The sequence below is a fragment of the Vanacampus margaritifer genome, chromosome 1 (genome assembly GCF_051991255.1).
Source record: "Vanacampus margaritifer isolate UIUO_Vmar chromosome 1, RoL_Vmar_1.0, whole genome shotgun sequence".
Classification (NCBI taxonomy): domain Eukaryota; kingdom Metazoa; phylum Chordata; class Actinopteri; order Syngnathiformes; family Syngnathidae; genus Vanacampus; species Vanacampus margaritifer.
The window spans coordinates 25,054,570-25,176,465 of NC_135432.1; the positions used below are offsets into that span (position 1 = coordinate 25,054,570).

The following is a 121,896-nucleotide window of genomic DNA, read 5'->3' on the forward strand; positions in this document are numbered from 1 at the left end:
TACTGTCACGGTGCACAAAAGAGATGTGAAAGTTACAGTGCATTGATGTTGGATAGACTACATTGTTAGAATAATGTAGCTATAAGAGTGTGGTGATTGTTGACATTATTAACATTTATAATTCTTTATTTCATATATTAACCATGTTGAAATGTTTTATAGATGTGTAGAGTAGGTGAAATAGTGTTGAACTCAGTATAATTTGACCTTAACCTTGTTTTTGTCTAAAAATTCCTTCTCAGTGTTTTGCGCACACACATTCTGTTCGTGAGAACAGATTTTGCCACACACATACCCTGAGAGCACCATCACTCATGGCCACTCTAAATCCAGTTCAATTTGTTTGTGAGATATTGTTTTGGGAAAAAGTACGAAAAGTACCCTGAGAGTATATTTTGTCTAAAAAGATGAACACAGCTGCGGACTGTGTACGAAAAAAATAATATTATGTAACATACTGTGTGAGAACCAATCTGTTTTACTTATTCATGATGGGAGGAGGAATAGGTGTTCTCTTACTGATTTGGATTCTTTAAAAGCTGTATTCCGCAAAAGAGGGGGCACACACGCACCCTGGAATTCCACCTTTTACGTGATGTTCAGTGTTGTGTGACCGGAGATTCTCTGTAATAAATCATCTTTGCAAGGAGTTTTTCTCACAAGAAGTCTATCTTCAATAGTTTTGGAACACGCAAAAGAGGACAAATAATTAGCCTCTATCATGATACAAACAGGGATGTTATAATGATAATGACAAATAACAAACAAACTGCTTTTTTTTACGGTATAGAATATTTTCTACATGTGACAGAATGGTACAAAACTACGGAAGCGTGGAACTGCCAATATGAAGTAAACATTTTTGAACGTATTTGCAAGTATATGTAGGTGTCAGTAAGGTGGGGCTTTAGGATCCAGATGCGGGAAGGCAGAGCAAGGAGGCAGAGGTGCAGTCCAAAAGAGGTTTTAATATCAAATCAAAAAAAGGCTAACTTCAAAGTACAAAACAAATGGAACTAACAAAACCTGAAGCAAAACATGAAAAAACAACTAAGGCGAGACTAACAACATGACATGGATCCGGATAAGGCAAAGAGGTCAGCGTGACGTGGCAAAAGACTTACGAACGTGGCAACAGCAAAAAATGAACCGACACAGACAGGGGGGAGACAACCGACTAAATACACCAACACTAATGACATGACAAGACACACCTGGCTGAGGGCACTGATTGGATGACACATGAGGGTAATGGGGAAAGGTGGACACAATCAAGGTTGACACAGACACCACACGAGGAAGGGCAAGTGACCAGAAACGAGAGGAGTCAGACTTTTCACACTAAAACAGGAAATGACAAGACAAGGGGAAAACATGACAGGGAGTAAACCAGACTGAAAGTAAACATGACAGTAGGAATGTACTTGCATTACAGATCATTTAAATTCATTTGCAAATATGTTTAAAAGTATTTGCAATGTACTTGTAGACTGAATGGTGAAAACATGCGTGTGTATGTTAAAAAAAAAAGGTTCTTTTTTTTTTAAGCATTTGGTCTACATTATACCAATACATTTGAAAATTAATTTGAGTATTAAGTTGAATATTGAGAACTGAGTATGCATTCTTTATCTGTAATTTTTAGGATTTATTGTTGCCTGCAGTGCTTCCGTTTTTTTCCCCATAATGCCACTGGCTATGCACATGCACAAGTCCATACCCCGTCATTTAAACAAATATTATTTGTAAATATATTATTTGGAAATAAATTATGTAGGTGTAAACATAATTGCAAATACGTTTGAACGTCAAAAATGTTTACTTCACACTGGCAGTTCCTCACGTCCTTACAAAGCTAACATGTCGAGAGAAAACATCATTTGTAATGCTCTGCATTATGGCACCTGTTAGAAATTGACCAAACTCATATCTGTCCTCACATACTGAGATATTACCATTGGGCTCTGCAGGACATATCTGCAATTGCCCTGCCACCACTTTTCACAGTGTAAATAATCTCAAAGCCTCACAGATCTTAAAGCACTATTGAATAATGCATGCTCCAAATTACAACTTCTGTGATAGCTGCCGCCGTGTATCCATGCATCTCTGCTCTCTTAGATTGCTTGTGGCCCCATAATTCGCCTTCTAAAAAGCCAGATATCACAAAGATGACAGGCTGATAAGGGATTCTGCTTTGTCACCATTGCAAGGAGGGATGTACTCGTATCTTCGGTCAGACTGGAGGCGGAAATTGCAACACTTCACCATGCTCTCTAAAAGGGAGACGTTTGGAAACCTGAAGCAGAATGTCAGACCGACCACACATCGCTGCTCATTTTCATTGTCTTAAATATTTACTGTGCATCTGTAATATTTAGGAAAAAGACTTAATAAGGTTAAGTCTTAACTTAGAACCAAGATGAAACCATGTTGAGCAGCTGGCCATCACTCATATCACAATCTTGAAGTCTTAACACAACTTAGACCCGGTTGCAGCAGGTGTAAAGTTTAGTCTACTTTCAGTCACCAAATTGTCAGGTAAGCCAGAGGCGTGTAACAGATAAACCCCAAGTGCAAGCGGGGTGCGGAGGTTTATGGGTTGGTTGACTCCTCCCTTATGTGTGACAATTTTGACCAAAAATGGACCAGCTCAGCTTTCGAAATAACCGATGGCCACCACGCCAATGGTTGTAACTCCCCTCTCACCCCAAATCACCCAATTGACTCCAGCTCACCTGTGATCCCAAACAGGATAAGCAGTTGAAAACGACCATACAAGCTGCTCATCTGTTTAAAAAATAAATAAATAATATTCTAAGTGTTAAGCCTTATAAACCACATCCTGTATTTGTTATTGGAACCCAGCTAATATGATTTCCAGATCAGTTATGGATGTATTGTACATTACACCCCTGTGACCAAAGATAATTGTGCTCAACCCACAGTAAAGTTTTCCCTCTACTCTGCAAAAAGGAGAGCAAGCCACCAAATTTCTCCGAGCTAGTGCAGTGCAGTTTTATGACCCGCTGTGTTGTTTTCTGATTACACTCCATTCAGTGGCACGCAGGCCCTCCCAAAAACCTTAAACTACTCGGCTGCCTGGTGTCAAGGGAGAGACAAACGCATGGCCTTTCAATAAAAGATAATAGAAACGACAATAAGATTTACCATCTTCATCCATCTTGTTCATGACTGATCTTTGCAATAGTGGGAATAAACCAACCCAAAAGGCCCACTAGCCCACCAGGTCGACTGGAATACTGCGTATGCACCGCAGCAGGTAATTCATTACATTTAATGGGATGTTACACTGCACTTGTGCTTCAGGGCTTCTACATATTGAGTCTTTGATAAGAGTTATAAAATCTACTCCTCTGTGGCAAAATTATACGCAACAAAACCTGTGAAGAAATGCTCCTCTGCAGCTGTGGTATGATAACTCCACTAGACTCAATAAAACACAAAGATGTGCTTCCATACATTTGCAAACTGCCTTTGGCCCTTAAGTGTGCTATGCCATCATGAAATGCAGTCTGTCCTCTCCACCCACTTTTAGATGAAAGTCCCTGTTTGTACAGTTTTAGCCAAAGACGGCAGTTATATGTCTTTATAAAGGTTTCAGCAAAACGTGGTAGCTAATTTGATTACACTGTTTGTTTTGCTAAGTCGTGAATTGTAATTATGATCATAATTCTTGGACTACTGTTTCTAGAGTCCTATAACTTGACTTCCTGTTGGATGTTTGACCACCTCACTCTCTCTCTTCTTTGCTATGTGGTGAAAGTGAGCTCTCTGCCCCAAGTTGCCAAGGAAACGGCACATAACGGGTTCAGGGGAACATTCACAGGGAAATCATTGTGCCCTATCAATTCTGCCTAGCTGCAATAAGATGTTGCATTGTTTGCACGATTTAGAAGATTGCTTTGAAAGAAGTGCAAATAACCTGCAATTTACAAAGGCAAACACAACAGGTCGACCACCATTTGGTTCAGATTTTGAATTTTTTCCCCCAACTAATGGGACGAGACATGATTCCTGCCAGGTTAAAATGCCATTCAGTCAAGTATAAGATTAAGTCAACAAATTCCCATCCATCCATTTCCTGAACCGCTTATTCGTCATAAGGGTCGCGGGGGGTGCTGGAGCATATCCTAGATGTCTTCGGGCAGTAGGAAATTACCTTTTTAAAGTAAAAATCCACATGCATGGATTTGCACACACATTGATAAGTGTAATTCGGCAACTTGGTGATGAAGTATTGCCTGCATGGGTGAAAATGACTTTTTCTGTAGATCATCTTTTGATGTATGAGGAAAATAGCACTGTGTTGTAAAATATATTTTTAAAAAAACATAATTAAAATGTGAAGAAATGAACTGGTTTTATAAAGTATAAATGTGGTTGTGTTTCATAAAAATGCCACTGATTACCATCTTGCGGTAAGAGCCCATCAGTATTTACCACAATAGTGGCATTCGTTCATTGTGTGGAGATCTTTTTTTCTTATTAGTGCTACTGAACATCATGTTTACAAATGCTCATCTATTCATATTTTTCATTCTACAGAATAACCTTTGGTAAGCGAATACAGCCACCCATATACAGCACATCAAATAGCATATGAGAATAAGAGCGTTTCACACGCCATTTTCTCAGAGCTGAATTAGGCACCATCAAAGCTGCATAAGTATGATGGTAAAGGGCAGCAAAAGGCTCTCCATTAATTGCGCGTGTCAGAAGATGTCTCTCAAGCAGAAAATGTGAAGTTAAGAAGAAGGGTGAAGTGCGAATAAGCTAAGGTTGGCAAAAGTTGATGGATTCTAGAGGAGGATGAGTGGCCACTAATTGAGGATGCGGCACCCCCGTTGTGTCCCTCTGCATGTTGCGCGTAGACAAGGGCAAATTAGGTTTGGTGAAGTCATACGGGAGATATGAGGCGTGATGAAGTACAATGGAGGCAAATGAAATGAGGTGATTTGGACTGAAAGATGCAGAGGACACAGCCCACAAGCACTGGAGTGTGAAGAAGTTTGAAGAAGTAAGCCATTATGAGCCCAGACAAGTCCGGTTCTGTGTGCCTAACTTCTTTTCATGGACATGTAGCGATGTCAACATTAGCATTGCAGGTGAAGTTTGACAGGAAAGCCAATTCAAGCAAAGTGAATGTGCACAGACACAGAGAAACTATTTTCGAGGATAATGTTGCTTGCTGACAGACACATATTGTACATATACTCACCCTCAGCATTACATATAGAATAAGTGACAATACCGGTCTGCAAATATCTGCTTGTTCCGCCTTAATTACGGCCTGTCATGAGAAGTGTGTCTTACTTTTATTTTAGGTTTATGATACAGTGCTATTAATGACTCTGCGTGTCATACTATTAGCATAATGTGATCATTCCTTTCCAGTTATTCTAAGTACTAAAAAAACACACATGGAGCAGCAATTTGATCGGTTGAGCGCACATACACACATACTGTTTCTCCACCCTTTGCTGACCACGTCATACACAGCATTCGAGGAAGGTGGGAAGTAAAGTAGGACTTATCCCACTTTGATTGTCCCAGTTCGACCTCAAAGCGTTCGAGGCGGATGTAAACAACAAAGATGGCTGATTCCGAAATTGTTTCTTGCTCTTGTTCACCACAAAACATTTTGACCTCCAACAAACCTTTTTCATAATTTATCTTATTTAGATAAACAAAGAAATATCTTCAAAGTCTTTAATACATTTGACCAAATAACTTCATGAGGGATATAATGGCAAATCTTCAGTGTTACGTGAACTTATGAACTAATGTAATGAAAACCATCTTCCTTGAATGCAGCATTAGCCTGGCGATGACAGTAGTAACCACTGATCTCTTACATATTATTGGATAGCCGATAGTCCATACACGCCCGTGCAACCATTGAAACCACACGGCGGTCATCTTACCACTCCCATCATGCGAGCAGACTACTATATATACTATATGTATATGTACAGATAAGACATATAAAGCTCGTAGGCTCTTAGTATAGAGGCGGGGAGCGTTGTGGTCACTATTTTATAAAAAGTGGATGATGCTTGTGCTTGGTTTTCAGCTGTTTCTGTTTTCCCTTGCAGTTGCTGGGGAAACAGCTGGAGGGCGGATCCTGTCAAACACACCTGCTGCCCATTAGGTCAACAGGCCAAAATAAAAGCTTGGCAGCAAAAGAGAGGAGTGTCGGGTTATTACTCCGTGACGCTACTCACCAAACCTGACGTTGTGATTCTGCTACCTTTCTAGCTGCAATCTTTCCTGGTGTTGTGGATACCACTAGTGCTTTGACTAGTAGCGTTTTTTTCGTGGATCTACTTTGTATTCCACACTCCTCTCTGTTTTATCCGCCCTCTGGCGTGATCTTGTGTTTTCTTGTTTTTGATTAAAATTGAGTTATCTGCATCCCTGCCGTGGCTCTCCTACCGTTCTGCATTTGGTTCCGCCACTCCGCAACCGTGACAGAATAACCGACCAGAATGGACCCCGCAGACCCCAACAGCCTATGCCAGGCCATGGGCAGCCATGGGCGCTTACTTGGACAGCACGAGCAATACTTCCGTGAACTGAAGGAAGCCATGTCGACGCTAACCGCCCAGATCGGGTCTCTTACCTTGAAGGTGGAGCGGAGGTCGGACTCCACGACTGCGGACGGATCACGACCAGCCAGGGCGTCACCTGTCTCCTCCGCGTCCCAATCAGCTGGTAACTTTGTTCTTCGGGAACCCAATATTCCATCCTCCCCGCTACTCTGGCGACATTGGTGGGTGTGACCAATTCATTCACCATTGTAGTCTGGTTCTTGATCAACAGCCGCAAACTTTCACTAACGATGGTGCCAAGGTCGCCTTCGTAATGAGCCTACTTTCCGGCCAGGCGGCATTATGGGCGATGGCGGTCAGTAAAGCCAATCCGGAGCTCCAAGCTTCATTGCCTGCCTTCCTGTCGGAACTTAGAAACGTCTTCGACCACCCAGTAAAAGGAAAGGAAGCAGGCAGCCGCTTGCTAGACCTCAAGCAAGCCGACTTGGCAGTGGCGGAATACTCTATCTCGTTCCGGGTTTTGGCCGCCGAGAGCCGTTATGACGAAGCGACGCTGTGTGGGATTTTCCGGTGGGGACTCAGCCCACGAATCAGGGACGAGCTGGCTGCACAGGACGAGACATTTGGTCTGGAGGAACTCATCAACCTGGCTATTCGTTTGGACAACAGATTGCGGGAACGGAAGGAGGAGCGACGACTTGAGGCTCAGCCGTCTTCAACCACGTCCGCGGGGCGCTCCTTCGGCGCCTCGCCTCCCGACGCTTCGTTGAGACGCCCTCCTGCTGGAGATGACATCGAGCCTATGCAGCTGGGGGGAGGACGGCCTGATAGACGTCTGGACGTCGCACCCGATCCAGCCACAACCGTTCAACCCCAACGCAACAACCAGTGTGAGTACTCCCAGTCCACGGGATCATGTGACCCAAATAGCAATTTAGACGCTAAAAGGCTACAATTGTCAGGAGAGATGACATGGGGTGGGGTGAGCATAAAGATGACGGCTTGGGTGGACTCTGGGGCGGATGATTGTATTGTCGACCCGAAAATTGTCAACATCTTGAAATGTCCTGTGGTTAGACTTGATAAAACCAAGGAAATGTATGACCTCAACGGGCGCCTCTTGGGGGTGATTACGCATAGAACGGAGAGTCTACACATGCGATTGTCGGGAAATCACGTGGAAACTAAACCATTTTTCATTATGCCCTCCCGGTCAGCCCCAGTGGTCCTGGGTCTGACTTGGCTGGCTAGGCACAACCCTGACATAAACTGGGGCATGCCTAGGTAAGAGAGATGGAGTTTGTTTTGTCACTCACATTGCCTGCAGTCAGCGGTAAACTCCCACTGTGGCCCAGTTAAAGCAACAATAGAACCTATTAACCTTGAAAATGTGCCAGCGGAATACCACGACTTACGGGAAGTTTTTAGCAAAGACCGGGCCTTATCTCTGCCTCCGCATCTTATGATTGCGCTATAGAATTGGTTCCTGGCGCACCGCTGCCTAGTACACGCCTATACCAAATAGCCAAGCTGGAACTTCAAGCCCTTAAGGAATATGTCACAACGTCGCTGGCTGCCGGGTTTATTCACCCTTCCAAATCGCCGCTAGGGGCAGGATGTTTCTTCATTGAGAAAAAAGACAAGACTACGCCCTTGCTTCGATTTCCGTGGTCTAAATGACAAAACAATTAAAAACAAATACCCATTTGACATTAATAAAGTCCGCATTGGCACCATTACATTCTGCTACGGTGTTTACCAAATTAAACCTTAGCAGTGCCTACCATCTGGTTAGGATAAGGGAGGGCGACGAATGGAAAACAGCGTTTAAAACACCCTTTCTGCCTTTCAAACGCTCCTGCAGTATTTCAGTGTTTTATTAATGACGTCTTGCGTGACATGCTTAACCACTTTTGTTTTGTTTACCATGACGACATTTTGATTTTCTCCAGAAACCTCGCAGAACATCGGCAACACGTTCGGCTGGTTTTGGAGCGACTGCTGGAAAATCGGCTATACGTAAAGGCAGAAAAGTGTGCGTTTCACACCAGTTCGGTGCAGTTTCTCAGATATATTGTGGAGAAGGGCCCATTGAGAGCCGACCCGGCCAAGATCCAGGCCGTGGTCGAGTGGCCAACTCCTACGTCAAGAAAGCACTTGCAGAGGTTCCTGGGGTTCGCTAATTTCTACCGTCGGTTCATCCACAACTACAGTATGAAAGCGGAACCTCTGACAAGGCTTACATCTACCAAGTTTCTGTTTATTTGGACTCAGCAGGCCGAGGCCGCCTTTGTTAAATTTAAATTATTATTTTCACGTTCACCGGTTTTGACACACCCTAATAAGGTTCTTCCATTTGTTGTCGAGGTTGATGCTTCAGAGACAGGAGTGGGGGCGGTGTTGCCCCAATGGTCCCCAGTTGACCAGAGGCTGCATCCCTGCGCCTACTTCTCTCGTCGGCTCAACCAGGCGGAGCGCAACTACGATGTGGGCAACCGTGAGCTGCTGGCCATCATTTTGGCGTTACAAGAGTGGAGGCCCTGGCTGGAGGGCGCGGCGGAACCCTTCCAGATCTTCACGGACCACAAAAACTTGGCGTACCTCCGGTCCGCTCAGAGACTAAATCCTCGTCAAACACGCTGGGCCCTGTTCTTGACACGTTTTGATTATGTCATCACTTACCGACCAGGATCCCGGAATAACAAGCCGGATGCCTTGTCCCGCATGCACGGTCCAGCCGCCGAGGGGTCTCCACCAGAAACGATCGTACCGGAGAACAGAGTGTTGGGGGCCCTCCAGTGGGAGGTAGAGCGGAAGGTGGTGGAAGCAACTGGCGACACGCAGACCCCGGTAGCGTGCCCTGGAAATAAGTTGTTTGTACTCGCACACCTTCGTCAAGAGGTGCTGCAGTGGGGGCATGCATCAAAGGTGGCATGTCATCCTGGGGTTGGTCGAACGCTGTCCCTAATAGCACAGAGGTTTTGGTGGCCAGGGCTACGCAAGGACATAAAAGAATATGTCACACCCTGTTCAGTGTGTGCTCGAAATAAGCCCTCTCGTCATATGCCAGCCGGTCAGCTCCGTCCCCTGCCCATTCCCCACAGTCCTTGGTCGCATTTGGCGCTGGACTTTGTTACCGGGCTACCACCTTCCAGCGGTAAGTCTGTGATCCTTACTGTGGTGGACCGGTTCTCCAAAATGGCGCACGTTATCGCTCTGCCCAGATTGCCCACCTCTTTGCAGACAGCGGATATCCTGATAAGGGACATATTCAGGATCCACGGGTTCCCATCCGACCTCATCTCCGATAGGGGGCCTCAGTTTGTGTCCCAGGTGTGGAAGGCATTCTGCAAATCATTGGGAGCTACTGCTAGCCTGTCTTCGGGCTATCATCCCCAATCAAATGGGCAAACAGAGAGAGCTAACCAGGACTTGGAGGCGGCGCTCCAATGTGTGTGCCATCAGCATCCTTCCTCGTGGGCGTCCCACCTTCCATGGATCAATTACGCCCACAACACCCTCGTGTGCTCAGCCACAGGTTTGTCCCCGTTCAACACAGTTTATGGCTATCAACCACCGTTGTTCCATTCCCAGGAGGGCGAGGTTGCCATTCCCTCGGTCCATATCCACCTCCGCCGGGCTCGCGGGGTTTGGCAGGACGCCAGGAAAGCCCTGTGCCACACAATGGCCCGCAACAGGCGACTCGCGGACAGGCACCGGATCCCAGCGCGGTCCTACCAACCGGGACAGAAGGTATGGCTCTCCACTCGGGACCTACAGTTAGCTGTGAGTTCCAAAAAGTTGGGGCCTCGGTTTATCGGCCCGTTTGAAGTTGACTGTGATCAACCCTGTGGCAGTTCGGCTCAACTTGCCTCCCACACTCAAGGTGCACCCAGTCTTCCACACATCCCGAGGACCGCTAGTGGATCCCCCGCTCCTGGGTTCTGGACGAGTCGCTTATCCGAGACTTCCATTCGTTGCACCCTTCTCTGCCAGGTGGTCCGACTGGGGGCGTTCGTTAGTTGGGGGGTACTGTCATGGTTGGTTTTCAGCTGTTTCTGTTTTCCCTTGCAGTTGCTGGGGAAACAGCTGGAGGGCGGATCCTGCCAAACACACCTGCTGCCCATTAGGTCATCAGGCCAAAATAAAAGCCTGGGAGCAACAGAGATGAGTGTCGGGTTATTACTCCGTGACGCTACTCACCAAACCTGACGTTGTGTTTCTGCTACCTTTCTAGCTGCAATCTTTCCTGGTGTTGTGGACACCACTAGTGCTTTGACTAGTAGCGTTTTTTTCGTGGATCTACTTTGTATTCCACACTCCTCTCTGTTTTATCCGCCCTCTGGCGTGATCTTGTGTTTTCTTGTTTTTGATTAAAATTGAGTTACCTGCATCCCTGCATTTGGGTCCTCCACTCCGCAACCGTGACAGTGCTGCTTTTTTCTTTGATTGCAGTTCCTTAGTCCCCAATACTGTATTAGATTTGGTAGAGGCATCTTTTGTTGAATTACAGGTATAATTATTTAATTAAAAAAATATATACAAGTTTACTCCTGTAAACATCATATAATATATACATGTATTTAAGTTCTACAATGTGTGAAGTCCTCTTGTTTATGTTTAACTCTTTTTTTTTCTTCTTTTTTTTACAGGTTTATGTTTAACTCTTTGACTGCCAGACGTTTTCAGAAACGGGATGTCGCCAGTGCCAGACAATTTAAGCATTTTGACTGATCTTTCAAGGTCCACAGAAAATGTTGTGTTTGGACTATGGAAACATACTACCAAATGAAAGATTGAACTCTCATCTTTCATCAGAAAAAAAAAGTTTGTTTCTACCTTATTCCGTTCTTCAGTAATCAACAATAGAAAATCGTTAGTTTCACCGAAATGCTCTGTTTTGAAACAAAAAACGGAGAAAAAGAGCTTTTTGTGAAACGATGTTATTTCATGCACTCTAGTGAATTGTACACTTATTTTTGTCCATGAATGATGCCACAAACACCTAAACAGTGCTTTACTTCTGTAAAATGCTTTCACCAACAATGAAAAAGTGTTTTTTGGTTGCAAAATACGTTTATTTCCATTCAACAGTGTAACAATTTGACAAAACAATTTCGCACACTATTTACAAATGTGTGCAACTGTGGTACTACTAACAATTATGTGGATGTTTCAAATACAGTTTTTCTTTTTGTAACGCTCTCCTGTGTGCAAGGAGAGGGAGCAGGATTCGCACAACAGATTACTTTCACTTTCATTGTCCGTTTCGCGTGCAGACGTTACACTTTCTTGACGGCCTTTTTTTCCGGGGAATAAATAGCAAGTAGCAGACTGTACCCACTCCTCCGATGAATATGCATTGGACTCGGGGCACTCTTCGTCGTCCGATTGAACGTCCGCCTGAGCGTGGTCGGTTGTGCTCCGCGTTTTCCGGTTTCAGCATCGCTAGCCCGTGAACCTTTATAACGTCGTCATAGCCGCCGCGTCAACGCTTCCAACTTCGCCGTCAACCTCGGAGTCACCATCATCATCGATGATGATCATCGTCGTCATCAATGTGCTCTTTAGCGTTGAAAATTCCCAACTATGAGCTGCTTGCAACATTGTCTGCTTCCTCGTCCATCTCGCTCCGCCTAACGTATTCTACTGCCGCGTCAATGCTTCCAACCACGGAGTCACCATCATCATAATCATCGATGATGATCATCGTCGTCATCAATGTGCTCTTTATCGTTGGTCGATGCTTTTTTTTTTTTTTTTTTTTCTTGGAGAGCTCAGTATTGATCATTTGACATGTCATCATCATTGTTCTCCTTTTCTGTTTTTTCTTTTTTTTGTATGTGGGTGTGTGTTTGTGCGTGTGTGTGTGTGCGTGCGTGCGTGTAAAAAATAAAATAAAATCCCATACCATTCACCTAAACCAAACACTTCAGAATCCAGCCAGAGTCGTGGGGCCGTCAGGAGACCCGAAGAAGGACCAAAGAAAGGAAAGTGAAGTCCAGCACCGACCAGACATCACCCACCGGGCCACTAACCAGTCCTTCACCAACCCCAGAGACATCCAAACTCCAACAAATCAGGGAGACCACAAGGGCCCAAAGGAAAGACTGAGGAAAGGTAGGAAGGACAGACGACGCAGAGTGAGATCCCAGACACTAGCATCCACCGATTCAATGACCTGAGAGAGAAGCAGATTGTGTCTGAGTTACGATAGATGCTGGTGTGGTGGATCTGGCATGCATGAAAATCTCCACAAAAGAGGGGAGCCGTCGACCCCCGCCAGAACAGAGCGAGCGCAACGCCTCAGGGCCCCCCAGGCCGCGGCAGCGCCAAAGGACGACCCCCGGCCCCCGCAGGGGCCACCGGCCGGAGAGCAAACCCAGGAGCAGGAGCGCCCCCCACCCCAACGCGGCCCGCGCCCCCAACCCAACGCAGCAGGACGGGGCACTGCAGGCCCGCCAGGCACCCCACCGGCCCACAACCCCCGCTCCCCCCACGACAACTGGCCGACTGGCGAACTCTACCCCTAAACCTTGAGTGTGACCCCACCCAGTGTATACTGTATACATAAGTGTGTGTGTGTGGTGCATTAAAATTGGGGGCAGGTGAACCGGAGCAGAGGGAAATGACATCCCCGATCCACCCGCCTCCCAGGCATGTCAATGAGCGTATGTGGTGCATTAAAAGAAATTAATGGGGGGGGGGGGGGCACACGGACAGGGGGCCGCAGCACTGCTCCATACTGCGGACTGCCCCAACCGATGACCCCCCCCCCCCCCCAGTTGTGTGGTGCATTAAAATTGGAGGCGAAGATGGTGTTTCCACCCTACCCCACTCCCCCCCAAAGTGTGTTATGAGCGACCAGCTGGGCCCCCGCCAACCGGGCGGGAGGCGCACCCGACCACCAAACCCCCATCCACCCCACCGGGACCCCGGCGGGCATATGGGACAAGCCCGGCGGGGCGATAGGGCTCGTCCCCCGGATACTGGGGCTCGCCCGAAGTGCCAGGAGGTCCACCGGAGCGGGGCGGGCACAACCCCAATCCCATCCACCCTCCCGGCCCCCGGAGCGCCGAGACCCAGGCCACGGATGGAGCCCCCGGCCCAGGGGAGGGGGAGGAAGGCGGACAGGGGAGGGGACGGGGGAAGGAGACGACAGGGAGGGCAGGAGGCAGCGGCAGGGCCGCAGAGAGAGGGGGAGAGGAGGAGGAAGGGCGACGAGGGAGAGGCGAAGAGGGAGAGGAAGCAAGGGGGAGGAAGGGGGAGGGGAGAGGGAACCACTGGGCACCCCGGCGGCCCACAGGCCCCGAACCGCGTTGCCGGGCTCAGAGTGACGGACCGCGCCGGGGCGGCGCCGCCCCGAACACCAAGGAGAGCCCCACAACGCAGCACCCCCCACGGGACCCAGGGAACGACCAAGACGCAGCCGCCACCCAGCAGCCAACAGAGGGGCAGACCCGCCCACGCCCAGCCAGGGGGGACAGCACCTGTAGAATTAGCCCCCTGGCATGCAGTGAATCCGAATATTAACCCTTAGTGCCCATTGGAGGTGAATCTGCTCGATCCTGTTGGCAGCAACTGGGTTCCTGACTATAAAAACACAACCATTAGTTACAAACTGCCAAATGCAGAGACATCAATGTAGGTTATCACGATGTGGTGGCTCTCGCTAACAGGCAGAATTAAATAACCAGAATTAGGTTAAAATATTCTATATACGTAGACCATATTTCTATGAATTTTGATATTTGGTTTTTATTTGAGGCCGATATTTTTTCCATTAAAATGTGATTTATGAGGAGGTTAGACCATTGGTCGATATTCAGAGTTTGTTTATTTTTCCAGTTAACAAGAATTGTTTTTTTTGCGATAGTAAGGGCTACAAGTGTAGATTGAAATTGTTTATGTGGTAGGTCAGTTGTTGTTAGGTCACCTAGCAAACACAAATTTGGAGATAAAGGTATCCTACAGTCCAAGATAGCGGAAAGTTTTTCTAAGACTTTAGTCCAAAAATACATAACCGGAGTGCATAACCATAAAGCATGAACGTAAGTGTCTGTAGTGTTTTGTAGACACTGGAGGCAAATGTCGGAGTCGGAGAGTCCCATTATCTTCATCATATATTGAGTAATGTATGTTCTATGGATAATTTTATATTGGATAAGTTGTAAATGTGTGTGTTTTGTCATTTTAAATGCATTTTCACAAACTTGAGTCCAAAAGTCAGATTCCGGAGCTATAGACAAGTCTGTCTCCCATTTTGAGATGGGTAGAGACATTTTATCCGTATATGAAAGTAATTTATATATTTTAGAAAGTTTTTTTGTTGTTGTCGGGAAAACTTGGTAATATCTTTAGCTAAAACAGGCGGTTGGAGCGTACCCTGAAGTGTTGGAATTTGTTTCTTTATCATATTTTTAACTTGCCGATAATGTAAAAAATTTCCGTTTGTTATTTTGTATTTTTGGAGCAAGGATGTATATGATATAAACATATTATCTGAGAAGAGATGGTGGAGCTGTGTAATTCCTTTCTGCTCCCACACACCTAAATAAAACGATTGGTTGTTAATTCGAAAGTCGGGGTTATGCCATAGGGGAGAAAGTCCACAGGGCTCCACTTGGGCTTTTGAAATTTCTAGTGCCTTCCACCAGGCAGTCAGGGTGGCGGAAATCATTGGGTTTTTAAAACAATTATGTCGCTTAATTGATGTTGTAATAAAGAGTAAATCTAGAAGTCTGAGGTTATTACAATCCTTCTGTTCTAGTTCCAGCCAACAGTTAGTGTCTCTGTTGGGTTGTGCCCATAGAACGATATATTGTAGCTGGTTAGCTATATAGTAGTACATAAAATTTGGTGCCTCTAGACCACCTTTGGATTTACTTTTCTGAAGAGTAAATAGACTAATCTTTGCTTTTCGTCTTTGAAAAAAATGGCTCTAGCGTGAGCTGCCTGCAACCGCCATTATGGCTTCTTCAGCCATTGTCCCCTCAACACTCTAGCCCCGCCTCACGTCTTCTGCTGACGCCCACCCGATCTTGTCAAAAGAGAGTCATCGCTGCCCTCTAGGGGCCAAAAATAGTCATTAGGCTCACTAGACCTGCTTGAAACTTTCAGCACAGCTCCGCAAGGCTTCCCTGCACCCGTTTCAAAAAAAAATTTTTAAAAAATGGGTGGACGTCTTTTAACGTCTTTGGCGCTCCTCCGTAGGTTTTTGCAGAACGTCATTTAACGTCTTTGGCAGTAAAAGAGTTAACAAATTTAAAACACTAATAAATCACGCTTTTTCTATTAACTAATGTCTCAAAGGTTCTCCCATCTCGAGCCTGTAAATGTATAGGATCGTATGCCGAGAAACGTTTCTTAGGAGTGGTAATATGGCAGCCTCACGGCTTCAAAACTCTTGGCCTATCAGCTATCAAGTTAGATATACAGACCAGTGGTAGTAACACAGGTGGAGTTGATCGATGATGTTGTTATGAAGTTGGCAGTTAGCAAACTAAACTGCATCGAAAAGAAATGTCAGCAATTCTACCAAAGCAGAGATATTATATGCCTATGAGTATTGACAATTCCTAACTTATATTAACGCAATGCAGATGCTTCCTTTACACTGTTTTAACAAACGGCATACTGTAGCATACAAACCAGGCAGATTGTTATAGTACTCAAACGACATTTCATCACATTTTGAAATAAAAATAATCCCCACAAATCAAATTACAACGATCCGAGGTCCAATGCTTTTCAATGAGCGGAGAGCTTCCTTCCACCGAGTTGACCACCATTTTGACTTAAACTCGGAATTGTCCATTGTTGGATGCTCATTATTTGCTACTAGTTACTGCCAGTTTATGCAAAAGTAACGGTTGTGTCATCGTTAGGCTTAGGGTTAGTATAAATAATCGCAATAGGCTAGCCATGCTAATATCTGTTATGGTGTTTCCTTTTTTGTTTTTTTTGTGTGTCAGCATCAAAGCTGCTAAATGAAGAAAATTGAATTTCTAATCACTACTGCCATGGCCCACGTGTGGCTGAAAAATGAAACTGCACGCTCCCTTCTCACGTACACAATGCGCACATGACGTCACATCCCCGGACAGGGGATGGGAAATTCCAACCAGAAGCCAGTCTGAAAATTATTGGCCAGAGGCGTGCACAAGTACCCATTGTGAACAGCTAAGGTGTTAATATGCTAATTAGAAGATGTTTGAGTCATAAATGGTGAAATTAAAAGGCTGTTGTAAACATATTTTGCAAATTGTTACATAGGGCGTATGATATAATAGACGAATGTTAGGGTAGTGATTATGGCAGTGATGCTGTGTGGAAGGTACTCTGAATGAACATTTATGACAAATAAACAGCTTGAAGCAAGAACACTTTGCTTCTCTCTTAGGAGAACGGTTAGCTATCTGCTGAACTAAACACAGCATGTTCAGGGAGGGACAGAATGCATACAAATACAAGATGCAATTAATACCAACAACCTTATTGTAGGAATTACTGTTGGTGTAAACAACACAAAGTAACACAGAAGCGGAAATATTGCTGCTGCTGCCACAACAAAATATGTACAGCAAAATAATGTCATGTTTTTTTCTTGATGAGGATGTGAGCTTGAGCAGAGCTGAATTTTTTTATTGGATTTCATTTAAAATATGAACAGTTCTGTATAGTGTTTTCAGTAGGATTTGTTTTAAATACCTTAAGTGTGTTTGAAGATAAGAAGTCAAAACTTGTGCAATTGACAATTTACAGCAGTACTAAATTGTTGACTAAACTAATGCCAGAAAGCCCAAGTTTGTATAGGGCAAGGGTAGGCAAGTTCGGTCCTGGAGAGCCAAAGTCCTGCATGTTTTCGGTGTCTCCTGCCTCCAACCCAGGTGTTTCAAATCAACAGCTCATAATTACATTCTGCAGGAGCCTCTCAGCTGTGTTCAAGGAGGGAGGCATAAAAAATATTAAGAACTGCGGCTCTTTAGGACCGAACTTGCCTACCCCTGCCCGATACAAACTTGGGCTTTCTGGCATTAGTTTGCCATCCTCTTCCTTTAATCCAAGCAACCTGGCTGACCATTGGTCTGCCTGCCAGCCATCTAAGTTACAGTATGTGGACCACTGATCTGTATATATTACTGGATAGCCGATAGGTCAAGACTTTTGAAGCCGCGAGGCCGCCATATTACCACTCCCAAGACGTTGCTCGGCATACGATCCTATACATTTACAGTATGGAAATTGGAGAACATCTGAGACCATACTTAGTAGAAACAGCATGATTTATGATGTCTTAAATTTGGTAAACATAAACAAGAGGAATTCAGATATTTTACAATTTGCCCTAAATACATGTATAAATTATTTTGCTTAATGATGTTTTCAGGAGAAAACTTTTTTATTAAAGAATTATACCTGTAATTCAACAAAAGATGCCTCTCCTAAATCTAATATTGGGGTCTAAGGAACTGAGCAATAAAAGAAAAAGCGGGTCCTCAAAGCAGCACAGTAGTATGCTCGCGAGATGGGATGGGTAAGATGGTCACCCTGTGGCTTCAACCGCTTGTCAGATAAGTGGACCCACACATGACACAAAATCAAGTGAGGCGGTGACTTATTGATGGTGGTACGGTAAAGCACATTACAGCCACCTACAGGACTGGAGTAGCACACACATCATCAACATTAACCTAAACTTGGAACTGTTAAAATGTTAAAATGGACTTAACATTGTGTCACCCTCTTAAAATAATTGCCAAAGTCCTTTTTTTGCAAAAAATATAATTTTTTGCCTACATCATCTCCTCATGATGCAAAAATCTGAGGAAAAAAATGATTCTATTATTTTATTCAATTTGTATTTTATTCAACAACTAAGAACGAAATCTCTTGTGACTGTGAAACACTTCTTTTTTTTTTTTAAAGACACCCTGGGAAGACACACAACACATCTGAGGGCTTCTTTAATTCATTTTATTTTCCTTTTCTATGCAAATCACTCAATTTTAGCTGACCACCTCTGTCATATTTGGATTATTATTTGAAAAGCCCTTTCCGATGAATAAACTGCTGCAATATACTGATTAGAATGAAACACACAATCCCAAACAGTTAGTCAGGAGCCTGGCTCATGTCGTCTGGGTGCTCACAAAACAATCAATCCTCACTGAATCATCAAAGACATCAGATGGTGTATACCCACTAAATGTTCTGTCGTTTTTGCTGCTCTTTTGTCTTCCTAAATAAAACAAATGATTCTTCACAATTAGCAGCAATTTACAGAGGAGTCAGAAAAACATACTTGACTAAGAGCAACACAACGCCGTTTGTGACTGCTGTTGTCAGCACGAACGCTGAGGTAGTTCAAGTGTGCCTTGAAGGCTTGGCACACTGCATTAACAAAGAGAGTAATAAAGGAAGACAGTTAGACAGAAAAGCTCACTAAACACATAATACCCATCTGTGCTCATTGTTCCAGTGTGTGCTTGTGTGTGTGCGCTAATGTACAGAGCTTGTAAAAGGATCAAGTATTTCCATGGTGGAACGAAGGGCAAAGCCAGTATATAATCACAGTAATCAGTCTGTGCTGAATGGAATTCAAAGAAGAAAAGACGTAGGCTTTCATGCCTGTGCCCCGTTTGGTTTTTAGATTTGACAGCGTGATTATATTATTTGACTCTGGTTGATGCCTTTTGCACTTGCCATTATCCAACATATCACTAGTTCATTTTTTTTGTTGCAACGGGACAACTAAATTGCCGTAATGAAATAAGTATGGACACAGAATATGTCTTACTTTTGTTTGTGACAGCAACAATTTAACTTTTAAGAAGTAAATAGGACAATTTGAAATGTGTCTTTTAGTGTATTTCCACATATAGTGGACAAGGGCATTTTTACGATAATGAAAAACATATCAGAACGCCGTGTTTTCTTCAATGTCGCGTTCATTTTAATGTCTGATATCACTGAAGTTTTACTATGTGATGCGCAAACAAAAACACGGAATGCCAAAAAGCAATATTTTTTGCCAGTACTGTCACAGTTGGTTTTGGATCCAAGTGTGTGTGTATGTGTGTGGGGTGGGGTGGGGTGGGGGCAGAGCAAGGAGGCCGAGGTAAAGTCCAAAACAAAAGGGTTTTATTAATTAAACAAAAACAAGGTGGTGGAATGTGCCGACAGAAACCAACAAAGTCCTAAATTGAAGCGAGCTCAAGTGGCATGACGAGGAACTGGCAAGACATGGGCCAAATGACAAACACAACAGACTAAATACACCAACACTAACAAAACACACCTGGGGAACACAATAGGCTGAGGGCACCGATTGGTCAGACACACTGGGAAGGAAAGAAACACAGGTGGACGTGATCAGACATAACGAGACAAGGGGAGAAATCAGGAACCCATGACAAACGTCAACCACAGACAAAAACAACAAACATACCCATAATAAACAAAATCCAACCCCTGCAAGTACAGTACTATTGATTCTATTTTGCTTATTATCAAGAAACCTGTTTAAACATCATTTATTTGCGTAGTGAAATTTGAAGGCAAAAGGTGATCTGAGATGCAGAAACGCAAGACAGCAGGATGGCTGGATCAATAGCTCCTCTGCTGGTTGTTGTTGAGTACTGCACCCTATTCCATTGCAACTGCCTCGGACACAAAGAATTCCCTTTCAGTCCCACACAATGGGGTAGATGCCACGGACTTCCGACTTCCGGGTTTTACACATCTGCGCCGTACCAACACTCGCACCCCCACCCCTACGCCCTCCAACCTACAACCGCGCGCTCCCGCTCATCGGCGGGAAGGCGTGTCGGCTATCTGAAATGCTTCGGACACTGAGACAGACACACTCGCAGCCTAGCACACGTCAACGGGAACACGCAACCGAGGGGCACAAAGGCGGAAGCACAAGTACTGGGACGCGGCCCACACGTCGCAAACCGGAAACAGAAACAAAGTTGATAGGTGAAAACCTGTAAGTCGGAAGTCCCGCCTCCTCCGTGGCATGTAGTCCATAGAAAAAACCCTGTCTCAATATCACATAAGATAATCATTAATATTTGGACAGGATGTCTTTCCATTATAGGCACTGCTGATTTGGTTAGTGACAGGGTAAGTAAAGAGTTCAGGAGTCATTCTAATGCTAACAAGAGTGTCAATGAACTTACATAAATAGATTTTCACCTTTCACTGATGTCATAGTGGTTCTCTTGCCTGACTTGCATGCAGGAAGAGAAAAAGTACAGTTTAACTTCACTGATGGCTATGTATATTGTATTGTAATGCCACAAATTCTTGAATGTGAATTATTTTTGAAGTCACTGTTATGGTTGAAAGTATCCGCTAGATGGCACTTTATGTCCATGTAGCCAACACGGTGATTTGCGCATTGCATGCTGGGATTGTTACGCTACAGGAAAAGAGCTTGAAGCTAGCAACTATGATACAGTCTAAAGAAGAACTGAGAACATTTTTCAAAAAAATACTGCTGTGTTTTTTAAATCCATACGCTTGTGTTGTCGTTGATGGAACGTTCCACACTACTCTGACCGCAGGATTGCTTTTGATATTGATTCTCTCCGATGAGTGTAACTTTTAGCATGCTATGTTGCTCATGCTAGCGACCGTGAAACTGACAGTATGTTTATGATTCTAAAGTCTTGAAATGTTTCATCTGTCATTTAAAACCAATCGGAGTAAGCTACAACTGTACAGCTACATTTTGTTTCTTACATTTACTGAGTTTGGATTTCTGTAATGCATCTATTTCTGTATGCATTGAGAACTTCAAATTTTAACGGCCTCATTTCTGGATGCCGTTGTCTCAACAAAACAGCATACCTGTCGAAGTAGCATACCTTGTTGCACTTCTGTGCATGCGCTGTAGGAAACAGGTTATGTGATATAAGAACAGGATGGGTGTTTGCTTGAGTTTAGGGTGAGGCAACATAGAGTTTACTAAGGGGGTATGCTGATCTGGCAGAACACCGTGTCTAATGGCGGATGGTTAGAAATGTCAAGTATGTAAGGTGAATTTGTGATTAGTACACATTTCCCTGAATTTCATTACTTTGTACATTCATGTTGAGGTGATTACAAATCGCTTCAAAGTCATGTGAATGGGAACAATATTTTTTATTTGATAAATTATCCTGTAAATTGTGTAACTTGTTTTATTAATACTGTTAATGACACAATGATATCTGATTAGTTTATCATTTATTTTGTATATAAGTATTTGAAATTACACAAGTATTTTAAATTACACATTTTGATTAAGAGAAACAGAAATATAAAGAGAGACATAATACTGTACAGTAATTCATGATTGTATGATCATTTTAATTCCAGCTATGGCAGATTGGTTTTAAGAGTGCTGGATCTACATTCGCAGACCAGCGTTGATTCTACCCAGGTTGTCTGTCTGTGATGCAAGGCAGAGCTGCAAAGCATCTTAAAGCTTCATCTTCATATTTGTGGAGATTTGCACCTGGACCAGATAAGCTCAAAGCTGCGCGGCAACACGTACAAAGCACATACATACTACCCGGGTAGCACAACACATACACACTGGACAAACAACGAACATTGTGTTTATCGTTCAGCGTAAAGCTGTGAAGGGACGATTTAAGTTTGTTTTCATATTTTGATTTTGATAAGAGTTGTAAATATTGTTTTTGAGTTTGTAAAAGAATGAATAAATGTTGTGTTCACCTTTTCACACTAACCTTACCTTGCTCCTTGAGTCGAACCTGAGATCAGTAGGTTATTGCGGTTGCAGAGCAATATTAATAATTATATGTGCATTTAACAGTGTTGCATGTTCATTTCACACTACGTGACATTTTGAATGGTTGTTTATCTCTTTATGTGGTTTGTGTTTTTCTTTTGCCCAAAGTCATTTAGAGGCCCCAGCGCCCCGTAACCCTGAACAGGTTTAGCAGGAAGGACGGACGGACACACGCTCGCTCGCCATTTGTTTTGTTTTTTTCCTGAAGAGGAAACGGGGTACTTTTTTTTTAGGAGAGGTCCTTATATTTGTTCCAATTGGATGGCAGATCCATAATTGAAAAACAACAATTGAGTGTAGGTCACTACTTGAGGTGTTAAACTTACTTAAAGTAGTAATGACAAACACATCCTGTTCTTTCCCCAGACTAATCAAGTGTTGTTTCCTTTACTTTCCATTAAAGCAAGAAGGGCGGCATGGTGACCGAGTAGTTAGCAACTGCACATCCACCTCACAGTTCAGAGGTTGGTTCAAATCTGGGCTTTGGCCTTCCTGTGTGGGTTTGAATGTTCTCCTCGTGCCTTGCGTGATTTTTTTCAGGGTTCTGCAGTTTTCTACCACTTTCCAAAAACATGCATGGTAAGTTGATTGGATACTGTAAATTGTCCGTAGGTGTGACTTTGAGCGTGTCTGCATGTGCCCTGCGATTGACGACCAGTTCAACCAGCTCAAAGTCAGCTGGGATAAGTCCAGCACATCTATGATCCAAGTGAGGATACATGAATAAAGCAAGCGGCTAACACACAGTAGCAATTTGCATCTTTTTTTAGTGCTACTTCATGTTAAATTCAAATGCATGACACAAGTCACACAAGATACAAAAATCATCCTTTGTTCCGAAGAAGGTGAGCGTTCCTTCAAGACAACAGCAAGGGATCAAAAACAGGAATAGGAACTTTACAAAAGAAAGCCGATAACAGCGCCAGTAATATAATATGCAATAATCATCTGGAATATTTTCATTTGCATATTTTCATTGGAGGATTCATTATCTATCACAAACTTGCATTCAGCCACTTCGGGAACAGTTGTGTACATAATGATATAGACACTACACAGAGAGGCCAGCACATGTGTCAAAGTGCCGCTTTTCCCATTAAATCTCTGCTCATTAGCCTGATATCTGCAGCCATCAGGGGACAAGCAGTTGACAATTTCAAGTACATGAAAGCCACCCAGAGAGTAAAGAATGCAACCAATGTTCACCAAAACCCTTCAATGCTAACACTTCAAATCCACATTATTGTTTCATGAATACCAAAAGCGGCAGTTAGGTCATTTTGCACATTTGTATTTTATCATGATTTAACTATTTTTTTCCCCCTTTTTTAAAAAAAATCTGATAAAATTACAGTCCTGCTTGAAGTGCAATTTCTTCTGTCTTTCTGCTTTCTGCAGCTCTCCCTAAACCTTTTTGTGTGTGTGTGTGTGTGTGTGTTGTGTGATACAGAGAGCTTTTGCCATTTATAATGAAACATCTTGGTGATTTTGTCTGCCATAATCCAGTTCTTCGAAAATTCTGCTTGGAACACACAGGAATGTTCCACACAAAATCAACCTAGCAACAAATTGTCATAGAGCTAAACTGACCCTCAGAGCGTAACTACATTAAGGACCATAAGGACCGTCAATGTTCCTTTTAACCCCATGGCGTTATTTGTCCATTTTCTGGCTATTTTATGTTTTTATGTTTTTCATCAAAGAAAAAACATTTGAAAAAAATACACTAGGGACCTGTCATTTTACCAGGATTGTTTAAAAATGTAGAAGTTCAAATTGGCGCCATGCTGTAATTTATAATTATTACCAAACAGGAGGGAGAGATTCACACAAAATTGTTGATTTTGGCTCATTGACTCCCATTATAAATCACAGTTTTTGATATGCTGTAAACCTGATGTGTTATAATGCATTTTCCGTGATTACTGAAGCAATCGCTTCTTTGACGAGTCATGAACATGAAAATAGAGGAATTTGTGTGTTGAGAGTGTTAACACAAAAATCCACTAGGTGGCGCCAAAGGCTAATAAATGAATACAAAATGCATGCATAAAAAAATTATATTGCTATGACTTATGGACTTGTTTGAGCCTCTAACTATGTCATATGAAATATTCAAATTATTATTTTATTTTATATATATATACAACATAGTTAGTCTTGCTATTAGCATAATACTGCTATTGTTGTCCATAGGGGGCATTAAAAACAAACAAACAAAAAAATATATGTGTAGATAGGTCTGATGCCACTGAACATTTTGAGCGGTTGAAAGTGAATAAATTATTTATAAATGACTAAGTTATCTCACTTCGAAGGAAATGCCTGATTTTGGCAAAATTACAAGAGTTTTGTGCTATTCGGAAAACTGCCATTGTGTGAAAACTGGGCATGCAGAAAAAATTCTATTGTTATGACTTATGACTTGTTTGAGCCTCTAAATATGTCATATAAAATATTCAAATTAGTCTTTTATTTTATATATATATACAGCATAGTTAGTCTTGCTATTAGCATAATACCGCTATTATTGTCCATAAGGGGCATTAAAAAAATAAAATAAAATAAAAACTATATATGTATAGATAGGTCTGATGCCACTGAACATTTTGAGCAGTTGAAAGTGAAAAAAATATTTATAAATGACTAAGTTATCTCACTTCAAAGGAAATGCCTGATTTTGGCAAAATTACAAGAGTTTTGAAAAATGCCATTGTGTTAAAACTGGGCATGCATAAAAAAAAATCTATTGTTATGACTTATGGACTTATTCAAGCCTCTAAATATGTCATATGAAATATTCAAATTAGACCTTTATTTTATATATATATATATATATATATACAGCATAGTTAATTTTGCTGTTAGCATAATACTGCTATTATTGTCCGTAGAGGGCATTAAAAAAAACATTTTTTTAAACTATATATGTATAGATAGGTCTGATGCCAGTGAACATTTTGAGCGGTTGAAAGTGAAAAAAATATTCATAAATGACTAAGTTATCACACTTCAAAGGAAATGCCAGAATTTGGCAAAAATTACAAGAATTTAATCAAACTATAATAACGCCCAGGGTTAAAGATGACCAGATGTCTCTTTACTAAGTGTCCCACCGCACACATTTGTTGTGGAATGATTTTTGCCTGTCGTTGTTCATAGGAAAAAAATATAAAGTGCTTTAAACATCAACTTAATTAAAGAGGAAATCAACCCCCCAAAAATTATTGACAATAATACTGAATGTTCTATGCAGCCCCACTAGTCTAAATACGGTATTTTGGTTAGTATTGTGTTAGTGGAATATGAGTTATGAAGCAAAATCCAGTCGTATTTATCTATCTCATGGGGTGGCCATTTTGCCACTTGCTGTCGACTGAAGATGACATCACAGCTCACCTTCAGAAAACAGGTGCGCTGTGATTGGTCGTTACCTGACACCTGAGCAACTGTGATGTCATCTTCAGTCGACAGCAAGTGGCAAAATGGCCGCCCCCTGAAATGGATAAAAACGGCTGGATTTTGCTTCATAACTCTTATTCCACAAATGTAATATTAATCAGAATGTCATGTTTAGACTAGTGAGATCACATATAACATATTAATGTCAAGAAATGTTTAAAGTTGACTTCTCCTTTACTGTAGTAACCTCACATGTGGGAAAGCAGAACCGCAGTAGCTGATGCAATTTTCAGCTGTCAGCCTTGAGAACGGTAAAATGCATGAAATGAATGGCAATTTTCTTCTAATTTCTAGTTCCTGAACATAAAACAGCCACAAGATAGGCTGGGTATCGGCCCGATACCATACCTGGTATCGCTGCATTTTTTAATGTAAAATCCATTCAGAGGACTTTATGAAAGAGTGAAAATATATGAAATTGTTTTTTAATGTATCATTTATTTCAACGGACTTCTTTTCTGTTGTGTGTTTTTATTGCTTAGTCTGGGATTTGTGGCTGTGGCTTAGCTCAACGCACCTCTTCTGCTGTTGGTTGCTAGCTGGCAAAACATTTTTACAGTTCAAGGATTAAAATTAATCACAGTGACTCTTTGCTGTCTAGGGTTTAACGTGTGAACCCTAACCCTAAGTAAGACGTTGTGTTGAATATTTCCATAAAATAAATATGTTTAAACATCGATTCGGCCGTTTATAGAATCGATTCAAGAATTGCGCGCTGTAAGTTTGCGATATATTGCCGAATAATTTTTTTTTTAACACCCCTACTTGTCATGCTTTATTTGCTCACTTATCCTTTTTCAGAGACATGCTTTATGAAAGCAGAAAGTTTCTTCTTTATTTGCTAAGATTTTAGCTGTAATCAGTTTACTTCGAGACGTTTAAAGTCATCCATGTTCCCTGGCTGTTTGACGGTCCAGTGGCAGGCTAAATCATTTGACATTTACACGAGGATCAAAAGCCTTAATGCATTTTCTGTCGCCCCGTGTGTTATGCAAATGTCTGTGTTTTAATAAAGGTGTAATGAATAATTCAGGTGGTGTGTTCCTTCAAAGCACAACGCAGGAACAAACGAGCTGAAAATAGTTGTTTTGCAAAGATAAAAATTGACAATGCGGTATTTTTTGTGAACGTCTAATAACCTGGCCTGCTCGTTCCTTCCTTAGCTCCTCCTTGGCTTTAATAACCCTGTTTACAAGCATGACACGACAGACGACCGATTACTGGACGGCAGTGAAGAAAAATGGTTTTTAATTTGCTGATGAGAAAACTTTCATCAACATCTTCGATCAGATACTGCTGGCCAATCATTAGAGATTAATTGTGTGCTTAACAAATTTATTGGCCCAGCATCCGATGCAAGGTTCATGCCATGTGGTTGTAAATTAACATCATTTGTACTGTAGTTACCATTCTTGTTTTAATATTTTCCTGTCATGTATACACCAGTATTTACAAGCTCCAGCCATCCATCCATTTTCTTAAGCGCTTAGTCCTCACAAGGGTCGCGGGTGGCGCTGGAGCCTATCCCATCTGGCTTCGGGCAGTAGGCGGAGTACACCCTGAACTGGTTGTATTCACAAGCTCCTTAACCAAAATATGAATAGTTAAAACTTAGCAAATGGGCTATACTTAGTAGAAAATGCAGAGAAACCCCAACAACCAAGGAAGGCTGAAATGAGGCACATTGGGAAGAACTACCGTAATCCAAAATTGTGTAGTTTCATATAACAGAAAAACAAACACAACACAGCAGAACGAGCAGAGTGACAACTAGAATGATAAATCACTAGTTCAACATACTAAACAATAACCTCAAATCCTCTTACTACATATTTGGGGTGTTAGAAAAAATCGATTTGGCAATATATCGCGATATTACAGCGAGAAATTCTCGAATCGATTCGATATGCGGATTGGATTATGGATTTTTTTAACATCAATTCTTTTTATGGGAATATTCAACAAAACGTCTTACTTAGGGTTAGGATTCACACATTAAGCATGGAAGAATGTTATGGAACATTAAGCCTTAATATTTTATTCCAGTGTTGTTCAAACATGAAACAGACCGCAACCTGTTTGATAAATGCAGTGGCTCATTTATAAGGCAGAATTTTCAGAGAAATAAATACATTTTCATACAAATCTTACAGTGTACATGTACAAGTTTACTGATTAGTATTTTCTAAATTTGAGTTTAAAAAAAAATTGTAATCAATTTATAGATTCGCATCGGGATTAATCGGTATTGAATCGTGACCTATGAATCGTGATACGAATCGAATCGCCAGTTACTAGGCAATTCACACCCCTACTACAAAGTGAACTTGTGTTGACAACATCCAAGACTGCATGCTTGAATTTAATGATTTTCAGTGTGTTCTGCTGGTTTGATGAATAATCTTTACCTAACAACAGTTCCATTGTGTTCAATATGTTTGTTTAAATCTGCCCTATGGTGGAATTTGCCCCAAAATATCTTTACAATAGCCTTTTTATTTGACCATTTATGACTGAAACATCTTCAAATTAGTAGATTAACACCTTAGCTGTTCACAATGGGTACTCCTACAAGCCTCTCGCCAAGTTTCAGACTGGACTCTGGTTGAAATTTCCTGCCCACTGTCTGCGGATGTGATGACATGTGTCATTGCGTATGTGAAGAAGGGTGTGTGCAGTTTCATTTTTTCGGCCTGACGTGGAAGTAGCGATTTTCTGCATTGGGCAGCTTTAATTATTATCTGTTTGTTGCTTCTCCATTTATTTTGGTGCAATTTGTATATGGAATACATTTGAATTGAATCATTATTTTAGCACATATTTCCTGTATACCCAATTTCCTATAATCAAGCACACTTTCAACACTTTCAAAATGCGAATATTGGCAATATTTGCGTTTTAAAAGGCCATGTAAACATGGCTTATGTTTTATTTAAATGAACATATAAACATAAAAAACCCACAAAACACCTTACAAGTATAAAATATAAGTTGAATTAAAAAGAAAAACAAGAATAGGAAGAAAGAAAAGAGTTTATATGTTCAAAAGGGGTAGGAAGAAGTTAAAAACGTATCTAGTCCCCTGTAAATATGCTAAAAACAAAAACAAATATGCATTTGTTCAGATTCTTAAAAACCCAAATAGGACCTCTAGGTTACTTCTTTTGTAACCCGAAACCTTGTTCATATAAACACATTTGGAATACCTTAATTGAAAGAAGCATTGTTTTGTCTTCTGTGCATGCACTATTCACAAGGAATCTTGGTCTTTTGAGTACAGAAACTACTTGTATGTGCAGCCTGCTCGTTAAACGAGCCTAACTTGAATGCAATTGACTAAATTGACTTGATTTCACGTTATTTTCTGTTTCCATGGCGAAAATTCAACAGTACACCTGTATTTAAGTCATTACTTCTGGTGCACAACACGCCGAAAATACTCAAGCAGAAGTAAACAAATATGAAGACAGCATAGAACCATACTTTTGGAGCGAGGAGGAAACTGACTAATGTGGTGAGTGACATGAATATATCTTTTATTGGTGTTGGGAAAATTGTACAATTAGTTATCACATGAATAAACACTTTACTATTTGCTGCAATGAAGAATTGCTTCTGCTTGTAATGAATAATGCTTGCTCTACTTCCACACACATAGTCAGATTAGGAAAGCCTATATAAGATACTCATAGAATGAAGAATTGCTTCTGCTTGCAATAAAGAATGCTTTGCTCTGGTCTTACATAGCATAGTAAGGTAGTCATATCTAACAGCTGATTAACAGGAGAGGACTCATAATGACTACAAGAACCCAGCAGAATGAATTTAGCCAATCCGCTAAAACGCCCTGTTGTCTGTCAAGAAATTATAGCAGATTTTACCACACGTACTCAGCACTTACATGCACACACATAGACAAACAAGTACACTGTGTTCCAACTATGGTGTTCCCCCCACCCCCCTGTAGAGTTGGTACACCCATGTAACCAGGGACCGCCCTAAAGAAATAAAAAGAAAGGGCTCGGCAGAGTGTGCTTCAGAGCGGTAGGAGGTTGTAACTGAGGCACACCTCTGTCCGTTCTCCTTGCTAGCTTGTGAAAAGGTACAAGGTGTGTTCTCTCCTTCATTTTGTTGTGTTTTTTATGAATGTCAGCTTATTGAACCTGATAATTGGCCACAGAAATGACGTCTATTTGCATAGCAACATTGTCTGTGCGTCACAATTTCGATTAGGATATTCCAATTGATTGCAATGACCATGTATTCTCAACTCAACTTTATTTATAAATCACTTTAAAACAACCATTTCTTCGTGCTAAGTGCTGTACTTGGAATAAAAATCAGCCATGCAGTAAAGGCAGGTAAAACAAAATAACACATAATAAATTAATAAATATCATAAACATGTATTAAATGAATAAATAAGATTACTAATAAATTAACAACACAGAAAGTAGGTAAGTGAATAGTAAATAAACTAAGTATCATTGTATTTTTTTTAAATATTGGTCATTAAGGCGGTAATGAGAGAACTTAGTAATCTTTTAGGGTGTATTGGTGAGAAATATTTGAGAAGCATGGCTTGAAATAATGTACTCTGATAGCTTGGTTAGCAACAAAGTTCAAATGAGCTCAGCAGTGTGTGAGTAATTACAGTTACTGCCATTTTTATTTCCCTGAGGGAACAAGGAGGCAACCATTTTTGGAGTGTTTGTTCAAATAGATGACATACCTGCCAACTAATTGGTAAGGCTTCTATTAGGGTGGGGGCTACCGCTACTTTTTGTCCATCTATCCATTTAAAAAAAACATTTTTTTTATAGAACTTTTCTCCATTAGTGCTGCAGGAGAGCTGACTTTGTGTGAGAGGCTGGGTAGTTTGCCGGTCAATTGCACGGCACATATGACCAAACAACCATTAACATTCACACCTGTGGACAATTTAGAGTCTTCAATTAACTTTACATAAATAATTTTAGAATGCAGAAGGAAGCCGGGTACCAAGAGAAAAAGATTGCAAGCACAGGGAGAACAGGCCTAATGAACATCTCGGCTGCTGGGCAACGCTGCTGCCTACTGTCGTCTTCATAAAATTCTACATGGCTCTTGCTTTGACTTTAAGAATTCTTGTAATATACTGAAGTAGATATATGCTGCCTTGCCTATAGAATAGAAATCTACTTACATGCTTTTGTTTATTCTTCTCATATAGTATGTGGTTGGGGTTTCAAATATTTCAATTTGTCTTATTTTTTGGGTTCCACAATGTAAGTGCAAAAAGAAGAATAAATGCAATGTTGTGTTGTGCTTTGACATTTGTTGAATGGTTATTAGAAAAAATTTCACATGCTCAAACTATCATTTGATATAAGTGTCGCTGGTATGAGCACAAACAAATGGAAGTCATTTGTCATCAAGTTTAGGATGCAATTTTTCACACAGACTTTAAGAAGATGAACATTTTTAGTATGGATTTCACTGAGTGCCGTGCTGTTGCTCTGACAACTCTGGGCCAAAGGAAGAAGGGTGAGAATTATTCGCCACCCACACATCACTTATATGTGTCTTATCTAATCCCGCTTGCAGTAAATCTCATCAAATCAATCTTTGATCTAAAAGAGGCCGGACAGTATCCTTAAAACACAGTCTCACATCAAGTTCTGTGCTTTTTTCTTGCGTTTGGTGACTTATCAGTGAAAGCACGATCTGGCATTTTGCAAGTGAACATCCCTACGTCCACTTTGTCGTGCACTGTGTCTTCACTAAAGCTGTTCTCTGACATTGGCAGCCTGACTTTGTAATTATATTACCAATGCATGTCTCATTAGATTCTGACATGGCTGAGTGTTCCTGCCTTCTCCTGCTCTGACACACATGCACATGTACGCATGTGTGTGCGTGCGCACACACACACACACACACACACACACACACACTTGCTGGCATTTTAAATGTCTGGGCTTGCATGTAAAGCAGTTTAACGTGGAAATAATAGCCCTCTAAAAAGATTCGGTTTGTGCAGAGTCGTCCCATTACATTTGCATTTGAGTGAGACAAATTCAATTTGAGCAGAAGGTGAGCGGCGTGTTTTGTTTGGGTGACAGAGGAATGATACAAACAGGGGAGGTGGACCCATGGGATGTCTAGTCGGTCGGGGGTGTTCTTCCAATTATTTTGGCGTCAAGCCTAACACATCTGAGCACTGAGAGTAATGCATAAGTCTTAGTTGAGTTTAGGTACGATTTGTTAAAAAAAATCCAGAGGGAATAAAGAAACGTGTTTATATATATGCATGTGTATGTATATATATATATGGTACCTTGGAGTTTAAACATAATTGGTTCCTGCGAAATGTTCAAAGTCCGAATTGTTCAACCTCCAAAACATTTTTTCCCATAGGAAATTATGTAAATGCAATTAATCCGGTCTCAAGCTCCAAAAACGGAAAATTCCTATTTTAATTTCTATTTATGTTTTTTACATTTACAGTACAGTACAGTATTTAAACAATAAAAATACCTTACCTTACCTGTTGTGGTGTGATGGCATCAGTGGATGATAAATGCTATGTTAATGCTAGCTTTAGTTCAGTGCTGAGTTTGTGTATTTTACATTGGGCATATTGTTCGACTACTAAGAGGTCCTTGCGTGCGTTGTTTAATGTCAAGCACCTTGATGAACAGCTAAGGCGGGTCCTCGTGCAAGTATTTACAGTAGTAGTCACGGTAGTTACAACAGCGCGATAATCTCCTTCCTAATTCCGCTGTGGTTCGTAGCACTGTATGTTTTTTTTTGTGCTGCCATTGGTACTGTTTTCTTTCTTTGGGCCCATGGCGAAGAAAATTGTTGTGGAAAAATCTAAATGCACTCGCGAGTATGGAGCACCTCCTGGAGTATTCACGATCTGACTGGAAATGAGCAGTGCATCGTCTCAACTACCGCAACATGAGCAATCGGCTGTGTCTGATATGCACAAGTTCCGAGACGGTCGAACTACGAGGTTCCACTGTATATAATATTGTCTGGTTTATCTGTATCACGTCAAATTGGTCGATAATTGCTGATAATTATCAGCCACCAATATTATTCCGCAGGGAATAAAGAAATGTGTTTATGTATATGCATGTGTATATATATATATTATATATAGTATTGTCTGATCTGTATCACGTCAAATTGGTCGATAATTGCTGATAATTATCGGACACCAATTTTATCGTGCATCTCGACCCTAATATATATTAATTAAGGGTGTCAAAATTAGTGCGGTAATTTTGAGTTAATTTAAAGCTCCTTCAATGCCACTAATATATTTAACGCGCGATTAATGACCACCCCTTACTTGGAAAGCCTGTACTGGTGGAATTCCAGACAAAATTTAGCAGTAATACATTTAATAATAATTCATATGTTTGTGGAGATTGGGGTCAAGTTATATTTTACAATTTTAAAAATTTGCAGAATTTCACAAGTTACTTCATATCAAATGTTAGATAGCTCTTAATATGAAAAGAAAAATGTACTGAGAAAAATGCATTGAGCTATCACCAACGTCTTACAAATGCAATTATGCAGAAAAATGACCTCAACACAAGTTGATATGACACTTGTTTTTCACAGTACAGTACATATTTTTAATTTTAACTCAATTTTATGAATTATTGTGAAATTACTCTATCAATGACTAAAAGATGCAGCCATATTAGTTTAACATTTTTTTCCCACTTTATGTTGACAAGAGTGTAAACATTTAGAAAAAATATTTCATTGTACATTTAGAACAGATATAAAATTTGTGATTAGTAGTGAGTTAACGATTAAATTCATGCGATTAAAGTAGCACTAAGGAACTTTTCAACCTTCATAGAATATTTTCGACATCGACTTAAAACTACTTGAATGGTACCTTTGCGTGGTCGGTATCATTTTTACTGGCACCAAGCAACTTTGAGGAGGATGGTAGGAACACTGCCACATAAAAACTACAAATGTGCTGACTGCTTTATGGCATATGTAACTTGCCCCTTTCCCCATCTGTTACAAAGAGAGAAGTCAATTTGAATGTCGACGCATGATTACTGCTTTAATGGCAGAAGCTGCGAAACTGAAAATTTGTGTCTGTTTAGACAAAAAAAGAATAAGGAAACCTACCCAGATAAAAGGACATTCAAGGCTTTCACTCGCTGGCATGAGCTCAAAAACGACGCAGTGCACTTGTCCTCATGGTAAATGTGGTCTTCCTTCAGGCATAACAGTACCTCTTTTATCCATGTGGCGCCGCAATAATCAACGTATACTGAAAGTTCCTTAGTATTGCTTTAATTATGATTAAAAATTGTAATCGCCTGACTGTTATATCGGGTCAGATAAAAGTATGCATTTCCAAGTTGATACCATTTTATTTTTTTTACTTTACTCTTGAGTAGTCATCAATACCGATTCCAAGTACCAATTCCACTTGTACTTTCGATACGTAAAATTTCCCCAAAAAGCACCGAAGGAAGAACGAACATGTGGAGGTTAAAAGCAACAATAGTGCCAGTAGTGATTGGGGCAGTGTGGGCAGTAACCCCCAAGCTGGGTGAATGGCTCCAGCAGATAACAGGAACCACATCCGACGATTCCGACATGCATAAGAGCGCAATACTGGGAACCCCTAAGATACTGCACGGAACCCTCAAGCTCCTAGGCCTCTGGTAGAGGACCTGAGCTTGAAGGAGAGAGCCCAGGGGTGTGAAGATTTATTTTATTTTATTATTGTTAATATGCTGTATGTACCTGTACTATTTATTTGGCCTACTCAAGATGTGAGGTCTGCGATCTAGTGGTGAATGGTATTTTAACACTATAAAACTCTACATTGGAGTCCAGCTGTTTGCAATGATAGGGGTCGGGCATGCAAACAGGTGAATCCATGGACAAATTACATAAAGTAAAAGAAGCATAAATGTTCTGATGATTATTTTGTTTCTGTGGTGTGTTTAATGAAACAACCGGAGAATTTTTTGGGGTAGGGAATAGCGCACACAGTTCTCATTTGCTTGAGCTTTCTTGCGTGATTGGTATCATATTTTCCTTTTAAATTAAATAAAGGCTCTGAAAGTGACAATACCGGGTTGAACAGCAACATTTTTACCTTTTTCTCTTCTTTTCTGAAAATCCCACATTGAAAAAGCTGTGGGCAGTAAAGGCCATTGAGAGAATGTAAAATAAAACTCCGATTTGCTGTCAAGGTCACATGCTTTCAGTCTGACCTCCTTTTCTTTATCTCCTTATGTAGTCGGAGCAGTAAAGAGCAGAACATGAAATAACATTAAGTGCTCAACTCTTTTTTTTCTGCTGCTACCCTTTAACCCTTTTACTGTGGAGAGTGTTGAAAGTGTGTCCTTGAGGCCGTTCTCTCACAATATTGTTGGTCCATTTCAAAACCTAGCGCAAGTGACATTGCTTTAACTCCTCATCATGTGACTTTTGCGCATATGAGAGTACCTCGGCAAACACCTGTCACACACACTTACCCTTGCCTTGAACCCACCCGACAGTGTACATTATGAATGAGACGTTCATGTTTGTGACGCTCACTCGCCATCCTCTTCACCGGACAGTCCTATTGTGAACTGACGTTTGTGAATGCTGCATTTGTGTGCACGTGTGAGGTGGAATCAGATGAGTGCACTGTTTCCTGGCTCTGGGTGTTGGGATAAACATGTTATTGATTTCTTCCCAACAGGCAATTTCCAAGGCACTTAGCCTAAATATCGCAAATGGTCAAATTGACTGAAAAAGAGGGGGTGATCTGCTTTAAACCACGATCTATGGGTTTGCGTGTCCAACCAGTGGCGTGCCCAGGGCGAGTCAAACTATTTGGACCACCCCATAACCCAGCACACATCCACTATTTAGTCACATCTCAATTTAGTCACATCTCAATCAGCACATTGGATGTAAAGGAGGTTAAGGTTTAATGGGCCATTATTGAGTTTTGTAAGATTTTTTTCAGGGCTTGCAATCACATTTACATGGGGGGAGGGTTAAAATTTTAAGACTGCTAGCAAGATTTGAACGTTACCTCAGTTATGAAATTGTGTAGTTGCAATAAATCGTCACAGCAAAAAAATTCCAGCTTCATCACAATGGCAGGATTAGCACAAATAAGATAGCATTGGCGCCGGAAACAGCTGTTTTTGTTGTTAAATGCACAAGCAATGGGGTACTGCACGAATGCTATTTCTAGACCGCAAGGCCACGTGACTTCAGCAGCTTGAACCGGAAGGAGATAAAAAAAAAACAAGGCTGGCTCATTGACAAGCCATGCTAGAAGTTTGTTCGCGTTTATCTCTGGGGGAAAAACATGCAGAGTAAACACAGTTGTTATGGAACTTGCAGAAACGACTCCAGACACTACGACCGACCACATATGAAGGATGTATTCTTTATTCGTTTCCCGAAGCCAAAAATTCAGAGGGATGAATGCGAACCGGTGTGGACCTCCAAAAGAGCAGTTTAACCCCAGTGAAGTGAAGACTTAAAACCTTCATATGTAGTAAACATTTTGTTGGGGGCCATGCATGTTCCTACAGACAATCCTGCCCTTGACGGCTTGCCGGCCACCGCCATCCCGAAGAGGTAAGCGATTGTCTTTATTTTATTTTTTAAAATATTTTTGCTGTTTACCACTACCCCAACTGCCGGACGATAATGAATGATGAGGAAAAATTTTGTTTGGACCTGTCTTGCTTACCGCTTGTTTTTTTTTCTTTTTGTGCCGCTGTGAGATGTATGAAAATTTATCTGTAGGGCCTTTTCTGATTTGAGGAAACAGGTTTATAAGCGGATTAGATGTTATAATTGAAAGAATTGAGGTATAGCGAGTTGGTTGTGTCCAAGAATTTCCGAGTAGAATATCGATCGCTACACACACAAAAATAAGCAATAAAAATTCACCCCCCACAGCTTTTAAAGACTGAACATTAGTATGTTCTTTGACGTTTAGACCAGTGAATTTGGCATCAGAGATATCACTCTCGGACAGAATTAGTAGATTTAGCGCAGTAGACATCTCGCTGGTAGATGTTTACATCCGTCTAGTATGACTGGCTCGCCGAGTTTGATCCCCTCGCTAGCCTCATGAATATTAATTGTGTTGACATATAACGTGCGGTACCCCATTGAAAATTAAAAAGAGGTGATAAACGTACCTTTCGAGCAGCAATGTTGTTAATTTTGCCTCACTTCTGAATCCTCTCAGCTGATTGAGGTCCTTTCACTCTGCTTCTGTTAGTCTTATGCCCAGTTGAGTCCAACAGTTTCAGCAAAGCTCCTGAAGCTCAAACTAAAAACCTGTAACCATCCCCCCGACTCCCCGAAGCTACAATATTGAATGTAACCATGCAACAATCAAACTGATGTTTACATTGTGATCTGAGCTCTTTCCCAAGCAGGGCTTGTGAAAAGGTCACCTGCGTGTCCTCACATTAAAAAAAAGCACTTTTGTGTGACCCTCATGGCAGCTTTGACCGGCATAATGGTTTGTTGTTGTTCTGGGGTTTTAGCATCTGGTGGAGAGAAAGCAATTTTGAAACGGATGAAGGCGTCATCCCTGACAATACCCTGATTATTGCTTTATATGACCTTTATCTTGCCATGAGCCAGCGAATGTTTTACAGGCTGCTGCATACCAGGTCTGCTTTGAGTGTTTTGAATCGGCAGACTATAGACAGACTTTTACAGCTGTGAGAAGGGAAAACTGTCAACATGAACACGGAAGATGCTGCAGGCTGAATAAAATGACTTAAACTGGTAGTCAAATCACATCAAACAGGCCCCAATTGTGAGTAATTTGTAACATTTTTAGCCTCTTTTGTGTTTTGGGAGAATACATATTCTATATTTAATACAGATCAACATTACCATTGTGTTCTGTTGATTTTGTTGTAATGTCCTTAACGTGTGTCAGTTGGACTAACATCTTAAGCCCCTACGTAGTAGTTAATGTACTTTTTTTTTTTTTTTTTTTTACGATTGAAGACTATGAACTCTGCCTAGTGACAAGCACACACATGTACAATATAAAAAGTGTTGCGCTAGACAGCTGTGGCATTTAAAAATAAATTTTGGTTGGATGAAGTTTAGTTTCAGAACTTTAAAATTTTTTACAAAAATGTTTCAGAAATTACAGTTAATCAGTAGGTAATGTGAATGTTTTGCTTGGCAAGACAGGTTGATGAGTCAATCATCTTTGTTAGTTGGGTATTTTTCTGTTATTGTTATCCCCGCATCAAAAGGTAATGTATATTTCTAGAGTACAAAGGCACTGTGATAATTGGTGCCATGGGAGATGCCTCAGTAAAGATTGTCAATTTCAGAGCTACCTTTTTCCATAAGGCTACGTGTGATCTAGTCAGTTCAAAATCTGCATCTGCTGAAAAAAAAATAATAATAAAAAATACACCACCATCAACAACTCAACCTCATTTTACACCAGTTTAGTTTGTTTCACTTATAAGTCCTGAACAGCTAAAGAAAAAGAGCTTCAAGCCAATGAAATATTCAGCACTTTATTTCATTGGAATCATGTAAAGTATATCCTTGATTAATATTTGAGCAATATGCATTATGTATGCGAATACTAAAGAGAGGTCAATGGTGATGAAAAAAGGATTTCTGGATTTGAATGTTTGACCTTTGGGGAGATTGTAGCTACTAGGTTTCTCCCTGTATGTCCCTTAAATCATTTGGTACATAGAACTGACTGATTATAATTATTTGTAAACTTATTTATATTGTGCAAAATTTTCAAAATCCCCAATTCAAAGTTTCTTGGTTGAAGAAAATGATAATAATCTAATTGGTCTCTTAACATAATTCACATAAAGCTCATAAATAAATAACAGACATAAAATGACAATACCATCACATAATGTCATTTTAGCAGCTTTCTGAGAGGCTAATTGAATCTGAGATACATTTGTTTGGTTCTACTTGTGATTAGTAGGCCTACACAACTGTAGGGCCAAAAATACCTTTTCCATTCATTTTATATATATATATATATATATATATATATATATATATTTATATATATATCCATCATCTACCGCTTATCCGGGGTCGGGTCGCGGGGGCAGCAGCTTTAGCAGGGAAGCCCTCTCCCCAGCCACTTCAGCCAGCTCTTCCGACAGGATCCTAAGGCGTTCCCAGGCCAGCCGAGAGACGTAGTCTCTCCAGCGTGTTCTGGGTCGTCCCCGGGGCCTCCCGCCGGTGGGACATGCCCGAAACACCTCCCCAGGGAGGCGTCCAGGAGGCATCCGAACCAGATGCCCGAGCCACCTCAACTGGTTCCTTTCAACGCGGAGGAGTAGCGGCTCGACACTGAATTCCTTCCGGATGACCGAGCTTCTCACCCTATCTCTAAGGGAGAGCCCGGATACCCTGCGGAGGAAACTCATTTTGGCTGCTTGTATCCCGGGATCTTGTTCTTTCGGTCACGACCCACAGCTCGTGACCATAGGTGAGGGTAGGAATGTAGATCGACCGGTAAATCGAGAGCTTTGCCTTTCGGCTCAGCTCCTTCTTTACCACAACGGACCGATGCAGAGTCCGCATCACTGCAGACGCTGCACCAATCCGCCTGTCGATCTCCCGCTCCAACCTGCCCTCACTCGTGATCAAGACCCCAAGATACTGGAACTCCTCCACTTGGGGCAGGATCTCATCCCCGACCCGGAGAGGGCACCCCACCCTTTTCCGACGGAAGGTGCTGATTTTTATCCCAACCGCTTCACACTCCAGTGAGAGTTGGAGATCACGGCTTGAAGAAGCCAACAGCACCACATCATCTGCAAAAAGCGGAGATGCAATGCCACAAAACCGGACCCCCTCAACGCCTCAGCTGCGCCTAGAAATTCTGTCCATAAAAGTTCTGAACAGAATCGGTGACAAAGGGCAACCTTGGCGGAGTCCAACCCTAACTGGGAACAAATTCGACTTACTGCCAGCAATGCAGGGCCAAACTCTGTCGTACAGGGGCCAAAAGCCCGTATCAGGTGGCTCGGTACCCCGTACTCCCGAACCGCCCCCCCCCCCCCCCACAGGACTCCCCAAGGGACACGGTCAAACGCATTCTCCAAGTCTACAAAGCACATGTGGACTGGCTGGGCAAACTCCCATGCACTCTCAAGGACCCTGCCGAAGGTGTAGAGCTGGTCCACTGTTCCACGGCCGGGACGAAAACCACACTGCTCCTCCTGAATTCGAGATTCGACTTCCCGACGGACCCTCCTCTCCAGCACCCCTGAATAAAACTTACCTGGGAGGCTGAGGAGTGTGATCCTTCTATAGTTGGAACACACCCTGCGGTCCCCCTTCTTAAAAAGGGGGACCACCACCCCGGTCATCCAATCCAGAGGCACCGTCCCCGATGTCCACGCGATGTTGTAGAGGCGTGTCAACCACGAAAGCCCCACAACATCCAGAGCCTTTAAGAAATCCGGGCAGATCTCATTCACCCCCGGGGCCCTGCCACCGAGGAGCTTTCCAATCACCTCAGTGACTTCAATCCCAGAGATAGGGGAGCCCACCTCAGAATCCCCAGACCCTGCTTCCTCTAAGGAAGGCGTGTCGGTGGAATTGAGGAGGTCTCCGAAGTATTCTCTCCACCGATTCACGACGTCCTGAGTCGAGGTCAGCAGCACCCCATCTCCACTATACACAGTGTTAATGGCGCACTGCTTTCCTCTCCTGAGACGCCGGATGGTAGACCAGAATTTCTTCGAAGCCGTCCGGAAGTCATTTTCCATGGCCTCAACAAACTCCTCCCATGTCCGAGTTTTTGCCTCAGCGACCGCTGAAGCCGCATTCCGCTTGGCCAGCCGGTACCTGTCAGCAGCCTCCCACAGGCTTGACGGCATCCCTTAACCCAAGTGTCCAACACATACGGCCACAAATCCGATGACACGACTACAAAGTCGATCATCGAACTGCGGCCTAGGTTGTCCTGGTGCCAAGTGCACGTATGGACACCTTTGTGTTTGAACGTGGTGTTTGTTATGGTCAGTCCGTGGCGAGCACAGAAGTCCAATAACAAAACACTGCTCGCATTCTGATCGGGGGTGGGGGGCATTCCTCCCAATCACGCCCCTCCAGGTCTCACTGTCATTACCCACGTGAGCATTGAAGTCCCCCAGCAGAACGAGGGAGTCCCCAGGGGGAGCGCTCTGCAGCAAACCCTCCTAGGACTCCCGAAAGGGTGGGTACTCTGAGCTGCTGTTTGGTGCATAAGCACAAACAACAGTCAGGACCCGTCCCCCCATCCGAAGGCGGAGGGAGGCTACCCTCTCATTCACCGGGGTAAACCCCAACGTACAGGCGCCTAGCCGGGGGGCAATGAGTATGCCCACACCTGCTCTGCGCCTTTCACCGTGGGCAACTCCAGAGTGGAAGAGAGTCCAGCCCCTCTCGAGAGGATTGGTACCAGCAGCCAAGCCATGTGTGGAGGCGAGTCCGACTATATCTAGTCAGAACTTTTCAGCCTCGCACACCAGCTCAGGCTCCTTCCCTGCCAGAGAGGTGACATTCCATGTCCCCAGAGCTAGCTTCAGTAGCCGAGGTTCAGACCGCCAAAGCCCCTGCCTTTGGCTGCGACCCAGCTCATTGCGCACCCGACCCCTTTGGCCCCTCCCACCGGTGGTGAGGTCATGGAAAGGGGGACCCACGTTGCCTTTTCGGGCTGTGCCATGGGTATAGGCCCGGCCACCAGACGCTCGTCTTCGAGTCCCACCTCCAGGCCTGGCTCCAGAGGGGGGCCTCGGTGACCCGCGTCCGGCCAAGGGGAACCAAGATCCAAAGTTTGCATTCATCATTGGGGTCTTTTGAGCTATGGTTTGTCTGGTCCCTCACCTAGGACCTGTTTGCCATGGGTGACCCTACCAGGGGCATGAAGCCCCAGACAACATAGCTCTTAGGCTCATTGGGACACGCAAACCCCTCCACCACGATAAGGTGATGACTCACGGAGGGTATATATATATATATATATATATATATATATGTTTTAGTTTAATATTAATTTATTACACTCATTACATTACAATCCCTCAAGGGGAAATTAAATTCACACTACTGTACACATATTTGATTTTTACACCACACGAGATATTCGGTACCGTAGGCCTATATTAAAAAAAATTATAAAAAAAAGCAGTAGGTATTTGTAATATTTGTGCAACATTATGTGTACAAACTCTTTATATTTGTAATTGGGCAGCTAATAAATGTACTCTGTCTAATCAGGGAAATGTCCGCGTTTAGTGCAAACCAATGTATAAATATCTATGTGGGGTTTCCAGACAAAGAGGTTACCTTATCTTGGAGGAGCCGGCGTGTTGAAAAGGAGCTTTCAGGTCACACTAATGAGTAAAACCTTAGCCTTTCACTGAAAAGGTAACCAGAGAGAGTATAACCTATGTATATTTTCCTTAGTTACCAAATTCAACCCTAAAATGGGTGAATCAATAAAGTAACTGCACAACTTTCAGCCAAAAGACAAAAAGTCATTTGAACCAAAAACTAGGGGCAGAATACGATGGACTTAAATGTATGCATTTTAATGTGTGTTGGTTCTGATCACCATGCAAAAACAACATATCAACAGAATGTAATTGAGTAGTAAAAAAGTTTTTTTTTTAATTATCATAATAAAATCCCCAATCCAATCATTCAGTTCATTGTCTCACAATATGTACAAAAAAAGTCTCTTGGCAAAATTAGTTATAAAAGACATTTCTATTGCTTCATATTTCGGCTATGTGTGCTATATGTAGTGTGAAAGCCTAATATACAGCAATTCTTGTCGGATTTTGAAAGGAAGCTTGACATTATGCAGTGACTGGGCCGAATCCATTGGGCTCGGTGACAGATCCTCCTTGTTTGTGTCCTGAATATTCCCCAATAAAGGAGCCGTCCTCGCTGAATTCACCCCCGCCGTCTGCGTAGTCGACCAGGCTGTCTCTGCTGACGCTGTCTCCGACCGCATCATCGCCATTCAGGGAACACAAGCTGCCCCTCAGTGGCTTTTCATCACTGTCACTGCCATCAACAACAGAGCAGGGTCAGTGGTGCAATGCATAAACAAAGACATTGTAGAGCACAACAAGGCAAGCTTCACGTATGACCCATGGAGACTTCTTTACTCTATAAGCAATCACACGTCACACACAGCAAAAATGCTGAAAAAGCAAATCGTGTACAGACTATCAAATGTTTGGCGCTCACACTCACAAGGCAAGTTCTTCTGGTTTCAATATGTCACTACGGGCTGCGAGCAGGGTGCAGATGCAGTGGCTGCATGGCGCAAAGGGAGGCGGCAAGGGCTTGCTACAATTACTTCACTAATTGCTAATTGCCAAGGCTCCAGGACCAAAGGCAATTTCAAATCTCTTTAGAGCCTGTGATGGAAATTGCAAGAGTCTAACCCATTCCAAATACTGAAAAAAAAAAAAAAAAAGACGTGTGTGTGTGAGTGAGGAAGGTTGGTGTTGAAGGCTGAGATTGAGAAAGGGAGAGGAATAAGGAAGGAGGGTGGTAGAGAGAAGGTGGGGGCATATACAATCCCAGACAAACAGCCTGTCATTCCCGGTATTCCCAAGAGGCGCACACCAGGGCCGAGGAGATTAGATGCCAATTTAAGAGCAGGCAACTGGCCAACTTCGCTGGTGTCTCACGACGAGACAGGAGGTCACCTCAAAACAGGATATTTCTCCCCGCTGTCCTGCTTTCTAATTCTCGAAACCGCTCTCCCTACTTTGATTTAGTATTCACAACACAAAGCAGTTATGTGCAGAGGGGGATGCTATTTATCAGTGAGAGTTGTATCTTCCCTTGAGGACTTTTAAGGAGGTGCCGCATCTTGAGAAAAATGAAGAAAAAGAGATTTGAAGCAATGTAAACTGCTTTTATGATCATGAAAAGTGCTACTTAAATCCTATTTATTATTAAAAGGCAAAATGCATGAGGTCAATACAATTAGACAGTAATGCAACAAGTAGCACTGTGCACGGTTCACGGTGATGATTTCAGACAGAAACAGAATGATCATTTAAAAAAAAAAACACAAAATTTACTTTTAAATTGTTATTACTGTAATTATGTAGATCTATTTTTAAGTAGTTCATCATCCAAATGTGGAAAGTTTGGTATTGGGTCTGGTGTGATAATCAGTAGTACTTTAAACAGAAACATTTAAGATAAAAACTTTTTTTTTTTTTTTTTTTTACAAATTTTTGATATTTTTCATTACTGACAACCATCCTTAGCAGCCACTAAGATTGACTATTCACATAAAGTACTTTCAGAAGCAATTGTGGCACACTATAGTCCAATGTCTTTGTCCAACACATTTTGAGCACAAAGACGCACATCAAGATTTCAAAGGAGGTCTCCTTCATGTGGACTTTTAATAAGCAACCTTATCTCGCCTTTTCTCTTCAATTCCATTAGGCAGTTTTACCATGCAGGCCACATGCGGTCCACATTTCAACTCTTATCAAACCTCCTTTGGCTGATGATTGTTGCCGGTGAAGATAAGTGGCTGTTATCAAAGAGCGGTGTAATGCTTTATCAAAGAGCGGTGTAATGCCACAGACGCCGCTGCCCGCCCACGGTGACTTTTAATGCACTAGTATAAAAAAAAAAAGCTGGCAAGAAAAAAAGATTCAATGCTTTTGAGTCGCAGCTCCTTCGGGATATTCGGTCTAAGTTGGCCTCAGCTGCTAGTGCAACAAAGCTTTCCTGTGGCCCCCGCCACAAGAAACTGAGTGATGGAGTGGAGGCACATCACCGGGCCCACAGTAATTACTTTTGTCTAACCATTGACCAGTTCTGACTTGGTTTCAGGGTAGCACAGAAACATCAGGTCCAAGGAGGAAGATGTGGCCGTCATAAGTTTCAGTGTTTTCACACATCACATTTTTTAAATAGTTGTTTTAGGTAGTATCACACTGAGCAGCAAAGGCTGGTGAGAGTTTTATGAATGCAGCAAATGTTAATAGTAATAGCAAATAGTTTTCTCTTTTATTATTTTTGGCAATACATTTTTAACAAGAAAAACTGTTTGAAACCATTAAAACGGTTTGCAACCATTAACAAACCCTTACAAAAACCCATTGACAAAAACACCGTGACAAAAGCATTCGCTACGTTCGTATATGAGATGCTACCTTTAACAAACTCAAAGGAATCATAAACAGTATCTGATATATGTCAAGCATGCTACTGAAATTAGCAACAGCCCCATAGAGGTCTGCTTTGTCTGTGCATTAGAAACACACAGATTCACTTTGGCTTATTTCCTGTGGGGCCCTAGCTTAGCCGAAGAGTGCGCGTCATTAAATAATTGTGCCCTCTAATGGCTCTTTTTTACAATTCTTGCAGGCTTAAAACATAAAAATAAAGCCACAAACTGTTTTCAGTTATTTTAAGTGGATGTTCGATACCACTTTTTTTTCATACAGATACTAGTACGACTACTCAACATTGAGTAGTTTCGACAAAACAAGCCAAAATATAGTCTCATAGGCGCAGACAGAGGACTCGTGTAAACATCGGAGCAGTGACAGTGATGCCCAATTCACACTGACTGCGGAACGGACGCGGTGCGTTTTCCGTACGGCCGCCGCAAGGAATAGAAAGCATTCGAGTCTGCGTGTCAATTCACACCATGCGGTGCGGAAGGGATGTGGCGCTGCGGAAGGTTTCCGCAAGCGTTCCGCATGCGGCGTCCGGAAAAAATAGAACGCTGGTACACACGTGCCGGACAGAAAGTCGAGCATCGGCATCAAGGTAGATCCAGTATATTCTATATTGCGTATAAGTCATTTTTTTTTCGGGGGAAGGAAACTAGCTAACTACATTCTATAACATGAGTCGGACATTTAAGACAAAAAACGAGCTCAGAATAAATTAAACATGACAAAATAACACTATTTAAACACTAAACGTGTCACAGAAGTAGAAGTCACAGAAATAATGTCCAAAAGCATATCGATGTGACAACAGGCAAGTGTGGCTATTGTTTACAAATAGGACTCTATATACACGGTTGTTAACGCATGAACTCAACTCTCCAGCCTGGCGGGTGCTGATTTCCGGACACGTACAGCTCACGCAATGCACGCTGTGTGAATTGCAGTCCGTGCGGTGGCCGTACGGAAAACGCACCGCGGCCGTTCCGCAGTCAGTGTGAAGCATGACAATTGGCTTCCTTTCTACTGAGAAGGTCAGATATGATAACAACTATACGTCAAAGTAAGATGTAAACAATTATGATGACAAATGAAGGTGGAAATCAAAAGCTAATATTGCTTTTGAACCTTGTAAATGTGATCTGTTGTCTGCATTCTGGTGTCCGAGTGTTTAGTGTACACAACGCACGTCTCCCGGGGGAGAAGGGACTCATAGCTACGTGTTGTTGTTAGCTCATGTGCTAGTTTCTTGTTTCCAGCGTCGGCCGCGCCCAACAGTAACTCTTAGCCGTTTATGTAAAGACAAATAAAAAGGTGACATTACCAACCACATCGAGCAGTTTTGGGAGACGTCACAGTATTGTTCGCAACTTTAGCGTCTTTCTAATAAACAGTTTATACAAACAGAACAGACACATGTTTCCAATGCGTTCAAGAATATGTTTGAAATAAAGACTTCATTTTTAGTTGCTTGATTTGAAGTATCATGAGGAACAAATGAATTTGAGTTTTATCATGTTTTTGAACTACAGTATCATGGCTTAAAATATTACTAGATAATTTATTCATTATTTATTCAGAATAATATCATTGTCTATTATTATCTTTCTATCATTCTATCAGTTGAAATCGTCTTTGCTAGTCTGTAAATAGTGGCCTCTTGCCAGAGGAGTTTCTGTTCGCTCGTTTTCGTACAGGCCTGCGCGGCTCATGCACGAGCATCATGGAGGCTGCATTTACACTTCAGTCCAGAGGTGGCAGGCCGTGTGTAAAAAAAAAAAAAAGTTTCAAAGTCCTTAAGGCAGCTTTAATGCTCACAATATTACCCTAACATTAAATGCCATTAGACTGTATATTATGCCAAACAGATCAAATACACAGCTGTGGAGCCTTTTTGTGCCAAAAGCCGAATAAAAGTCTATCCCCATGATTCCTGATTTTATACTGTCATGGCCATCCCCCAAACAGGGAGGTGACTCGAGCGACTGCCGAGACCATCTGACAATGTGTGACTTCACAATCTTAACTGAATTCAACGAATGTGGGCAAAAAGCGTCATATAGAAAAGAAGCCAAGTGAACGCAAGAGAAAGGTCAACATAACGGCGTAGCTCAAGACTCAAGTCATCTATTGTATCTAATTATATGCACCAAAGACGCCCAATCTAACAACTCATCAACTTGCATTTCAGCATAATATCAAACACACGTGACCATTTTAACTCTATTTATATGTTAGCCATGCGGGTAGTTGCTATCTGCTGGTTACTGCCGAATACTGTAGTGTAGATGTTCCATTACCATGACGACCAAGTGCAGAACTAGGGTAGAGCCCAGTGTGTGAAGATAAAAGCCAGCTCACATAAATATTCAATTTGATTTTCACTCGCTCGTGGGGGCAACGTTTCATCACCAAACCACTGAATTATACTTCACAATTTGTGTCGCCGATCCATGCGTACGGCACAGGCAGCGGACACCTCACCAATTATACCCTAATGCTTCCGCCGCCCCAGTATGTTCCTGCTACACTGATCATGCTGTTAGCTAATGCTGATTCATGCTAACCCTGCAGCTCTGTTTACCTTTTTTCTTTGAAATAATAGTGCTTCAATGTGCTTGAAAATGGCAGATATTTTCCGAGCCAAGTCATGAGCGGAGAATTGGAACATCACCATTAGGAACAGAACAGATATATTTTCGGAAATAGGCAGCGAGGAAAAGTTTATTGATGGTTTAAGTTCACACTATGCCAAAAGGAAACTTTTTAGGAATGAATACGTTTCTTAAGTGTCACTGTTTGTTGGTGTTTTTTGTTGTCGGTTCTGTGCTGACAGAAAGGAGAATCGATTGAGTCCCGTTTTGCTTGAGATGACAATGGCGTGTTTGTTTGTACACACACAAAAGAAATCACCTAAAATAGCCCTTCCTGCCTTCTCAACCTAGTGAGTCACAATTGCACGCTGGCTGCCAATTGTATTCTCGTGACGCTTGCCAAGACAATAATTCAACAGGAAGAAACGTGTTGTCTTGGATGTCTTCAAACTCTTCATGCGCTGTAGCTCCGAGATGTGATAAGAAGGTTTCTCTGCAGCCCCGAAGCAATTTGTGGGCATGAAAGCGATGCTGGCCAATAGCTCTGACTCACTCACTGCTGTGCACACGCTGACATGGCTCAAACACACTTTGGGTTGCTTTAGATATTATTTTCATCTCCGAGTTTTCACCTAGACGGAGGTTATTGTATGACACCAACACCGTTGAGTAGTAATAATATTCCCTGTGAAGGATGGCAACACATTGGATTTCGCCCGAGTCCACTTCAGCCATCTCTGTCACATCTACAGAGCTTCCTATAGTCAGCTGACTTGATATCTTTCTTATTTCGACGTTATTGGATTACGGTTTAGCTGTAGCGGTTTTCCTCAATCCTTCAGTGTATAAATCAAAATGGCAAAATCCAGACACATGTAGGATAGGATGTGGCATCTATGACAGTGCTTGTCCGATATTGGATCATTCTGTCTAGGTGGAGTCATGGTGAAGAAGAAATACTATTCTTCAAATAGCTAAAAGTGTTTAAAAGAGGTTATGTTACATGTTGGTTTCCAGACACGCAACAAAGTGCCTTCATTATAAAAACAGTATTTATTCCAAATGATGACGGCTTACCCTTTGCATAATGTTGAAGGTTTGAATATAAATTTTTATTCAATCTAGCATATTGTTGGAGGGAGTGTTGGGAATTGAGTGGAGAAGTGAGACTACGGCTATCTGTTTAGAATGCCTCTCATGCTTGGTTTCATGAAGCTGTTCTGACTGCCATCCCCCCAGAGTGCCCTTAGCCTGGCTATGATGTTGTTTCCCCGGCTTTAAAGCTGGATCCGGGCCTCTCTTATGCCCTTTGAGTCTCTGAAGGCAATAAGCCACCCACTGCTTTGCCACGTGTCCGGAGAGCTGACAAGTGGTAATTATGCTTCAGACGATTTCTCTTAAGAGACAGCCCTCTGCTGCTTTGGCCTGCTGTCCGGTGCACGAACAGCAGGTGTCATGGCTCAGGGTCTGCTTGCAGCCATGAGGGGGATTCTATTTTTTGGTTTTTCTTTTACCTTCAGCTAGTTTCCTGATTTCATTAAGGAGAGTTTTCCAAAAATGACCTCATTCGTGGGTATGTTGTTTGCCCGTGTTTTCACATTGAGTGACGTTCAAACTCTCTTGTCAAATACAATCCTTCTCAGAATGTCTGCCAGAAGTCTCCCATTTTGTTACATTAATAGAACACATACATTATTGATACTATTCCATTCAAAAGAGAAAAACTGACAATGGTCACTGAAATAACTGGAAACTGGGCTCTAGCTCCCCAGTGATTTGAACAGGATAGAAAATGGATGGATGGATGACAAAAGTAATCATTAAAATATATTAGATATGTTCGATACCATTGTTTTCAGACCGATTACCAGTATAAGTACTCAACTCTTGAGTAGTCACCAAGACCAGTACCACTAGTACTTTTGATACATACAGTACAATTAACCATAAAATCTCCCCCCCAAAAAACAATGACAGATCATTTGAAAAATGTTTTGCATGAACTTTAGGGCTATTTTCTATCCTTCTAATTCCTAGTTCCTGATTGCGAAACGGAGACGGGAGCGCACATGACGTCACATTCTTAGCGTTTTCGCCCTGATTGCTTCTATTTAGAAGAGCTTTATAGGCTTATCGACGCAGTTGTTGTAAACACATTAGGACTTGTTCTACACATTAGGGCATCGCTTCTGAATACAGATGAGTAAAAATCTGCAATTTTAACATTTAAACTTGCTTAATGCAGGTTTAAAGATAAAAGGACCGGTGAAACTTTGCTCAAACTTTTCAAATGGTGCAGTGACCCGGATATGTACATTTTAGCTCACACTGGAGTGAACAGTGCCAGTACAAATTGTGATTGCTTCCAATCAATTAGTAAAGAAAAGATTCATCTGAAAATATTGCTTACATATGTCGTATTTTACAGCTAAGGTCATCAACATATGAGTGGCGTGCTCTAAAAATAGCTCGCCAGTGTTGGAACATTGTGGTTTTTAAGGAATGTTGTACACGTGATTTATTTTTTTTACTTTAAACTTCGACAGTTTTATATAAATAAATTGTTGCATATTGATTTAGGTTTTGTGAGAAATTATTAACCCAGTCAGTGCCTTCACATGTTAATAATAACATACTGTGCATAACATTATTAAGGATAATTTGTGTAAATGTGTTATTTCAGAAGTGTCTCAAACTGGTAGCACTTCACATAAATGAGTAACCAAGAAGTAGCTCTCAGTTTCAAAAAGGTTGTTGATCCCTGTTATTCAGACATCCAAATATTGTAACAAGTTGAAATTTCAATCCACAGTGAGTGCCCGTTAAAGAGTGTATTTTTCCATTAGGTGGACTGCTTCTAGCATTTTCTTTCCCAACTGAAATTCAACTTTGCTAGCATACAAAGCTGAATACCACCAAATCATCCAATGCATCTGCCATGTTAACCCTTTGCCCACCCATCTCGAGCCCCGTGTGGCAGAGAGAGTGCTGCTGCGGAAGGCTTTTGCACTTGGATATGTGTTTTAGGTCTGCATGACTCATTGATCCTTTTCTGCCTGTGGATTGCACAGGTTAAGATCTCTGACCCCAGCCCATGACTTTGAAAAATAAAGTGGCCTCACTGGGCTGTGTATTGACAATCAAATGGCGCTTTCTCTGGTGCTGAAAGAGGAGATGCTGAAAGATAGAGGAATTTACTCATTTTCCCCCCTCTCTATCAGACTTGCTCCTTGCACACAGATGACCATGACACCACATAGAATGGCAGAATTGAAAAAAAATGACCTTCGTACAAAAGAGTGGATATGCACTTACTGCTCAAAAATTAGGTTTACTGAAGCAACACAGTGTCCCGAAAGCCAATACAAGAGTTGTAACAAAAGCTCTGGGTTCACACAGATTTGATTGACAATGTCAGTGAAGTAGGATTTCACTCTTATGAGTGTACAGCAGCACCAAGTCTTACAAGTGACCCAATTTATGAGGTTTTCGAAGTACGTGTCATCACTCAGCCAATGTGTAGTGAATGCCATGACAAGTAGCAGCTGGCAAGCAATTCTTCATAAATGAGGCCGAAGGCATTCTTGGTTATTGCCATTCTCAGGTTGAAACATAATTTGAAGAGAATTGTACTGAACCAAAGCACGTAACTTACAAAAGTGCTTACTGCTAACACAAAATGTAAAACACCAGAGCTAGCGAATCTAACATTGCTGTTGTGGTAGTTAGAACTCCGTCCGAACAATTCAGAAAAAAAATCATCTAATTGCATTTTTTTCCCTCAATATTGCAATTGTGATTTGATATGCAATTATTTTTCAAGGTCCTCTTCCTATTTATTTTCTAACAAAAACTAGCAATAAAATGTATTTAAATTTAAAAATGTATTTAAAAGATTTATCATTGATTGATTGATTGATTGGTTTATTGATTTATTATACATCAATGTTTTGGTTTTATAGGTTAGGATTACACTAAAATAAATAACAAATAAACGCACCAATTAATATAAAAGTTGATTGATCAACTATTAAAGTTGTTAACTTACAAAACATTTTGACTTGCAGTCTTTTAAGCATTTACTACGACAAAGTCACAAAATTCCACTAAGTATGGCGTAAAATCATAAATAGATTACAACAAAAATGCAAACAAATCTGTGGCTTTATCGTTGATACATGTGGACTGCACTTCTTAAACCGAACTTACCTAGGCACTATATAAATACAAAAAAAGCCTACCGACTGATGGAAATGAAGAGGAGTGTTTTTTTTTTGTTCTTTTCTCAACATTCCCCATCTAACCTGATGGAGCTTGAGAGCTACTGCAAAGAAGAATGAGCGAAACCGCCCACAAATAGGTGTGGTGAAGCTTGTGGCATCATATTCAATAAGACTTGAGGTGAAATTACTGCCAAAGGGGCATCAACAACGGATAGGGCAAAGGTTGTGAATACTTATGTGATCTCATAGTTTACTATTTTAACTGTGCAAAACAACAAACTTTTAAGCTTTTCTACATTGTCATTATGAGGCGTTGCATGGGGTGTTAGGTTTAGGTGTTGTGTTGGTTGTGAATACATTCTGTTTATATTTAGTGTGAATGATACCACATGAAGTAAGAGACAGACAAACACATACATGCACATTCTAAAGCACTGCAATAAAATACTGATGCTGCAAGCAATACACAAACTACAACCAATTTATAGGATCTGTATCTGACTAAAGGGAGCACAAAACGTCTATTGGGTCCTAGTCCAACTAGTCTGATCTACACCGTGTGGTTACCTAGCCAATTTCATGACGGAAAGTTGAAAAGTGTCTTCTAGGCTCGTCCTCGTAAAGCTCATGAACGGACGGTTTGCTTTTTAAGTGGGGAAGAAAGAAATGACAGTAAAAGAAAATGAAAGTGTGTCCAACGTGTAGCTTTTTCATTACACACAATCAGAGCCGGCCATACCCATTGTGGCCCAAAAAGGTGAGATATTATATGGTGCTCGTAGAGTTACATTCACATTTATTACTTGCATAGCATTAACTCAATCACTGCCAGCCTACCAGTTTTATACTACAGTATTGATATAGCTGCTAAAATAAATATAAAAGAAAAGAGAAAAAAGTAGTTGCCTGCCTATCATCCATTGTTAAATTTGAGTAACTTGAGTAACAATGGAAAGACCGTCAACTTAACAGTACACTTTCCTAAATGACTTGCGCAGTACAACTTCATTTTTATTACGGTATCTTTAAATCTTTCTTTCTTCTTTTTTCCCCCTCCTCTGCTTTTCTTTTTTTCTTCCCTGTGCCCAAAAAGAGTTTTTGCCGTTTTGACATGTTCACAAAGTTCTTCGGTGCCACTTCAATAAACGAGCCCATCCCCGTACTGAAGAGATTCGAATCTATGTTAGCCTATCCAATTTAGAGGTTAACACTAGATGGTTTTGTTGATTTTGTGGTGCCCCCTAAAGACCATGGTACCCTTAGATATTGCCTTTATTGCCAAATGGGCATTGCCGGCTCTCCACACAATAACCAACGGCCATTTCCTTAAAATCAAATGTTGCAGCTCACCTGTATTCACAGAAAGTGTCATCATTCATTGCTTGTGACTCCTCGTCAGGGTGGAGGTCTTCCTTCGCTTTCACTGTCAAAAGAATGGGCGAACACAGTTTTGTTTTATCTGGACTGAAGCAGTTACAATTAGCACACCAGCAATAAAATGTTATACAATTCTTCGGGTTCTTATGTGTGCCTACTGTAGGATAGCTTCAAACAGCAATCAATTATTGTGTTAGTTTTCTGCCGGCAATACTAGCAAAAAGAGTAAAGCACCACTTAACATTCAAGCTAAAATAATCACAAATCCACACAAAAGCATTTGAGTGCATGCCAGAGTTAGATTTCAAAAGACAGGAGTGAAAAGCTTTTGGGGATAACGACATATGGCGTGCGTAAACATTCTATCAAGTGTTAGCACAAAGCGCTTCTATTCTCCCTTACTTTTCATTTTTTTATGTTTTGAAATTGAACTGAACAGAAGAAAGGTTTTTATATAAAGAACTGGATGGGCAAAGATGGGAGGTCCAAAAGTGCTTGTGAAATTTTTCAATGCTTGTCAAAAGCTACCCACGCTGAGGTGGGTTGCAAGGAAGAAGACAGCTTGTGAGGAAATAAAGCACATGTGAGGAGAATGAGTATCGCTCTGCTACAAGGAAGCACTGAGGCCCAGCGGGTGCAGAAGCACAGGTGAGAAGTCGAAACCGCCTCATCTGCCTTGACAAGACTTTTATTCAGAAGTAGTGCTTTACACAGGCATGCAAACCATTTCCACATGCAGTAACTAGCTTGTCAAAGCCGGTTCTACTGAGAATTTAGTAGGAACTAAGCAATGCAATGTATTTTGTCGAGAATTGACACATATACAGTATAGGGCTTACTCATTAATGAAAATCATCCTAACCCCATAATTCAGGTTTCCTGCAGGCTCAGTAAAGACACATTGAACACTTTGGGTTCTATTTCCGTAGACAATGCACATGCACGAGGAGTAAAAGCTGGCAAATCTTGATTTTCGGGGTAGTATAAGCCTCATTCAAATGATCATAATTGGGAATTTGGCAGCCTGAGCCATGCTTTGCGTTCGGATTTCTTTTGGTGGCTGATATTATACAAAATGTTACACTTTTAGGCTACTGCTTAAAGCAGATCTAAGTTGTGGTGCAGGTGGTGTAATGTGATTTTGGTGAATTTGATTGAGGTGCTGGCAGACAGATTCTGTGCTCCAGGCACATGCGTGGCAGACGCCATCATATTTCATTCATAGATAGGACAATAGTGTGCATTGAACTTTCTGAATCATTGTAGCAATTTATTGAGCACATTATTATTATTGTAAATAAAATAAATAATATAGAGCAAACACAACAAACTAAATTTACAATGAAATATTGACTGAAATGTATGTTTTTCTTGTCATTAAACACAATTGCATTTTGATAGGTGATTTAGGAATATGACCATAATTAATCTAATTAATTTTGTTCCCATGTTTTATATAAGAAATAACAGAAAATGTAATTAACGTGCAAAAAAATAAATAAATGGTTGTTAAATAATAAACATGGGGCACAGAGACATTTTTTTCTATTGTCATCATTCCCATGTCCCTCTATTATAATAAAAACATTTACTCAAACAAATTATGGATTAGGATGTCAGGGTGTGATAACAACAAGTGAACAATAAACAAAAATGTATAACACTATAGTGCTGCACGTCCTACTAAATCCTCAGGACAGAAAATTGAGTTTATGCCTGTTGTGATCATTTTATTCACTGGTGTCAAACCTGATATGATATTAAGCAAGCATGCAACATGCGTGCATGATGCAAAGGGTTTGGGGTTTCAGGGTTGAGGCCCACTCTTTCAGGATGTCAACCAAAACAAAGATGACAAGGTGATCAGATACAGTAATTTCCATCCAAACGAAGGTGGATGATGATGATGTATGTCAATCAATGAAGGCAGAGCAACATTTTGGTTGACTTCCAAAAAAGACACAGGAGACCCTAAAGCAAACCCCGGTGAAAGACTAACTGACCTTTGTCCATGGCGAGCATGTCTTGTCTCCCAGGCGGCGGCGTACCTGCATACTTGCCACCTTGGTTTCTCCGCATAAAGCACACAGTGAGGACAATGAGCGTGAGCAGCACGACAGCACACATGGTCCCAATCAACCAGCCCTTGGTAGATATGTTTCTCTCCTGGCCTACCACACCTGCAAACAACAACAAAGGTTGTCAAAGTCAAAGTCAATGTCTTTTGCTAGCATCATCAATATATATACTTTCCGACCTTTTTTAGGTCAGACTAGGGGTGTTACAAAAAATAGATTGGCCAATATATCACGATATTACAGTGCGCAATTCTCGAATCGATTCAATATGCGGCCAAATCGTCTTCACTTTTTGATGGAAATATTCAACAAAATGTCTTACTTAGGGTTCGGGTTCACACTTTAAGCATGGAAGAATGTTATATTAATGGAACATTAAGCCTTAATATTTTATTTTAATGCCGTTCAAACATGAAACAGACTGCAACCTGTTTGTCAAATACAGTGGCTTATAAGCCTGTTTCAGGTAAATAAATACATTTTCATACAAATATTACAGTGTACATGTACAGTTTACTGATTATAGTATTTTATAACAAAAAAAAAATCACAAAAATTGATTTATAGATTCGTATCGGGATTAATCGCATCAAATCAAATTGTGACCTATGAATCGTGATACGGATCGAATCGCCAGGCACTACGCAATTCACACCCCTCGGTCAGACCAATCAGGCATTGTTTAGGCAGGACGAAACCAATAAGTGCCGATGGCGGGGGGGGGGGAACAAACAAACCTAACAGACGAATGGATGCTGCAATTAATTCTGTTCTTGCAGAATTACTCACCATTTCCTTGTTGAATTTGAACAGACAGAGGTGTTTCGTGTATTTTTATCTTTTACAGATGTTTGTGCTCCCCCCTCCCTAAGACAAAACGGAAGATGAGATTTTCATCCGTTGCCTTGATTGGTCAAAACAAATGTGCCAAGATGCTGCATTGTCCAATCAGCTCAAAGTATTGTACAGCAAGTCCCGCCTTTCCCGAACGGGTCTGCCAAGTGAAGTACTAGATTGATAATGTGAAAAACTCCCTCGAGTGAATCACAATTATCAATCTGGCTCGCGAGGTTAGGGTTAGTTAATTTTACAGTAACATGAAGAATTGAGTAAAATTAAAATTATTATTAACAGCAGAACAAAAGTACTTGAAGCAAGGTGACAAAAAGTACAAATACAAAGTGAAATTATTACTATGTTAAAGGTGTGCAAAACTTAGTAAATACAAATAAAAATAATCAAAACATTTAATTTATTTTGTTACTCTGTTCTTCCTCAATTCTACTTTACCTATAAAGTAAAAAAAATACAATGACATGCTAACTGTTAATTGCTCTTGGGGGTTCGGAGGCTTATGGTCGCTGGTCCCAAACCAGGTGCTTTGTTTGCTTTTGCCTTGGGCCGGCTCAAAATGGCTGACAACAACATCAGGCACTAACCGCTACTGACGTCACAAAAAAAGTTTGTCGCCTCTTACCTGTGACTTGCGTCTGGATAACGTCTTCGAAAATGCTAGCGTTATCGAGCAAAGTCTTGGCCATGAGGCGCACCGTGTACACCATCCCCGGTTTGAGCCCATCAATTATGTGGAAGCTTTGAGACGTGTTTACCGCTTCAGATATTCGCCAGTTACCGTCCCCTACACACAAGCCAAGCACAAGTGTACAAGCAGTAAGTCTTAAAGGAGAAGTCAACCTTTTTTTTTTTACAATAATAAGTTCTATGCAGTCCTACGAGTATTTTTGGTTAATATTACGTTAGTGGAATATGAGTTAAGCAGCAAAATCCATCAGTTTTTATCTATATCAGAAGGCAGCCATTTTGCCTCTTGCTGTCGAGTGAAAATGACATGCTCAGGTAACAACCAATCACAGCTCAGCTTCAACAGGTGAGCTGTGATTGGTCATTGCCTGAGCCCTGAGCAATTGTGATGTCGTCTTCAATCGACAGTAAGTGGCAAAATGGCCGATACTGAGAGGGATAAAAACAGCTGGATTTTGCTGCTGAACTCGTATTCCACAAATGTAATATTAATCAGAATGTCATGCTTAGACTAGTGAGGATATTATTGTCAAGAAATGTTTAAGGTTAACTTCCCCTTTAAACAGTCAGGAAATAAAGACATGCTGCTAGAGTGGAACCCCGAAAGTTGAACCCCGCTGTGATAACTCACTATTGCATGCGTTTGCGACCTTTATGACAATTATAATGATCATTTTACACTTGTGTCACTGTTAATGTTTAAAAAGTACTTAAAGTTTTATGATAGTGACTGTTTGACACTGCAACTGATCATTTATATTTCCTTTTGGGCTTTCTAAAAATTTGAACTAAGAAAAATGAATGAACCTGTGTCAGAGCAAAAGTTCATTTATTATAGCTCAGTGTGTAAGGCACATTGGGTGGGCTTCTTTTGCTATTTTGCTTTACTAGCGCAGAGAAAAGAGTGCATTTGCCTCGTTGTTGGATGGAACACAGCCATCTCCCGGCCAATCGAAGCGGCTCCCTTTATTCCGTTTAAAATCAGGGCGGTCAACGACGCGCACACAGTGCTTTACATAGCAGCAGCCGAAATTGACTTGCTGGGGCCCGAGAGATTAGATTGGCACGCACAAAGCGTGTCTGTACAGGTAAACTGCTCTCTCCTTGCGGATGATGGAGTTGGCCGTGCATGTGATGTGGAAAACTAGTGACCACTAGTATTGCATCCATGTGTAACACTCATCCCCCCATAGCTGTCACGTGATCAGGGGATGATCATAATAATAATCCCTTCAATGAATTGATTCTTGACAATTCTGGTGATTCTTGGGGGGGGCACAGAAAGTCCTTTGGGGTCGCTCACTAATTCCCCTCCAACAATGTAATCACTGAAATTAACAAAGCAGCATTCTGAAAATGATCGTGTTCACTCTTCAGAGGTTCCACTGTATCCTATAATCTAACTTAAAAATGTACCATTTTGATTCAATGGCAATGGGGAAAAGTTGAAGTCCCATTTTAGATACATTTGTATCAATGTCACCTAAAACTTCTGTCAGTGCGGAGCTGTTGAAAGAAGCTTACGGTTGTTCATATAAGCCACGTAAAGCTGCGAGTCCTGCTGCTCCTCCCTGGCAGTCCAGCTGATTTTGGCATAGGTGTCGCTCACGTAAGAGCTTATGTTCAACAGGCCTGGAACTGATAAACGGGGAAGAAACGAGAAGGAGAGGAAAATACAGCAGGGAGGGAGAGGAAAACACCACCAGGCACAGAAAAGGGAGAAAGAAGGCAGGAAAAGAGGATTAGCAGAAGCAAATAGGATACCCCTTGCAGTTTGAGAACAGTGCTGCTTGCAGCGGAAACCCTTCGAGATGACAATTAAAAAAAGGAAACCACGGTCTCCCAGACTTAATTAAGCAGAGCTGGATTTGGGCTCATGAAGGGTCGATGTTGCGCTGGTGGGCGTGTGTGACATCTACTGCTCTTTTAAGCAGAGCTGGCACCCGACTCAAACTGAGAGGAGCGACTCGCTGCATGCAAACTCATTGTTCATTGAAAGTTCAGGTACTTGAAGATGGCATCACAGGGAGCATGAGCTAAAGTACACATTGTATATACCTAAAGAAGGAGGATGCGTAGCACCGCCTGGCATCAAGCGAGGAAAGGAAAGAGAGCAGTTGTGGTCTGAAATGACAGAACAAGTCTCAAACATGAACGTCAGAGAAAAAGCAAACTTAGCTAGCAAGATTTGAAGCAAGAAGGCCTTTTAAAGAAACTACTACAGTAGAACCTCTGTGATGGAAACATCCCAGAGGTTGCACAACTCCCCAATTTACCGCATTTTCTCGAGAAAATGTGCCTCTACAATCCCACAGGCTCTTAGTCCTTGAACTGCCACCGTGCATGATGACGCGCAAGACCGTATCCGTCTGGGAACAGACTGTGTTACACCTTAAAGGTTCTACTGTATAATAAACCACTAATGTGCTGGGGAAACTCATAGAAGAAGCACACGCTATGAACTTACATACCAACCTGAATGTCAACTCTGAAGAAAAATCTCGAGTCCTACACAAACATTCACATACTCTGGTCTTCAATACATCTCACACTACGTCTACAACAGTGAGCAGAGGACGACAGGTGGTCGCCACCTCGTCGGTCATACATACTCGTATCAAGAGAGGCCACTGCTGCAGTCGACAAATACCAAAAGATGAATGTTACTCATGTTTTCATGTTTGTATATGTGCAAAATATCAAGCACCCCAGAGAGCATAAAGGGATGATTTAAATTAGCACAATTCTGACTTAATGCAATGGTGAAGGTATGCCTTCTTGATGATGACATTAAAAAAAACCTCTTTAAATAAACGTTTTTTGTTTTGCTTTGTTTTTTTTGCTCCAGGGCTCTCCCCCTCAAGTCATATACGGTACTGTATATATTTTTTCCTGAAATACACATTTTTATCTTAATTATATTTGGGGAATCGTATGCCCTTACTTTGAATTGGTGTTTAGGTAATTACATTATTTTAATAATAAAGAATGTGGAGAGACAAGACACGTGTGACAACAGTACACAATGCATTCATCCATCCATCATGATCAATAAAAAGATGAACGTGTTACTGCATGCTTTGAATAGTAAAAACGTGTGCCATCTGGAGATCATACATTCCTTGGAATGTGTTTTTGTTGAAATTTCATTGGCAAACTGTCATGCCTATCATATGGACACTAAAGAGCAATAACAGATTCTCATGCACACATTGCTACAATACAATTCGCAACTCAACATTATTTCTTGAACACTTTGACAAAAACTCCGACTGTGACAAAGAGCTGTACATAAAACATAAATGGCAATTAATAAATGAGAATAATACAATAATAACTAAATCCAATACTGTATTATTTTCTACTAAAAATGATCAAGAGCTCCCTTTGCATTTACATATATCATAAAGTAGGTGCAACGTCTAAGTCCCTCTTGTTGCACATTTTCTTTGAAACTACAGGGCAAGTACTGTTACCAGGTATCGGTATTGGGTCGATACCAGCCTTATTTCAAGGTATCGGGTACTCATGATGGCAGCCGATACCAATATTGAAGTTGTACAACCGCATATTTGGATTGGGCCTTTTCTTGGCTACTGGATTATTTGATTCATTTTAATTTATTTATTTATTTAAAAAAAATATTGGACATTTTATACAAAATACAGTATGTATGTATTTTAAGAATAAATGAAAAAAAAAGATAATAAAAAATTGACATTAATTTCATGCAATTTGCTTGAAAAAAATGCTTACTGGGCTATATAGGTCTTTAAAATTGCATGTAATTGGTTTAATAGAAATTTTATGTATCAAGAGCAGTAGTTACTAGTGGTATAGGTACTTAGTATCAGTATTGGTGGCAGCTCAAGACTTGAGTACTCAGTACTGGTGTCTGTCTGGAAAAAAAGTGGTATCGAACATCCCTATTTGAAACTGTTAGTAGATGAGAGCGGAGCGATATTGGAGTTGCTAACGACTGGTATACTGATTATACAATAGATGTTTATGGATGGCATACAATCACAGCATGCATGATGTCCCGCACGTCTGCTACTGTACAAGCTGAGCTGAAACGTAAACAAACAACTGTACTTTTCTAACGCATGCTGTTGTCATGTTTATTAGTTCAATTCTCCTATGTAGGCCTCTCTCTTGCTGCACTTTTCTTCATTATAGCGCCAGATCTCAAGCCTCTTCATATCTCCTGAGGGATACAATCTTCGACAAATGGAAGTCGGCCGGCTCCATGCTGGAGTGAAGCTCCTCACCGTTGTAGCATTGTAAACAAGCAGTGAAAGTCCAATAGTGCTATTATTTTCTGTTCAATAAAACACCAAAAACATCAGACAGCAGTTGTGCAAAGGCCCGGCATGACGGGGGGTAATGTAACGTAGCTGTTGTAACAGGCTGCGTTGATAAGCTACACCAAATAATATGATGGCTAAAAAATGGCTGATAACAGTTCAAAACCTGGCTAGCACGATGCACAACAAATATTAAATGAATAAAAAAAACGATGGAAAAGCACAAATCATGAGAAAATTAGCTTAGTTGTTGTAACAGGGTTCCAAATTACATGTGTCTCTTATTTTCGTTCATTTCTTCACTTCATGTATCAATACAATACTGTAACTGCATACAGAGAAATATTATTGCTATGTGATTCGAGACTGGCTCCTTGTACTACAATAGATTCTGTGCTGATGGCTGTTTTTTGACTACAGTCAAGTTGAAGAGCTCTTGATTGCTATGATTGCTATTTTTCCACACAAACCCCTTTTATACATTAGCTTCTTTCAGAGCTACCAACCGACAAATTGGCGATAACAAGCCAGGTACTCAAATGTGGTGCGAGAGAGCAAATATTTGAATCCCTGTGGGATACTTGTGGTTATTTTTCCTGCGACTTGAGATTTGAGTTGCAATATGTGCTTGTGATGCTGTTTGTCTAGTTTGAAACCCACGTTATCTCTGCTGCCCTCTTATCACGGGAGACCCCATGAAGGGAATGGACATTTGTTTCCTCAATCAGATTTATTCTTCTTCCTTTTCGTAGGGAACATTTTCAACTACTTTGTATTTAAATCTCATCTTGGCCACACACAAATCAAGTCCATATCAGTTTTGTGATGTCATTGTTTCGAAACTAGTTTGTTATATGAGCTCTGTGGCAGTGGTGTGCATATCTTAATATTAAAACACTGTATATATTGGAAATATGTATGTTTTTGTCAATTTTCGTTTTTTAATCTCACTCTCAAAAACTGTAACTTTAACGGGCTACAATATAATACTCTCTGGAATCTATTTCATAGAAATTATTATAAATTGTGTGAATTAAAAATATAATAAATATTCATGTAAACATATACAGGCTATATCTATATTTTACTAGGGATGTTTACTCCCACTTTTTTTTTCATACCAATACAAGTACTCGTCTCCTGAGTAGTCACCAATACCGATACCAAGTACCAATACCACTAGTAATTCTGATACATAAAATTTCATCCGAAAAACAATGACAGATAATTTTAAAGAAAAACCTATACTGTATTTCCCTATATATCATTTTGCCTTAAAACGGTATTAAATTAATGGCAATTTTCAGATCTTTTAATTTCTAATTCCTGAATGGAAAATGGCCTCCTTAGATACCGGTATAGATAAATCCCATATAATAATAAGATTTACTGTTGCTTATTTATTGGAGAATGTTGAATTTGTGTCATTAGGGACAAATTAATAAATTATGTCAAATTAATCAAATGAAGTGTTCAGGCATAAGTGATCTGGAAATCATAAGTGAAGTTGCCATGGATCCAACACATATGTTTATCTCATTATTACAAGTTTTTTTTATTTTGCTTTATCTAATAGTATAATTGCAAACGTTATCTTTGAGGCAACTTAACTATTCTGTTTAGTAGAATTTGTTGTGCTCTTTTTTTTTTTTTGTCCAAAAATGTTCTGAATTAACTTTAGCAATTATGCTTTCAGACTAACAATTTGCATTAGTCTTCAGCTCTTGTTGTGTCCACTCATGTTCATGGGTACAAATTCCTTTACATCATTTTCTGTACACAATTTTAAATGAAAACATGTGGGGGAAGAAAAAAACTATTATTTTGTCCACTTAATGGCAACAGCATTTGAGAGCCTGTTTTACAGATCAACACAAAATTCAGGAGACATGTCTATCGCCAAAAGTCTCAAGGACCTACACCTAAAACTGAATAAGATTTTGGTTTGGAGCAGCCATTTGTGGTGAAATTAATGACTTGGACATAGTCCTACAAATGAGCCCCAATCAGAACCAGATCTCCGAAGGACTAAAATTGCAGGCCATGGTGCCAAAAGAAATGAAATAACTTCTTCAGAAAAGTGTAGATTAACTGACTACATTGAGTTGCATTAATTACATACATCCAATTTAAAACTAATATGCTGACAAAACGGATTCAATTGATGGACAACGACAAGCATATTTTGTGTATGTGCTTGCCGTTTTATTACAAAGTGACATCGCTGTCAAGAAGGCAACGTTTGGTGGAGGAGGAGGAGGGAAGCAGGGCAAGAAGGCGAAGGTGATGTACAAAAAAGGACTTTAATTACCACAAAACAAAAGCCAACTCCAAATTGCATGAGAAAACAAAACGTGGGGAGGACAACAAGTAGCATGACGGGAGGGAAATGACAATGAACCGACACAGGGGAGACAGGAGACTAAACACACACACACTAATGACACAACAAGACACACCTGGGGCAAGACACAAGTGGCTGAGGGCACTGATTGGTTGACACGAGGAAGGGCAGGATTACACTTAACAAGACCAAGGGGGACACACAAGGAAAAACAGAACCTAAACATGACAGTCGTCAGCTGCTGGCCTGGTATAATAGAATTGGTTGTAGAAGTTAATTTTGCTGGTCCATACGAAAGACAATTGCTTGAACAAAGTTGTCTTTCGCAAAACTTTTAAGCCACCTGGGGTGGTGGGGGGATCCTCCTTTTTACTAGATCGTTGACATATAAGTGTCCCCTAAAGGCAAAATCTTCAGTGTGTGGAATCATTTTCTCTCCTGCGTTCCCATTTCAGCCCCCACACTGTCTCTCAATCACTGCACGTTAACGTCTCCAAATTCATGGTGCTCTTGCTTGGTGCTACTGGCAGCCATAAATTACATAGTGAGTAACATGCCTGGAGGATCACAATCCCCAAACAGAACCAGTTTGATCTCTCCACCAAGCTGCATTTACAAACAATGAATCTTACGGCAGGGAGAAAACACCAAAGCCCTCAAAGGAAACCTAAAAGCCACAAAGGTATGAGTAACCTTTATTAAATAGAGGACAAATATCTCCCTTTACGGACACATTTTCCAACTGGTGCATCGAGGGTTTGTTTTCTAAAACTCCAAATGGCCTCTGTGTTGCCGATGCACTATTTGCGCTGAAATTACAGAGCAGCTTGAATGAAATTGATTTGGATAATATGTTGAGGTTGAAGCAGGCTGGGTTAAATTACATGGTACAACAAAATAATCAAGTGTTGTATGAGTTCTGTTTAAATTGTCATTTAATATGAGTATTCAGAGACGGCATTCAACTCTGGAAGTGGGTGAGTATGTTCAGCAACAACAGGATTGGAGTTCACTGGATGAATAAGAGTTTCAGTTTGATGGAAAAGCGGAACAGCAGAGCCTCTGCAATTGAACCATGTTACGGTAAAAGCCATTTGCTAGCGTGTACAGTAGGGGTGTGCCCAAAAAATAATTCTCATAAGAATCGCAATTCTCATTTAGTACGATTCAGAATCGATTTTAAATGTCCCAAAATCTATTTTGTTTAAATTACTTTGTACTGTCTTCCCTTTGTTTGTGTGTGCCTTTATTGGGAGCGCTGTTCATGTTGTACCCGATTTGGCCAATTAGGGGCAGTGTGGTTCCACGCGGTCTGATACACTGTTAAGGTGTAGCCACATTAGAGAGTAGAAGGAAAAAGTCCCGATCAAGTTATTCCAATAAAAGTTGTTTTTTTTGCAGCGTGGAGACGTTCTTTTGAGTGATAAAAGTGCCGTGAGTAGTGCACTAGTTAGCATTAGCGAGTCAGACTGGAGTAGATCATTACGATTCCTTGAACATCTATAAATTGAGGCAAAAATCATTGTCAATCAAATCATTTTGAATCAAAAATCGTCCCTAATCGAAAATCGATCCTGAATTGAATCGCACAACCAAAAATCGGAATCGAATCGAATCGTGACACATTCAAACCCCTAGTGTATAGTATTTGTATCTGTCTCTATTTGGGTTCTCAATAAATGCCACAAACTAATTGTCTTCAAGCTAAACCATAATTACACATAATTAATGGTTATAAAATAAACAAAAAAAAGTATGACTAAAGAAATAAGCTCACTTTTTTATTGATTTAATAATTAGTTTATTAGGTTGTTTTTGCTAACTGTGTTTATGTTGTCTATGCAAGTACATTTTTGTTAAATTTAAACATATTAGTTAGTATGCAAGTATGTATAATTACGCAGGAATGGGTAATAAAAATACAAACTTGCCAGGAAAGTTTTAAGTAGAAACAAAAGACCAAAAAAAAGCAACGGTGCTATTTTACTGTTCATCCATGCATAATAATAAATTGTAAAACCATATCAATACCATATCAAAAGCAAGTTTTTAACCATTTTAGAGTGTTTGTTTATTTTAATTATACCTACCCCACTTAAATCTGATTTTCAGAAAAGAGTAAACAAATCATTGGAGTTTAAATGATTCTCTAATTACACACAATTTGAACAACAAATTGCCAACACCAAGCAGCAGCTATTACTATTCAATTAGCACAAGGGCTGAGAAAAGTTTTTTTGTTTGTTTGTTTGCTTTTTCTACCTAGACCAAGCTGAACCACAGACATTTTAAAAATACATCACATGCTTAAGCTCCACAGAAGCAAATAAATGCCAAACATTCATACTAATCCTCGTTTTTCAAAACCAATAAATAAGAGATGCTAGAGGTGCTGTTCTCGCCCTCATTAGCACTCCTCGACTCAGTGTCTGACAAAATTTGCAACCCTTTATATGCAACATCCTGATGAACATTCCAGTTGCACTAATACATTCATGACATGTTTTCCAGGAGGAGTTCCAGCCATCCATTTACAATAGTGTTTGTCCTCATTAGGTTTGCGGGTGAGCCCGAGCGTATCCAGCCGTCTTTGGGCGGGAGGCGGAGTACATCCTGGACTGGTTGCCAACCAATTGCAGCATTGGTGAAGTTTGCCATTGGAAAATAATCTTCATTATTCTCAATTACATCAGCTAAGAATGCACATTACATATGCTTGACTGCAACTGCCTTCTATGAAAATCTACAGCAATAGAATTTTGTGTTATCAGTTCATTAAGGTTATTTCAAAGTGAGTCTTCCGATGGAATTTAAATTGGAGTTTGCATATTCTCCCCTTGCTTTGATGAATTGAAGACTTGAAATATTCCATGTGATTGACTGGCGACCATTCCAGGGTGTAGACTTTCTTTCGCCGAACATGAGCAGGAAAAAGCTCTAGTTACCACGCTAATGAGGACAAACGGGATAGGAAATGAGAAAATGGGGGATGCATGGTTAAACTTGGTTTGGTTTGAAAGTTTAACCACTGTCAGGGAAGTGATTGTGGTCAAAGTTACGTAGTGTATTATCTTAGAAAGTAAATCTTTTTTCTAGCTTTTTTCTCCAGTTGGGGGCCTGTTTTGACACAGGTTCTATGAAGGAGATGCCCTTAATGACTCCAATACTCCCTATTTATCTCATTTATGAGTAAGGTCGGCTAGCTAGCCCTTCCAGAGGCTAGTTAAGTTTAAATTTCGGACAAAAAGGCACAATTTTATAATCCTTTAATTTTCCAAAATGTGTGTGCTTTATAATCTGGTGTACCTTATGTGAGGATGTTTTCTTTTCAAATACCTTCTTATTTACTGTCACATTCACGTTCTCATTCTCATTTCAACACTTATGTTTTTGTCATCCTGAATTCCGTTTTCAAGAACCATGGGAAATGTAGTCCTAAGGTCACCATAAATGAGTGTTTCTGGCGGCGTGGTTCCAATGTTACAACGTGTCTTACATTGTATATACAAGACACAATATAATTTGGGTCTGTGGGACCGAGACAACCACCTTGATAATGGGGAGCGAGTTAGTTGGCGTATCTGATGGGTGTATTGCTTGTTTACAGCTGTTGAACCGTCAACCAAAATAGCATTTCGCATTCACACACTCGCACGCACGCACACACACACACGCACATACACATTCTCAGCCACATACAAAATAAAATAAATTTAAAAAATAAAAATTTTAAAATTTTAAAAAAAAAGAGAGAGCAATGATGATGACATGTCAAATCAGTAAAATTACTGAATGAACAATACTGAGCTCTCCAGAAAAAAAAGGAAAAAAAAAAAATTGCATTTCGCGGCAAAAGTGATAACATATCCACCGAATACCAGATTGAAGTTCAAACTTGCTAAAGACTAGTGCATTAATCATAAATTAACTCAGATTAATCACACTATTAATTTGGACCATAAATTATCCTTTAGCTGATGGCTACGTTTAAGGTAACACAGGTTGTGTTTTAACAATAAACATAATTACATACATTAAATTAAAGCATTTAATAAATGTTTGCGTATCTCATTTTGAATATTTGTTCAGGTCAAAACATTGGGGTATTTTTTTTCCATTTTAAATTAAGCAAGTAATTAACTGATTAGAAAAAGAGTGCAGTGGATCGAAAAATGTTGAAGACGTCCTCATAACATGAAATGTCAAAAGAATGAACACATAACCAGTGTTTTTCAAATTTGGCGGGGAAAAAATGTTGAAAAAAGCCCTTTTCAGTGAACAAATACCTGGTCTGAAACTAGCATAATAGCACAAAATCTAGCAAATTAAAATATATTAGAGTGTAATTAGAATAAATTATTTGACGTAAAATGCTTCATGAAGATAATGCACTTAATAATCCAGTGGGCAATATGGTCCGGAAAATACGGTACTAAACAGGCCTTACCCTGCTTACTTAGTACTTTAAGAGCGAACCTTTGCTTTGGATCCTACAAGCGCATATCGGCCATTACCCAATCTGCCATTAGAGATGCATCTTTTCCATGTACTCACGTGCTGGAGTGACAGTGCTGCTCTCCTGCGCCCGTGGAGGTCCACACCCTGCCCGAGTGCAGGCACTGAGGTGGAAGAGGTAGAGGCTGCCCTCTTCTAAGCCCTCCACCTGCCAGTGGGTGGTGTCAGGCCCTGCGATGTTCATTTCCCGGGAATCGAGCACCTCCTTTGTGGTCTCATTAACTACAAGAAAGGCCTTACGTCAGTTCAAGAGAGACCTGGCGGGCGTCTGAGACGTCAGCAGCACATGTTGTATGTTAATGGAACAACAACGCTGAAATAAGGGTCAGCGGCCGGGGGATGGGGGAGGAGGAATAGGTGTCACGCTCACTCATGCGGAAAGCAAATGTCGCAGATACGTGTCGTGACAGGTAAGCTGAGCAGGAATACATTAAGATGTCAAGAGGGAGATGAGGCGAAATATATACGGCTGAAAAGAAATGATGGAAGCGTTTTAACAAAGTGGAAGTTGATGAAGAGGGGAGGGAGCCAAACAGGGGGGATAAAAGTGGGTAAACAAAGCAGCAAAGTTGAAGAAAGCTAGGAAATGCACAAGAAAGAAAGAAAACATTTGCATAAAGTGTAGGCGGTGCAAGGAAGTGGGAATATAGGGGCAATCAGGAGCAGTCAAACATATCACCCGACATGCATTATAGATCAAAGTGCAAGCGCGTGTGTGCCGAGTGTAAAGCAACATCGATGCCAATGTTGAAATGCAGGTGAGGGTTGATGCTGAGCCAAAGCAGCTCACAGCCAATTTAGGAGCTTTCATCAAGTTAGTCATCAACTAATTTAGACGCACAGAGTGGATTACTCTGCGGCACTTTATTGGCACATTCAACACACTGCTATATTTTGAAATGTGGCAGCGATACAAGAGGACCGCGTGTTATTAAATCACAAAGTAATTCAGCCAATGAGAGTGTAAAAAAAGCAAAGCCCCTCACTCACTAATGATTCTCATGCACTTGGTAAAAGCTTGTGAATGGGGGAGGGCGGCAGGGCAAAAACAGCCTCGACATGAATGATTGTTTTGGGGAAAGAATCTGCAGTCCCACAGGATGGGAGACGTTAGAAGACTTAAAAAGTCATCACTCTTTTGGGTGTTGGAAGGGCTTAGTTCAGAACTAAACATTGCCATCTAGCGTCGAATACTGATGCATGCAAATGAGAGGAGAGCCTTTTTTGATTCCAATTATTTCATATTCAACCCAGAACACTGATTCAGTAGCGAAATCAAAATGCCTCACAACCTTTATTGTGAGATAAATCTCTATGGTTTGCCAGTCTGTTTTTCTTAAAAGCTCTTTCAAGTTGACCATTTAAAGTAAACTAGTGAAGTGGCAATGCAAAAAAGTGGCAAAAATTCACACTAGGCATCGGCCGGCAAATTAAATGTAGGTTAAACCTTATAGCGTATATGCTTAACCTCTTACCTAACATTTCTGCACACATAACATTGTATATAATGCCTCCCACAGCACGTAAAATCAAATGTTAATGTATAAAATCCCAGAGGGCTCCACTATAGGCCAGCCATTGGTTATTATGTGTGTGCTTGCATGTGTGAGAGAGTGCCTGTGTACACATACTGAGGTGATACTGCAGGAGGTAGCCAGTCAAGAAGCCGTTTGCCACCAGTGGTGGACCCCATACAAGCCGGATCGACTCTTTCTGCGCATTGGAGGTGGTCAGAATGGGCACTTGATCTGGAACTGTAAAATAAGAGGAATTATCATCTTTCTTAAGATACATGCCATTGTTGTGCATGTGAATGCAATCAAATCATTTTTGTTGCACATTTATTATTCTTATTCTCAAATGATCATTATTTCAATGTAATTTTAGTTTGCTACATTACCCCAAGATGAAATTCAACTCACACTCTGCCCTGTAATTTATGCTGCATTAGAATCTCTCCAAAAATTAGGTGCCATTTTACATTTGATTTGATAAATGTATTTGCATGTGTGAAGGCTGTGAGTGCATAAGGTTTACCTACGTGTTAGGAGCTGTTTTTATAAATAGTAAGAGTTAACACCTCACCTCCTTCTGGGGTGTTGAAGGTGACGGGGTCACTGCTAGGCCCATTTCCCTTCTTGTTGAAGACGTTGACAGTGAGCCTATACTCTGAGAAAGCGTCAAGGCTGGGCACAATGGCGTGAGTCCTCTTCCCGAGAAATGACAGCGTGTGGCGCTCATCCAAGATCCTGTCAGGATTCAGGAAACTCCGCTTCCTCAGACAGTGAACCTGTAAGAAGGCGGCAATGGTGAAATGCTTCGCAACGCACTTTATGTGGTGAATCTGATATTTATTTTTATTAATGGGACTTAAATGTTTGTAACTTTATTAGTAAAGTATAACAAGCCTGTTTGGACCCTCACACTAAGAAGTCAGCATCAACACTCAACCTTATTGTTGTTATATTATATGAATGTATCATGGGGTGACAATAGCTCATCATTGTAGCCTGTTGACAGAATAAAAGTAACAGCTTGCATCATGACAACTCTTTGGGTGCCCTTGAGCAAGGCACAAAAACCCATCAGAAACTTGCCTCAGGGGTGCATGCACGTCCTATCACTTTGATGCATGTGTGGTGTGCTTCACTTTGTGGTGTGCAACAAAAATTTACGTGTCTAATGTTTCTTCTTTGCCCCTGACAGGAGTTTAATTACACTGCAACATTTGGTGAGGTGTGACAAGAAAAACGACCAATGAAGCATCTTCGTGTTGTGTTTTCTTTCCCAGACAGGCTGCCATCTGGTGAGGTGTCAAAAGCCGCCTTCACACTGACTTCCCTCAAAATTGGCGCATCAGAGGCGTAAAAGCATAAAAGACATTTATCTGCCGATACTTTCAGACAGAACTCAACGGGGCGAGACATTGCTATGTCTGTGTGTGAATTCAAACAGCCGATGCGGCTTCCCGCTAACAGATGGTTTGATGAGTGGTGGGCTTTGCACCAATGTCTTGTGTGACGTATTTGATACTTGTTTAACAATCTCATATAGTGGTTCATCATTGTACATTTGATTGTATTTTAACTCTGAATTGTTCTACATGGTGACCTTGAGTCTCTTTAAAGGCGTATTATGATGATGATGTTGATGATGATGATGATGATGATTCAGGACAGCTACTCAGGAAAAAGGTATAAAGGAATTTAAAAATGTGAATTATCTTCCATGTTCTGTATTCTGTTCTGCATCTTATTGTCTTGATTCTTTTGAATGCGGCAGGACTACTTCTTCGGGTCACAAATGACCTTTTGATGAATGCGGACTCTGGCGACTTTTCTTTACTGGTACTTTTGGACATTAGTTCTGAATTTGATACAGTCTACCATGTTATTATGATTGATAGGCTGAAAACTTAGGTTGGGCTCTCTGGCAGTGTTTGACAGGAAATTTTTGGTTTCCCTTGGTGAACATGTATCTTCAACTGTCCAGCTTAATTCTGGTGAACCGCAAGGCTCCATTCTAGGGCCTATTTTATTCTCAATTTACATGTTACCGCTAGGATCAATTATCTGCCGTCATAAAATAGCATTTCATTGTTATGCTGACGCGACTCAGTTATATATTTCAGTAAAACAGACTGATTTTAGCAATGAATTGGTTTTAGCTGATGTTCAAAAGTGGTTGACAAATAATTTCCTGCAATTAAATTCAAACACAACAGAAGTTATGATATTTGGCCCAATAGAAGTCTCAGATAGGCTACCATCCTTACTTGGCCCTCTTGTTTCGAATATTAGACCTTCTATCCACGTAAAAGAAGCTCATGCAGTCATGCTACTTGCAACTGCGCAACATTGCTAAAATTAAGTCGGTTCTCTCATTTGAGGATACCGAGAAAATTGTTCATGTCTTTGGATCGTCCAAACTGGATTATTGTAATTCTTTATTTACTTTCTTGAATAAGAATTATTTGAACAAACTAGTAGTAGTTCAAAATTCTGCTGCACGACTGCTTACTAGAAAAAGTAAAGAACTCACATCACCCTGATTTTGACATCTTTACATTGGCTGCCGGTACAATTTAGAGTTGATTTAAACATTTTATTAATAAATTTTAAAGCACTCCATGGCATGACACCAGAATATATTATTGAGCTTTTAAATCCGTATAGACCAAAAAAATTGTTAAGATCCGCCAATCAAACATTATTTGCAATTCCAGATTCCAAGTCAAAAACTAAGGGTGATCTAGCTTTTGCTGTTAAGGCCTCGAGACTCTGGAAAAGCATTCCTAACCATGTTAAAATGCGGAGTCTCGAACATCTTTTAAGTCGCTTTTAACCCTGGAGAACCTAAGAACCCTTTTCTTCTTTGGAAAATTATGAATTATACATTAAATGACTGCTATAAGTTCACTGAACATTTTAACCCTTGTTTTTTGAACTAGCTCAGAGTTGCTAATTTATCACAATATATATATAAAACATACTCCTAGGCATTCTGCAACATGATATGAAATAGATTAACAAAAAAAACACAATTTTACCATCTGATGGTTTGTTGAGAAGATGGTTTTGTTTGGATTGATTTCCAGCTCAACAAAACAGCATGTTGCCAGCCATCTTGTCACCACCACTCTGGCTTATATAAGTGCAATATTCATCCACTAGATGGCCCCATGCAGGGGTCAGAAGTGGCACTCTGGACTTCTGAAGTTACATTTGTAAAAAAAAAGGTCTTTGTTATTTGAGTAGCAGAATTTATAGGGGCCAAATTTGACCCTGTGGGTTCTCCAGGGTTTTAAAGACTTATTTTTGGGGCTTGCGTTTTCTGATTACTGTACATTGTTTGACTTTTATTGTATTAGTATATTTGTATGTTTGTTCTTTTTTTATATCTTCTTATGTCTAACTGTTTTAACTGCCTGTTGGCTTTTATGTGTTAGTATTTTATTTGTTTGTAAAGCACCTTGTGCTGTGTTGCTTGAAAGGTGCTATATAAATAAAATTATTATATAAATAAAATTATTATTACAGGTCTGAATTCAAAATCATTATCTGCACACAAATAATTTTGGGGTGGTGCATGATGAAAACTTACGTGGTACCCCTTTAGGTGTCCTCTGAGTGTGGCTGGCGGAACCGGGGTCCAGCTTACTCTCAGAACAGTCGAGTTAATCACCTCCACTGCAACATCCCGTGGTGCGGCGGTGGGAACTAAAGGACACATGGAGGGAGGTCACGCAACTCCTACAGTAACTCACAAAGTCCCTTAACACTCCAGTCCAGCTTGTAGACGCAGGAGCAAAGAAATGTTGGTGCAAGTGTTTTTGGTTGAACTGCTAATGGTGGTACTAAATGAGCAGGCACATATATTTGAAAGCATAATGCCCCAAATCATCTTTTACGTAGTGGCGGGGGTAGACCAAAAAAGACTTCTACATAATTTCTGCACTACATGGTAGCTGGAGAGGATGGAAGCAAAGCAGACACTAGAAGCAGCAGCATCGCGCCTCAGTCGGCCTACGCTGTGGAGCGCGTCGTGATCTAATAAAGGTCGCACAGATTCTGAGACAGAAACGGTATATTTCAGATCTCACAGCTCTACAAAAGGTTATTTGCCACCTGCTGCATTCGAGGGAGGGAGAAGTCACTACAGCAAAGCGGCACAGTCAAACAGGAAAAAAGGAAAGAACTTAACCTGACACATTTTCCCGCAGACAATGTCGAAAGACGACTGAAGATGGGGTGGGGTACCACAAAAAACAAATAATTAAGAAAGCCATAAACAATGTGAGCCAATTGAGCCTCAAGTTAAGAGTATTTACAGTAATACACAGTGGCACCTCGGTGTGTGAATACAATTTGTTCCTGTGGAGTGATCAAAGTCCGAATTGTTCAACCTCTGAGACATTTTTCCAATAGGAAATCATGTAAATGCAATTAATCAATTCCCAAGCTCAAAAAACTGAAAATTCCCATTTTAATTTCTATTTATGTAAAAAAAACATGAACAGTATTTAAACAATAAAAAATAATTGACCTTTTTTGTTGTGGTGTAATGGCATCAGTGGATGAAAAATGCTGTATTAATGCATGTTTTAGTTCAGTGCTGAGTTATGGGCATATTGTTAGACTACTAAGGTTTAGCGTTTAGCGTCAGGCACGTTGTAGAACAGCTATAAGGGGGGTCCTTGTGCCAGTAATTACGGAAGTAGTCACGTTAGTTACAATGGCGCAATAATCCCCTTCCGAAATCCACTGTGGTTGGTAGCACTGTACGTTTTTCTTTGTTTCCACTGGAACTGCTGTCTTTCTTTGGTCCCATGTAGAAGACAATTGTCCTGAAAAAAGTGAGTATTCACCCGCTCTGACTGGAAATGAGCAGCGCTTCCTCTCTAACGCGACGTGAGCATTTGGCATCGCTCAGCTTCACTCGGCTACCCGTTCAAGGTACGTTTGGCTTTGCTAGGTTTTTGCTTGGGTGTTCGAACTCTGAGAATGAGGTCAAACTCCGAGACATTTTTTACTCAGATTTTTGGTCGTTGTCCGATTCGTGCAAGTCCCGAGATGTTTGAACTCCGATGTTCCACTGTAACTAGAAATAAAAGTTCCCCTGACAAATGTGTGTGAATGCTGAAACGTCATAGAAAAATGTCGGACGATAGTACTAGTTAATTCTGGGTAAGACCATTTGAGAACATATTGTGGACTGTGCACGGGTGGGTAGCAAATCAGCAATAACAAATTGAGTTGCTTTGTGGTTAATTAATTTGACCCAACTTTTGGGTTAAGCAAGCAACACAAAAAGTTGGGTCAATCCCTTTTTGACCCCATTTGGGTTGTTTTTGACCCAAGTGTTATGAGATTGCAATTCACTGTAATAAAAATTACAAGAAGACTTTTCAACTGTAATGTAATTATCATATAAGCTAACAATTGTCCACACTTCTTCTGTTTCTTATTTGTATTTTATTGCAGTGTGGATCACCTTTGGCACCATGTTTCCTCTCACAGGTCAGCGTTGGTGACACGCCAGACTTGTGGTTTAGGGGAGGGAACTCGATTGTCGGTGGAGATATGATATTTACGTTATGTGTATAGTTTGATTTGATCTCAAGTACACTACACACACTTGCCAAATTTATACTTTGTCGTGTGTGGTCTATCACATAAAAAAAAAACATTTAGGATGCTAAAAAATGTTTGTGTACACTTCTTAAAATGACTTCCTGGTGTTTTTCAGCAGACCATAAGCTATTAAATCAACAGCTCCTCTGCTGGTTACGGCAATGAAATGCACTCCATTTAAAAAAGACATTAAAAAATCATGTTGATTTTCACCTCTTAGGGAAATGTTCGATGCACTGGAGCATGAGCGTAAAAGCTTGTCTCCCAGCATTTCAACAATAAATAAATATCATGCCATATTTGTAGTTTCTGACGCAATTTTCACTCACCATCTTCTCCAGAATAACCCGTAGCAATTTTAGGATCCGGTCCCCAGCCGTGGCTGTTCCTGCTCTGAATTTTGATCTCGTACGGGATGAATGTTGACGTGTTCCTCACAACGAAGGAGTGTCTTTTGACCAGGTGTTCTGTCCATGTGTCTTCCACAGCGAGTTTCCTGTAGCTCACCTTGTACTCCAGGCCTGGGCCATTGTGTTCAACAGGCAACAGTGGCTACAACGGGAATATTTCATTGGATCGGATCCCAATACATGGAAATGTTGTAGTTCAGTAAAATCTTACCTCCCAGCTGATGTCCATTTGATGAGGCAGGTGGCCTTGGATTTTAATGTTTTCTGGGTTCCTATCAGGAGCTTTGAAGGGTATTTGTAAAAATGATGATTCTTAGACATTGCATTGTGCACACACAGTACTGTCAACTGCTGCAACAAAATGCTGTGGAGCAAACTTCTTCTTTGAGAGGTTCAAAGGGAGAACTAAGCTTACTGCTTCAGAATTACAGTGTGTAATTTGGCTGGCCCAACACAATAGAAGAAAAAAAAAACTGCATCTGAGCAGAACGCACGGATTCAAGTGAGAGAGTGAGTGAGTGAGTGCGTCTCACCAGCTGGGGGGGTTTTGTAGCGCTCAGTAGGCTCACTCGGGGGGCCAGGCCCAACAGCATTCACTGCGTAGACTCTGAACTGGTAGTTAAGATGTCCGTGGAGTGCCAGCTCGGCTGTTGCCTGGTTACCAGGGACTTTGTGGAGCTCTTTCCACTTGCCTGGCTCCCATTGGCTCTCCTCATACTCCACAATGAATTCTGTATTCATGCAGGGGATCAGGGATGAGCGCGTTTAATCGTCATCAAGCACATACTCATTTGAACTTCTGAAATCATATCGTATATGGACATCCTGTTTCTTAAGTATTATCTTAATGAAGGTCAATATGCGGTTCACCATGAAGACTGCTGAGTTAATTTAATTAATGTTAACTAATGCAATGTGATGATTAAATGAAGAGAATCGTAAACTAAATGACCTAATAAAAGAAAATGTATTTTATATTTTTAAATATTGCCCTATTGTTATCAAAATAATAATAGTATTTTGCACATTTAGATGCACAGGTTAAACACCTATAGTAGCACAAAATACAAGTTAAGCAGGCACATCACAAAATGGAAAATATTTCAATATTTCAATTTCTTTCTGCCTTATTCTATAAGTAGTTGGGGACAGTAACAGTATGATTTAATTTAAAAGGAATAATGAGAGCCGCTTCCATTGGATGACAAGCAAGTCGGCTTTGTTCCCTCCCACAAGCGTAAACATCCCTTTCTACCCGCACCCGTCAACCAAAATACCAAAAGAAAGAAAATGTACTCATGTGCACAATGCACTTTGCATTAGGCCTGTGTTGGGCATGAGAAAAGGGCCCAAAGTGTCTGTGGACATTAATTAAAAAAAGAAACCCATATTTTACATCCATTTTGTCTCACCTGTGACGGAACTGTTGTGGTCACTGCCAGGTACCCACGTTAAACTGATATTTCTCTTATTCTCGAGTTCACTTATCTCTACGTTTTGCGGGGCATCAGGAACATCTGCAACATCCAGGTCATACACAACATAAACAATGGATGTTTAATAAAATGTGTCACAAAACATTGTAAGACACCAACAATTTAAATAAGCTACTTGCGTGATTTCTCATGTGGTAATCAGTTTTACATAATATTATCCACTCAACATTATATAACAGAGCACTTAATTAAACACTTTGGTCCCTTCTAGGCCACAGTTTGCGGGACAAAGTTAATTTGACTGTTTTTGCCGTACACGTGATATGATGATCACAAAAACAGCATTATAAGGATGACGGGTGTATTTACATACATTTGTACAACAAACAGCACATCACAAACTGCTGCAAATTATTGCTCTCAATGCAAAGACACATGAAATTGGACTATGATTTGAATTCACAGTCTATTGCATCCTTTCCACCCATGGCCAATGATTATGTACTGTGTAGGTATACAGTATGATGAACAGGAGCAGCTTACCAAGAACTGTGAGAAGTGCAGTACTATTGTCCTCATCCAGACGTGTTCTGGCCATGCATGAGTATAGTCCCTCATCATTCAGGTTCACGTTCATGATCTGCAGCATGCCATCACCCACGAAGTACCTGAACATACAAAAAACTTTGATTAGGTCATGGTATGCATATTACCTGAATCAGCGGAGAATTGTTATTGCATCTGCAAACCTGGAATGCTCTTCTGTGGACAGTGTCATTTTCTCCCCGTCCTTTATCCAAACCACCTCAAAGGAGTCCTGCAGACTTTTGTCATACTCGGCTTGACATGTCAACTGGGCTGTGGTACCGCTGATGACCTGCATGTCCTGAAGTCCATTTACAATGTGTGTGGGGTCTAGCAACAGAAAGTCAAAGAGGAAAATGTATAAGACCACACAAAAGTACATTTCATTAAAAAATAAAAATAAAATAAAAAAAACATAACCATCCATTTGGGGGTGAAATCCTATCCTGGCTATTTGACTGAGTTATTGTTGTTATTCAATAACTAAATAAAAATACTATTTTATAAATAAAATACATAATATGCAATATACAGTACTGGTCAAAAGTATTAGAACACACCAATTACGCCAGTTTTTTTGTATTGAAAGTCAAGCAGTGCAAGTCCAATGAATAACTAGAAATGGTACAAACGTCAGTTAAGTGGTGAAATGCCAAAGGTCCAAAAATCAAAACTGAAAATGAACATACATTTCAGAACTAGACACAAACGCACAGTCTCTAGACTTTAACCCTATCAAGCTTTTTTTAGGATGAAGTGGACAATAAGAGTGAAAGAAAAGTGTCACCCGTTTTTGGGAAATTCTGCAAGAGAGTTGAGATATACCCGCCTAAGGTGGCAACTTTGTGTCAAAAGATTAGAATAGTTTTTTTTTAAGTGGCTGATTCAATTATTTGTTTTGTGTCTTGAAATGTTTATTATATGATTGTATTTCAGAGTACATTGAGACATTCAACAGCATAAATGAATTTCAATTAAAGAAAAAAAAGGAAAAATGGTGGTTCTGAAACTTTTGACCAATGACGACAATATTGTTTTGCACACATTTTCTTTTTTTTCCTCCTAGATTTGAATATTAGCTCTTTCAGGCTAGCACCAAAAGTCCTCATCCACTGCCATCCAAAACCCCTGTCACCCTTAAAGCTAATTTGCTAATTTACCTCAACCATTTACAACTCTTAATAATTTGTTCATTTGTCATCATTTGTGTTCATTTGTGCTTTGCCCTTTAAGAACTATCTTGTCTAGTAATGCTTAAGCAATTTTCTTATTTTGTTGCGATACCTTTCACTGCCAGCACAGCCGTGATAGACAACTTGCCCTCGCTGTTATCGGCAACACAGATGTATTCGCTGCTGTCTTTCTTCTCCGCACTGGATATTTGTAACGACCCGTTCTGAAGGGCAACAAATCTTTCTCCCTCAATGGTTTCTGGAGTCTCATCTTTGGCCCTGAGAGAGAGCAAGAATGCTTTCACATACAGTAGGTGCTGCATATCTGACAGCAAAGTCCATTATGCAAAACTAAATTAAAAGTCATATTTTACAGTGTTCACGCTATCGCATATTTCCTTCTGGATGAATGGACAAAAATTCCTACGCATACACTTCTTGAAGAAAGTTTTCTCAGAACAGTGTGGTAAATGTAATAGGGTGAATAAATCCATCCATCCATCCATCAGGTATGAATGTGAGTAAAATGGTTGCTTGTCGATATAAAAGTCTGTTGGGATAGGCACCCAAATGACAAGAGGCATAAAAGAGGGATGGAAAGAATGTTTGCACCCAAAGTTTGTGTTCTATAGTCACAATTACTTTTTTGTGTGACATAAATTGTCATCTTTGTGACTGGCATGGATTTCTATCCCAGTCAAATTGCCCTCACAACTCCGGCAAGTATATCTAGTTGGTAACAACCACAGCCGTATGTCATACAGTGGTGGTTCCCATGGCAATGAAATGGCTTTTGAATGGTGACTTTGAGACATACTGTGTCTCAAAATACTTTTTTTTTTTGCAGCTGTACATTTCAATTCAACAAAGCCCATTTCTCAGGCTTATAATCTCAATCCATGTCAGTAAAGTTTTTAAGTGGATCATCCCCAGACACAAGCTAGTAAGACCAAAAAGTGTATCGGGAGGGACTGAGATCCCTTTTAAAGGAAATGAAGCAGAGCTTTAATGCTCATTAATAGAATCTAATTAGCCCCAATTTCGAGGATGGCAAGAGGATAATCTCATTAAACAGACAGAAGCCTGTGTGGCGTGAACACCTCAAGCAGCGTGGATTGAATAGTTGACTCACATGCTGCAGTTTGGCACTTTTTTTCCTTAGTCACACTCGCTGATGTGTTTATTTGTGACTAAGACACCCCCGCACCCCCCCAAAAAAATCGTGCCACATGATGTGTCAGGTTCTTCTGTGCAATTTCTGTGAAATTTCTCACCAACAGTCCCGTGCTTCTTACCAAGAGATAGTGGGAGGTGGCGAGCCGAAAGCACTGCAGTTCATGGTCACGTCTTCACCACGTATCACTGCGTACTCACGGTAGTCCTCGGTCAGGATCAGAGGAGCCATATCTACAAGTGAATAAGAAAATTACTAATCGAGTCTTCATTTCTAAAATAAAAAAAATGCATTCATCAGTCATCTTGAGGCAACTTTCATTTGTCTTTGTTTTCCCAGACTTAGAATATTGTTTAAAAACTGAAACAATTATGTTTTACTGGCACTTTAATACCGCCATGCACAGCATTTGACTATCCGCCCCAAGAAAGCGTGACTCACATTCATGAGAAATATACAGTGTGAATCTTTTCATGTAAAAACGGGATTGTTGTTTCAAAGCAGCAATGATAAACAATTACGTAAAGAGTAAAAGAACATCATTACAAAGTATGTAAAAAGTGGAAACAAAACAGTTGAGCTGTCAAAAATGTATGTTAATAGATTTTAACACAGAACTGAATCTTGAAAAAAAAAGAAGAAAAAACTTGAAGGCAAAGTACAAAAGCTACTAAAGCAAAGTGAAGGGCACATTTAAAAAGAAAAGAAAAGAAAAAAAGAATACAATGTTTCTAGAGCCAATTTCAAATTGGATGCAAATTAGTGAGTCCTTGGCACAAAAGTGTAATAAAAGTAAATCTGCCTTTATAACATAAGCTAAGGTAACCCCATCTTATGATGTAATAATGCTCTTTATTGAGGTATTCATTTTTCAAGTCTCAAATTAAAGCATATATGCACAGCAAAAATAAACTTGTTACATTACCTGTGTCAAAACATGTCTTGTCATGTCTAATTACAGTAGGTTTTTATCGTGTATTGTATTGATCTCATGTACACATTTGCAAAGTTTTGATCATATCTGCATTATTGCAATTTATTTATTTTCATAAGGACTTTGTTTGTATCTGTACATGTTTTATATATAATATATAAATTGTTAAATCTATATATTTGTCTACTCTCCAGGTATTTATACATATAGTGGATTTTTGCCAACATATTAAGAGACACCAAAGAAAGGAGACATTTTTTTTTTCAACATACTTGGTGAAGAAATATGATTATTATTGTGATCGATTGTGATCTCTTTTTTTTACGCAGCCTACTCACTCATGACCATGATGTTAATGTTGCCAAGAACCACGCCATGTCTGTTGGTTGCTTCGCACTGGTATACGCCGCTGTCATCTGGCATGGCATTGTGCAGCACCAGTGTGTCATCGAGCACTCGTTTATTGTTCAAGGGGTCATCTGAAAAAAGAAAGACTAAATTATGTTAAAAAAATCATTCTGATCAAATCTCAACCATTATGATTATGGATTAAAATATTTGATCGCATGGCCATTGCACTTCTAAAATACGGAATTGCTGCCCCCTTTTCAGCTGTAACAGCTACCGGCACCTTTGGAAAAACTTTCTACAGCAATGTTTGTCCTTTCATCCTGACAAACATTTGTACTCTGTCTAGTTGAGCTGAGTTGTGTTTAGTAGGGTTCAGGTCAGGATGCCCAAGTTCTTGCACACCAAACTCAACCAAGCATTGCACTGGGGTACAGATGCTGGAACATAAAAGAGGAACTTCCCTAAATTTGTTCTACTCAGTTGGAAGTAGCTGCCTTGAACATTTAAGTTTTTATGGTACTACTAGTGTCTATAGGGTGTCATTCTTTTTCAAGAGTCAAACTTGTCTCTTGTGCTGTAAGAAAAATACAGTAGAGTGCTTGCTTGTCATCTTGAACTCTCTGTTTGACAAGAATGACTGATGTGCAAACAAATGCATGAAAACATGACTTTCCATCACCCACCTTCAAAAATGTGTCCATTCTTCCTCCACATTATGTCAGGTTGCGGTTTCCCGCTGACCGAGCACTTGATGTGCACATCAGTGCCGATCACGGTCAGCTGGCTGCCAGGCGGCTCTGTCAGCCACTTTGGAGGCTCTGGGAGATGGAGAGAAAAGAAATGTTGTATTTGCTTGGTGTTAAATCAACTGTTATCACGATGAGTCAAAACAAAAGTGCCCACTGTGTGCTTCATGCATAATGAGCACCTGATGTTGACTAACCTTCTACTATTACGTCAAAGTAGTGGACAGCCTGCCCAGCTGAGTTCTTGGCTAAGCACATGTATTTGCCTTCATCACTTTCCTCTATTGCAGCAATGGTCAATAATTTTCCAAAGTTGTCAAATTTTGCTCGAGTGGTAAGCTTGTCTCCCATCTTCATCCATTCTATCTTCGGAGTGGGGCTGCAACATGATACATTTAGATGTTATGAGCAGTCGAGAATATGAAGCTAAATATCATCAGGAATTAATCAGAACTAGCGCTTACTTTCCTCCCGGTACACACTCAAGCTGTAGTTCTGCTCCTTTCAACAGCACTTTCTCTGTCTGGACACCAGAGGGCAGCAGAAGGCTGGGTGTTCTCACAGGGGGGCCTGCCACCACAATAGAACGCCACTCACTTTTATGCATTATTGCTATCAATGCTCATATCAGTAAAAGCTATTTACAACTCCCAGTTGCACTGTTTCATATTTTCAAAAGTAGCGCTGATATGAAACATCTATATTTTTCTGGGAAAAGAAGAAAGGAGGCAGGGGGATCACTCACTGGCATCATTGATGTTAGCAGATTCATACTCTGGAGTCCCTGCAATGGAAAAAAAAAACATTGTGAGCAGAATATACAGTAGTTTAAGCAGCTATCACAAGTTTTTGTGATAGCTGCACACCCTGACAATATCACACACCCTAAAGTCTACTGCATAAACTAGACTGGACAAGCACTGCATTTTGGTATGCATGCAGTAAAAAAAAAGAAAAAAAAGTTAACTATAGGCAATTAAAATACCTGCAAAAAACGGTCCTATGTTCAAACACTTTGTCAGAATGAGTTTTTTCCTAGTACCAGTTCAGAGATGTCTCCTAGAGTAGTGTACTTTTTGATTGAACGCCAATACACCTACATGGCTTGACCTCAACTGCCATCGCGGGCTTCTGGACGATTGTGCGAATGCGGAGAAAGTCGGCAAAGCAGCAGTAGTCCTGACGACTGTCTTTCTGTAAGGCATGAGAGAAGTACAGGCTGCCATCAGTGCCCATGGAAACCCTCTCATCCTGCTCAATGTGCTGCAGACCTGAAAAACAGTGCAAGTTTCTCTTAATGACATGATACTGATGCCAAAACAAAACTACTCAATTCAACTTTATTTATAGATATGCTGCACAAACATTGTGGAATGATCACCATAAACATTTTGACAATTTCACAGGCTCATTCACCTTCGAAAAGCATGGATTCAAAATATTAAAGAACAAAAAAAAAAAAACATTTATAACATACAATTTTCAGAAGTCTTTTCTAGGTACTACTCAGCTTTGTTTGACAACAATGAAGAGAAAGAGGGAAATGCTTTTTTTTTTCTTGTATCAATAAACACATGACACGCATGCAAGTTGAATGCTTTTTCCTCTAAATCCAATTTTTATTTATTTAATTTTTAAACACATTTTGTCTGCATAAGTGTGTTGAATTAAAATTACTTGTATGCAAGTGATGTGTCACTTGAAAGCTTTTAATCTTTAACCCTGTTAGATGGGCTTCGCTTAAAATCGACATTTTGGGAGATATTTTGGTAGATTTGCATTCGCAAACGTAAACACGGGTGTAACTTCATCATAGTGCAGGCACACGAAGCTGCCGTGCCTCCAACAAACCTGACAGTTTGTTTACAGAATGTAGACTGCACTTGCCGCAAAAACAGGCGCATCTTAATTTTCGAGACAGGGCTATAGTTTAACGTGTTTGTATTTGGTTGATCGCGCTGCCCGTCACCAGGTGATGCATGAACGATGGCGTTGACCCTCACGAAAATTTTTACTACCTACTAAACACTTTATATATATTATATTACTTCGGAAAACAACTGTCACTAAATCTACTGCAAAAGTTAAAACTACATCAACCCTGCAAAGGGAAACAAAAAAAAGCAATGCCACAAACACTGAACAAAAATTTATATTATTTTCTGTTCTGCCGAGTCCAAATTGTGGATTCTGGGCAAGTTCTGAAATACACACCAAGCGTGTACTGGTTCACTCCGACCACTTGGAAATTCAAAGTGCACCAAGAACGGAGTGCCAGTGCTCGCACTGGGTGCGCCAGTGTATTGGGCAGTAGAAGATGTAAACGGTACTATCAACTGCAAGGCGTGTGGCCTGACGGGATATAGACATTGTGATTCACCATTTGTGTGCCGTGGGCAATTCTCAAGTTGGTAAGTTACAAACTTTTTTTGCGGAAGTTTGGGGTTTAGTGGCGCTTGGAGCTTTTCTTAAGGTGGTGGGTGATAGGTTGGCTAACGTTGATGTTAGCTAGCAGTGTGGGCTAGCCAGTTGATTAATTACTACTAAGCCGAGTTGTGAACAAAACACAAGTAGCCGAGTGGTGCGTTTGAAAATTAATGGGAGCAGAGCGCACTTTGACTCTCCGAATTTACGCACTCTCAGTGTAGTGCATGGTCTTCAGAACATATATCCGAACACGTCCTCTGAATTCAGATGAATAGTTTTGCAAACCCAATGGTCTGAATTTGATGAATCTGCAAACAAATCTGTACATTTACTGACACTACCAGAAAACCGATACACAATGATAGTTTAATAGGTAAACAACATAGTAATTGTTGGTCGCAGTGGATGTAGAACTGCACAGTATAATTTGCTAATGAGAAGGAAAATATGAATAACGCCTCCAATTGTCATTCCAAAATAATTCTGTATGACCAATTATTTCGATGCAACGCTTGCATTAGGGTGTACCTAATGGAGTGTTGGGTGACTTTAATGCCTCTGTATTGTATTAGTGTTACAAATATTGCCCCACTTTTTTGGCGGGTTGAAATTTGGGGTTTGTATAATGTAGTCTTATACTTGTCTTCAATGGAAAGTGTACTTGAATGGAACCAGTGAACTGCTGGTTTGCACAGACCTATTATTAATGTCTCGGGTCACTGAAGCTTCATTTACAGTCTCATTTAAAGCATAGCCTTAAGTCATTGCTTAAGTCAATACACAAAGCAAACTCGTAAAACACTTTGAGTACAGAGTTATGTTCCATGGCACTTGGGTGAACTGAGCATCTATTCTTATGCATTTGGGTCGTATATAAAAGAAAAGCACAGCGAGCACTTCTTTTGAGTTCTGACTTTCTGTCATCTGTTTGAGGGTGTTTTGAGAGGCAGACACTTAGCTTAGTCCTCTTAGGGAAAAACAGAGGTCACCTTTTGCTCAACAAATCACTCTGTTTTGGCAGAGGTTGGAAAACACAATGTGAGGTAAACTCAAGTGAGGATCTTTGTTTGCTTCACAAAGAGTTTGAAGGCTGCTCTGATATCCAGTTAAAAAGTCTTGAGCGGCACCTATTTTGGACAATTGTATGCAATAATTCCAATTTTGCGTTAACAGTTTGAGATAGGCCCTATTCTTTGCCTGCTGCACACAGCGACTTCTAGAAAGGCATGCTTGGATGACTTTGGGGTGGACGACCCCTATAAACCACAACAGAGTTGGTGGGCACAAGAGGCCTCCGTTCTCCAGTCCTACATCCCACAGACAAAAACTCAAGCATCTAGTAAAAAGTCTTCCCAGAAGATTAGATGCTGTTATAGCTGCAAATGAGGCATCAACTCCACATTTTCTTCCATTTTCGCTTTCTAAATGGCTATCGGTCAGGTTTCCCACTGCTTTTGTCAATACAGTGTAACCTTATGCAAACACACACCACAATTCAAACATCAGGTAGAGCATTCTCTGCATCAACTACCTTCTATTGTCTTGGTTTCAAACATTAGGACAAAGGCCACAACGAACCCACTGAAAAGGTTTCCCAGCAGCTACTATATATGAGAATTATGACAAACCCCTTTTTGCCTGGTTTTTGCTTGTGCAAATTAGCCGGAATATGACAAATACTCGCATTCATTCACTCTGCATGATCATATCCTATACAAGAGCTTTAGAACATATTTTACTTGTACATAGGCAATGATGTTCCATTTTGACTGAAACTGTCAAAGACATTTTAATTAAACAATAAGTTTGTTTTTGCTGTGGTAGTTTGCAGTGTACCACTGTACGGTTTTATGCTGAGAGCATTTCCCAATATTTTTGACTCTCTAGTCTCTCATGAAACCACTTGACTCATTCATAGCGCCTAACCAGGCAAAAACACCACAATTTGTCACTGCATTTGAGGTAACTAAAATCTTGTTATTGTTGTTGTTATTGGCTATGATCGCACTGCGGGTCTTAATGCGGGAACGGCCCTTTGAACTTAGAGATCAGGGAAAAAAAAGGACCCTAACATCACCAACCAGTTTCAATCTGACATCACTCGACAATAGAGACACAGACAGTGAATGGCAAAACATAATTGATACAATTGGAAAAATATTTATCTCTTTATTAAATATAAAATTAATTTAGTTAATCGAAGTAAGTAACACCACATTACTCAACGTGATTTGGACTGACTGCATTAACCAGAACAAACAATTTAATGTAATCAGCCATCTGGTCGGAAGTGGGACAATCCAAGTGGGATCAATCCGACTTCCTCAACTGCAACATTAATTTGGTGAAAGAGCCATTGAAAACCATTGTACTTTGGATCCTTGTAATTTGATCTGTGAGGATTATTTTGATTTCAAAATGTTATTGAATGTCATTTGACTGCTATCACTAATCTGCATGGTTTTTATACTAGTTGCAAGCATACAGTGTTTGTTTTCGCCATGCAAGGTGCGGAAATATCAGAAATGTCCGGATGTTCGTAATTTTCCACAGGGAGTAAATAGCCATCATCTCATAGCTACAGAGGAGCAATGTGGTGAGGTGAGGCTTTTCGATCTCCTCATTTCATGGAGATGTCTACTACAGATGACGTTACATGATCATTGTATTCAAAAAGTCAACACTGTTACTCAACCCAACTTTGCAGATTTTCATACAATCGTCAATAATCTCACAAGTGCTCTTGCCCGCCCAGGCTTTTGATAACATATAGGGGTGTGACCTGTCCGTTTCAGACTGAGGCTGCATTGCAAAAAACAAAATCAAAACAACAACAGCAAAAAAAAAACAATATGTATACGACCTAGAACCACGTATGAAAGTGACCCAGGTCAGATTTGGAAAAAAAAATCTGAAATGAGCCGTTCAGACTATCATAGAAAAATCAAATGTTGGTCACATATGGGCAAAATAAAAAATCTGATTTAGGTTGCATTTGCCTGTAGTGTAAATGTAGACAGCTAAGTACAATAAGGTATAACTTGTGAAGCATCACTAACACAATAATGAACAATTGTGAATTACTTGTCAACAAAAACTGAGCATTATTACCTTTGTAAAGGTAGATAGCTCATTGAGTTGCGCACAAGCTCATAATCGAGTAAATGACATAACTGTTAGCATACCAATGGACATCCAGTGGATCTTTCTTGGGGGAACGCCTTCCGGAGGGTTACACTCCAGGACGAAAGGTTCTCCCTGCTCAACAACAATTGGTTCGCTTGTCTCCTTTGGAAATTTTGGCATACCTAACCAAAGAGAGAGGAAGCAAATAATTAAAAAACAAACAATTTATCATGACAAACATTTGTCTGCAGTTGGTAATAACAGTTCAGCTTTTACAGTTACTTACTAGGTACTATCAGCTCAATTGTCTCCGTCATGGCGGTTCCCAGCTTGTTGGAAGCGTAGCATCGATATTTACCCTGGAATCGAGCAAGGCTTTTGTTTTGAAGCACAAAAGTACCATCTGTAGCAAGTCGGTCACTTCTGATTGTTGCAGGCTGCGGAGGGATAAAGTCGAGGTCATCTTTCGTCCATCTGTATCTGCAAAACAAAAGGCAGGGTGGTGAATTGAAAATTATAGAGCTGTTCACAGTTTTTAAATATTAGCATACAAATATTGTCACTTACTCTGGGGGAGGGTTTCCCCTCGCTTCACACCTGATAGTCACAGTGTTGTCGTAAGGAAGGGCGATTATGGGCCCTGTAGTGTGAAATGTAATAGTAGGAAGCTGCCCCACTGTCGTTAGAAGACAGAAACATGCAATGTAAAGACTCATAATATGAACCAAAAACAACATTAGTATACATGTACAATCTAATGACCGTAATAACATGACACTAATATTTTTTTCAAAATGGTCTAATATACATTATACTCCAGAGATTATGAATGTAATCAAAGTGTGCAGGTCGCGGCAAAGGTGTTTCTCGAGTTGAACAAGTTTTGGCCTGACCGCCAGGGAACAGAAAAATGCTCCCGTTATTGTTGGCCATCTACTAGTTGGACCTGTGAGGCAAATTTGAAATATTTTCCGTTAACAAAACAGTCCCATTCCTATCATATGGTTGATTACATTACAACACTGACCACCACTGATTTTGCAGGTCAGACTAGATTGACGTGACAGCACATATAAGCTAAAATCTGATTGGACAACAAAAGACATCCACATACTAAAAGTAATGAAGCCAAAAGAAATGTTACAAGATGAGGAGTGAGACTAAATAAATACAATTTCGTAGAACACATTTTAGAATTGAATTTGTAAATGTATAAATCGGTCAATGCTTCTGATTCTGTTCAGAGCAGCAGAGAAGGCCTTGCTAGCCAATGTGGCCCACCAAGGATTCATCTAATGTATTACCAATACTGATGGCGAGCTGATCTCTAATGACTCGCCTACCTTCAGGAGGAATATTGAGACTTGTGGCCTCGGTGCTCAGAGCCAGCAGCAGGACAAGCCGGAGGCTCTCTGCCAGCCTCATCACCCTCCGCTGGTCAGTGGACACAGAGGAGCTAAGGAATATGTGTCGAGGAAGATCAATTGGCAATCCTTGGACTTTCTAAGGCACAGCAGACCTGCAGAGCGGCATTTAAAAACATGGTCATGGTAAGTCTAGTTCATTTAGAAGAGAAAGTACGATAATGGCATTGTGAAAGCCTCTGATCTAATCAAATGCAGAACTGAGTGAACCTCCCAGATGAAAAGTTGTTTCTCCACAAATGAACAAGAAAGCAGTGTTTAAAATCAGCTCTATAAATAGCAATTAATGCAAAATGGCTGGCTGCCAGGGAAAACAAAAGAAAAACATCGATAAGACTTAAATGCCATAAAAAACTAATCAAGTCACACATACTTCTCATGGCTTTTTTCCTGAGAAATCCTATTAAAGATCTATTCAGTTTTCTTGAGACAGTTGATTTTTTTTTTCTTCAAATAAGCTTCCCCTCAGGGAAATAATGATGTGCTTTATTAATTTGTGTTTTGAGAAAAAAAAATGGGATTAGCTCAAGGAGTCTATTGAAGTAATACTGTACTCAATTTCAGAAAAGAGAACACAATGAACATAAGCACAAATCAACAATAGACAAATATGTGATTCCAATATACAACTTGAAAATTAATTACTGCTAATTTTCCGTGAATAACAACCCCCCCCCCCACCCCCCAAAAAAATTCACCCTTAAAAAAGTCCAAAAAAATTCTCTATCCTTATGTATAGTATAATACGGTCCCCTGTTTTGCAGATATCCTTTATTACCAGAGTCAATGAAGAAACATGAATATATGTAGTATTGAAATGAGTATCTACACTGTAACAAATTTCTGTAAAATACTTCACTTGGCACTTGTTAGCACTGGTTAAAGCTGGAGGAGACGTCAGACTAAGGAGCAGACAACACAAGATTGTGTGTGCTCTTCATGTCCGCTTTCATACATTATAGCTCATTTGGTGGTCAATAAACGGAGTTTACTGACTAACGTCTCTCATGATCCATATGTGGATGATGCTACAATATGTTCATATGTATCAATATGGTGGTGCCCACGATTAGATTCAAGGTGATGAGTGAAAATTATCGTACAAGTAGTATATGGTATAGGTTCATAACATTAGACAATAAATAACGTGTTGGAATGAAAGTACCTACATACAAATGGTATATGTACATATGTTTTTTTCTGACTTGAAGGTAAAAAAAATACATATAATTTGTCGCCTCCAACATCACTGAAAAGTAAAATGTCAGTCCAATCAAAAATAAATTTGAAGACTCTCAAAGGATATATCAAAGCAACAGGTGAAGAATATGTGGTAGATTATCTTTATATGTTCAGTAATAAATAAGCAGTAATTGATAATTAAGTGATTCAGGGATTCAAATTTGAATATAAACAGACTTATTAGGAACTTATGGAGAGTGTTAAAAACGTCTTTGTAAAGAGTTTAAAATGTTTAACATAATTAAGATTATTTGAGAACATTTCTATATATCTGTGCAATGTCATCTTTGATCTGCTAGTATAGCCTCTTTGAAAAGAGTGATTTGCGATCGACTAGTGATGTCTGATAAGGGCAGAAGAGGGAGCTCTAGGCGCAATGCTCATTCTCACTTTAGCCGCTGGAGAAGACGCATTTGTGTCCGAGTGATCATTGATATCTCCCTCATCCAGGTATGAAATAAAACTTTTTGCGCATTAACATAAATAAAAGAGTCACTAGAAAGTTTGTATTGAACTACTTATGTGATTTTGAATGTTGTAAAAGCTGTATCATCGTATATATTCCCTTGTTAGATACGCCAGTTAAACACGACCATTATAGTTGGTTGTTTATGAAGAGGTCACGTGAAGTGTACATGGTCGTACGTTGCAGCTACTGATGCAAAGATAGCCAAACGGTTAAAATGCTTATTTGTGTTAAGAATTATTAGTACTTTGTAGGAACATATTTAGAAACTTTATGGTAGAAATAATAGACTTTAGATGCAGATCTGTCTATGTATTGTTCATGTGTGTGTTTTTGTGAATATTCAGAAGATAAAAAAATCTCGCTTTAGCCGCTGGAGAAGACGCATCTGTGTCAGAGTGATCATTGATATCTCCCTCATCCAGGCTGTAACAAATACGGCCATTTTACCCGGACAAAAAAAATTAATTATTTTGATTTCAATAGAGCACATTCTTCAGCTAAGGCCACCCTGGTCTACCTCGTCTGAATGAAAATAATCAGAAAATTCTGGGCAATAAGTGGGAGTAATGCATAATACAAAGTGCGTGTCTGCTGCCACACACCATAAATATTTTCCAATGCAGCTCCATCTACTGGACGTTGAGGTTTCTAAGCCAGTGACACTATTTCCTCAATGTGCACCACCCTTTGTACAAAGTACCATAGAAACTATGTTAGTAGTTCTTGTTTCAATAACACCATTCAAAATGAAACCACTTTTCACACTTGGTCAAAATAATAATGGCGACTTTAAGAAAAGGGGGTAAATGATGTCACCACCGCGTTACTCCTGAATGTCACACTTGATTTTAAAGTTAACTGTCCATCTATCCATCCACTTTCCTAACAGCTTATCCTCACGAGGGTCACGGACATGCTGGAGCCTATCCAAATTGTCAATGGGTGGGGTACACCCTGAAATGGTCGCCAGCCAATCGCAGGGCACACATAGACGAACAACCACTTGCACCCACAATCACACTTACGGACAATTTGGAATGGTCAATCGGCCTACCATGCATGTTTTTGGAATGTGGGAGTAAACTGGAGTACCCGGAGTAAACCCACACAGGCACAGGGAGAACATGTAAATTCCAGAGCCAGAATCAAACCCTGCACCCCCGAACGCCACCGTGCCGCCCTAAAGTTAACTAAACAAAATAAATAATTTCATATATGGAGAAATGTTTGGAAAAATGGGTCTCTCATTCCTGTTTAAATGTTGGTTATATTATTAAAATATATTACATTTTGTTAATATTATAGAATTAAATATGAGCTTTTGCGTCCACCGATGTATTCAAATGCCATGTTCTTGTAGGTATGGCCTTAATGAATTCAAAACAAATCCAGTCATCACAAATCAGTTAGCATCATATGTACCTTATTGTTGTGATTCTGCTGAACAACGCAGCAGAACACTTGTCTGCAGATGACCTTATTTTTTTTCCCCCTGCCAGCCTGTCTGGTGGCATTGCATGCTTACGGTAAGACCAACTGGCACAAAGGCTGAGCTGCAGTCTGCTTCGATGGCTAGATCCAAGTATCAGACTATAAATTGGCTTAAGCCCACCGGCGTTTCACGGATTAGTTCTCACAGCGTTGAGTCTGTGGCGGCATCCTTGGCAGTGCCAAATGGCTTCGCCCTGCAACTAATCCCGCTATCAGAAGAATGAAGGCTGGATGTCCACCGACGACTAAGTACGACTTGTAAAGATGTGAGTGGGCATGTTCTTAGCAATGCAGGCTAATGTGGTAATTGGTGTTGACTCGATTCAAGAGTAAGCTGCTTGAATCTCGAATCAATTAAACAAATTGAGAAAGCATTATATACTATACGGACTTTTTGTGATTATCTTCCACTGGATTAAATGGTAAACAAAGCTAGCTAGATGTTTGTTCTAATGTAGTAAACACATTTTCTCACATGGTAAGCTGCTTTCATTCTTAGTCTTGTACTATTGTAAAGCGCGAGCTCACATGCATCCCCACACACAGCTTTTGGATGAGATATGCATTGTCAGTACAATAGTAAAAGGGGTTGGTGCCAGGAGAGCCAACAGGGTGCCGCTTACAGAACGGCCCTCAGTAATAGGCAGTAGCATTGGAGTTTAGGCCTTCCCTTTAAATGTGTGTCAATCCCAAAAACACAGCATCAATCGGAACCCCGGCACATGACATTCACGTGCCAAATCCACACATGTAATTGCACCCCTGAAATACTTCATCATGTGGGAATCTGTAACAGCCTGCAACTTGAATGATAATCATAACACAAATAATCTTCAACGTCAGTGTAAACAGAAAGCTAACATTTCTTTCAGTGTCATCCAGCACCTGAACACATGGCAGATCATGGCCTTAAAGTCTTAGGGATTGTGCTACCTAAAACAGAGCATGAAAAGTAGCTGTGGCTGCTCTGCTACACAACTAATCCTTGTTAACACATAATTTGACACAAAAAAAAACCTACAACCTATATATGAGCTTGTTACATCCACCTCCTGGGACTCAAAGTTTCATTTAGATAAACAGCTACTTGAAATGACTACAAGACATAATCCCCACTAAAATGTTGTGTGTAAAAAGACTTTTGAGTAGTACTTACTAGTTTTTGAGTCATTCTACATCCTCAAGTGCATGGGGAACAGCTACAACTCCAGAGACAGCACCATGAGGGGAGCGTTCCAACTCCTCCTGTGAACTAACACATTTGACATGTCCTTCCTGCTCCACCTCAGGCCTGCCCCCTTGAACAACCCCCCCCTCCCCTCCCGCACCTCCACTCAAGGGTCCTAAAGGGGTGACAGGAGAGTCGCTCAAGTGACATATGTCGCCAAAGCCTCTCGCTTGGCAAAAGACGCTCTCTAAGCCTGTGACAATGACTGGGACAAAGCCTGCACTGCGGGGGCTTGTCGGGAGCATGAAAGAGGAAATATAAGCATGTCTCTCGCTGCTTTAAAAAATTTTTTTGCTTGGATCCCTCCATCCTCCTTCCACAAACTATGCACGCCCATTTACACTGTGCTCATGATTTCAATGCAATGTGTCAGAGCTCCATTGAAAGGAGCAGGGAGTCATCTTCTTTTTGAATATCGGATCTTTTGTACAGGGAACTGTCTTTGCCTTGATTTGCTCCAGGCTATTCGTACAGTAACTGGAGGAATGGGAGCACATGCTTGAAAAAGAAATGATGTTGTTTTATTTTCTTGCTTCCTGTATGTTGTCTTTCCGATCTTCTTTTTTTTTTGGTCTTAAAGCACCAAAACTTTTCTCCCAAAGTTAAAATCACAACTTCAATTTTTGAATAGCTAACACTCGAAATAATCATGGCATACTATTCCACTCTAGTTACAGGATTACACATTACATGTGCCATCAGCGAGATCTGATAGGTCACATGGGACCTAATGCAAGCGGACTGTACCAGCGAACAGCAAAGTGAACATAACATCCTGGAGCCAAAATTATGATGGGTGCTTCCTTAAGAATCTGTTTTTGTTTAATCATGCTAAAACTTTTGGCACTGTCTTGTGGCATCATACGTTACAGAAAGTGCACAAAAAAGTAGTTGCATATATATACGCAAATAGGTTCCACAGAGTAAAGCATGAACATTAATAACAAATGGCCAATAAGTGTATTGCATAAAGCCAACAAAGATATTACTATGTACATTTAGCACAGCAAACAATGACTCTAATAATTGTCAATGATTCGAGAGGGTGTTTCGAAGCAGTTGTCAAACGACCTGTTGCTGACTGAAGTGTGTATAGCTGCTGTAAACACAAAGAAAACAACTGCGAGTGGAGCCCAACGGACCTGCATGACTACTCTATGCACGTGCTCAAAAGATCAGTCTGCATCTGTGACGTAACAGCTGCTACCTTCCCAAACATAGACAACAAACACGATCTCGTAGCTAACAAAGAAAATTACTTGGATAGAAAAGTGAGGGGGAAAATTCAATCACAATAATTTAAATGTAAACTAATATAAACCTTAGAATCATGATAAGGCAGTGTTCCCCACACCATGTTAATACTTAGGCGGGCCACCCAAGTAAATTGGCCACCACCCAAGTAGATTTCAAGAAAATGTTATTTAAAAAAAAAAAAAAAGATTTCAAATCTGTGGGAAACACTGTAAGGAAATGAGATTTTTAGGTAGTTTTGATTTTGGTATTATTTATTTTCATACATCTTGTCTTTTTTGTTTTTTGTTTGGCAGATGAGTCTCTGTGTAGGCAGTCAATATGCAGTAACTCCATATGAGTGATAGCATGATGGCTGTATATAGGATGTTGACCCAGTTTATGTTGGTTGAGATCCAATATTTGCATTCAACATTGACATTTTACACTGACAAACCTGCAGTGCATCCTATTGCTTTTCTAATAATACAGTGGATAAATGAGAGACAGAATGTCAATTAAAATGAATAGGTGTTTTTTTTTTCATGCAGGTACAGTTCCTGTATTGCACATGTGTCAAGATCCGGTCCTCGAGGGCCTGAGTCCTGCATGTTTTCGAGGTTTTTCTACTCCAATGCACCAATGATCAGGATAATTATCAGGCTCCTACAGAGCTTGCTGATGATCTTAAATATGAATCAGCTGTGTTGAACATGGGAAACCTCTAAAACATGCAGGACTCAGGCCCTCGAGGACCAGACTTTGACACCACTGCTTATTGGATGTTATTAAACTGTGACGAGACTCTATGTGACTCACTTTTACATTAATATTTTTTTGTGTTTTAATTTGTTTTAAAATGCATTATATATGTTGGAAGATATAAGGACGGTAGCTGCTAAAAACATGTGCAAAGACAGAGAACTGCAGTATGTTCCACCCAAATTGGGGAGATAACTGTTTTTCACCTTTTCTTTGTTCCTGATTTTTGGCAGTGGCTAAAATGCAGCCCAGTGACGCTCTTAAGCGTCAGGCATGAGTCGCCCTTCTCTACTATGCAAAAACTTGACCAGTGGCCACTCAACACTCATATAATGTCCCCATGTTTCGAAGGTGAACAATCTAAGTTGATTTGACATTGTGAAAGCTACCAACATTTCCATATAGTGGTATTTGATTGACAGTTAACAGTTGAGCAGGGCGTGGTTTCAGCACACCCACAGCGTTTGATAGGCAAAGGCTTTATTTTTCATCATTTTAAAGCCTCATTTTATATGCTTGACAATTTTTGTAATTGTTCAAATTTGTTGAGGTGTTTTACAACACTTCTTTGTCATATCAAAGGTCAATGACATAAAGTATGTTTGCTTTAAAGGGTCTTAACCCTATTTTCACAATTACCTGATAGGTATGAATGTTAAATCATTTTTGTGAGTTATGACTTAATACCAGACTAAAGTCTCATGTGGTGACGAACTGACAAGGTTGTTGTACTTCTTGTTCAGCGGTCTTTTGCTAATTACAAGTCTGTTACTTGTGTCTTGAAGCATGTGTCTTAAGTATGTAGTTTTTACATACCTTCCAGCACACCTATGCAGAGCTTGATGTCAGTGCAAATAGTTAACTCAAGCATTATTGTGCATGGAAAAACAGTCAGTGCTGTGTGAGTGTTATTGCAAAGTCATTGTTGTCAAGTGAGCATGCACAGATAACAGGCGCCCAGGAAAGGAAGGTGTAATGATGGGTTAATACAGCCAGACATCAGAGAAGCTTCCAGACACACTAACTTTTTTTGTTGTTTGAACTGCAAGAGAGATGAAGTTGAAAGTGTCTCAGATATATCGATGTTCGCAAACAACAATATTCTCTTCAGCTATAAGGGAAAGAGAATTTCTAACTTCCATTACTTGGGCAAAGGAACATCCAGCCAGCCGTGTTCTAACATAAGGCACTTGTTTTTCATTGGATCATGGATTGCTATGTATTGTCCTGTTAAAGTAAAATGTATGTCATGACTGTAAAACCCTGAACCTATCCATATTCTACATCACTTGTCTTCCTTAGGTCCATGATCTTATCTTAGCTGATTTTGGACAAAAGGTGCATCCAACCTGAACTGGTTACCAATCAATCACAAAGCACACATTGACAAAATTACTATTCACAGTCATTTTCACACCTATGGATAATCTAGAAGAGTCTTTCGCACTTTTCACATTTCTTCCATCTGGCAGATTCTACATGAGTGTCACAGCCAGAATAAGACTAAAAATCAGCATTTACCCACACACACCATCAAAGTCCGGAACAAATTCTGACATCACAGTTGAGAGCTGAGAACCACACTGTGCAATCTTTTCTTTCCATAATCCTGCTCACACGTAAATATTTGCATCGTCCAATACTTCTACAACCTGCAAAACATGAACAAGGAAATGCCTGCAACTTTCACACAAAACTACTATTGCTACTGAAACTGTCCTTTTTCAAAATTGTCCTTTTAAATCTTTGTTCTTATGTAGATTGCCTAACCAAATACACCCCCCCCCCCCCACACACACACAGTATTTATCTTTCATTGTAACTGCTCTTTTTCCTGTCTTATTAGTAACTACAAGCATCTTCAATCATGAATGAATCTACAAGCAGAAACCTTACTCAATATTTGAACCGTGAAAATGTGACTGTAACACTTGTTACAGAAAAGTGTGTAAAACAAAACACATAATTGATCATATTCTATAGTGACCTGATTTAGAAAATGGCTCTAGATTCATAGCGATAAACTATTAATCTTGTAGAAACGTTGATCGATATTTAAGAATTTGGCGTCACTGCGACGGAATTGTTAAGAACAGTAGACCTTGAAATCTGACATCTGTTGATGATGGTCAAAAAAAAATTGGCGTCGAGATCAATAATATTTGAAACAATATTACCAAACTGTCACCAAATACCATTTTTATTGACTGTAGCTAGTCATGCTAGTGTTAACGGATGTTAACAAGTCAGTTAAAAAGAATGAAATGTGTCGTCGCTGTCACACAAGCATAAAATGAAATTAACCACAAATGTGATTTAAAACATAACACGTAAAATACACTACATTTTAATCAAGTGGCTCGTATATGGCAGGTACCAGCTATCGAGCTACTAGCTCGCACAAGCTAGCATTGCAGTCTACATTTTCCCCTCGAAACGCATTCTTGTCAAACATCACAAAACAGACTTTCAAAATGACTACTAGCAAAGATCTTTGATGATTGTCACTGAAACACCCACTGGCGCTGGAAAAAAGTATATTTGTCATTCCTTACTGTCATTTTTTTTTAGAACAAATGTGGCAAAGGGCAAATAAATAAATAAATGACAAAGTGAACCCTTTGATGCTCGGGAACAATTTGGATGGAACCTCAAGTTCAAATGACATACCGATTGAATAATATAAAGTAGGCTTAGTTCTATCTAATATTGAGGCGCCATTATCTTATCTATGAGATGAATGTGTGTATTAGTTGCTACTTGTCAGTACAGTCGTGTGTGTCTCGTATCTGTTTACACCTCAACAAGCCTGTATTCACACTGGAATTCACGCAAACAACTCACGCTGACACATCAAAACCCGCCCTTCCAGTATCATTAAAGTGCATTTCTTTTCAAGAAGTAGTACACATTGGTTTGCACATGTTTAGTGGGTAACACCAGAATAAAAAACATTCTTTATCTTCAAATGCATACGTAGTTTTGCTCGTGTTCTTAATGCATACATTTGGAGGAGATTACCATGTAGTTAATTGTAGTTTCTTCCTTTTCCCCACAGTTGTTGAAACGAGTTACCATAAACAGGGGCTGGGCTGGCACACAATTACACCCTTTCATTCCGGATTCCAAAGAACACTTGAAGCTGTATCTCTCCTTTACAAAGTTTCGCCATTCATGTGAATTTTATGCAAAAGCTATCAACTGTTTCAAAAAAGTAACATATCCTCCACAGAAAGTGGTCGTTGACTGCGAGAGACACATCACAGGGTGGCTTTCAGGTGTGCTTTCACTCTTCACAGAGAAGAGAGACAGTGTGGAGACAAGCAGTCACACTCAGCTTCCTCCATTCAAATACCAGCGACCTCACACCTTCTTGTCAGCGCCACATATTGTTCATCACTGAACCGGAGAGTCCAACTTGAAAGTAGTGCTTTGCTCCGGTATTAACTAAGCTGCTAATTACGTAGTTCATGGGATCATCTCTAAGGCCTTAAGCGGTATTTAGTTGGCTTGTTGGAGCAGTTGAATGGGAAAAAAGAAAAGACACTCGCAGGATATAGCATTAATGCTACGTTGTTTACGTTTTTAGCATGAACAATAATGATTTCCTTATTGTATGTCTAGCTGACAGAAGATTTATCATGCTGGCGCTGCCACTGGATGTCTTTCTATTTAGAGTGTGTACTGTTGGATGTTAGATAACAGAGGTGTCAATCCGTTTTAACACTTGTAGACATTCTTCTGTACATGAAGAGCTTGGAAAACGTTTGTTGCATGTGTCGTGATTGCACAGATTCTTGTCCAAGCCCTGGCCCTCCCTCTACTGATTTCGAGTTATCAAGTGGAATCCTGAGTAAGTTGCAGAGTAATGATTGCAATATTTTTCTAACAACAACACACACCTACTATCAACAGCTGATGCAGTTGTGTTGATACTAATATGAAAATGCAATACATTCATATTTTGTCCTGCCCCTAATAGATGTAATATAATATGCTTGTTAAGCAAAGGCAAGTGGTCAAAATATCCTAAAAAGATTTTATCCCACAGCTGCTCAGTAATTACCAAAATAATTGTTTCTGTTTCTGTAAGGATTAATACAACCTGTAACTGTAACTGTATTTTAGTGTGCACATATCATGAACGCCATTCATGCATTTGCAATTAAATTTTCAGATAAATTCTAAAAATATTGAAGCATGTTATTATTTTTTGATTAAGATATCAAATTATAGTCATTTACTTGCATTTCTTTCCTGAACAGAAAAAAAAATGTTTTGGAGGATGAATGTGCTGCATTAATACACCAGTGAGTTAACTCAAATTGAGTATAAAAAGGTTAATTCCTCATTCCTCTTAAAATTTGTAAAATGCTGAGAGCTCCACCTTAAAGCACTTCATGATGGTGGACATACGGAGAATTTCATTTATTTATTTATTTTTACTGTGAACATCTGCATACTCGTGGTATTGTTGCATTTTCAACGATTTATTTTTTTCATTTTCTTTTTTTCAAATATTTTGTCATGTCTTTTTTCTCTCCCCATGGATTTCCTCCCCGTTTCTCATGGAAAATGCACAAAATATTTGTTTGCATTTTTGGAAGATTTTTTGGCATTATTTTTTTCCTCCAAATGCATTTCTATCACCGTCAATTATACGTGAATTTTCGCTATTCATGGGCTGGCCCAACCCTTTGTATTTCACATGCAGTTTATTCTCCAACAACATTTCCTTTTATCCACCAATGGAAAAAAATATTGCATAATTTAATGAGTATTTTATAACAATAATACAGAAATCAATTAATTTATATTACTGTGAGTGATTGAGATATTTTGCATAAAAAATGTGCAATTAATTAATCGAATGTTGAGAATTGCGTTAAATATGTTGAATTGATGTTTGTTTAATTGTGTCTTGGGGAAATAGAAGTAAAATGGAGTGCACTTCTGCGCTGCAACCAGAAAAGGTGCTGCTGTTTCAAACAGTTTGTGACCTGAACTGCAACAACACTAACATTAGTTAAGGTCGAAGGCCATATAGTAATATATTAAAATGATTTTTGTTTGTAAATTTTGTGTGTGGATTACTTGAAAAGGAAAAACTTGTTTTTTTTCTCCATTATTGTTCTGACAATCTGCTTTATCAACTACAAGCAACTATGAGCTGCTGCTTCCGCAAGCACAATGCTCGTCATGTCGAATTTACAATTGTCTACATCAGTTTGTTTGCTTGTTTTGGTGTAATTTCCAAATAATTAGTCATGAGATGTTGGTGCGAATATTACACTTTAAATGTTCCATCCCTCCATTTTCGTGACCGCTTATTCCTCACAAGGGTCGCGGGGGTGCTGGAGCCTATCTCCGCTGCCTTCGGGCAGTAGGCGGGGTACTCCCTAAACTGGTTGCCAGCCAATTCATGACTTAAAATTTTGTGCGAAAAAATTGTAATTCAAGGTATGTTTTGTATGGAACAAACACAAGTTCGTACTGCAATGGCAAAACCAGTTAGCGATCCCTCATTAAAATAAAGGAAGAACCTGACTACAGGTTCTATTACAACTGCTTGTACGCACAAAGTGACGACTTGTGATAAATGTGACTTTGTGTGTTGTTTAGAAAGAGCAGCTGCTCGTCGATCCTGTGGATTAACATTCATCTCTAAAGGGCTCGGATTACAGAAAGTAACGAAGGTTCTCGTCACCTGCCCGGTCTTGTAGCATACGCACACTCTGAACCCTCATCCTGCATTTTAAACACAGACAACATCAATGTCATGTCCTAAGCCTTAGGTACACAAACAGTGGGAATGTCCGGTCAATAAGAAAGTTTTCTTTCTTTGTGCTGTTGCATCTGTATGCTTTTTTTTGCTTTGACAGTCTGAGCCAAGATGTTTTTTCTCTCATTGTCTAATACAAGGCATAATTAAAAGAAACATCTTTTATTTATTTATTTTCGTAACGAAGAGTAAAAACATAAGGAATTGTGTGTTATTATCTAATCATTTATGTTGTGAACATCTGGAATAAAAATAGCAATATATGACTTGCCCTCATTGTCATGATGAACTGAGTATCGATCATCGATGTGGCTGTTGCAACATGTTGGGAAAACAAGGTCTATGAATCACATAAGGAGAGCGCCTGCACTTTCATTTTCTAACAAATCCAGCTTTGACATGGCCTGATGCCAAAATACTGTGGTATCTCTAAGTATGGCTACAGACTTTCTCGTTTGAATTCGTTTGAATTTTTCGTTGGGCGTATGCTCATCTTCTTCTTTGCTTATTTGTATTTGCAAGGAATCTTGGTCTTTGTAGTAAGGACTTGTATGTGCAGCGCCGTCACACTCGCTACATGGGCCTCGCTTAAATATATTCAGTTCTCCGCGGCGGTTTTACCTTGTTTTCTGTCTATACAGCGACAAGGCCACAGTTTGTAACTATACACACATATATAATATATACGAGTGGCACGCAAGTCACCGGAAAAATTTTAGGCAGATGTAAACACACATGACGACACAGCAAAGAAGCATATTTTTGGAGATGGAGGAAACTGACTACTTTATTCAGCGTGGTGAGTGACATAAATATGTTTTTTATTGAACGTAGAGCGCTAAAAGCGGAAATGACGTCTATTTGCGTAATGACATTGTCCATACGTCGCGCATACGAACGGGTTATTCCAATCAAGCATAGTGACCATGTATACGGGAGTAACTCTGTCCGCCATGCATGTAAACAGTTTATCTAAAATGTTTCAGAAACTGGAATTATGACCTTCAGCCTAATATTGACTGCATGTAAACGGAGTCACTCTGGGTTCTTGTCAAATAGCACTAACAGACTCAAATGTATTACACCAGTCACAGAACATCCAAATATGTCGTATGTTCATGAAAAAGATGCTTAAAACTTGTTTCAGTTGAATGCATCGAAAATTGAAGTCATCAAACAACTAGGCTCCTCAGGTTGTCACCTGTTTAGGGTCACTTTCTAAAAGTGTCAACAGCTAGAGAAACCTACGCTAGTTGCTGTTGCTGATCATACTCTTCCACCTCACAAAACTTCCATTTTATCTCATTCTGAAATACAAATGATCATTCACGTTTTGTCTCCTAATGTGTTGACTAGTACAATTCTCAACAAAACTTTGTTAGATCCTCTCCAATTAGTTTCGATCGCAGAAGGTCTTGTCTTCATCTCATAGGTTCAGCCACATCACTTCCCATTCTGTTGTCTCTTCATGTTCATTTTAAGATTCAGTACAAAATAACACTACCTTTCAGTGACCTCAATGGTCAGGTTCATCCAAGCTTGGTGGATCTGGAGTCATTTTACTGTCATGTGCGGTCACTGTGGTCTGCTGACCGCTTTGACTTACTGTCCCTCACACAAGATTAAAAACTAAAGGTGATGTAGCCTTGCAGTCCTTTGCTCCCAAACATTGGCATACACTTCCATTTGAGCTAAAACCTATCTGTTCCATAGACTTCTTCTTTTTTAAACAGCCCAAAACACATTTTTTAAGGCAGGCATTTTGGTAAGATTTGTTTGTTTATACTTTTTTTTTCTTGTAGTAGTACTACATTGTTTGTAAGTTTCTTATTTAACCATGTGGACCACTTTGTGAGCCCTGTCTGTGAAATGTTTAATAAATATCATTGACCTACTTAATGGAAGCAGCACTTCTTGCTCATTCATTTACAAAGTACATGACTACTGATGGTGATCACATCTGACTACTGTGGCACTGAAACACAGTCTTGCTGGACAAAAGTAGGGGAGACTGGGGCTAGTTGTATCACCTTTTTTATTACTAGTACTATTTTTATATTACTTATAAAAATTATATTACTATATAATAATAATTATTATATAATTATATTACTTATATTACTATTTTTAGTATATTTATTTTCATACTTGTGTCAGTGCAGAGTTATAAGCCACTAAAAAGAGGGAGTGAACATGTGACATGTTGCCCCACTAATGGGTAAGTTGTCACACTATATGGGGTAAGATGTCACACTGGATTTTGCAACTAATAAAACAAGGACAGAATTATCAATTTTCTCCAGTTTTTTTTATTGTCTGTTTGTCTTTACAGCCAGAGAACTTGTGTGTCATTGATCTTGAAAAGCACAAGCAAAGCATAGTCACTGAGAAAACTTTAACATAAAATATGATGACATAGATTAAAGTCCTTTGGAACTGCTGACATGTAGGTCATAGCTCTCAGCCTCAAATGCCTATTTTGCTTCCCTTAAACTGGAAATTTGAGATTAAATTGAATAAAAAATGAAAATAAAAAATAAAGGATTTTCAGTTAATAGATGAATGGATGGTTCATCATGAAACTAAAACCAGTCCTGATGTGGGCATACAGTAGTTCCAACAACAACTGGAAAATTAATTAATGAGACAAAACTAATTTCGTCACTCCTAGGACTAGAAGGGTAATTCTAGCATATGTAAACCGAGTTGCCAGAGGTGCATTTTTCATTGGCCCAGCCTTTGCATATGTGACAACAAACCCCAAAATGACCGAGACAAGTTGCCCCAAACTACCATAATACTTGCTCTAGTTTAAAGTTAGCTTAAAACAGAGCAGTGACTGAGGCACGACAAGATGCCTGAATCTTTTTTCTAAAGAGTCCAAATAATTTGCTGCTGGAATTTATCTATGAACGACGCCTGTTTCAAAATATATGAAGTTGAAATTTTTTACTTAGGGTTGTGCAAAATAAATAAATGGCCCTCAACTCAGCTCACAATGTGCTATTTTCTTCCCAGAACGTACACAACCCCTGACCATTTATACGAAGAAAACTAGTATTCCACTTTTTTGTTGCGCCCTCTGGTGGAGAAGAAAATTGCAACGTGACAACTTACCCATGATACAACTAGCTCGGTCACCCCTACTTATTACTTTTTAATTAATGTGAGCTTGTTTACTTTACAATAACTCCCAGTAGAAATTCTTCGTCATTTCAGAAATAATGACATTACAAATACTACTGTAGTAATATTGCAATTTACGAGACTTAACAGCATAAAGGAAAAAAAAATGTTTTGGTATTTAGTGGAACACATACGTCACATCATTTCTTGTTTATCAGATGATTCACAAATAAAACAATCTGAATCTTTTATTTGAATAATTATGGTGAATTAGTCAAATGGCATTAAGACGTAAATCCTGCTGAGGCACTTTATTAGCTATCTCAGTAAGATGATGAGCTCAGCTTGTTTTAACCTGGTTTGCACTTAATCTGTTAATTAATGTTCTGGACCCGGTCCAGTGGTGCTCGTGAAGCAGGTAGGTCTAAATTACACATAAGACAGCTTCCATAGGAGCTGCACCTTGTATCGTTCAGCCTGACTTACAGCCTGTCCAACATGGAGTGCTGACAAAGGTGCGCCTGTGCAAGCGTTAAGGTCTCGTTTCATTTGCATTTCTGGAGGTCCATGACTGAAAGTGATTGTTTCGGTCTGTACGCCTAATAGAATCGGTCCATTAAAAAGTGTTTGGAGGATACTTCTCTATTTGTTGAGCTCTGATGTTTGGCGGAGTGAGCAAAATGCCAAGGCCATTGCGGTGGTCCAAATTTCTCTGCATGCAGATGATACATTACTCGACACCTTTCGGGGTGACTGCAGCAGCCGTGAAATAAATAATGGCTTCATCCAGGGGCGATTCTAGGATCAGACGTTTAGATGCTGCTGACTGCACAGTGCACACACAGTAGCATCTTGGTTTTATTATTAACAAAGGTGCATACCAAACGCGAACTCATAAAGAACACTTGCACTGTCTGATCATCTGTAATGTTAACGGGTGCTGCATCACCAAAAAAAAAAAAAAAACAAAAGGGCTAGACAAGCCTTTGGTTTCATACCAGTTCAGTATTTTTTCGTTCAGGTTCTGAATGCATTGTTACATGACTTTAACCTTTCTGTTGTCTGGTTGAACATCACTGGAAGAAGAGACATGACATATCAATCAAGTCACTACATTCAAAAGCAAAAATTATAACAGGTACCAGTATAAGTTAAGCCCATATAAGCAGGACTTGTAAGTAATTAATTAGTCATTTAAATCAGTGCCAATAATGTTATTTATTTATTTATTAGGAAACTAACTGAAAAGGTGTGTAATGTGTTACATAACTTCATCAGGACACTGTAATTTGCAATAATACAGTACAACAAATTTCTGTAAAAAAAAAAAAAACTCAATGAAATATGTAACTATTTAAAAATATGTAATTGGCATGAATTCAATGACCTAAAAAAGCATGGATACGTTTGTCTCACGCACGCACACGTTCCTCAAGCTTTCCCAATGGGAGTCACACCTGTTTCCAACTCTCACAGACATCTAGACTAACACAGACTATTTTGTAGGTTAAAGCTCAGGTCCAGTCTTGCATTCTAGACAGCTGGGACAAGTGGGTAGGAGCACCCTATCGCATGAGGCATCGATCCAACCTTCTGATCTGATCTACGGGACCTGGTCAAGATGACCAGTCGCAACCGACTTCTACAACCAGATGATAAAAGACAGTCGTGGAAGTCATTCATCCATTTTCAACACCACTTCATCAGATTTGGGGTACACCCTGGACTGGTTGCTTGTCAATAATAGGGCAAATACAAAGACAAAGAACCATTCACACTCACATTCACACTATCAGAGTTGGAAATCCAACCATGTTTCCTGAACCACTACGCCATCAGTGTCTAACAGACTAATACACTAATTAGTATTGCCAATAAATGTAGATTAAAATTGAGCAGAATAGAATAGAATAATTCTTTACCATCCTTTGAGGTCGAATATTGACTTTGGCTTACCAGCATAGTAGTCAGACAGCACAATAATACAGATATTGACATACATATGTACGTATACTGCTAAAAAAAATTTAAGAACAAAATATTGCAAAAAAAAATCTAAACAACTAAGGGAACACTTTGTTCCTTAATTTTTTTTTTAGCAGTGTATAAACAAACACAAAAACGGAAGTGAGTTATAATAAGAAAAAAAAGTACTGTAGAGGTTTAAAAAAAAAAGTGAAGAAACGTCATTTTATATTTACACTGGGTGCTGCAATTGTTGTGCAATGTCAGATTTCTTCGTCATTAATCTTCAGAAACTCCTGCTGTGAAAAGCAAAAGATCGATGTAAGATGTAAAGATTGATCTCAAACCAGGAAGACGATTTATGAGTCTTCCCGATCTTTAAAAGACCTGAGATTTGTATTCACACCTGCTATTGAGGTATCACCGCATACTATCAGCAGGAAAATGTGTGTAGTTACGCAGAGTATTGTTCAGATCTTGAGCAACAAAAGAAAGCTGCATCAACACAGACGGCAGGAGAGATGGTGTGGAATGGTGGGGGGTCTGGCTAGTGGAAAATATCCATTGCACAGGAGAGGGAAATCCATGGGAATCTATTTTATTAGCATATGAATCAAATTCCAGCAGCAGGAAAGAACAGACAGTCAGTCGAGTATCCACAAACAAGTGAAGATGAGAGGGGGAGAAAGTCTGAAGTTCTTGGGCAAACCATGATGAACAAACATGAACGGCAACATTCTATATGCTTGGTCAGGGCTGGCCAACAGGCTGCTATTTGGAGACCTTATTGTGGCTTCACTATCTAGCAATCAACGTGTGAGTCAATCTTCAGAGATTTTCCTTCTTCTTAAGAAGAGAGTGGCTTTAAAGTACCGGTATGTGTTCTAACAAGAGCAAGCCAGCCACAAGTATGACTTATTTCAAATGCAACACAAGGAGTGTCAACACACCCACACTTGTGACATAAAAGTAATATTTTGAAAAATGTCAGGTGCGTGTCAGGGTGTGACACATTAGATTCTTCTGATAAAACTGCTACCATAGCAACATTCATGCCGCCATTCACAGACAAGCATTTATGAGTATTTTGAAGAAAATGATCATCCACACATTTTCATTTTGATCTTCAAATGTTTGAATTTTCTCCAAAGAGCATTTGTCACATAAAAAGTAGTTGTAGATTTCCCTCTCCTTTCAGTAGGTGTGCAAAACATGTACTTGCCTTCCTAATTTCCTCAGCATTTTACGCACACTCTGAAATATTGAACAGCTGCAGAGAAAACAAAGTATACGTGTACGTGTCAAGACATGTTTTGATGCGGGTTTTAAGCTTGATGAGCTCTGCTGGGTACTTGTGGTCGACCAGCCAAGTCTTAACAAAGAGAATGAGTATGCACACAGCAGCCACAACGTCACAGACAAATTCTTTTCTCTTATCAGCAATGAAAATGAATGGCGCCGTCAGACAAGTTCTTTTACAGTGACATGGCCAGATTTTCAAAAACGCCACCCGTGGAGCTCCTTATTCTACAGGTTTCAGGAGGGAAAACAAAACAGTGCAGTGATCCACAGAGAAATCGGCAGGAGGCGACCGTATACAGAGTGGATGTTTACTTCCTCGTCTGGGACTTGCTGTCACTGTGTTCTGCATTTTTGTCTCAAAGTGAGCGTTTGTACTAAAAAGGGGAAAAAAAGAAAAAAGAAGCAGTCTCAACAGTGAGGCTACTGTTCAAAAAGAAGTGTCCAGATGAATGCGTGTGAAGCCATTTCAAGTGCCAAAATACCATGCTCCATCTAATGTTTCTAAAAATGAGTCACTTCTGACTGATTACATGAGTATTAAAAATAATAATAATGATAAAAACAGAACAGAACCTTTTTAGTTGACTTTACCACACTTTTGTAACTCCACAGGTTATGGGCCAAAGCACTTCCACTCCCTTCAGATGAAAATCAGCTCGGTACAATGTTTGTGGAATACGATCCAAAGTGATTATCCTGTGGTGTGGGCAGACTATCGTAAAAGTTAAACCTACTCAATATTTCCACTTGCAAATCTTTACAGCATGTGTAGTCAACTCTGTGATTCTAGTAATATCAAGACTGACCTGTGAGTGGAAGTACAGTATGCTGCCACTGGACACCCGGACTACCATAAAATACGAAGAAGGAAGATCAATAGTAGAGGAAGACACGGAAGAAGCGAGGCTGAATATCGACACCCTCTTAAAAGATTGGCCTAAGTCATATTTAGACCAAACAAAAGATATTTGGCCACCTCTGCTAAAATTGGCTACATCCTGAGTTAAACAGAAATTATTCAAATGTTATTAGTTTGCTGGTTATCTGTATAGCATTTACAAACTCCTCATCAACTTTATTGTGGTACATGACTTGGGCTACACATTGTACCAAAACTCGATACAACCACCAGTTACTCCTCCATTTATGTCTGCAAAAAGCTTTATGTTCTTCCTAATCCTATCTGGATAGTGTTGCATTTCACACGGCAACTGTTTTTTTGAAAAGGAGACTAGCAATTGTCACAATTGACATTGCATTCCAACCCCTTGTCATGAGTGGGGACCAGGGTTTTAAGTATAGTGCAACTTATAGTTTGAGATTTTTTAGTATAGTTAATTTTTTATTTGGTTTTGACTTTTGTTTCTTAAATGTAGTCACTATTAATTACTTTTTAGTGCAAGTTTGTTTTTAAATTGCTTGGTTTTCATTAGTTTTAGTATTAGTTTGAGTTACCCTTCAGATAAAGAGTCCTAGGAGTGACGAAATTAGTTTTGTTTCATTAATGAATTTTCCAGTTGTTGTTGGAACTACAGTATGCCCACATCAGGACTGGTTTTAGTTTCATGATGAACCATCCATTCATCTATTAAATGAAAATTCTTTCTTTTTTATTTTCATTTTTTATTCAATTTAATCTCAAATTTCCAGTTTAAGGGAAGCAAGATAGGCATTTGAGGCTGAGAGCTATGACCTACATGTCAGCAGTTCCAAAGGACTTTAATCTATGTCATCATATTTTATGTTAAAGTTTTCTCAGTGACTATGCTTTGCTTGTGCTTTTCAAGATCAATGACACACAAGTTCTCTGGCTGTAAAGACAAACAAACAATAAAAATTATATATATTTTTTAAATATATAGAGTATTTATCGACTGCTAGATAATAACAAAAAAATGTTGACTAAGTATTGTAAAATAAAGTGTACTACAATTCCCAAACGACTGTTCGACCTTCTTTCTTCTGTATGGCCGAACTAGAAAATAAATAAACACATTTGAAATGAACCCCAAATGCTCATTTATGATATTAATTGACAATAGCAAAAACAAAGGACATTTTCGCTATAATTGTAGACAATTTTAGAAAGTTTTATAAACATTTCCATTTTTGTTTTTATTTTATTTCCTTAACAAAAATGTTTATGTCTTCATTACCTAATAATAGCCTTGATGGGAACATTTAAATATGCCTTAAGATGTCCATCCATCCATCCATCCATTTTCTTGGCCGCTTTTTCCTCACAAGGGTCGCGGGGGTGCTGGAGCCTATTGCCTTAAGATGTTAAAAATCATATCTGAGTTCCCTGCTGAAGTTGTGGGAATTCATCAACACTTTTTAAATGGAATGCTTTGGAAACACCTTTTTTTTTGTCCCCTTCGGGCCACCGTACGCATTGTTGTGATGGTCAATTGGTAAGTGTGCTAAAAAAAAAAAGAAACAGTTTCTGCATGTAATAAATTAGCCACTGTATTGGCTGTCACATCACCACATCACTGTAACTCACAGACAATATAATGTTGTCACTTTCAGAGGGCAAGTCCAAGTTATTGGGTGCAGGTTTGTAGGGCAGGCAACACATTTAAGGCATCAATTGCCACTATGTTGTGATGTTTTTTTAAATTGTGACCACCCCACCCTTGCTACCCTAAAAAGCCACATGACAGCCCTTGCCTCTTTTTCTCGGACGGGGTGCAAAGTTATTTGTGCCCCCAGTGTGATGCGTTGACTTCACCAAACAGTTGTCGGCTACACCAGTCATCACCTTTGCCCTCGGTCGTCAGGAACCAGCAGGGCACAGAGCCAGACGCTGTGGCAACAAGAACAACGCTCAAGACATTTACCGAGTGTCGCTAAAAGAAATCCACATGCTGGATCCTAATCCCTCGGTGGGAGGACAGTTTGATTTAGCTCTCGAAAGCTTTTTTTTAGTCAGCGAGACAGACAGAGTGATGACCCAATCATCTTGCGACAGTGACCCCTCTATTTTAAACCGCTGTGTTAACTGTGGTGAATTCTCCCGCCAGTGACTCCTGCAAATATTTCACAAGCATTCCAACTGTGCACTGTCTGTCCTCGGAGGAGCCCAATAAATCGGCCCGCCAAATACACACACTCATGCACACTCACACAACGTTTTTATTCTCTCTCTCTCTCCCCCTCCCTCTCCCTCTCTCTCTCTCTCTCTCTCTCTCTCTCACCCTCCCGGTCATCTTTTGACATCATCAAACCAGTCAACTGGTAGAAGAGTTGTAATTCTTGTGTTTCCTTTAATGCTATGAAAGAAGAGTGTTGGTGTGTAATCACAGCAGACACGAGCCTGGGAAAAAGATGGCATTGCCACCTGGCCGTCTATATCAAATAATCTATAAAGCTGGGATTCTCAACTGGTGCCACAAATCAAAAGTGGCTTCTGGGTAGCTAAATCAATTAGGTATGAGAATCCAATTATATTTTGGCAATATCTAATGTTGATTATTATTATCTTATCTATATTTTTAAATGACAGAGACAAAAGTGTGTTGAATTAAGTGAAGTGTGGGCCTGTTTTTTTCCCACACCGCTATCAGTACAAGGACTCAACTCTTGAGTAATCACTGATACCAAGTACTGATATCACTATACAGCATTTTCCCTTAAAATTGCTTGAAAGTAATGAAAATTTTCTAGTCTTCAAGTTTCTAAGTTCTAATTCCTGATCGTAAAATGGACACAAAAGAGCGGTGGCAATATTGGTATCAGGACCAATACCTTGGAAAAAGGCTTGGTATCAGCCCGATATCGATTCCTGGTATCGGCCCTCTCAAAAAAGTACATTTAGTTAGAACTTAACAACCACCGGAAAATATGGTTCTCCAGACAAGACCAGTTGAGTTTGCCGCCCTCCACTCATCATCAAATTGCAGTTTCTACTCATAAAAGCTCACTCAAAGAGATGTATGTACACTTACAGCATAAAAAATCATTTAAACACACAAAAGTGAATTCCGACTGTGTTTCTGATAGCTGTTCTCTTGCATTGCTCAGACGAACCCCTAAAAATATTCATGTATGCAGAATTCTCCGAATATTTCGGCAAAATCATCGATATGCAAAATTTGATTATTGCCTCTCGTAATGCAAACTCGATCAACAGTGGGAGAATTAGTCACACACTTTTTGAAGAGCAGCCTTCTCTCTCACAGACGTTTTCTTGCTCCAAATTTCAGAAAGATTTGCGCTTATTGAAATTCTTATCGCCGTTCCAGCGCTTATGAGGGAGCTTTGAAGCAATTTAGCATCTTAATCCACTTCAATAACTTTATGCATATTGAGAAACAAAGGCAAATGAATCCCTTCAAAGGACAAACATGTAATCATGTGCAATCCACTTAAATGGTGGCAGAAGACCAGTTACAGAAGATAAAAAAAGTCTATCCCCAAATCCCCACTCAACCCGTTGAAATACCACGTTTTTGAGACTAAGATGAATAATATATATATTTTTGTATCAAATAATTTTCAAAAGAGCAATTAAGAATAAACAACGGAGAGAATGAACTATTGTATAGTAGGCCTATACAATTAACTAATCATATTCAAATATTTGTTAAATGGGAGTCAATCAGCACACACCTGCCACCATTTAAAGTGCCTCTGAATAACCCCCCAAATATTTCAGAGGTTCCAGTAGGTTTTTCCTGACCTTTTTCCCTTTTGAAGCAGAAGCCTGAAGGTTTTGTGCTAACACTGACTCGTAATTTCCTCCACCTTGACAAAGGGCCAAGTTCATATGGAAGAAAAGCAGTCCCAGAGAATGTTGTTTCCACCATCGTGCTTTGCTGTAGTAAGGTGTTTATTTGCCGATGAGTTGTGTTTTTTTGTGTTTGCCAAATATGCATAGCCTACCTTTTGGAATTATGGCCAAAAAGTTCACCCTGGGTTTCATCCGACTGCAATACATTTTCTCACAAGCACTGCAGAGGTAAGATATGCATTGCCACCCTATCCCATTGCCCAGAAATAAGAAGAAGACAGAAGATTGTTGTCACATGTACTAAGCATCCCTCTCATGCTGTGGAAGCTCGTACCGTGGCTTGTGCTATAAGATGTGATGACAAAAATGTTGTTTTCTTTGTCTTGTGTTTTTTTTAGACTACAAAAACTTGGCATTTATTGTGATCAAAACAGCTGAAGGCTACCATTTGCTTTAGTGCGTTTCATATTCCTTCAAGCAGAGGCAGCTTGAATAATGTTGTTTACTATATGGAATTGGCAGCAATGGAGCTTCCAAGCTCATCACTGATTAAAAGGATGAGAATGTCACTTCCTGCCTGGAAAACCTTATTGTGTGGATAACAATGTTCAGATGCTGAAAAATATTTTGTCACTGTACAAAACCCATTCTTAGCCACCAAAGAACAAACAAGCAAACACACACACACACACAGGTTTGTATTACTATTTTTGTGGGGCCATCTAATTGACATAATGCATCTCCTAGCCCCTTCCCCTAACCCCAACCATCAAAAATGATTGCCTACCCCCATTCCTTACCCTAACCTCAACCATAACCCAATTCAAACCTAAACTCTAAAACCAAGTCTTGACCCTCAAAAAGAGGTCTAAACTTGTGGGGCCCTACAAAATGGCCCCACATGGACGGGTGGGCCCCAGAATTCTGTGAAATCCTGGAATGTTGGCCCCACTATGTAACAAAAACAGGACCACACACACACACACACACACACACACACACGCACACACACACACACACACACGCACACACACACACACACACACACACACACACAAAACACGACATCCAGTGTTGCATAGTAACACTGTATATACAGAAGACAAGAGTGTCTCTTCTGTTTTTTCAACCAGCGCAGTAAAGAGTTCGTAATGTCAGACTCATGCAGCGTCCAATTTTGCAATTACAGAAGCAATTATCTCCTCTTCTTATAAATAGGTGGAAACAGCATGCCTGGCATGTGGCAGCACATGCTTGATATACTCGTCTCATACTGGGGAACTGCATGAAAGCGCGAATGAAATAAGTTGTTTGAAGTGTGACTTGCTGGAACAAAAAACTCACATCAAATAAAACCATATCCAAAATACATCTAGAAATAAGATCACCATATCTGCTATGCCCCCCACTCACGCCACCCCCCAGTTTCAAATAAAGATGGACCCACACACTCTTATGACTGGGAATGTGACTGTGTTCCTAATCACATTCAAATTAATGTTAAATTGGCAACTGCCGCAATTCAAAATACCTCTGATTAACCCCAAACAAAGTTCAGATGCTCTGCTCGACTTTATCATAACAATTATTGTGCTTTCAAGCTAACACTGGCTGGTATTTGGACCTGTTCAGAATTCCATCCACCTTGACAAAAACTATATATATTTTTAAATAGCCCAAATGCCATGATTTGTGTTTTTTGTTGATTTTGTTTGGATTAGGTTTAGATTTGTGGCATGTTTTGTCATGTTTAGCCCACACATGAAGACATTTTACCATTTCACAGTGATACAGTGTAGAGATCAATTTCATACCTTAACACCAATAATGACCGACATGCAAAACAGAAGAGTTAACAATTATCTCTGAAAAGGAATGGGAAGAATACAATTTATTAAATCCTATCCCCCTTTCAAGACACAAGATTGCTGTCACTTGTCTTCTCATCAATTTTGGACGGACGTCCAGTTCTTGGTAATGCTATTGTTGGCCAATATTGTTTACACTTGATGTTGATTGTTTTCATGCCTTGGAAAATATTTTGTACACTATTCATGAGTGATACCTTTGAATAATGAGATCCTTCTAATGCAGTGGAAGCTATCTGTGGTCCATGGTTTGTGCTGTGAGATGTGGCTGCAGAAGTGCAAGGAAAAGCCTACTAAAACATCTGAACTTTATTAGGCATTTGATTTGGTAGCAATTGAATGTGATTTGGATAAATCTGAACACAGCCACATGCCCCAGTTAGGTTAGGGTCATACAACACTACATCCTCTGACCCTAAAGTCCTTGTCAATGAATTTAAAAGGAATGCAAATCACCACTTTTAAATAACTGTGACATCAAAAGTCACATCCAAGAAGCAAGTCTCAATAACATGTGCCACAATGGTGCATTCAAGGATCAAAATGTCTGATTAAATTGCTACTTCTGGCTTTTAATATTAGAGAGTCGCTAAATGTGAAGCCCCTTAAGCCCCAAAAGGTCATATGCAGTATTAGAAATTGCACACAAAATAACTTGCTCACACGATTTAAAAATAAAAGATCTTCCATCTTTATGACCTCTTATTTTTTAGTACAAGATACAGCATACAATCTTGTTCCCGCAAAATAATTATCTCGTGTGAACAAGATGGAGCTATGTTCCCCTTAGGTAATTAAAGGGGCATTGTGGTTACATTATTCAGTTAATAGGGTGAATATAACGAGGGAGAAAAAGACCTGCCTTTAAATATTGATGATTTTTTTTTTTCGCACAGCACGACTAAAAAAATGGAGGAAATTACATAATTTGAGATATCCAATGAATAGTATTAATGTTATTATTCTCATTAAGTACTCATGTACTTCTCTACACATGTATACTTCTGTGAAGACTTCTGGGAAGTCTTCTACTTATTGCTGCACTTCCTATTTATTTAATTTTAATTTTATCTCTTTCTTTTCTGTTGTTTTCTCTTTACTGCAGATGGAGTCCAGGAAAAAGTTCCCCACGGGGAAAATAAAAGTATATCGTATCGTATCGTAAGTGTGAAATATTTTTTCTGTTCTTGTAGTATAAAAAGAACAGAGAAGGCTGTGTGGATACACAGGAAGAAGAAAGTGTTTCCAGCACAAACAATGCAAGTCTATTAGCAATAAATAGGATTCACTATACTTCAACAGTATGTATTGCTCACGTAATTGTGTATTCAACATTATATTCAAATATATTGATCATATTGTATTGAAAAGACAGACCCTTTCCTCTGTCACAATGTTTGCTTTCCTCTTCTATGGTTTTCGTTACACTTCTCATTGACTTTGCTGAGAAAATGCACACAAAAAGTTAAAGCAGGTGAAAGTGTAAGCCTAAGAACTAAACAGCGAGGAGTACTCTGATGATTACTAGTACTTATGAATGCTTCTGTGCTTTCTCTGTTATGCCACAGTAAAATGCACAAGTGAATGACTTCATCTGCCACAAGAACTCAAAATATTTCCTATTCAGGAAGCAGCGATGACAGTTTCCTACCGATTTAGATTTCCTCAGGAGTGTCCAAAATACGAGCCACGGTTCGATACAGCTGTCCTATCATCGCATTCCCGGCAGTATTACGTTTTCTTTGCTCCAATTTTCCTTTGCGCAGGCGGCCAGCGACTTCTTTAAGTGAGTCCGTCACTCACTGCAACTGTACCTCAAGTCTCAACAAGGTCGTTCTCTCTATTTTGGAAGCGAAAGAGGTCAAAGGACACACACAGCAGAAGACTACGTGTGATGCGTGTGTGTGGGCGTGTGCGTGACGACACTGACATACTATGACAGGCATGCACCCATAAGCTTAAGGCAAGTATTTCACGTTACGTGTTTGTGCGTGTGCAGTGTGAGTGTCTGTCCTCATTCATAGGGCAACCTGTAGTGTTCTTCTACTTCTGTACACATCCCCTTGATTGATGAGTATTGTTAATCCATGCATGTAATTGTCTTTTCTGGGTAAGCGGGCTTAGCCTCCGTCGTTTTCTTTCTGCTCTTTATGTCATTTGCATGCACTTGCAGAAGAATGTTAATGAACTCGTGCAAGTGTATGACATTGCTTGAATTAAGTTATTGCGCTATTAAGGAGTGTAGGTAGAAACATTTTCATCACGCCATGATGGCTTTCCACAATTGCGCCATAACTCCCCAACCACATGCATTGATTGGATTTGAAGAAGAGATTTTAAATGCAATTTGTGGGAAAATATCAATAAGAATGTTGGAAAGGTTGAGTCTTTTTTGGTTGATTTTTGAACTCTCTACAGGTTTCTGTTAATTGAAGTTTTTCTGCCACTGCTCATTTAAGTTTGATGCAACAGTGACTGAATTAATTTTATATAATTTATGATTTTTTTTTTTTTTAAGTTTCTGTATTCATAAATGTATCTTGTTTGGCCATGACTATGACTATGATCTATGACCATGTTTTTTGGGCAAACGTTGTCAAACCTCCAGCAAATCTACACTTTGATAGTATGTAGTATGTGTAAAATCAAATGAGATCAAATACAATACCATCATTGAATTATAAGAAAAAATGGCTACTTGTTAATTATTATTGGTATAATATTTTCATTGTGTTCCGATGTAGATACATTTAACAATATTTGCTAATAACAATAATAATACTGTAGTAATAATAATCTTACAGTATATTACAGCACACTTTTATACAATTCTAAACATATTGTTAAATGACTAAACACTTGGATCATGTGATTCCACGCTTAGGGCTATATTTCCGTGCCCAGCCCAAATCTAGCGCAAAGTGCATGTGAGGAATTTCCTCTCTTTTGGTGTTTTTCTAGAATAAAACAGATAGAAGAGGATGTTTGCTCTGTTGTGGGCCGTTGTGGGATGGAACACAGTCAATAAAAGCGGCTCCTCTCATTCTCTTGAAGCTCCTATGCTGCATTCGAGGATGATCGGAAGTCGGACTTTTCCAACAAAAGTCCGACTTCCGACCAGGAGGTGTGTACGGGAACGCCCCTTTGAACTCGGAAATGCCACTTGCAAAGTCGGGGGAAAAAAGTACCTTGACTTCACCGACGGACTACAATGTGACGTCACTCTACAATGGCGACCCCTTTGGAAACACAGACCATGAATGGTAAAACACAATTTGCTCGAGTATAAAACTAGATAGCGTTCTTCATTCATAAATATTCGACATGACTACACGTAAAACAACGTACGTAACAGCATGCCACTATCTCCCTGCATGAAATTATACGGTGAACTACTGAACTGTATGAAATGCTTATGAAATAAGATAAAAACAATAAATTAATCAAAATTGCCGGAAGGCAAATTTTCTGGAGGTCAAAATGAGTTTTGAGGACCAAAATACAAAAATATTTATCACTATCAGCCATTTTGTTTGTTTACTTTCGCCTCGAACGATTTCAGGTTGGAACTGGGAAAAAACAACTTGAATATATCCGACTTCCGACCATCTCAAATGCAGCAATAGTGCTTGACATTGTGAAAGCAGAAATTGACTAGTTGGGGGCGCGCGCAAAGTACATTCATTCATGTCAACCACAGAGGTGGGCAATTCCATCTCACCGTCGGCCCAGTCGTTGACGGATGCCCACATTTACGGTGAGTCCCCACATTGCCTCAAAAAAGTGACCCCAAATGCTTTTTTTGGCGGTTCATCCCTGCTTATTCCAGAATTTGGGGGGTAAAAACGAAACAAAAATTCCCCTCATTTTGGATTTCCAATGCATTTATAATGGGCTTCAAACATCCGCTATTTGCTGGCCCGGCCTGCTCCCTATCCCCGCAGTAATACTGTATTATAGACTCTATAAGGTATTGCAGAGGAGGAGCGGGAAAGTACAGACTTGATAAACCCTTACCAAGCCCGTCAGCTTGTGTGTAATGAATGTGTGTTTTTGTGTGCATGTGAGTTGCTTAAATGAAGCATTCTGCTCTCACCTCAGTGCTTATTCACGTGCAGGAATGTGAAGTGCAAGCTGAGAGCGATTAAGTGCTTCTCAGAGATGAACACAAAGACAGCAGCAGACCTCATTTGTTGTCCTCATTTAGGGTTGCTGGAGCCCATCCCCACTGACTTTGGGCGAGAAGCGAGGGTGCATTCCAGGTAATCGCAGGGTCTATGGAAACATTACCCAGAGAAAAGTACATGCAAACTCCACATAGGAAGGCGGAGGCATGTGAGGCAGACGAAAGGCTAAAGAATCTTATGTTCAGATTTCTACTTGAACCTGCCTTGAACTCCGCCACTTGAACCTTGACCTTTTACTCCCTTCGAGGACAGTGCTGGCACTCCACAAATTGTCACTCATTAGAAAGGTTGTGCTCCACTGACCTGAAATCTTGTCGTGTTCGGCTGTGGGGCAAAGCACTTTACTGCTCATAACTGACGTGTACATTCTGCAGCACGTTTTAGTTATGTTTATAGGACATGACAAAACACCCACCCCTTAAATTGACAGCTTTGCGTTCAAGAATCAAAAACAAAGCACTAACGGCAGTATATCCAATGCTAGTGCTTATTTGCATTGATTTTTTTTTTTTGGGGGGGGGGGGGCATTTTCTTTTCACTAACAGTGAAAAAGACAGAAATGTGAAAAACATATTCCATCAAGTAATTTGGTAGGGTTGAGGTGACACATGGTAAATAAATGCTAATACACATGTGTTCTTTTACTGGTGCAAGTCTGGCCTCCTGTGGTATAACAATGCCCCCTAGTGACATCTCAAAACGGCCCGGCACGCCAGAGAATAAGCAAAAAGGTCAACACTCATATTCACAACTGCTTTGTTTATTTACATTGTGGGGATGATGACAAATCCTTCAAAGTTCAAAAGTATGTTATATTTTGAAGCTATTGTGGACGAGGAATGAAAGGTTTCTGCATACATTATTAAAGGAGATGTTAGCACTACTGACTGCAATTCTCTGTTGGTAATTAAACTTACAGCAGTCGCAATCGGCTAGTGAGAGGCAGCCTGAATGCAAAAAGATGAACTTGGCAAAGTCTGCATGACTTAGTCAGATCCTACATACATCTTATGCATTTGAAAAAGACATTTATTTTGATTACCATCAAATGATCAATTATGGAGCAAACTCTTGCCCCACTATTAAAACTATTAAAAGTGTTGACTGGCTTGAATGCAAAGCAAATGTGCTTCCTGGAACACTCTGAAAGCATTCGAGAAGCAAGCTCATCAAGATTTCCTGCTTCCGTGTATTCAACATTGCGCTAAAATTAATCTCTGCAATTTGGTTTTGTGAGATTTAGTTTCTTTGCCTCTCATCACAAAGTTATGCTGTCCTTTGGCAAAAATTTGTCAACACATTAACCTGATATCTTTCTGTGCATGTCTTCGGAGCAGCATGAATTTTATTACATGTCTACCATGCAGAAGCTCTTTTAGTTCTTTTTGGAGCAAAACCAATCCCTCTTTATTTTCACCAGAATGAACTAAATGTGTGGAATTAGAAGGATTCGTTTTGGGGGTTGGATGCTCTGAAACCGGAGCCCTTGAGAGAATACAGACCATCTGTATTATATCTGAAGAGAGACATAACAGAGATGATGCTGCACGAGGTTTTAATGACTGATTGCGCCGTGTAGACAACAGTAGGACCATCAAGCGCCTCATGCAAAAGCTGCACTGTGCAGTGCAAATTGATGACAAGATAACAGCGAGGTGATGGATGCTAAATGGAGACTGACTGGGAACACACGCTGACTGATAAGTGCGGTCAAAGCCTGCAGCTCCCAATCATTAATTTGACTCAAGAGGATGCTCAATTTGAGCGGAAGGGATAGGGAGTTACATCATCACCATTTAACTGCATTACATGCCGCTTGTTAGATTATTGGTGCTTCAGGGAAGAATTGAAATTGAAATGTTAAATGACTTTAATAAACATGCACATTTGGGTAGTGTCAGAGGAGTTGCTTTCATGTTGCTCAAGGCTCTCTTAATTTAAAATGGTGTCTTTTAATGTGCTGTTGAAGCTTTGCAGTGCATACCTGTAGTATTGTTATTTTTGGGGGGACATTAAGTGAATCTTTACTTTCGCTGAATGGTGGAAAAATTCAACTTTATATGTTAGTACCAGCGGGAGACTGGCCATCGGGAATTTTGGGAGTTTCCTGAATGGACGGTCCATTTTTGGACCGCTCCGCGCCCCTGCCACCCCAATCCACTCCCTTCCCACCAATCAATATTAATCGGCGCATGTCACCTTCCGCACTCGGCAACAAACACCGAATAGTAATCGCTTGATATTGGCCGCCGTCCACCCTTCACTCGCCCGTCGACAAATAGGATTCGCTGCATGTCTGTCGTTCGCACCACCCCGACCTCCAGTGACAAATATTTTCCAGGGTCCATTTTTGTTCGCAGTCTGTCCAATGTTGGTACTAAACTACAAGATCGCAGGTGACACTTCACCAATACTAAGCAACAGTCCTTGTGAGCTTCAAGGAAAATTGGTTGAAATGGCAAAAACATTAATTCATTTAACTAAAGCTAGCAAAACTATCTTGAATCTTTCATAGAGTTCCTCTTTTTGATAAGGAACAATAATCTCCAAGTTTTAAAATTATGCGTGTGTGTGGAGAAATAATTGCACCCTATAGAGCACACATAAGAAATATGAAGCAACCAATCAGAGTTAACCTTGTTTTCTACTTGAAACACCTTGGGTCAGATCCTCAAAATCAATTCTTGCTTTGATGAAGATCGCCCGAGAATTGCAACCATGTCGTGCACTAGCAAGAAAACACTGTTTCTTTAGCAGTGAATATAATTGTTACCAATATTAAAAGACATTTGTTGCGCAGTCAGTTGGACGAAAACTCATACCTACCAAATTAGGCCTCTTTTTTTTTGTTTATGCTCTAGTCAAATTGCTCACAGGAATCATGCAACAGCAAGATAAATGGTTACCAAAATCAAGTTTAATTTGGAAAAAAAAACATAACTACATTATTCCGAAGATTATTTCAATCTAGCTTTAAATCTAATGAAATTAAATAAATGAAGAACTAGAAGGGAAATGGTAAGAAATTTTGTGGGGGAGTGCAGTTTTATCCACAAAAAAAAAAAAAAAAGCAAAACATTAAAAGTAAATGTTAATGGGGGAAAAGGCCAAGATGAAATCACCAAACATGCCTACGGCTGAATGGGCTCAATCAAAGTTTGAATGTTGTTCCCGTGACAACATGTGTTCCATCTGGCCTCCCAGTTTTCTCCCACTGACTAAAACCATGCATTAACCATGCACTTTTCACACTTGGTGTCAAAACAGTCATTTTACCCTCCCACTGTTTACTCGAATGGGCCTCAGATCCCCTGCACAGGGAGGGAAGACGGATGATGCATAGTCATCATAAGTCAGCGTGTTGATTCCAAAGAAATCCTTAATGTCAATAAAGACTGAATAATGAATGTATCTGAAAGCTGAGCTGGACATTGTGAAACAGATGTGCTCACCTTTCACCAGCTACTGATCATTCATCCGTACATGGCGGCCACAATTACAACATGGCCCTTTTCGACAAAATCT

The 121,896-nt window shown here is 40.1% G+C and overlaps 1 protein-coding gene across 13 annotated transcripts; it reads right to left on the reverse strand.

Annotated features, from left to right (window-relative positions):
- Nucleotides 1-42,503: 42,503 nt before the first annotated feature.
- On the reverse strand, nucleotides 42,504-116,009 carry LOC144033962 (neural cell adhesion molecule L1-like protein). Of its 13 annotated transcripts, none has more exons than XM_077542466.1 (32): nucleotides 93,340-93,480; nucleotides 88,901-89,076; nucleotides 88,125-88,233; nucleotides 87,844-88,037; nucleotides 87,617-87,739; nucleotides 83,105-83,275; nucleotides 82,750-82,788; nucleotides 82,469-82,574; nucleotides 82,202-82,383; nucleotides 81,942-82,076; nucleotides 81,246-81,386; nucleotides 80,095-80,206; nucleotides 78,912-79,078; nucleotides 77,792-77,957; nucleotides 77,586-77,710; nucleotides 77,019-77,123; nucleotides 76,140-76,337; nucleotides 75,818-75,888; nucleotides 75,526-75,748; nucleotides 73,767-73,802; nucleotides 73,167-73,282; nucleotides 70,149-70,353; nucleotides 69,695-69,817; nucleotides 68,103-68,285; nucleotides 59,510-59,530; nucleotides 58,956-59,021; nucleotides 58,422-58,535; nucleotides 56,833-56,994; nucleotides 55,326-55,457; nucleotides 53,251-53,323; nucleotides 52,468-52,543; nucleotides 42,783-42,930 (listed from the first exon to the last, which is right to left on the reverse strand). In XM_077542466.1, exons 2-31 carry the CDS (start codon nucleotides 88,980-88,982, stop codon nucleotides 52,468-52,470), a joined length of 3,756 nt encoding a protein of 1,251 aa, XP_077398592.1. In that variant the 5' UTR covers nucleotides 88,983-89,076; nucleotides 93,340-93,480; the 3' UTR covers nucleotides 42,783-42,930. The 13 variants fall into 13 exon arrangements, with proteins under 13 accessions (XP_077398536.1, XP_077398564.1, XP_077398527.1 ...); XM_077542455.1 differs by having other exon boundaries at nucleotides 55,281-55,457; XM_077542410.1 differs by lacking the exons at nucleotides 52,468-52,543; nucleotides 93,340-93,480 and adding an exon at nucleotides 115,836-116,009 and having other exon boundaries at nucleotides 42,504-42,930; nucleotides 55,281-55,457.
- Nucleotides 116,010-121,896: the final 5,887 nt, after the last annotated feature.

Excerpts from the sequence above, each read along its gene's own strand:
- LOC144033962 (XM_077542410.1), bottom strand. The coding sequence starts at position 88,982 with ATGAGGCTGGCAGAGAGCCTCCGGCTTGTCCTGCTGCTGGCTCTGAGC. Across the intron at positions 82,789-83,104 it reads GGCAGTTGAGGTCAAGCCAT|GGACTCCAGAGTATGAATCT; the intron begins GTAGGTGTATTG and ends TTTCCATTGCAG. Across the intron at positions 81,387-81,941 it reads GAATGGACACATTTTTGAAG|ATGACCCCTTGAACAATAAA; the intron begins GTGGGTGATGGA and ends TTCTTTTTTCAG.